The 102,192-nt window shown below is 37.2% G+C and overlaps 1 protein-coding gene and 2 long non-coding RNA genes across 4 annotated transcripts; 2 read left to right on the top strand and 1 right to left on the bottom strand.

The window, feature by feature from the left end:
• Positions 1-13,672: 13,672 nt before the first annotated feature.
• OLFM3 (olfactomedin 3) lies at positions 13,673-68,073 on the bottom strand. Of its 2 annotated transcripts, none has more exons than XM_086841729.1 (6): positions 67,670-68,073; positions 29,129-29,275; positions 26,541-26,696; positions 23,218-23,437; positions 16,342-16,448; positions 13,673-15,013 (listed from the first exon to the last, which is right to left on the bottom strand). In XM_086841729.1, the coding sequence occupies exons 1-6, from the start codon at positions 67,736-67,738 to the stop codon at positions 14,336-14,338; spliced, it is 1,377 nt and encodes a 458-aa protein (XP_086697855.1). In that variant the 5' UTR covers positions 67,739-68,073; the 3' UTR covers positions 13,673-14,335. The 2 variants fall into 2 exon arrangements, with proteins under 2 accessions (XP_086697855.1, XP_023787734.1); XM_023931966.2 differs by lacking the exon at positions 67,670-68,073 and adding an exon at positions 34,246-34,411.
• A 59-nt stretch (positions 68,074-68,132) lies between these two features.
• On the top strand, positions 68,133-73,462 carry LOC147651625 (uncharacterized). The gene is made up of 3 exons (XR_015273720.1): positions 68,133-68,479; positions 68,576-68,852; positions 70,587-73,462. It is a non-coding gene; the product is annotated as an uncharacterized LOC147651625 (long non-coding RNA).
• A 395-nt stretch (positions 73,463-73,857) lies between these two features.
• Positions 73,858-76,445, top strand: LOC147651624 (uncharacterized). Its single transcript, XR_015273721.1, has 2 exons — positions 73,858-74,006; positions 75,217-76,445. It is a non-coding gene; the product is annotated as an uncharacterized LOC147651624 (long non-coding RNA).
• The last annotated feature ends 25,747 nt before the right edge of the window (positions 76,446-102,192 follow it).

Here is a 102,192-nt window from a genome sequence, read left to right as displayed (position 1 = left end):
CCGGCCCCAGACTGGGCTGGGCCATGGCTGCTGACATCTCACCGATACCCTCTCGCCCCACCATGGCCTGCACAGGCGGCCCCGGGCTGAAAAAGCATTTGCTGCCTTTCCAGCGCTGCAGAGCTGAAATCCCAACACCAGGAATACCTGCCACAGTTTGAGCCAGATTTTAACCCTTTCACTACCCAGATGAGACCTGCAGATTTAATCCATTTCCAGAGAAAGGAGAGAATGATCAACATGTAAAGAGACAACATTGAACCATCAAAGTCAGTAGGAGTCGAGCTTCAGATGGAAAGAGAATGAGGAGATGCTTTAATAAGTTGAAATATTCTTTTGGTAAGGCCATGGAGATGACAGTAATGTCCTGAAAAACTCCTTTAATTCATAAAAGAGTATTTGGGGGGAATGAAGTATTTCAAAGTGTAGATCTGAGCAAAGGAATCCATTGATGAAGCTGAGTAGATGGTGGAGTAGCTGTGATCCCATGAGATGCTGGAAAAGAGAGAGAGAAGTGAGAGTTGATGAAGACACTCTGCCCTCAAGGTAAAAAAGAGAAAACCTCTGTTCCCAGAGATGATCACAGAGACAAATGGAAAGAACCTTTGCCTTTGAAGAACTCATCCTTAAAATAATACCCCTGGAGTTCATTGCCCATGATCACACCTCAGAGGGGTATGAAAATGGGAGGAGGGCATGATGGCAGAGTTTTTCTGGGCAGCTGCCATCATGAGAATGAAAAGCCATGAGCAAACTGTTTTCTTGTGGAGAAGTCTCCATGGAATGACTCCATGGAAAGAGAACTCCTTTCTCTACAAAGACTGATGAAAGACTGTTGTATAGTTGGTACTGTTTTAACCACCAGGTTTTGTCTCTATGTTGTCAGTTAGACAAGGCAATGGTTGGGTGGTGGGAAAGAAGAGTTCCTGGAGGTTTTATTCTGGTTTCTTATTCTTGTAGTTTTGTTAATAAACTTTCTTTATTCCTTTTAAGTTTTAAACCTGTTTTGCCCTTCTCCTAATCCATATCTCACAGCAAGAAATGAGTAAGTGCACTGGTGATTTTAGCTTTTAAACCACCGCACTCTGAAATAGTCTGTAGACCACACAGTTTACTGTGTCTTGTCAGTCAATCATCTTGTCAGCTGCTGTACTTTGAGTTTTTAGTAGCATCAATTTGGAAACTGCGGAAGGAAATGATCCTAAATCCAGGTGCCTCTAGAACATTATAAGACAAACACAAGAGGATGAGGGCTGCTCTTGAAGTCGCACACACAGACACATCTCTTTCATTTCTAATTTAGTGTTTTAGAGCCAAAAACCTCCTTTCCCTTCAGGATTTTATCTCCAATGACACACACTGAATTGTTACCTGGGCTCAACAAAAAACATGGGCTTCAATTCAGGTTTGATGCTTTTATGTTGCTTGAATGATCTGATTGACTGTTTTACATGGTTTTCCTGTGAGGTATGATGTGCTCTCTTGTAATCTTCAGTCATGTGTCAAGTGAATTCCACAAAGACACAAAAATCCACCATTTCTGTCTTATCAATACCACCATAAAGTCCCTGAAAGATCCCCCAAACATTACTTGAAATCCTTTCTGCTAGCCAGTGTGAAGAAAATGGGACAGTTTGTTTGAATCTAAATATGGCCATACACGGAGTGCATTTGGAATTGCTATAGAATGTAGGAAAAAGCTGTTAATATCAGCTATCAAAATGAAACTCCAGAGGTACTTTAAAAATGTAAAATATGAAAATTAATCATGGGAAAATCAGCATAGAAAATACTATAAAGAAATTCCTCACAAAGCTGAAGACTTAGTCTAGACTGGTTAAATGTGCATCCACTGAGTTTTTCTTAACCTACAGTCTCTGGAAACAAGAAATACATTTGACTTCATGTGTTTGTCTTTACTTGTGCAGCAAAGATAGGCTGCTTGTGCAGTCACTACCAGGGCATTATTCAAAAGAAAATGCTGTTTCAGTGTTGGGTCTGAATTGAACACTTTTTAAGGACACCTTAGAGAAAAGAAGGAATAGCACCAAACGCAATATTTTCTTTCTTGAACAAGTTATTGGAATATTTTACTTTTTGCATCTTCTTTCTTCACCTGTCAGAAGTGTTTCAGAAGAAATTTCTCTCCCTGTTGGATAAGTTCACACTGTATTAAACAAATATAAAAGTTTTTTTCATACATTGTTCTAAATGTTTAGTGACATCTTTAATTTTCAGCTTTTAAAGTATTTGGGGGCAAATCTGGTATAATCCCTTATTCTGTATTCTTGGCCATTATGCAAGTTACAGCAAAAAAAGTGCTCATCTCCAGGAGTTGTTCTCGTGGTTTGATCTTTCTAAGGTTCTTAAAGGTATTTAAGTGATTTAAAATGGTGTTATCAGTAACTTCTTGATTTAAGGAAATTAAAACTAATTTTTCTTAGGAACCATCATTATTTTGTTACTAAGGAAATAGCCAAGGATGGCTGATACTCTTTCACAAACATAATCCCTCACAGAATTCTTTCTATGTATTTATGCACAGAGCTGCTGATGACTGAATGGAAATAAGATTTAGTGGGATTTAATAATATTCTCAGTAGAAAAGCTGAACTTAATATGCAAGTTCTAGTGGGAATTTTCTTTCCCAAAGATATTTTATAAGCATTTAAATACTTTAAAGTATACAAAATAGAGATCCAACTCTCAAGGAGAAAAAGTGGGTCCCCTCAAAGTATTATTATATTTAAGTGTAGTCCTTTATAGAAGCTGCATACTAAATTCACAAACAAAAACGTGGGATTATTTCTTTAAGGGTTTAAATTGCCTATTCTCCTTCTTGTTATTGACTACATTTAATACAGTCTTTGAATTTATGCTTGGTATAGTCCCAAAATAGTAAAAATAGAATGAAATTTTCCACAACTGGTTAATGATAAAGAGTGATGAAGTAACCAGCACCAGCTGGGCATTCCTCCTCATGCAATCTGAGCACCTTCTGTAAGACATGCAGTTGTTATCAACAGTGATCCTGAGAATGTCTTCCACTCTCCGGGAGTGACACGGCTGCTCCACCCTGGTGTGACAGCACAGATAGAAATAGAGCTGGAAAACTGACTATTTATACAGGTTTTTGCTTCCACACAGTAGCCGTAAAGCTGGTAAACCATTTATTCCCATAAAAAGGCCTTGGTCTCAATGGTTGTGCAGAACATGATGGATGTGGTCTGGCAACTTCAGCTTCTGTAATGAATTATTAACAAGAGAAAAGCTATTTAATACCTCTGGAAGTTGTAGCTGAATGCTAGGATAGCATCTCAGTATTATTGTAAGTGATACTGGATGAATGGACTCTGTAAAATTGAAATAATGGAAGAATCTTTAGAATATTAATGCAGTAAAAGCTGTCTGCCACGAGTCAGTGACACAGCAACAATTGGTTACTTAGAACAGGTTTGGAGATTCTTGAAGATGGTTTACTGAGCCAGAAAATTGTCTAATAAAGTGCCTTTTTTGTATGGATCTTTTGTATAAATTCATGGTTATCTTTTAAATTACAGTCCATGTAATTTTGTAATATAGCATGAAAGGTATTTATTTCAGCCTTTCTGGCTGAAATTAGATGGATGGGCCTGGATAATTTATTCAAGAAAATACTTTCTGAAGAAAGGATAACTATTTTAGAAAGAACTCAGATACCACATAAATAATCAGAAAGGCAAAGCTGTTGTCTTCATATGTTCTCTTGGAAATATTTCTATCCATAGTATTTTAATGTAGTGACTTGGAAGCTGAGTAGACAGAGAAAATATTCTCATTGGACTACTATTGCATCTCCAAGGAAACAAAAAAATGCCATTAAAACAATTGGATTACTCTCTTTGATGTTAAAATAAAATGGAAATATGGAGGTCTCTAACTCACTCCTGTGTATTTGTAAAATAAAAGGCCGTGGTTAGGAAAGATGGCTGTTATTTGCAAGCACGACCCAAGCACAAACCACAGTGATTAAAAAACCAGACATAACTGTGTAGAAGTAAGGGTCAGGTTATCTGGTGTCCAATACCTGCCAAGATTATCTGGCTTGTGGTTATTTCAGTCTGTTTGGATTTCTGTAAGCCATGCTGGGACAGGGTGAGTCCCCTGCCTGAGATTTCCTTTTTCTGTTGGATGGGCACCTAGGGAGAGCAGAGCCACTCTGGAGATCACTACTGTGGGGACTGCTGGAGTTCAGACAATCCCTGTAACGCTTCTCTCCTTACCCAAACAGATTCAGATTTACTTGGCCTAATCCATCAGTAGCTCACTGGATCATCAGATCGTCCGTCTCACAGAGATCATCCATGATCTCCTCTTACATTGCTATTGTAACATCCTCATTTATTTTTTTTTAAAGGCAGTTCTCTTAAATTTCTCCAAAAAAAGAGAAGGTCCATTTGTTGAATCCCACTGTTGTGGTTCTTGCTTTAGCTTTTATATTCCATGTGCCATGTTAACTTTACTACAGTCAAGACAGAGGCCTGAAAGAATCTATAATTCAAGGTTGTAGTCACGTTCCAAAATCTTTCTTTTCTGTTTAACTTAATTTAAAAACAAAGTAAGTGTCTCATTCCATATAAATATGGCACTCATTTATCTGGCATGAGACACTTATGGCTGTTTTTGTGTCTATGTGGCAATATCTATCAATTTATCTATGCTCTATATTCCCCCTCTCCCCCATTTTTTTGTTTTTGATTTTTTTCTATTTAACTGTACATTATTCCATTTGTCAATTGCACAGCACCCCACACAGTTGTATCAGCTCAAAAAAGCTGTGAGGAGTAGCAGGGAGTTGGAAACACAGAAAAGGAGAAAAGTGGGAAGCTCTTTAACTGAATTTACTACTACTGAAATGAAGTGTAGAACTATATTCTTTAAAAGCTTGTGATTAGACTTGATTCCTGGCAAGTCTGTAACAGTCATTGAAAAAACCAGAAATCATTCTACAACATTTACAAGTAAATCACTTATTCAATATACTCCCAGTCTGATTTTTATATTAATGACAATTGTTAAAATTGATTAAATTCTGGTATCTCATGTATATTTGCCAAAAGACAGCTCAAAGTAACTATTATTTAGCATTATCGGACTTTTTGAAGCAAAAACTCATAAAGGGTTACTCATAAAAATTTTCATGTGACTTTCTAGATCAGTAATTTCCATAAGTGCAGGAAAGTCCAAATTGATGAGAGAATTTTAAAATGTTGACCTTTTTATGTTTCTTTGAAGTATTGCTGTGTGTTTATTCAGTCTTTATAAATCTGAATGGAAGAATGCACCCCAAAGTGCTGATAAATGCTGTAGATCTAAACCTATAGATATACAGAGATTCACACAGTCAGAGTGTAAATCTATACTGTATAATGAATTACCTAATCTGACCTTTCCTATTTCACAGATCATTACACCTCTCCAAAACTGACTCCAGTACTGGCTCTTTGCTGAGTCTGATAGTTTGGGATTGACTGAAGCAAAACAGGGTTGAAACTTCCCACCATTCACACATTCTCAGCATCACTGGGTACACAAATAATTCAGTCAATTCTTCTACAGCTCTTATTAGTATAAAAATATTTTCAGATCCAGTTTTTTAATGCCCTTTTTAAAGTTAATAGACAGCATTGCTTATGTAGAAAGGAAACAGAAGAGTATTTGTTGAAAAGATATCTTATTAATTACTTGAAATGCCAAAGGCCCTTTTCTGTAACTTACATGGTGTGAAACACCATGTAAAGGGGCTCTGAAATTTTATAGGGCTGGGCCCAGTAGTGTCAGTGAAAGATAATTTAGCTGTTAATATTGATAGGTGGACTCACACAGACAAGACATCTAGGCATGAAAATGGTGCCAATTTCTATTTCAATATATGTAGGTGTATGCTATTTTAAATGGGTTATTTGGCAGGCCAGAGAAATTCCTATTTAATAGCAGATGACTAAGGTATTCCAAAAGAATACAAATTAGAAAAGAAGTTGTAAAAAGCCCTTATTAGCATTTCTAGACTTGCTGTAGCTATCTGCTTCCTTATCAGAATTTCTGTAATAAATCTAATAAATCACCCCAGTTTTTCTCCCCTAATTCCTGGGTGGCCAGGTGGCAGTCATGGACAAAATGTTCCTGAGTCTGTGCCACCAAGTGGGTTAGCTAAACAGTGGCACAAAACTTTGGCAAATGACTTAGACAGGAGCTGTTTACACAAAGATTGTTTTCTGACAAAGCCTGCCACACTGTACCGTTTGCTTGACTTTATTACAAAGGTTCCTTTGATTATTCAGGTGGCCATTATGTGGAACATTAGGATTTCTCAGGACTATCTGCTGAGAGCTTCACAGTTTCCACAGGATGAATATATTGCTGTTTGCACTGCGTGGTGGCAGCTGCCAGGACACCGGAGGCTGTGGCTGTCCCAGTCTCTGGCTGCCTGCAGCCTCTGCAAGGCATGACTAATTTTGTTCCACATAGAAGAAATACCTCCATTTTGGGAAAGCTAACAGGGGAGTAGTTTTCTTATGTTGCATATTGGATTGTTTTCTGGCTGTTACTGCTTCAGTCAGTGTGTAAGCTCTTGCCCAGGCACGCTGTATTCTCTCCAGGTTGTAAATATAATATACAACTCAGGTACAGTCATGTATCTGTATTTACATCTGCATCTGTCTATATTATCTGTAAAAGTGACTTTGTGCTTTTTCTAAGTGCAGTTTGGAAAGGAAAACACAAAACTGAAATTTATGTAGCTTTTTCATCCCTATCTATTTGATGCACTATATACACTGATTTCTAATTTTCATCTTTAATAAAAATATCATCCTACACTGTGGCATAAAATATATCAATTTAAATGTGTTTTCTTGTTCTGATTTAATCTGGCAAATAAGCAGTGTTCCATGCTCATAATTATAGGATTTTAAATTTTTTTTGTGAGTCAGTTGATGACATAAGTATTAATTTTTAGATGGTACATAAATATCCAGTTCCATAATTACCTAGTCATGTAATGCATATTATTATTCAGTAATACCAATAAAATCAACTGAGCTGGTATTTGGTATATTCTGTTGAAAAACTATGAGTGTTATTAAGCTAGACCATATATTGGGAAACACTTAATTGGGATAATTTTTTTAATGTTATATTTTACAGTGCTTTTGTCTTTCAGATAAGGAGCTCTTCTGTGTGTCATTTTTCTGCTCTCTATCATGATATTGCACTGCTATTATAATAACAGTGTTTTAGCATTTGCTGTAAGAGTGCAGTTTAGTATTTCAGAGTGTAATTCATTCCTGGGCACTGGGCCAGGATGAGGCCTGTGAATCTCCCAAGTCCTACTTCATATCCCAAATAAGTGTCAAAGCATATAAAAATTGTCATGTTTTCCTCCCTCATTTGGCCTGGTGAACAGAACTGCTTTTGTAAATACTTTGATGAGATTTGTGCTGTGAAGAGAGCTAGCCCAGAGATGTAAGAGATGTGGGGACCCTCTGCTCCACCCGAGCGCGGCTGGGCTGCGCTGTGGGTCACAGCAGAGCTCTGTGACCAAGGTAATGCCCATCCCTGACACTGCCCAGCCATGGGAGCAGCCTTTGCATTCCTCCTCCATACAGGGAACAAACTAACTCCATATAAAGTGACATTTTTTCCTCAGGGAAATGAAGTCATTACTAGGGGGAGTCAGCCATGGTAGGTGTACCATGACTGTGAATTAACTATCCAGTTTACCAGTGGGGACAGGCCTCCTTATTAGGCCAAAAACAAAACAGGAAAAGCATTGAAGGTCAGTGTAAGAGTGTGGGAACTGGACTTTCAGACACATATATTTGTCTCAGCAGAAGTGAGCTAATGAGTGATACTGACTTGAGAACTGAAAATCTAACATCATCTGCTGGTGAGCCAAAGAAGCTCTCCTAGGCTTAAAGCTGAGTGTCCGAGGTGCTCAGCCTCAGCAATGAGATTTGTACAAATGTCCTTTCTTTCCTGACAGACTGGGAAATGGTGTAAATTAGTGTCTGTAAATTACCCTGCAGTCCTGAGGAGGTGGCTGCTGCAGGAATGGCAGGTGCTGTGTGCTCTTCCCCAGGGAATGAGCTGCTGTCCGAGCCGCAGTAATGAGGAATCGCGGTTCTCCTGCGCACTTCACTCCAAAAGGCACCTGTCTCTCCCAGTGCTGCACTGACAGGGACAGCCCTGAGCCACCATCAGTCTGGGGTGTCCTTCAAGGTGACAGCAAGCCAAATTTGCTGAGATGAGGGAAGCCTAAATAAATGGCCTGTTTGCATGGTGTGACAGACTGGGAGCTTAACTGGAAAGGTCTAAGGACCTTTTACAGCGTGCACACTCAATTACTGTGATGCCTGATTTCCTGGAGTTGGAAGTGCTGCTGACCACCTTGAGGCTGTCATTCAGAAAGTAGAAATGGGTGTCTAAAACTGCTGGAAACAATGATGAATTTAATTTAAAGTAATTTCTTACCATGGCAGATATGAAAAAAAATATTTCCTTTATAATAAATAAAAAGGAAGAAAGTTACCTGGAATTTGTTTTAAATTATTTCTATGGAGCAATCCATGTACAATCAGTATTGCTTGTAGGCAGTTTTATGGGCATGCTTGAGCTAAATTTTATGTAACTGGAAAAATAAATTTACACCTTCTCCAAATGAAACTTGCTGTACTATAAATCTTTGCTGTTTGAGTTCTATCTGAAAAGCCATTTATTAAACATACTGCAAGATGAGAGGGGTTGGGGCAGGTGTAAGTGAAGATCAAGATGATTAGAACCAACAAAAGAAGAGAAAATGCAAAGAAGAAAAATCTGGAGTGGTTTGTGCATGTGGCTGATAATGTGTGAGGGAAAAATTACTATTTCTGGCCCAGTGAGTTCTTCCTGTTTATGTTGACTGAAAGAACTGAGTAAATAGGAATTCAAACTTCGGTACAAAAGGCACAGTCAAATCTGGCCTGTTAGCTGTCATTTTCATTTGTATTTGTGTACTCGTGTGTGCTGCTATGGTATGTCAGTCACACAGTTTCCAGGGAAAATGGTACTTCTGTACAGCGGAAACAGAGGTGGAGGCAGGGCAGCTGATTAATTGTATTAATTCATAGTGAGCTGTGTTTAAAACTCTGCCTTTTTAAACAAAATCCTGAGGAAGCTTTGCTTCACTCGGGCTGCTAAAATTTTCTGCAATGTACTTTAATTGGATGTTCTGAAGCAGTAGATACAGGAAAACTCCACAGGCTCTTCTGCTGATACTCAACTGGCAAGAAGCATATGAGCTGAGTAGAAATTTCTGATTCTAAGAAAATGTAAATTTTTTTCCATATCAGTATTTCAGACAGAGACAAATATTCTTGGTCTTTAAGAGGCTGGATGCTTTTATGAAAAGCTGGTGCAACTGCTCTTCATATTAAAATCAATAAAAATTATCTGTATTTTAAGACTGAGGATTTCCTCCAGTGGTGGTGTTGGAAGGAACGGAGTTTTGATATCTGGAGTCAATCTCTATATTTATGAATAATCCCTCCAGACTAACGAGACCTGCAGAAAATATGTATCCCTTGTGTCTGTCACCCTCATGGCCTGACACAATGTGTATTATGTGTATGAGAGTCTTCTGAGGAAAAAGAGAGATGTAGGAGTGTAGAAGTTATCTTTAAATACTTAGTAAATACACTAATTGAGCACAGCTAGAAATCTACAGGAGTCTACCGACTTTAAGAATGGTAATTAATCATAATGCAGGAATATTCAGGAGGATGACATATTTTGAGAAGGGTGCACCCCTCAGTTTAGTGAATCTGTGGTCACAGCTACTGCATCAATATAGAATCTCTGTTTTCTAGAGCCAGGCAAAAGCTACACTATATAAAACAGTAATTTTTGTGTAATTTCCACAACTTGGTGCTGAATAACTGTCTTTCCTCAGTTTCCCATTAAGTTAATGTAGAAACTCTCATAAAAATGATATTTTCATGATCTAAGTGGTCTCATCTGTAGGAAAAATAAATTATTCTATAATTCTAGGATTGTTTAATAGTTAATTTATTTGCATGCGAGTTGATGTTCATGTCTATGATTGTGTGGTTGGAGAATTACTGAGGAAAGTTCAGCTTAGAAAACAGGCTTTACTTTTAGTTCTGGCAGTAAGGTGGTCTCTATTTTTGGTGGGAAAGTGAGTTTCAGGATTTGGCTTTATGATCTGTGGAAGGTAGTTTGCATGCTTGAGTCCTTTTGAGTGTGAGCTTCTGGTAGGATGCAGTTGTGACACTGTTGTGGTTTGGGAGTTGCTCTCCTGGGAATTAGTGGTGTGGGGAGCTGGTCAGCGCATCAGGCTGTGATGCAGCTCTGCCCCAGAGATCTGCAGCTGCAGCCCTCATTTGTCTGTTCTAGAAAGGATACCAAATGCTTAGCATTGCCTTCTGCATGTCAAGGGTATAAGATTCACAGCAGGGAATGCTTGGGTGATTTATAGGAAGAGATGATTATCCAAATGATTTCCAAAAAATATTTTCACTGGTGCAAACATCAGTATGTATCAAGACTGTTCCCTGGCAAGTCTTGAACTGGAACAGGATACAATTTATGGGCTGAGTAATTTGCTGTGAATGGTTTGTTCATCTCTACTCTAGCATTTTCTAAGCAATTGATTATGACAAATTACCAGGTAACAAGTTTGTTCAGGCTGTGCTTTGAAACAAAGAGTCTTTACTGTGGATCCAGCCCGGTGGGCTGAGTGACAGTGGGCACCCCTGAGCTTGTCTGAAAAGGAGGATTCTTAGATGTAAGAATGTCTGTGATTAAAACCTTGTATCAATCCGTCTTGCTCATTTATTTTCTTTTAATTTTTCCAATTGAATCCCATCTTTTGCTAGCAGTGATTACAGTGCTGGGGAGGCTCTAGTCACCCTTCCAGTGGTCTGCTTGGCACACTGCAGCAGACAGGGCAGGCTGCACAGCCTTTGTGCCTAGCAATAGACTTGGTAGCTACTCGCTGGCACAAATTGCCAGAAGGGACTATAGATTATTACCGTGCAGGAAGCCTTCTCTGGGAAGATGTTCTGCCCATTTTATCCTGGGGAGTAGTCAGTCCATTGTAGGGAGAGTGCTGTGGGCTTTGTGGTGTGCATTGTTCATGTTCCCTAGGCCCCCTCAGGACAGGATGCCTGGAGGATTGGCAGACTTGTGTTCCTGGGCTAGATTTGGGGTTGTCTGCATCACTGTCTGCTGTCAGCACAGCTTGGTGAAATCTAGGTGTCTTGTTTTGGGTGGAGGACTGCCATGGTCCTTTTACATGTTTATCCCTTGACACAGGAGATCATTAAGATACTGAAACCGACTCTACAATTAATTTCCCCATGTTTAATGAGATGGTTTTTCCCCCCACCTACTATCAGTACCCCATTATCATAATAAAAAGCATCTGCTTCACCTATAAAACTTGTAGGTTGCTTCTACATTGCAAAGATTTTCTGCTTGTGCTGCCAAAATATGAAAGCAAAGATTGTAACAGATACCTGCTTATATTGAGGCATGGTGTTTGCAGCCTTATGGGAATATTACTTTGGAATTTCCAATTTTGAAAAGACAGGTGATCAACACATTCACAGGAAAACAAGTGCTCCTTAGCAAAAATCTGTGTTACTTGATAATGGCTCGCCATGTTTTGCATTGATTGTGTGGAAGCTGTTATTTAATATTGAAATATTGGAATCCAACCCATTGTTACTAATTTAGAAGGGCAGGATTTATCTTGGTATGACAAAACACCTTAGCAAGGTGCTTTTCCAACCCCTCTTTTCCATCCATCTCTAGCACCCTGTAGTAGTGTCTGTTTCTTTCTTTCCTTTAACTAATAGGAGTATGTTATCCTGTAAATAGTATTGAAATCAGGTGAGTGTAAATGTTATCAACCTGTACTACTGTATGTATGCCAATTATATAGTATGAAATTCTTATAAAGAAATATGGTAGTAATCATTGTTTTCAGATAAAGTGATCATGACTACTTTTCTGCCTTATGATGATACAGTAGAAAGAAGTTTAATTTCTCAATCTAATTACTAATGTTTTTACAAGTGCTGTATTGGTCGAAAAAAACTTCTATTTTGTTGAAGTTACTTTGTACAGGGGAAAGGTTGAGGTTTGCTTTATGGCTTTTGATAGAAATCTGAACATACTCCATTTTCATAAAACATCCCTGTATGACATAAAATATCTTTTTTAATGAGTAGTCATATACATTTTGACATGTCACAGAGGAAGTTTCATTGTCAATACAAGAAAGTTGCTTACAGGACAGAAGTGATTTAATTTGTCTTTTTAGCTGAACTGAATCTGTCCAAATTCTGTGTAAGTTTTTGTATGGGGTATGAGCTACCATTTCATCTAGACAGGAGAGGGAGATGGGAGCAAGAAAGTAACTTTTCTCTGGTCATGTTGTAACGTAATTTGTTGGTTTTTTGTTTTTGTTTTTTTTTTTGCCTCTTATCAGTTCTTGAAACCTTATTGGCATTTTTTTTGTTTTGTAACTGGTATTCAAAATAAGGCAATTTGTTCAGCTTCACATTGGCTTATATTATAAAGCATACTTGTAAACATATATAGACACATACATTTATAATAATAAAAACATTAATGAGACTTTAGGTGGTCTCAGCTGGTACATTAGAAGAACCAGCAAATAAAATATATCCCTTTTCAATTTCAAAGGATATAAAAAATAGAATTCAGATAGTGTGAGGAACACAGCTTTCACAGAATTTTTTAGATCCCTGTCTTTTCCCATTGTATTAGAGCCCAGCTAATAAAAAAGTCTGATTACTAGTTCTAATATTACTTTCTTTCTATTTTTGCCAAAAGAGATATATAGCACCTCATTCCTTTTTTCTCAATTTTCTCAATGCACACATCTCCCTGCCCCCCAGTTTCTAATGACAGTACAGCAACCCCCCTCAGCTTTCAGAAATATTTGTTTCTTGAAGGCATCAGTTGGGGTGTAGCAATTCTACTGCTAGCAAGCCCAAAACCTCTTTGGAAGAGCTTGACCTTGATGTTGTTCCTTAACAAGATTACGGTGAATACCAGGGGCCACACTGATCATCTGGGCTTTGCACCTTCCCTGATGTATTTTCTGTGATTGCTGTCATCCCAGAGAAGAGTTTTGTCCACAGATAAATGTTCTCCTCTTATGAATAAGAAGACAGGCAGATGGAGAGCAGCTTGGCTTTTACCATTGCTCCTCAGTGCCCCAGAGCAGCATGAGCACAGGATGCACTCCCACTGTCAGCTGGCAGGCACCAGCCCCTTCCAACTTCTGCCTTGTAAAGCTCACAGCAGGGATAAGCAGAAACAAGGGCAGTCAAATGGTGGAAGGAAAGAAAGTAGGAGAAAAAGACTGAGAGAGAGAAGCCAGCAGCAGGAAATAAAAACTGGGCAGAGCAAACAATTCTGAAGCTGGAACTGGTATGAAGCTTCAAAGTTGCAAATGTGCCAGTAAGCACGGCTGGTGAAGAGGGGATCTAGGAAGCAAAGGTGAGAATAGAAATCATGCATCTGAGAAGCTTCTGGTCTTTTCAGAAATAACAACCTTTTATCAGATATTTACCACTTTCAATTGACTCATAGCCAGAACTGCAATTAAGCTTCGATATATTTTATAAAAAATAGTACTTAGTTTACTTTCACATAAGTGAAGAGATACAATTGCACAATGGTGGTTACAATGGTAGAAATACATACCGTTGATAAAATGTTTGCAAGAGATTTAAAAACATACTGTACAGCACCACATCTGAAATTGGATGATGGCAAAATGAATCATAATCCTTGTCTAAGTAAATTAAATTCCTAAACCTTTCTTTTGGAATAAATAAAAAAATACAATGTGCAATATGTGTCTGACACTACCAAAATGTTTCCTGAAGTTAAGCAATATATTAAAACAAAAAATGAGGTAAAAAAAGACATTCATGCATTTAAGCCACCATTAGTCTCGACTCTAAAATAAGGCAGATCGTAATCTTTTAAACTGTCTTTAGCCATTTCAATCCTCTTTAGTGCTTTTCAAGACAAGGTCTTGACAGACCTTGCAGAATCATAAGTTAAGATGCTTTTTATTTCTGACAGGTCATTTTTGACAGGTTCAGCCATATTTGAAATGCATTACATAGTAGAAAATGTTGCTTTTGTTTAATGAAGAAAGAAATGTAAATTAAAAGGAACTGAGAGAGATGGATGCTTTTAGAGTTAATCACAAATGAGACTGCTTTGAGGGAGAGAGGTAAGGGAAAGAAAATTATGTGTCATCCTCAGTTTTAATGATGTGGAAAAGGGTGACGTTAAACAGGACTTGATGTCCATTATTCCAGGCATAGAGAGCTCTATCTCTTGCATTGTAGTCAAGCATGGATATATGAAAATACTGATTATGGAAAGGAATGTCTGTGTACTCGTAAGTGGAGGTTTTTGTGGAGTAGGAATAGTAGACCTTGGCTCCTGTTAAGTGTGAGTTAGTGACATACAAGGTGCCACAGATCATGAAGGATTCTCCAGCACTTCTCTTTGGGTAGCCCGTGCTCCAGCTCTTCAGCACCTCCAGCGTATCCTGGTTCAGCTGGCTGATGACAATGTTGCCTGCATTCTGGTTGGTGGCATACACAGCCCACAGCCCAATCTCATCTGCCATCAGGTCGATATCAGAGAAGCCACCCCAGGTGTAAGGGTAGACGTTGTGGAAGCCAGCGTACTCCAGGCTACGCTGTGCCAGCACCCGCCCCGTGTCGAAGCTGTACTTGATGATGATGTTGCTCTGGTACTTGTTGAAATAGAGGGAGCCATTGTAGACAACGTGGTTGGTTCCTGCCCATTTGAATGGAAGGTTGTATGTCCTTGATTCGGCCCCGCTGACAAAGTCTGCGATGGATTTGTATTCACGGACAATTTTATTGTTAGTGTAACTGTCCATGTACCAGACCTGGAAAGAAAACAAAGACTGGGAGTGAACATCTCAAACACAGTGTGTGGTTGTGTGATCATGATATGGCATGATGGAGATATTGCAGAGAAAGGAAAACAAGCTTCAGATGCACAGCAGGCTATCAAAGTACAATATTGCCTACATTCTTGTTACAAAAGCAGGAGGAACTCTTGAATTTCTGAATCAAACTTACCTGTACAGGTGAACTCCCAACACAACTGTAAGTAACTACAGTGTCTGCATTTTCAGAGAAATTTAATTCTGGATTATTCAGTGTTTGGGCCTCTGCTATATGATGCTTGCCAAAATATATTTCTAGAGACTAATAATATGAGAGATGGGAAATGGCATGTGAGATAAACTTGAATTTATACTTAGGAATAAACGTGGTTAAATTCTTTTCAGCTGATATTTTATTCAAAGAAAAATAGTCACTTCTTAGTAAAGGAAAAAAAAACCAATAGCAATGAAACCAGTAAAGTTTCAAAGCCATTTTTTCCCCTTAAAACAGAATTATTACTTCTTTTTAATGTTCTTTATGCAACTTCCATTCCCCATTTTTTTCCTTCATACAATTTGCTTTTTCTCCTTTTAGTTTCTCAGTTTGTTGCTGTCCTAAAGGTAATAGAGACTTCTGGAGTCACTAGCAAACCTGAATGGACACAGCAGGCAGGGTAGAGCTGCACACAAATTCTTTATTTATTGTCACTTTTCTGTTGCCTTTTCTTGTCTTGGGGTTTTTTTCTCTATTCAGAAAATCAGTGTTGTGGGTCTCATACAAATGAAACCTAGTGTTTTGAGTTCCAAAGCCCTCTGATGGAGGGAGCATCTTCTCAAAACTGTAGCCAATTTGAGATCCTAATGGAGATCCAAACAACAAAATAATAACATAACTTGGATATGATGGAGCAAATGATCTGACTAGAGCCTTTATGGGGTCTAATCCTGCCAAGTTTAACTGTCTGCATTATGGGTCCTGCTCTTGGGTAAAAATGTTGATGCTTGTTTTAGATTACTCTGGCTTTTAAAAGACATAAGCACAATTAAATATTTTAGGAAATAAAAAAACTGTGTTGTCCGTTCTGACAGATGTTTGTCAACCCTGAAAAAGCTGAAGGAAATGACCCAAAAGTGCTTAGATAACTTTTGTCTTTGGATATTTTTCCAAAAATAGTGTTGCTTTTTCTCTGGAGATGTTTGAGTGTGAAAATGACTGAAATAGAAAAACATGCTTGGGAATGTAACTTTCTAGGGGGAAATATCTTTTAAGAGATTAAAATAAAGCAAGTAAGACTCCAGGACACAAAGACAGTGCCTTAACATACTCGGTTGTTTTTCTCTGATGCCAATGGATCTGTCATCCAGGCTCCAAATCGGGTTCCAGATATCTTCACTGTAATGGGGCCAGTAATTTTCATCAATTTGCCGCATGCTGGAATCAAAAAAACAAATGCATTAATGCACAACTCTCCTTGACATCAGTTAGAGCACAAGACCAAATGCTCCAAACTACGTAGTGGCTCCAAGGGGATTCAGGCTTATGTTGAAGATTGATTGTCACCTTCACTGGAGGAACTTTTCCATATCAAAGAGTAATATAAATATGCAAAAATATACACACTTATACCTTTTGAAGCACAGTTATGGTCACTGGGAATAAGCTAAAATACAACTGATAAAATATCTTCTGAGCTGAAGAACATTTAATAATAAATGAAATGAAGACATAATCCCCCCCCACCTTTCGCTCTCAGAAAGTTGGGCACAAAGCTGGAATTATGGTTCAGTTTTCCCTTGGCCAGGGTAACAAGGTGTTTAAGGGCAGACATGAAAATGAGCTTGTACACACAATATTGCTGTACTCAAAGCTTGTGCCCGACTGCCCCCTGCTTACACACACACGGCTCTTTCTGCACTGGAGGCTGCCTGAAGAAAGTGAGTATGAGAATTATTTAGCAAGCCTGGCTGCATTGGTTGGCTTCTAATCCATTTGACTGTCTGTGAGGAAATAATGAAAGTCAATACCATCTCGGATGCTGACCTTCCTAACAACTCAAAAATCTATATTTTAGGGGACATTAATGAGATATCTGTTAGTAACAAGCTCCTGGTGGAATTCATGTGTTTACCAAGATTTAATATCACACAGCAGTGTGCACATAATTAATTTGAATAGCATGTTTTTAAAGAAGAGAATGTAAAAATAAGTGAAACATTTAAATAATATTTTAAATTTAAAAATAAGTGCTTCTCTGTGCTACGTGGTTGTGCCATACTGATAAGTGTATTTATCTAGGAAATGGGGAAAGCAAACAGTATCTGGTGTTGAGAGTGAATTTATTCAGCTCAAAAGAGAGGGTGACATCAAGCCTGAATTTCATACTCTGTAACTGGAACAGAATGTATTATGCCAGCCTACTTCAGTCACTTGGAATGGGGTTAATGCTCTGGTGAAAACTCAGAGGCTGCTTGGGTAGTTTTTGTTCACAGCCAGGGAAGTTGGATGTATCAGAAATGAAGATAACCAAATGCATTCAGACCTCAATGAGCAGGGTAGGCTGTGTTTATTTTCTGGGTCAGTTAAGAGACATTATTAGGAAACATATCTCAGTCTATGTATGTTGCAGTATTTTGAAGATATTTTTTGATTTTTCCATTTTAAAGAATCTTACACTTTTTTAATACTTGGTTATGATAGAACATAATTTTTGGATTTTTTTTTTTTGTATGTAGGCTGCTAGCATTGTGTGCTGAGTGCTCTTTTTCTACAGTATGAATTGCCATTAGCTTGAAAGGTAGAGGACTATAACCCATCAGGGTAAAGGCTTTTATTTTTAGGTGGTAAATAGTCTCAGAAATGGGCAAGAGATAACCCTTCTGAAGGTCTGAGTTTGAATTTGGAATACTTAATTTGGAATGAGTTATCAGAAAACTAATAAGCAGAAAGAAATCAGAATAACAATTACTCCTGAACTTGTAGTTTCTAGATAATTACAACACAGTGAATGCATGAGTTATAAGGGGTATGACAATACAAATTGGTGCCTTTACAATATAGTATTGCAATTAGTGGGAAAGTATAAAAATAATTTGGATTCTGAAGCACTGTTTCTTCTATGGAAAAAAAAAATCCAAGAAGTTGAAAGTGGACTCATAATAAGTTGTGAAATTTTGCTCCTGAATGGGCAAAGCCTATGGAAGAGCCCCTGGCAGAGATGTGAGGGCTCCCAGAGCCACCTTTTGTGTCAGGGGGCCCAGGCAGGGCAGGGGTGTGGCCACTCCAGGTGGGCTCAGCAGTGCCAGGGCACGGTGGGAGCAGCATGGGCACACAGCAAGCTCAGGGCCCTGGAGCTGCAGGGGGACAGGGGTAAATCAGGCAAGTTTGGGGTCCCTGTGGGGTGTGCACACAGCTCTGGGGCTGTTGGGATGCTGCTCTATGTGAGGAGCTTCTGGAGGCTAGAGAGCAATTCAGAGATCTGTATGCTTAAGCATCAGTACTGTGGTTTTTATCCTGAATGTATAGCTAACTGATTCGAGTTAGTTACGCATTGCTAATAATTAATGGACATTCAGCCTTCATTCAGTTTAAACTAGAGTTAAACTGTAGTTTAAACTATATGAACTGAGCTGTGTACCCCTGTCATAGGAGTTGGATGCTTTTAGCGAATGATCTTTCAAAATGTATTGAGATGCTGTTCAATGTAAAAAGAGATGACATTGTACTTCAGCCACTAAATAATCAGCAGTTTGAGTCAGGGTATATTTCTGATCAAATTTTTATTCCCAGACAGCATGCAGTGATCAAGAAAGGAAGACTCTTAGGAGAGCTGCTGTATTGCTGAGGGGCAGCTGAAAGTGACAAAGCTTCCCTTTTTGGCATAACAAAACAGAGCACTTTGTAAGAAGCATGTGTATTTTTTTTCCCTCCTGCCCCACACATTTTTCTTTTCCTTCCTCGTTAAACAGAAGCCCATAGATCTGTTTATTTTATGATATAACTTGATGGAACTGGTCTTTAAAACTAAGGAATACTACAAGTATTTTTTCCATGTATTTATCCAGTCATTCCCATTGTGGCAATACTTCATCTACCATCAGCAAGCTTCTTCTGTAAACCCCAGCAGTACCTGAGGTCTGCTGACCTACCTGCTGACAGCATGGACAGTAAAAAGGAAGCAGCAGAGCTGTCAGAGCCCACCTCTGTCTTGTCATCCCAGCCTCATAGCAGAGAGATCCTTATGACTGGTTTCCATTTAATGAGCAAGTAAAAGAACTCAAACCAATCAGAAAGTCCTCTCAGTTCAGAAAGTACTGCTTGAAAAGAAAAGGCCCCAGAGCAATGGTCAGCTTGAATCAACTGATGCTGTTTTAAACTGCTTAAGGCTGCAAAAGTAACTTTTGCAGAAGTCATGTTTAACAGCTCACTGACACAAGATGAGTTTTCTCTTGGTTTTAAGCACTTCCAACTTTACTTTCAGTCCAAGAAATTTTCCTTACTCCTCCACCAAAGCTGGTAACAGCTTCTTGTCTACTTAAGAGTATTGATCTAATCCCTGTCTGTATTCTCAGCTGCAGAATAAACCTTTTAGTTGTTTGAGTGGCAGTATTAAAGTTGATCTTGCATGCTCTGAGGTGTTTTTGCTAGGGATTGGTAATACTAACATATTGAAGACAGGATCATTTGCGTAAAATTTTTCTGTCATGAAAAGTCTGGGATTTTGAAATTAATGAAAATTCCAATTAGCTTCCAGTGAGGCATTTCTTTAGCTCATTTTGTAAAGAAATAGAACAGAGACAAATATAATGTAAAATGGAAATCACTTCTGGACTATGAATTTTCTATAGCAGTGAGGGGGCCAACAGTTAAAACTGGTCTATGCAATTTTTTTTCCCCCCCCCTCCTTTTCTTTTGCCTGGTAGAAGAGAACACACAAAAAGTTTTGGTTTATAGCAATTTGATTCCCTGATAGAAGGACCAGATGCTAGTAAAAAGTTAATTCAAATATATCTCCATACTGGCATGTGTGAAGAAGTTCAGGTACTCTAAGAAAAATGTGATACTTGGCTTTTTTTCCCCTTTGTGGGGTTACACAGGAAAGCAGTGGGATCTTTAGAAGCCCTCAGTCTCCTGCCCTTGGCTTTGGAAGAAGCAGCTGACTACATTAGAAAGTCCCAGCTGTAACTGATTGTAGTAGTTGGAAAATCCCAACCATTGAGTCTTTTTACCTCCTAAACTGAGCTGTACAAGAAACATCATATGCACAATCCAGGTGTTTCTGGCTTGATTCCTCTCCTGTAACAATTCTGTACAGTGGACTCCAGTAACCTGATCATGATTTCCAGTATTTATATTAAGAAAGAAGTTGAGTATGAAGTGACCATTAGAAGAGAAAATAGATGTACTTTTATACAGCCTGTGGGCTGTGAAAGTGTATGGGGCAGAATGTGTCTGAAAAGCTCCAAAGTAAGCAAGTACCAGGAGGAGGCTGCGACAGTGCAGCTGCAGAGGAGCTGTTTTGGAGTAGCTAGAAATGGGTAGCTAGTGCCATTCTTTGTGATGTGACTGAATATTGGTAGCTGCCATATAGAGCAACTGAATGTATCATTTGTAGAAGGACTGGCAAGGGAAATAAAACCACAACATTCTCTTCAAGGGTTCATAAGCATCATTATTATGTTGGTTTGTTTGTTTGTTTTTCAGGTAATAAATAGGGGAAATGAAGTGAGTTTTCTTGGCACTTGCACAAATGAATTCCAAGTGTTTTACTGCTTGCACTTTTCTGCTCATGGTCAAATTTGTCATAACATAATAATATGAGGGAATGAAGAATTAGTTCTTAATGAATGTATGTCTGCTTTCCTGCATAATATGAATCCAGGAAGCACCATGATATAGTTATTAGAGTTTGCTGAGAAGAAGTCCCTGGATATTTCTGCATGGGAGTCATGACTTGCTGTGTAAACTTTGGAAAATTCATTTATGCTTTTGGGCTGCTTGTTCCTTCATCTACAAAATAAGGTTAAGAATCTATATCTCTATTGCCCAGTTTTCTACTAAATGATATTTGTAAAGTTCTTCAAATCACAAAGGGAAGGATACTTTGGAAGCAGAAGTACCACTGCAATCAATATCTCATGCTTGCATGCGATAGCTCCTCTGCCACTGATGTAACAGAACTTTGGATACATAGAATATTCTACTTTTGAATTTTAACAAAAAATGTTACTCTAAAATATTGTTCAGAGTCTACAACATAATCAGATGTAGGTAGACATGAATCCAATATATATCTACTCCAATTATGTATCAGAGTATAGGCTTCTATGAATGCTACCCATGTAAGCTTTATTTCAATTTCATAAACATGTCTTGACAAGAATAGGAGAGTTCCAGGCATGCTGTGCAACCTGCATTCTCTTACAAATACCCATGACTTACAGGACTATCAGCAAAGGACCCATATATGCATCCTTACAAGTGAGTTTGGGGTGTGTATAATCACATGCATTCTATTCCTATGTGTTTAGCTGCATGCACCCCTTAAAAGTTTTGTCAAATAAATTCCCAGCAGCTTCATCTTGAATTTTCTCTTATTCCAAAAAGGAGCAAAATTCAGTCATCACAACTGTTGTGGTAACCATTAAACCCCAGTGAAAGTAAGATAACTGCTTAGTGCACTGTAACGAGCACTGAAAGTGTTCCAGTGCAGATGGAACTTTCACGTGGCCAGGACAATATAAATAATGCATTATACTGCTGAAAAACACCTGCTAGGGAGAAGAATAGAGAATAGCTATTGCATACACTGATTAGAAAATTGTATTGTGAAATGCAACAAAATATGTGAAGATTCAAGCCAGATCCTGTGGCTTCTGGCTATCAGGCTGGCGTGCACAGGCACAGCTGGGCCATCTCCAGCGTGGCCAATGTGGCCACAAAGGAGGTGTTGGCATGAGCTGCTTTCCCCTCATGCCCTCTGATCTGAGCACACAGCCCCAGCTCTCAGCAGTCACAGGAAGCCAAACTGAGGCTGTTTGTACTTCAAAAGGCACCCAGCCAGTCCATTAGTAGGGAACCATAAAAGAAATTTCAACTTTTAAGATGAGGGAATAATGTCAATAAGGAAGAATGAATCTGTGCTACATCTTGAGAAAGTCCACTCCCTTTTGATAATGGATACACTAAATAATTTATTTTATACAAAAACTTTCTACTGCTAATATATGTAATTTTAATTCATTTTTTTTTCATTAGGTACATCAAGAGATTAGAATGTGTTGCAGGAATTCAGGATAGATAGGATGTCAATACACCTAGTAATTCTGTTGTACAAAATATATCTCACACTGTCATTGCTGCACTAACTGTTGTTACAAGATGCTGTAAAAGCAAAGAAAAACAAGATACTTGTTAAACTGATGATTTTTGGTATCTGATAACTTACTGGAACACTCACTATCAGAAAATACTGTTTATTCATAGGAATTTTCTTGTTTGCTTCAGTACTGCAACACAGCCATTTTCTCCTGACTGCCTTCTGTCAATGCAGTAATGTGTTATTATGTGTACTGAGGGGAAAATAGGATCATAAGAAATTTCTGTTTGAAGAAGTCTTTCATATATTTTTGCACATCATCACTGTGCTATTTTCAGAATAATATAAAGAAATAAATTATTTAAGAGGCTAACTTAACCTAGATTTTTCTTGGTCTACAGTGTCAGAAAAATAAGGAGGCTCTACTTATCCAGTTAAGAAGATATTTAATGTCCTTGGTAGCATTTAAAAGTAAACATCCCACAATTGATAACTGATACACCAATCACAGGCCTATTTTTTTTTCCACATTAACAGCCCAAAGATGACTCTAGTAGCAGTGTCTGAGCTTTTTTTGAAAGAATATATGTAACTCTCCAAGTGGTTTAAACCTTAGATTTTGAATTTGCTATGTTATAATTTTTCATCTTATTCCTTCTGTATACAGAAAGGCAGTACATTATGTCATGTACTAAGAATGGGATAGCTGACTTTAGCCTGAGTTACTCTTGTCTTTTATTAGGGTAGCACAGATCAGAATATAATGCAGTTGTTCATAAAAGAAACAAACAAATCCCCCCTCCCCCAAAGCTTAATCTTGCTAAAGAGAGACAACTTAAAATGCACAGCCAAGGAACCCAATTTGCCATGAACTTGTTAACTTACTGAGCTTTTTCATGCAGTCACGAAGCCTGGTTTCTAAATTGACTACACGCTGGTGTAGTTCCTCATAGTCATAAGCACCAATTTCTTCCTGAATCCCAGTGAGCACAGTAGACAGATTCCTAATTTCCTCCTTGAACTGTGTGATCAACTTGGCATCAGTTTTGTATTGTTCCAGAACTGGGATCAGTGGCAGGAGCTCATCCATCTTTTCTTTCAACTCCTGTTAAAGGCAATCATATGTGAATTAGAGATGTTTAAAGGAGTTTGATCCTCTAATTTTCTTTAATGTAAAATTTATGCCTGATTATTAAAACAACTTGAAAATAATTATTTTAGTTACAGATCTATTATTAGTCTACTGTGAGTCTCAGATACCTCAGACTTAATGGTGATAAGCTGTAGATTAAATGCATGAGAGAATAGTCTTTCTATTGAAAGTAGAGTTACTTCCAAATGATCTGAACCAAACCGACTGACTTTCCATCTAGAGGATATAAACAACCCCTAAGTGTGTCTTTCATCAGAAGATGAATAGGCCTGAATGCACAGTACTGTTCAAGATCAAACCTGGTTTACAGAGCTGTCATACATACTTGTTGAGCTCGTAATCTCTGTTTCATTCCCTACAAGTACTAAACTCTTTGTTTTTCTCAATGTCTTTTGAAAAGTGTTTATTCTTGCTCCAGCCACAAGGATATCTAATTTTTTCTTCTGAAGTAAAAATCTATGGTTCTCAGCTGTGATTTGTACTTGTCAACCAGCTGTATCACTAAATGCTTTTGAACTTGCTCAGTTGACATCTCTTCTGGACTATCACCAAAGATTTATTTGTACATTTGTACATTATTTGTACATGTATTATATATGCCATGCTTGTACATGTATTATATATGCCATGTTGTTGCCTTGCCATTCCTATTTTTAAACACAGACTGAAGAAAATTAGGCTCCATCTTGAAATCTCAGCTTGCCCTTTTCTTGGATTTTTTTTGAGACTCATACTTCGAGAATTTGTCTTAATTTGTAGCATATATTGGTTGCCCATCTTTAATTTTTAAAAGCACTAATTTTAAATTTAAACCAATTATTTGAAGTTGTTTTTTGTTACTATTCTGTTGAAAACCTCAAAAAATCCTTGCAGTCAAAATATTTTACTTTACTGAAACGTAGCAGACAAAATATATATAAATATTATATATGGATTTCAGAGTATTCTGTTGGTTCTGTTCTCAAGGGGTCTTCCAATTACATTATGTCAGCAGAGTTACCAAAATGGACACAAAGAAATGAAGTCCTTTTGTTTACAGTTAAAACTATTTTTATTTGGCTGTTTTTATTAAAATCTTAACCTAAACCTACTTTATGCCTGTTAAAATGAATAGCAATTTTTACCTTGATGACAAAGGAAGTAGGTATTTGTGACAGAGAAAGAATAGCTCCAGAAGCCATAGTTACTTCATCATGAAATTATGAACTTAGGCTTCAGTTCTTTGGGCCAGTGAATAGCCAAAAACCACAGGTAAGCCATAATGGGAAAAAATGCAAAGCTTGTAAAAACTCAGGAGGATAAAATGTGCTTGAATTAGTGAAGGTAATGTAATCCTGGCAGGATTTATACCAGAAGGTACCTGCTGCCCTGCATAAATGAAGTATGGGCTGACTGTATGCTCAAGTGTGATCTGCACCAGATTTGTACTCCTTGATTCTGGTCAGCATAAAAACCCAGATTTACAATATCTCACGTCAGTAAATCATATAAAGTTGATTCTGGTGTTTTCATGAAAAAAAAAAAAAAGAAAAAAAAAAAGAAAAAATTGGCTTCTGCTGACACTCCAGAGCAATGAGTGGTACAAGAACAAATGTCTATTGCAACACAGATAGGTGGTAGATGTGTTCTGGCACTTCGTGGCAGTTCATATGAAGGGTTGGTTATGTCCAACATGATTTCTTTGTCTCAGGAAAGATAAAGCACTGGAAGTAGTAGACTAAATTTAGTAGACTAAATTTCAGAACAGCATATTGTATTATTTTGACCTTTTAAATTATTTTATAACAGGATTGGCTGGAACTCTGTTTTATACCCCTGGCAAACTGTCAAACTGAAGGTAAATGACTGGCCAATAGAAATATTGAATATTTAAAAGGTTAGAGCACTGGAGTATTCTTCTACCTCTGACATTGTGTATCAGACATTCAAATTTTGATATTTTGTTCCCAAGGAAAACTAAAATGAGAATACAGTATATATAATGGAATTATGCAAATGTGTTATTATTGTAGCAATAAGGGATAAAAGGGAAAAAAGGTGAAGATGTTTCTTATTAATCAAAAACCTGGGAGTATGTGCTCAAACATCACTAAACTAAGAACAATTTATAAAGCTTGGCATTCAGATCATTAGTGTACTTAATTCCTGATGTTATTAAGACCCACTCGATATTCAGTGGCTCTACAAAAACCCCTAGACCTCTTGGCTATATAAATATTTAGGTATCTAACTCTAGCACCAATTGGAAAATTAGGTTCATTTTATGTGAACTTTCAGAAACACTTCAAAAAATATATATTTGCTTAACATAATGTAATCCTCAGAATGTATTTTCTAGAACCTATTTTGTGGTCTCACAGTCCTGAAAGATCAGTTTATCAGACTTGATATTCAAAGAACTTAAATATGCTCTTAAAATATTTTTCTCCTGAAGAGTACTCCAGGTAGCTTTTTCACAATACAAAATGCTACTTGTAGTATCTGCAGCCCTTCTTCCTCACAAAAGGATTAGCTTGTGGTTTTTGTTGTCATTAAAATTCAGTGGAAGTCTTTTTTTAATCACACAAATGTGACTGGGAGTGATTGCCCTCCTCCCCGTCCCAAATTCAAAACAGCAGGCCTTCAGACATGAAATTAGATCTTAATTGTACTGGATAAAAATTACAATAAATGGATTTATTATAGCCTTTCTTCCCTTCCACTGCAGTAAATGTCATACAACACTATGAGCGCAGAACTCTACTTGTCTGCTATTAATTCCACTGGATCTCCCCCTTTAGAATTGGAGCTTGAAAGAATATAAACTTCTCAGTATGGCATGCACATTGATACAGAAAGAACAGGAATCTGTTTATAGTAATATTTCTTTAATGACTTAATAATTAATAGTTCCTTCCTATTACAATTAAATTATTATCATAAAGGAAGATTTTGCTTTTCTTTTAAATGGCACTCTTGTAGGAGCTTTTCAAGCTGGGACCTAGGCAGTCCATGCATTGCTACTTAGTACATTGTTTCCAGCAGACTTGAAAGTTACTGTAAAACTTGAACCTACTTGAAAGTGCTTTGTCATTAATGTCTTCCGATCATCTTCAATCTGTCGAAACTTGGCCTTCAGCCCCTTCATTTGCGTTTCCATTTTTAAAACATACTGGAAATCCCTCTGAGTCCGTAGATTTAAAACTTCAATAGATTGGGACATATTCTGAACCTGTTAAAGAAGAACACTCTCTAAATGCACTTTTTGTTGCTTTGCTTTTTTTCCTGGTTAAATGTCAGGCAATATAACACATTTCAGTCAATTAGCAGTGAGTCATTTCTACCACTGTAGTTGTACATTCCGTACCTGCATGATGGTACAAATATTGGGGAACAGGGCAAGACCTCAAATCGTTTGAACTACTTAGAGATAAAGAGAGAGAGATCCTTTTAGCATCATTTTCATTGGGCTCAGGAAATGCTTTCAGGCAATAGAGTCTACTTGGGACCTGTAGTAGATGTGGCTGTGGAACAGAAGGTGCTCATATAGCATATATTCCTTCCAGGCACTTTGGGAGGGACAGGACTGAAATTTGGAGATTTTGCTCAGTATGAGGAGCATGACTTTCATAGTTAGTAAGAATGTATAGTACCATTCAATATAAAGCATACACAAGACTACCCAGAGATAAGCTGGGGTATTTCAGTCACCACAGAAGTGTTTCCTCATAATTCTGTAAATAAATGTAAATTTAGAATTTTTATTCAAATGTCTCAGTGGTAGAAATCCACAATTTATTTTTTTTTTTTAAAAGATGAAAAGTAGTGAATGTTTAGGTAATTTTTGTAAAGCAAATGACTTTATAGCTGTAGTGAGGACTTTCACCACAGTGATGCAACAGTTACTGTTGCCCAGAGTAAATGATACATGCTTCTAAAAGTTTCTGTTATGAAGGCAATGCTTTTATCAGCCATTAAAATGACATGTTTTCCAAGTGCTGTTATTCTATTTGAGTAAGTGTTTTGTTTTCCTAAAACATGAGGAAACTAGATTGCTATAAATGTATTAGGCACCTTACTAAGTTTTGGCTCAAACAAAACATATTGTACCTTCCTAAGAAAAGACAAACCCAGCAGTACCCCTGTGGTTTGTAAGAACATGCATTATTTGAATGGATATCCATGTTTGGAGCTAACTCATTATGATCTACAGAACATATGGATTTAGAAACTACTCTTAAAAATAGTATACATTATTTATTGTACAGTTGCCATTAATAGTTCTGAGAAAGGATTTTTAATGAAAAAAGCAGAGGTTTTTTGTTTTGGTTTGGTTTTTTTTGGTTTTTTTTTTTTTTTGCTATCCAATTGTTGAAAGCAGGCAAATAAAGTCCTTTGGGTGCTGGAAGAACTTTCCATTTGGCAGAAGACACATTCACATAGAGGCTCTAATTAAAGGACTGTATGGACTCAAGGAAGTACTAATACAACAATACATATCCATGATTGCCAAAGTCCTGATCATAAGACAATAGCTTTTAAAGGCTGATGGTTTAGGTTCATTTCTGTGGAAGCTCAAAAATTATGTTGTGATCTTAACATATCCCTCCAGTCTCCACCTCAGAAGAAAGATGTATGTTTGTTTTGTTTTTTGCAGTAATATTTTAGTATTTGGGGAATATGCTGGAGCAAAGACTGAAGTTCCTTTCTTAAGCAAACAAGCAGAATGAGAGAAGGCAGCTCCTTTTCCCTCTGCTGGTCCACCAATGTCCTCTCCATGCATCTCATGTTCTGGACTCTGCCAACTTGAAACATAGTCTCTTCTGAAGTTCATGGAAGCACAGGGAGTAAAAAATCTCTGGGGATCTGGCTCTATATTAACACTGGAACGATTTTTCTATAGCTAGAAAAATGCTAAAAATTGTGTGCTAAAAATGTATTTTAATGTCTACATTTTATGTTGATTTTTGCTGCTGTTCAAACACTCTCTCAGACCTTAGGTTCTGTACCACTGGCTATGATACAGTGATTATAACCTTGGTTACTTATACAGGGAGTGCAGGATGTTTGTGTTTTCATAGTTGCAGCATTTTTTCTGTTGATGCAAAACAAGACCATATATGCAATAGTGGATAATACTGGAACTAAGAATTGGGCTGTTGGGGGAAATTTGCACCACCAGAAAATGAATAAATAAACTTGAGGAAAAGAAACAGTGAAAAGATTAGAACTGTTTATGCCCTGCAGAGTTTACTTTCAAGATGCTGTGGTATCTCTCTCATTATTTTTTGATAAGAGATGAGAAATGACCTTCAGCAGTCTCATGTGATCGATGCAGAAGCTGTAGTTTAAATCCCACAGCACTGAGCTAGTTTGAGGTGGGATTTATAACTGGTTTTACACTGAGAAATCTGTCCTGTTGTACGTAAGAAAGAATTTGTGAGGGGTGACAAAGAGAGAAGATGCAACTTGGGTTGGGAAAGGTGTGGTGTAAGGAAAACAGATACATAAATAGAGATGAAAACACAAGTAGGGGATATACCCTGAAGAGCAATTTTTATCAGGTAACTCTTCATTAGTTCATGTGTTAACTGAGAGGGAAAGCAGTAGATTTCCATGGGAAGTTTAATGAGCAAGAGGAGGAATTTTTTTGGGAAGACTTACCTTCTCTAGTAGCTGTCTGAGCTGCCTGCTTTTGGCATCTCTCGAACATAGGTTTTGTTCAGGTGCAACAACAGTGCAAATGCAACGGCCATCAGGATCCTGGGCTGAACTATAAACTTGCCATCCTTCCTTGGGACTAATCTGAGTCTGTAACAACAAAATAATAACAATCAAAGGAGCTGAATTGATTTTTATTGTTTGAAACAAACACTGCAGCAGAATGTTTTTATTTTTGCAGTAAATGTCTGCAATGAGGTTCCTACTAGTCAACAATTATTACTCTTAACCAATTAGTTTGGTAGTTTCCCAGTTTTGCCATATCTCACACCTTTGCAATAGTTTGCTAGAAGAGTCTAGCACACAGAGTTTCCAGGGCAGATGAGAATCTGCTTGTGATTCAGCACAAACCAGGTGATTTAATTCTCTGCAGTTTTTCATCAGCACAGAACAAACATGTCCTTTCAGCCTGGATGACTTTTACTTTAGGCTAATGGAAACAACAAAGACAGGAAAGAACAAACATATGAGCCTGGGGAGAGTGCAGGGTGTGAGTCACAGGTGGGAACTGGCTCAGCAGCAGTTTGGATGTGGGGGTCAGGTTGCTCTTGAAGCTGTGCCACGCGGGAACTGTTCTCCGTGGGCTTCCACTGCACTCAGCCAAGGGAACAGGGCGGGATGGAAAAGTGTCTGGTCAGCCAGGGGAATGGAGCCACAGGGAGATTAAGACAATGCATCACTGGGACAGCAGAAATCTGGAAATTCTTAACCTGTTCTTTTTTACAGCAACCATGACTAAGAAAGGCAGGCAAACAAACAAAAAAACCCCCACATTTGTTTGCAGAGCAGGGTAACACTGAACTGCATTTAATGTTTATGTGGGATTCAGTATCTCTTTAATGGGATGTACAGAACTAGTGTAGGAGTGACAGGAAACAATGTAATGAGATGACTGAAAGCATTCAGGTGATGGAACTTAATAGATACAAGAAGCAGTTTTTGAACTTTCTTTTCAAACTGTAATTTAAAGTTAATATTGTGCTTTATTCTTTCCTAAGTTTGTACTTAGTGATGAATTTCATAGTACAGATGCTAATAGATAACACTGAAGTAATTTTGGTCTGGACACAGTTAGAATCAGTTTCTATTTATACTATAAAATTGTACTCAGTGGCAGCAGAGAAAGTGATTATTTAAACTCAGAAGCTTTGATATTGACACTTTCCTGGCAGCTTAGCGCAGGAGTTGCAGAGTTCCTCGTCTCTGAAGAGGTGCCAGCATCTCTGTTGACTGAGGTAAGAAAAGAGCACAGGCTTTTCACAACAGTGACTCCTCTGAAAAAGTCACTGAAGATGGCAGTGACCTTCTACTGCAAAGTTAATAGAAAAATCAAAATTGTGCTACTACCATGTTTTGCAAGGAAAAGCAAAGTGCTATCATGTAGATGACTTGAAGGAATGAGGGAACTTGGCCTGATGAGCTTTGAGAAGAGATGACTGAGGGGACCTCATCAATGTCTGTATCTGCAGGGAGGTGTCAGAGGATGCACCAGGCTCTGCTTGGTGGTGCTGAGCAACAGGACAGGGGCAATGGGCATGAACTGAGGCACAGGAAGCTCCACCTGAATATGAGGAAGAACTTCTTTCCTGTGCAGCTGATCATGCACTGGAACAGATTGACCAGAGAGGGTGTAGAGTCTCCCTGACTGGATATTCCAGAATCATCTGACACAATCCTGTGCCATGTGCTCTAGGATCATTTGAGCAGGGAGGTTGGACCAGATAACCCAATGTGGTCCCTTCCATTCGTACCCATTCTCTCTCACCTGTAAAAAAGATGAGATGCCTTAGGTTTTTCTAGAAAGGCAGAACCAGTGTTCTGCTAAATTATACTGCTTCTATGGCATTCTCTGCACCTTAATTTTTAGGGCAAATGGAATTTTGCTTAAGACATGGAGAACAATAAAAATGAAATGAAATTAAATCTGTAGAAACAATTTAAATAGGTTTTGAGAAGCTACTAAAATTGCAAGCTTTAACAAGTGAAGCCTTTCAAGGCTGTAACCCTTGAAAAGTGTAAGCTTTATTTACCCCAGTAGTTTCTATGTTTGTAGAACTTAGGGCCAAACAGTAACAGCAAGGAAACTAAATTTTTTGTGGAAGTTCAGGAACATGTTCAGGAACCTAGAGCTTCTGATTATAATTCCTTTAGTAATTAATACAAGTTCATGAAAAATTATTGTATTTGTGTGTTATGCCTGCTACATTTAGACTGTGGGCAACTGTTTTCACTGGATTCAAGTAAGTTTTCTACAGTGGACAATATATGAAACAGCAGGATGATGCAGTCAATAGTAAAGCCGTATAATCCTACCTGAATTATCAAAGGTACTTATTTAGGCCAGAGAGATTGTAAGTATCTTTCTAGGCTTTATCTAAGGAAATAAAAAACACTGTAATGATTTACTTAGCAGATATTCTCTTAAGGTGTCTAAAATACATCTGATCAAAAAGGTAACTTCTGTTTGAGACAGTATTTCTCACAGTGAGAGAGACTGGTTAACCAAGAGCATGGTTATTGACTGCCCATGAATAAATAAGCACCCACATAGTACCAAAATGTAGGCTAAAGTTCTATGAATTTTTCTGTGATTCCCTCTATTTGGAATTTTAGGCTTCCTTCATTAATTAGGATGGGTAATATGAGTGCTGGCAGAGAAAAACATGCATGTGTGCAAAGGTGCACTTTGCTTTATTTTTCTGTTATTGTTTTAGCTTGACATTTAATCCCTACTTCAAGCAGAAACTGCTGTGCAGAAAAAGAGCTAGAAGTCATCAAAACCTTCCAGAAGCTACTGCATCAACTTTTCAAATGCAGGCTTACTGCTGACAGGCCTTAGTAAACAAGCAAGAAAAGAAATAACAAGGGAAACAACAATAATAAGTTTTGCTATAACAATAATAAATTTTCTTGAAAATCTGGGTAAAACAGAGAAGTCCCTATAAAGCCCAATATTAACCATTGCCATGGCAGGCTGTTGTATTAAATACTGATTTCACTTCTCAAAGATTTATTTTTTCCCTTGCACTTTTATACATTCTGATAAAACTGTTACAGCTACCTCTGTTGTTACTATAGTAACAGGTCAAATGACAGTACCTTACTTAGGATGTTTGCTTAAACAGTATTTTCTGGTTTGTCTTGCAAATTCAGCTGTGGTACTGAAACTCAGGAGGCCCTTTACCCCACATCCCTGTGCAGCTCTTCCAGCTGAAGGGAGGAAATTGGGAGGGTTTGTTCATTTTTCACATTGTACAATATACACAATTTATGAGCTGTGTATGTGTTAGGAGAGAAATTCTGGAGAAGTGCTCATGCTGCAGAGTTCACTGGAGAAGCTGCCCGTGGGGAACTCTGGATGGCAGCCAAAAATCACTCAGTGATGACCCTGGTATTACTGAGCACTTGGGGCATAAAGTCTTGCAACCAACATCTAAAGCTTTAAGAAAGGTACCAGATTTGTGGTGCTTGGTTTTGTGCAAAAAGAACCATACATGATTGAAATTCATATTTTCTTTATTTGACAGATGTTGCCAAGCTCAGATAATCAAATTTTTATGATCACTTTCCCCGCTCTACTGGCACTCCTGCTACCCTTATCAAAACAAAAAATATGCACATAGCTCAATTTAATGAGTGAAAAGAGCATTCTTGAAATAATATTTAGAAGGCATTTCTATCAGCAATGCCCTGTTGTAGCCAAGGGGAGCATGACAGTTTTGTACTACTTGGAATCTGAACATATCAGTATAAACACATATATTTGTGTATAAATGTGTATAAATGTGTATATATATATATACACATATATATATGTATATATATATATATCTCATAATAACTAATGTGCATCTTGTACTTACTCAGCTGCAACTTTAAACTCGGATGTAAATGTGATAGGGAATTTATAATATACAGCCACAAGAACTAGCAATATATACTGTAAGTCACTGAGACAAAATTACTTGTAAGGAAAATAAAATAGAGCTTTTCTTTGTATTCTCATCTTGCTGCTCTAAAACATAATGACATTTTTCTTGTAACATAATTAATTTTGAAGTAGTAATATTTATATACTAAATACAGTGATTTTCTGCAGTAATATTTTTCCAGCATGCATACATTCAGTTATTACATTGTTGGTTAGTAAATTTTTAGTTAAAAAATTCTGAGCTTTGAGAATGGTGAACTACTATACAAATAGTTAAATTTATATTTTACATAACCTATTATTATGTAAACAACTGATTGCAGTTGCACAAAAAGATCCACAGACAAGAGTGTTTTACTAAGCATTTAGGAAAATTATGTTCTAATTTAATTTATGAATACTAGGATAGGGTTCCCTCTCATCCTATTAAAGTGTTACTTGACTTTTTAGGCTTCTCTTGAGTTCATATCTGTTCACAGCTTTCCTGTATGTTTTTATTAACTGAGGCTGCTGATATGAGTGTCAATGATACAAAGTGATATTTCTGTCATTTGTGTAATTCCCATTATCAGCCTTTAAAAATTTCTGGTATCTAACCTCCTAGTACCAGGAGGTTTAGTACCATAAAATGTTATTTTATTTCTAACAACTATTTATTTGTTTAACTGCATTCCAATAAAGAAAAATAGGGAGGAATCAGACCCTTTTCATATTGTAGTGAATAGTTACTAGGTAACATTATCCAATTTTCAAAAAGAAAGCTAGTGCCAGATATAATTTTTCTAGACAACACAATGCATTTTTCTAGAGCAGTAAAGATAGGAAGAACAGGCTAGACAAACAAAAAGAAATTGCTGTACTCTTTTTAGTATTTCATGCTCAAGATAAAGGCATTTGTTCTCACATCTTTAATGATACTATTTTGAAACCTTCCCTTTCATAGTAAGACCACAACATGCTCACCAGTGTGCAGTTTTATGATGCCCAAAAAGAAGCATGCATTAAGAGATGATAGGAAGATTAGTAGCTAAAAAAGAGATTTACGAAGAGGCAACAAACTAACGCTTTTGCTGCCACTTAAACACTAATTCAGCATTAAGATGGCTTGCAACATATAACAGCTACTTACTAGAGTATCTGAAGTGGTTATTCTTGTGGTATTTAGTCCTACCAGAGAAGGGAGAGTTTGGGACATCCAGTTAGAGATCATTGCCATGGTACTAAGAACAGCACCAAGCTTCAGCAGCGGAGGACTCATTTCTGTGGAGCTAATGAGTTTTCATAGTGAGTGATTATCATCCCAGTGCAGGCTGGCAGTGAGAGGCGTGACTGCAGCACACAACATGCACAGCATGAAAGGAGATCAAGCTACCCAGATTTAATCATCCATTAAAAACATTCATATCCTCATTTGCCCTCTTTCTGCTCTTACTAACAAATAGTTACGACTGTCTTATGCCGGCCACTAAATAAACAATCCTTTCTATGCTAATAGTCATTGCAGTTTCCAGTGGGAGATGGCTGGGTGAATTATCTCTTTATAGGTGCTAGACAGTCAATTAGCCCTTAATTAGTTCAGTCCAGGCACAGCAGTGTGTTCCTGTCTGAAATGCAAAAGCCTGAGCACAAATAACCCCCCACTCCTCATCAGTGCTTTGGCAGAAATATGCCCAAGTCTGTTTGTAAATATGGTTCTGTACTTTCTCATGAGGAAGGGGCAGAACTATCAGCCTGCTCATCAAAGCAAGAACTTTTCTGGACCTCCTGTGGTTTGCTGATCTCTCACAAATGACAAACATCAGTGACTTTATTATTGACTTTATTATTGACTTTATTATTATTTATTATAAGATCTTTACTGTTCATAAAAGAACATTGAGGCTGTGAAGAGTCACATTTCTCAGTGTTGTTAGTTTACAGGTTTTTGTACCAAGACTTATTGCATTACTTCCAGGGTTGGCAGACTCACTATGTCTTCATTGGTGCTTGGATGCGAGCAGAAGATAAATTGGGGATCGCATATTTTGAGACTCCTTTTGGCTTTGCTGTTAAATCTTCTGCTCCCTAGTGCTGCAGAATGAGCTGCAGGTTCTGTAGCAATGTATCTTACTCATATATTGAGTGTAGGTGGGGAAAGAAATGCAGAAAAAACAGTCTAGAAATCATTGTGCCATAGGGGCAGTTTTACTTTTTAAGAATTATTTGTAAAAGAAGTGCTGAGTGAGGACTTCTAATGGCAGTTATTTAAGAGAAAACTCACATAAAGTTTTCTGAGAGACAGGCTACTGCATTTTCCCCAGGGCAGTTATGGATTTAGTTTCTGAATTTGCTTCAAAAAAGCAAATTACTTTTTCTTAAGGACTTTTGGCAGTTCTACGAAGGAACCCTGCATGCAGTGAAACTGAAGGGATGTATATTTATGTGTGTGTGTCATCACTGATGTATTTATTAAAGCTACTGTAACCCTGCAAACAGATTTTCAGATACTCAGAGCTTGTACACCCATTCAGGCTAGATATTTCTCTTTCAGTACCCATTCAGAATGATTTCCATAAATCTTTGCAGTTTAAGGAAGACACTTGTAAACTTATTTTTTAAAAAAGAAATTGAAAAACCCATTGGGAGCTATTATATAAACTTAAGGAGTCACCCAGCAATAGAAAATAGAAAACCTGTGTATCCAGGTGTTAACTATCTTGTGGTAGTTACACAGTAAGGTGAGCTGTGAAATGTTTAAAATACTCAAAAATTTAATTCACTGAAAAGATATCTGAATACAATGGAAGTATGAGTTTGCTTATGTACAGCTCCTGCACAAGAAAATAAGCTTTTTTCTAGTTTCCCTGTATATATAAGCATTGCAGTAAAAGACCTCAATATGCAAATAAATCAATACTAAATATATCTTGGTTTTATTTATCTGTAGCATACTGATTGCATACAGTGGTTTGCCTGCTTTCTGACTTATTTCACATACTTTTTCCAAAAGTCTTGGAACAAACTAACACACAAGGGCTGTTCTCTGCAGAGAGCTAGAATTGCTTTGAAACTTATAGTTGCTGATATCTGAAGAAAATATGATTTTTTTTTGCTGATTTACAAGAAAAGTATCCCAATGAAATAAAAACTGCACTGGATCAGTCTCCCTGATCCATTTAGTTCCTTTGACTACAATGGGCAGCTATAGGTGCTTACAAGAGGAGTGTAAGAACAGAACAGAGGCACAGTAATACATTCCTTAGTGTAAACTTCCAGCAAGCTGATACTAACTGGGCCAGAAGGTGCAAATTTGTGTTCATGATGCTTTCTTCTGAATTTATCAAGTAATTTTTAAAGTCATCTGTACTTTCAGGAGGCACAACATTCACCTGCATGGAGTTCCACAACTGAATGATGCCTTTGTGAAAAACGTTATTGCTAGAAGTTGTGCACAGATCACAAATTTGAGAAATGCTATGTGCTCACAGCTATTTTACTCAGAGTATTTTCTGTGTTTCAGGAGATAAAGTTATATAAGCTTGGATTGCTGATGGTGGCCATTATGTACATTTCTCTGTAGAGAGTCCCTGTGGTCCATTCTTGATATGGTGATTTTGAGACTGAGAGGTGAGTCAGGCCTTTACCTCAGTTTGGTAGGTGGAAGCATTTGAACCTTTCCCTGTGGAGAAATCTCCCTTCTCCCTTCTGTGAGAACCTCCCTTCTGTGGAGAGGGGCTCAAAGCCCTGAACAGATGTCCAACTGAACTGTCCAGACTGACATTAAAAGTGATGCTTTTTGCTAAGCTGTCACGTTTCATTGGCAATTTGTCAATTTCCCAAGGACCTGCACTGATTACTTCCAATATGGATTAGGTAACATTTGATAACGTTGGATAATTTTCCAGTTTTATTAGATTCTCCTGAAGTGTCTCAGCATCTATCTAGACCTAATATGAAAAAAGATTTTAATTCATCAGTTTTATCACCTTTTTTTCTTCTTGTTCTCTTTCAGAAGTTTAATAAGCACACTAATTACCTCAATTCCAAGAATTACATTTCCTGAATGTAATGATAGAATTTTGATTTACCATACTGAATTGAAGCTTTTGACATTTTTGGTATTCTTCTCTTTAACATTTGCTGTTTCACAGAACAACGTAGTTGTTCTCCTCCTGAATTTTAACATTGGACAAAATACATTCAAAAGGCCCTAAAAGACTTTTCTGATGCCCAGATTAAAAATTACTGCTAATTATCCTTCATCCAGGGTATTTCCAGCTCCTGGAAAGAATGCTGTTTGTCGAGTTATTATGATTATTCCTAACAGATGACATGCTCCTTGGTTCTTGTGACCAAGAATACTCATTAATGCAGTTAGCACTTTATTATCTTCCAACTGGTTTAACTGTGAAAGTTTGCTGCCATGTGATTCCCAGTATTGCTGCTGGACACATCTTTCCAGAACTCAGCAGGAGGTGATCCTCTATTCCTCTAGGCTGGTTATGTAATTTAACATTACCAGAGCACTGGCATCCCCGTGGTGCTGAAGTCTGATCTGTTGTAGCAGCACAGGGGCTTTAAAGGCTCTTTGTGCTGCAGTGCAGGGATGAGGGCAGCTTGGACAAGTGTCTGGAGCCCAGGGGCTGCAGGAGTGAGCATCGCCCTGGGAAGCTGCAAACCCTTTCTTCTAGGGCTGCAAAGACATGGCAGCTGCATCCTGGGCTGCTGCAGATGGAAGTGTGCTTACACAGGCACAGCACGTGCTCTGTGGAATTGTCAATATCCTGTGTATCAGATATTTCCCATTTCCTGCACCCTTTTGCCAAATATTGCTTCAGAGCGCTACTGCAAAGAAGAAGTGATGGGAACACAGTCTTAAAAATGTTTCCCTCCTGAACAATGGAAATACTAAATGAAACTATATTTTGTGTTTTTACCAGAACTGTGTAAGTGTTCAAACCCTCTTTTTGTTAAGGAAATAAAATGTTAAAATAATTTTAGCTGCATTTTACCATAAATAATTGGGTAAATTAAGAAATAACAAGCAAAGAGTAGAAAATTTTTCTATCATATCTGAGGTCACATATACAAAGATCACACCTGAAGCCAGAGAATAACTGAAGACTTATTCTTGTATTGTTAATAAGTAGAAGCAAAACTTTATGACCATTTTAGCTCTGTATTTTCTGTTTTTTTTTTTTTTTTTAAGCTGCAATTTCACATTTCTGGTTTATGATTAACTGCTGTGAATTAGCCTTCTGAACAAAAGCTAGAATGAAACAGCAATTCTAAAATCTGTACAGTATTCTTTATTACTCTAAATTTCTGCTGGTAGGATAGCTTCCTCTTTTAGTTAACTTCTAAAGCCAATAAAAGCTGAAGCATCTGTACAGAATAACTTCAGATGTAATATTTTGATCTTACATAGAAGTCTGCCAATGTGTAGCAATTTCAATGTTGTTAATGTTATTGTATGCTAATCCTGTAATATTCAATTACTGTATTACAAATTTCTAGGGTTATTAAAGATATTATTTAAGACCCTAATTTAATAAATAGTCTTAAGGCTCTCCTAGTCTCTGATATTTACTTTCACTTTGAGATCCTGTTACATTTTGATAGGGATTAAGTCTACTGAAAATGAGAATATATCCTAACATTATCTTATTACAACTGAGGTAGTATGATCTCTGTACTGTAAAAAATAATTAACATCTGTATTAGGAATAGCAACAGAAGAACTGTCCTGGGTCAGCAACATGTGAGAATATATCCAGCCATACACCCCAAAATTAATTTCTTCCTTTCCAGAGGAAAATACTGAGTGTAAGAAAGAGGAAATAATGAAGTTCAGCAGCAGTCATTTAACCCTGATATCATTATATTTAATGTATGTAATACACAATGCTACCTTAAGTAATTCTTATAATTCAAAATTGTGTTCATGGGTAAATGCTACCATGTAAACACCTGAAACCTTGCATTTTTTGTAGAAATGACTGCATATTCATGGCTCAGCTGGCTTAATTAGATTCCTTTGAAGCAGAACAAAATGAGGAATCTTAAATCTCAGGAAGTCTGTATTTTGACAGGTTAGGTTTAGAAAGTATGCTCAAGAAGAAAAGCCAAAGCTTACCTCACTGCACTGTTGTTCTACAGTGTATTCAGTTCTTTATCTTCATGTGATATATTGTGCTCAGTAGTACATTGGTTTAAAAAAATGCAGTACCTTAGTCATTAGTCATGTTCCTGAGCATGATTATTTATTCACATTAGGTTAATGCATGCACAAAGCAAAGTTCTCAGAACTGGAATGGCAATTAACATTCAGAGAGCTGCAGATGGACTGAGAAAGCACAGACTTGTGCCATCAGTTCAACTGCAGTTCTCTGAATTTAGAGAACTGTGCCTTCTTCATCTTACTCTGTTGTTGTTCAATAAAACCCTGTGGCTTTGCAGTGCTATTTGTGATAGCAATATCCAGGCTCTTTTAAGGGCAGTTTGAGAGGTATGTGCCCTTTCTAGAAACTCTCTTTTCACAGCTCATCTGTGCATACACAGTGACATTCTGCAGTCAGGTGTCTCCACTTAGGGAAGTATTGAGCAAGGGATTTTTAGTGTTGTCCATTACATGCTTCTGTACCAATGCTCTTGGGGTGGTGACCTTCCTGAAACGCTCTTAGCTATCTGCTTGTTCATTTTTCAGGCTTCAGGGAGCTTCTTTTGAATGAAGACATTAAAGCACATTTTCATGTTCTTCTCACACCTATTCTCTAGAGCTCTGCAAATCCCAAGTGTACAGAATAACAAAGTAGTGTCTCCACAGAAGAATTAGTTCATTATGAGAATTGACTGAAAGAGGAAGCAGGATGGGCAGCCTGATTTAGGCAAAATCTGCAGTTAATTGCAACAGCTGGGAAAAACCAATGGGTGGGGAAGGACTAAGTCAAATGAAAAGAAAAGCTTCTTCTGTTGATTTTCTGCCACTTTAATTTTCAATCAAATTTATATTGGGTACTCAATAAAACCTCATAAGCTTTTCTCTCTAATGTGTGATATGATTATGGATCTAATGGGAGAAAAAGCATATTTTCTAAAATATATGGAGACATCTATTTAGTAGATAATTACTAAATATTGTGCAGACAGTCCTTTTTCTTTTAACAGAGGCTGGAAACCTGCATTTTAGAGGATTTTTGGATCCCTTATCTTGCTCTGAGCATCCACAGAATAGATGGCAGGGTGCAATGTTGGATGGTTCTGGGTCTGGAATTTGTTGCAGTTTTGGTTTCCTTTGAAAACTGTATGGATTGGATATGAGAATTTATACAGAATTCCTCCTGGAGTAATTCTGATTATTAATGTACAATTTTGATTTTCCATCCTCAAAATATGTATTATTCTGTTGAGGCTGGGTGAGGTAGGTGATCTGGCTTTCACTGAGAGTAAATTTTAAGAAATTAAAGGAGCTGAAACTGAAATTCCCCATAAACTTAGATTATATATAATCCTGGAGCTTGAGCAATGAAAATCAGTAAATTCCATTGTAATTTAATAAAATAAGTTGTTTCAGCTGGCTCTGACTGCAGCTAGATGTTCAAAAACAGGAACCTAAGCTACTTAGAGCCAAAGTGTTTTTAGACTGTGAGAATGGTCAGTGTAACTGGCCCTTCCTCTGGTTAGTACAAGCTTACAGCTTTGCAGTCAGCATTTACAGACCCCTCAACTGGAGCTTGCCTGTGGACTGTCACATTTAATAGATAACAGGTAAATTTGTTCAGTGCCTTTAAAAAACTCCTTGAATCCTTGCAAGTGAGAAGACAGAAATGAAAGTGGAAAGGGTTTGCAAAATAAAATTCCCTGTCAAAGGGGAATTTTGTCTTTGGAAAAAGACTGGGTGGGGTGTGTCTGCACTTATAAATACAACAGGGTTAGGATATGGGGTTGAATTCTGGCCCATAGCAAACTGCAGTGTTTGTTGGTGCCACACATCCTAATTATCTTTTCCTCTTATGCCTGGGCATGATTCAGTTAGGTGGCGTGGACACAGATGCAGCATTTCAAGAGTGAAAGAGTAGTTTTGCTGTGTGGAAAGGAGCTGTTCCTTAGAGTCCAGAAATCAGCTCATCTCCTTTTCATTTAGCAGCATGTATTTGTATTTAGCCAAGTGCTGTTTTTGAAACTGAGAGCAAAGGAATCATCTACTGTTTGATTTCAGCTGCATTCTGACAAGCAAGTCTTTGTTCTTTGTAAATTTACAGCTCTGCATTACAGAAATACTTGGCTATATTCTCCTGTATTTCCCCATGCAGATAACTGTCAAGACTGACTAATAAATAAAGTAAGGTGAGAAGGGTTATCCTGCTGACTTGCCCTTCATCCCACCATGTTTCCAAACATTCTTTTGGCAAGTCTCAAACTGTCACATCAAGCTTTTCTAACATCCCTGTCATATTCTCTGTAGAGATGAAATAGGGAAAAATTCTTCAGAAGTTTAAAGCTGAGCTTACTCCCAGAGGTCTGGCAACCTACAGGCTCTACAGTATTAACCAAGAGTTTATAGGTTTAACCAGCATGGCACTGATAATGGCATTTAAAGGCTGTAGCATCTTCCTGTTTGGATTTTCTAACAATGGTGGCATTAACAACATTTCCTTCTTGAGATATAAAGACCTTTTTCTGTAGGCAGAAAGTCTGAGAAAGAAAATTACATTTCTATTCAGAAAGCACCACATGTTTCCTGCAACATCTTCAAAGAACAAGATTTTGTGAATGTGTCTCATTTCAAGCAAATCCATTTTTAATGTATACTGCTTCTTGACACCATCCTGGAAGGCCTAGTTTATTCTTAAACAGGGATGAAAGCTTACAAGTACTGTGAATATTGAGAAAATTCCATGGGCAATCTTGCCTGCAAAAGAAGAGATGTGTTAAATCCAAATGCTGTGGCTGAATTCCAATAGTTAGCTATGTTCTGTCCAGCAAAATGCTGCTTGCAGTTTCAGTTGGATACTTAACCTGTTCCCAGTGCTGTATGGTGCTTTGAAAACAATGAGCCAGGTGCTGTGTTTCAGCTCAGTAAAACAGGCTGCATTTCAGCAGTGGGTAAAACAATGTACGGATATGCCACAAAGCATGATCCCAGATGCTGTAAAATACTTTTATGTTTAAATAAGGGCACAGAAAGCAAACACTTGCTATTTTAATGTTTATGTTTAATCCTAGAAGTTTCTGAACTGAATAATGCCAAAAAGAACTGAAGGTGTTTATTTGGGAAAGAATCACAATTGTATTATTTGAAGAAAAATAATAGAGAATATACCATAAACCTTACTGAAATTATGGCATACTGTTTTTTTTTTTGCTGCCTTTTCAATTTCCTATTTATGTTTTACAGAACAGAAATAAAAGTTTTAAATAATATGACACTTTAAGGGATTCAATTGCTCATTTCTATTAATTTTCCCCTTTACCCTATATTTTTTCTTCTTTTACTGAAATAATTTAAATTGATGTGTGACCCTGAGGGTTGAGTTAAATCCATCCTTGGAAGGAATGGGTACTGCCTTCCATAGGGCTGCTGAGAATGCTATTAGCAACTGCAGCTTCTCATGGATGAGGAGTTTGAGTGTCAAATTAGAAGGTCCCAGCCCCCTGTGAGCAAAAAGAGAAATATATTAAATTGGTGTTGTTGTCTGAAGGTAGTACTGTGGGAAATGCACTTCTGTAATGCACAGCAACGAACAATGCTGAATATAAATAAAACCACCCCAAATATGTCCCAGATCTTCTGAAGATCAGTGTTCTTATCTCTCAAGCAGTAACAGTGGCTTGTATAAATACAGAAAAATTAAAAAATGTGTGGTTTAATCTTGGCTACCATTTCCCTGAAATGATAAAATGACAATTTTCTAAGTTTTGATTTGGGTGATTGAGATTTCTGCATATGGGGGAGAAGCAAGATTGTAAAAGCCACTCTGAACATGAAAAGTTTACCACAACATTGTAAAACTCTTAGGAGGAAAGAAAAAGCTGCAGGAAGGAAGAGATGGGGAGAAAAATGGCTCTGAAAAAACTGAGATATAATGGTGAGCTATTAGGGATTACTGGCTCTTAGCTCCTACCTTGTCACTTGAATATACCAAAAGAAAGATGCCTAAAAGACAATTCAAAGCACCTTTTAAAATAAATTTAGGATTTAAGCATGGGCACAGTGGCAGTTATGATAGTGTGCCCATCCTCAGCCTGGTCATTCTGTCACCTCAGGCACACTGCCTGCTGTGTGAAGGTTGAGATCCTTCCTTGAGAGTTAACAAAATCTTGAACTGGTTAATATTCTTAGTTGCCTCGTTTTAGAGACAAATAAGGTTACTGATGTTCATACAGCTCATGATATTCTGGGATTCCAGGCTCAGGAAATGTGTTGGATAACCAGAGATCTCTGCTTTGAAAGAAGTGATGTGAATTCTGACTTCCCTTCCTCCATTTCTACCAGAGGTTTGACTCAGGTGTGATTGCCACACCACTCTGTAGACTTTTAGTATCAGCACAACGCTCAGAAAAATCCATATGGGCAGAAGTTAATGACTATTAGAGAGGCCACATTCTTTTGATTACAAGAGTGGTGTACATTGAAAGTCCTTATAAAACTAGCACAGAAAATTGTGAGCCAAAAAATACCTACATAAATGTAGGTATTTTTTCAAACTTGTGGAAAATGAAAACTGGAGACATAATCTAAACAGCTATGCTCCCAATAGTAATGTAGCTTTGCATGTAGCTTTAAAGGTTAATAATTTCAACACTTGTGATTCTTCACCCTGTCATGTGTTATCCTTTACTCCCTCCTTGTGTGTCTGAAAGAGGCACTGAATCCTGTTCTCTGAGTTAGGAACTTGTGCTCTTGGACTAATGCTGGGTGGTTTTTCAGCTGCTACAGACCAGAACTGCAGCAGTTGAGGAGCTGGTGGGAAATGGCTGGGCTTGCTGTTGCTTTGCAGTTGTACAGAGCAGTGTCTGGTACTCCAGGCTGTGACAGTGGAAGAGAACAAAGCTGTTACAGCTTGGTAAGCACTTCTGACATCAAACCGATCAATCCCACACAAAAAAATTCATTTTTCATCTTCTAAATGAAGATGAAAATGTATTCTAAAAAAAATGTAACTATGCACATCAAGTCACATTACAGTTATCCTTTTACAGTTGTAGTTTATGACCAAAGGAAACAAGGTCATTCACAATTTAGGACATGACTGAAATTTTGTAGTTTTGTGGGATTTAGGGAGCTGACAACAGTGGAGTGTGAATTAGGAAGACTCAGATGATACCCCATCAGAAGCCTTCTGTTTACTGACACTCTCCATAACTTATATTTTTACATGTCTCTTCAGTACTTTAAGGCTATTCTTTATCATCTCCAGCACTTGCTTCCCATGTGCAGTCATAATCCCCTGTTTACAATATCAAAATTAAAATGCTGCTATTATCTTACATGGGAAAAATATGAAACCTGTGAGGATTAAGTATCAATGAACAGCTCAGAAGCAAAGACATCATTTATAGAGAAAAAGGTTTCTGTCCACAGGAAGTTCAATGCAGGCCTTCTTTCTAGCTTTAATGAGGGGAAATTCACCAGTTAAGAATCACAGTCAGTGAGTCTTTAAAGGACTCCTTGTGTCACATAGCAATTCACATAGCAATGTGACTAGGAGAATAAAATTCATGGGCAATGCTGGTGAAGTTTTACATAAGCTTTTAGATCTAATTAATAAAAAAGGGCCAAGATTTTGATTAATGAATGCATTTACATAACCTTCAAGATTTGATATTAATTTTACAGGGAGATTTAACTAACTTATTAGGAAATGACCAAGAAATTTAATAAAATATTTGTACTAAATCTTGTAATTAGTTTCTGTAGCTTGGCTAGTAGTGCTATAGAAAGTAGAGCTACTTGTACAAGGGCAAAAAATAACTTGGACACACAGCTGTGCTGGAGCTCCTGAAAGAGTTTTCAATCCAAAAATACAATTTTAAAAACACGCACAAACTCATATTGAGGATCATAAAACAAGGAAAGGAAATTTCAATCAAACACAGCCACTGTACAGTTCAGACTATAAAGCTCTTACCAGTATTTTATAACACTCTGTCCTGACAAAGTAAAAATTCTGTTCTGAGTTTTTGTCTTGCATTAGTGTATTCCTAGCCAAGATTCCCATATCCTGCTTCTAAAAAAACACCAAGACGTTAAACAATAACAGTAAAAGCTACTAACATGAAACTGGAAAAAAAAATGTAGCCAATTTGATAAAGTGCTTGTGGTGTTAAGGCAATTAAATAGCAATAAAAAAGCACTAAGGCCAATAACTGTTAGCTGTGAAAATCCATTTTAGATTTATAACTAAAATAAAATGATTTAAGATCTATAAAGAAAGTGACGGTTTGACAGAAATAGGAAGATGCTTTAGATATAATATTGTGGAAATCAAACATGGGAAACTGAAGAAACTGCATTTCACACATCTTTCTTATTGACTTTTTGCATTTGATGGACTAACACATTATTGCTTATTTGCTTTTTTATGAATATAACAGAGTCAATCTGTCACAAATAAGGAGAAAAGTGATTCCAGATGGATTCTACCTCAGTCAGTGCTTTGGGAAAATATCTGTTTTCTTTGGGGCCAGATGGAATGCCATAGGGCTATTTGCAAGAATTATTTTTTGGGTTTTTTTGGGGTTTTTTTTTCTTGGGTTTTTGTTTTTTTGTTTTTGTTTTTTTTAGTGTGGCATCTAATGAAGAAAAAAGAAATACACTCTCTAGTATGAAAATGTGGCTGCTGCAGGGAAACATCTCCTGTCTGTGTTCCTACTTCTCGTAAGCCCTTGCGGTCAAGGGGAACAGCAGGCAGGTACATTAATGCAGGATTTTAGTGGGGGACCATGAGGATAACAGGAAAATGCCTAGTGAAAAGGCAGTAACAGACAATTTTTCAGTAGAAACAAACCACAAGAAACCAAGCATTAGTTTGTTGCAGCTTTCATCTACTTTAGACTGTTTAGGAAATGGATTTCTGCAAGTCTTACAACTGATGCAAGGGATGGCAACTTTAGCCTGAAGACTGTTAATAATACTTTCCTAACTTACCCTGTTGGGAGATCTTTTTGTTTTACTACCACACATGTTTTACAAATAATACAAGTCATTTCCTGAAGGGCACTTCAACAAAAGCCAACTTGAAGTTATACCACATTTTCCTGGAAGGATTTAAGGGGACTTTTAAAATAAAGTGCTTGGTTTTAGCTCTTGAGTAACTTTATTACATGAAAGTCACTCTGCAGACAGTTTTTGCTCATTATAGTCAAAATCAGTTTAAAGGTTGAGCGTGACATGCATGATTTACACCAGAGCTCTATCACAATCCTCATGGTTTGGATAGATCACCTTTGCTCACATTGTTAAGCTCTGCTCTGGACTGGGAGCTTTTTAATACATTGTTCAGTGAACTCAGGATACAGAAAAGTTCATGAGTTAAAGGGAAACTCAGTTCATAAAGTTTGTGACATGCTCACTTTTCATCCATAGTATGAATTAAAAATATTCTGATGAAATTAAAATATTAAATTTATCATTGGGCATTTTATTATATGACTGATATAAAAAAGAAATGTTTTGGAAAGCTTCCTTTTAATCAGTTATTTATAGGTGAAAAACAAGTCCTTAGGTTGTAAATGACTTTTTGATCCTCAGAAACTTGTCAATCAAATAATTTTACATAAATTCAATGGCTTATTAGCAAGAAGAATAGATATTTTTGGCTAAGCAACAAATTCTTTTTCAAAGCATTTAGAGTAAGTATCAGCTTAAGCACTTTATTTCTTTGGAAAAATTGATAGAGACCTTAAATACATTTATTTTGTTGCTTGTCACATTACTTATAAACCACAGTCCATGGGTATGCTCCAGTGCCTGGAAAGCAGGCTACACAAACACACCTAAATGGGGACATTCAAGCAATCTTCTTTTATACTGAATTCTACCCTCATGTTTTGCTGCTGGCAGTCTTTCATGTTTTTTATTGTTAAGTTATATATCTGAGCTATACAGAAACTGTTTTCAGCTCTTGTGTATTTTTGATTCTTCAGAACTCCTGGTTTTGGTTTCTTAAGCCATATAAATTGCTTATTTTTCCCCTTAGCAAACAATTTTCTCTATCTGTTGGTTCAGTAAATGATACAACTTCCTACTGATTTTACCTGGCTCATATACATACATGAACCTAGAACACTTCCTTATTGTGTATTGGCTTTCTGTGCTACAGTTTGCTTTCTGGGATTAGAACAATTGAGTTCAGATGAGATTCACAGGACCTCTTTGCAGAACTCTGGCTCCAGGTTTCCATCCTCCCTTGCAGGGTCAAAGACTCTCCTAGGAGCTGGAGCTTGAGGGTACCTGTATTAAGTAACTGAGGTATCAGACTGTAGACTTAGCTTTGCTAAATCCTATTAGTATGATAAGCCTTTTTAGTTTGGACTTTCCTTGTTGCTCCTTGAGGGTATAATTAATTACCTATAAATAAATTTTGGACTGTGCACTACGTGTAGACCAGATAGGAAAACACAAAATAGTATCTCAATCAGTGTTCCTTGAAGACTTTAATTTCTGCTATGAATTCCCAGATGTACAGGAAATGTCACAGCTATAAATCCCTTGAGATGATCATCAGTCTCAGAGACAGAATATATTGGATTTGGAAATATTTCTTTCAAAATGTAACAAGATCAGGTAACACACTAGAGCAAGGTGGCAGAATGGAGGAGATAAAAACACTGGTTTACAAGGCAGATGAGACTTCAGCTTTTACCTCAGTAGCACTGTGCTCTAGAGATAAAGCTGGAAAACCAAGGTTGAATGTATAATGTAAATGCTATCTAGATACAAATGTAATTTATTGTTTTTATTCTTTCTCTTTTCACTTTGAGTCTTGGAGGAATTAGTGTTTAATTTGGAAGATATTGTTCCTGCATTGCTGCAAGTTTATGTTGTGCTGGACTTGGCAAGGATACTAGAATCTAATTAAATCAGTGTAGGAATGAAGGTTGGGAATCAGTAGTTGCAAGAGATTCACAGAAAAAAAAGGTAAAATCTCTTGCTTTGACTCAAAAGTGAGGTATCAGAAGTCAGATACATTAAGCAGGGAGCAAATGAAGTCTCTAATGCAGCTTGCTTGGCAGTCAAAAGAATGTTATTATAATAGCTTTTTAGTGGAGTGGAAATATCCAATTTCCCCAAAGACCAATCTGGCTTAGCAGTGCAGACTTTCTGACTTCATATTCTAATGCTTACTTCACAAGATGCCCCATTTCTCCTTATGTAATGAATTGGAAACATTGTTTCAGAGCACAAAGTGCAAGTGCTGCTCCACTGGATAAAAGAATTCTCAAGGAACTTTATGAATAACAAAAAAGAGAAAACTGGCCCTACAGTCTTCATGTGAAAAAATTCAAATTTTAAATATTAGATGCCTCTAGAGATGATAATCAAATATTTTTATCACTAAGACAATCTGAGGAAAATAGTGTGGCTGATATGACAATACAGACCCTTTAAAAATGCAATAGAAACTGAAAGGGCTGACAGTTGGGAACATAAGTATCTTGGAAAAGCACCCCCAAACAAGAACATGCTTTATCAGATGTTGAAGAGCTGATTATATTCCAAATTACTTAATGCTGTTACTTACGCCAAAGGCAGAAGAACTGCAACCTAACTGTAACACTGTACACTGTTTTATGCATTCTGCATGTAATCATCAGGATAAAAGCCTTTCAGCATTCTATACAGACAGTTACATTGCTGCATGAAGTCTGTCTTCAGTAATTATGAAGAATCTAAGGCAATTCACAGTCTGTATTCATATTGTAATTTAAGCCTTCTGGGTTGGCAAACAGTTGTCTGCAATCTATTGTAAGAGAGGAAAAAAAGAAAAGAAATACTTCACATGCTAATATAAGATTAAAGAATAAAGCAGGGAAGAAGAATGCAAATAAAAAATAACAGATTAAATCGACAAGATAATATTCTTTATTCCTTATTCTACATAACCCTTCCTTAAGGCTTTTCCTCAGTCTAGTATGGTGCTCCAGCTGGATAATACATGTACAGTCTGCCAAAGAAAAATACTGCAGCTGAAAACTGAGCTCTTTCTCAGAGCAGGACAGAAGTATAAGAGTGAAGGCTGACCAAAATCAAGAAACAGGAGCTTTCTGATTCGTGGTTAGGATGCCTTGGGACTCTAGCTGTCCTGCAGAGCCTGGAAAGGGATGGCTGAGCATGAAGAGCTCTCTGGATTACATGACTCTCTTGCTCACTGTCTTCCTGGACTTCTGGCATTTGTTGGCATCACAGGCTGCACTCAGCTCTGGCTTCTGCTGCAATAAGCATGAAATCATGGCAATGCCAAGGCTGCAGTAGCAAGTGGTTTATGACCCTGTCAGTCCTTCTCTGGTGTTTTTACTGGACACATGTCAGAGGGCCCTGAAAGGCAAACCTGTAATCTTTAGGAAAATGCAGCAGAAATGCCAGGCTCTAGTACTGAGATACAAATTTAAGGGAAAAGGACTGGTGTGTTATCATCTCTCCTAAGTTCCTTATCAATAAAGGAGTGTGCACATATCACTAAAGATCTTGTGTACAGTGGTGCTTTTTCATGGTTTTTATTCCATGCATGGAAGAATCACACTACCCTGGACTGATTTAGTTTTACTGAAGCACAAACAAATGTAAATATGAATAAAATTTTTTATGGCTCAGTGAAACATCTATTGTTCTAATCAACAACTGGAGAGAATTTTCTGTATGAATTGATTATTTAATCCCTGAAATTAGGAGAGAAAGCATCATATTTCACCTTATGGAATCTTACTGATTGTTATTTCAGCACTTATTTTTGCTTACTTATGATTCATGGATATCCTATAACTAAAGGAATATGAGTAAGACTCTGAACATGGGTTCTGCCTCTGCTCTTGAAGTAATATGCAAATTACCGGTTACTCTTTGGAAAGAACACTTAGATTTGAGGAACTTGTACTGCAACTTTTTAGAGTTTTATAAAATATAATATGAATTTATAAAACTGTTTTTACTTTCCATCGATTAGTACATTGCTACTTGCAATGTTATATGACCAAGTATCATTGACCTCACAGGTATCTGTGTTTTAGTGCATTTCTGAAACAGGAGACCAAGGTAAATCTTTTCAGGCAGTCTGTCCTGTGCTGTACTAAAGAGAAGAGCACTTCCAGAGGACAGCAACATGCCTGCTTTCTAAACCTAGACCATGCACAGTGCTGAAGGAGGGAGGCTCAGGTTGTTTAAATACAAGCAGCATCCTGTTGGTTGAAACAGAAGGGCTCTAAGAAACTTTCCTAGGAAACCAGGGTAAAGTCCCTTCTTTGGACCACGTTTTTAAAAGTCACAATGTAAGTTACCATCTTTTGTAACTGAGACAACACTAACAAAGGAGTTAATGAACTGGAAGTGATGTAAAGCCTAAAGGGGAACATAAGGAATGCCAGATATCTTTAGAGTAACATTCTTGAACTGCAGGCTGCATATTATTTTTGACATCTGATCAAGCACTAACTTGATCAACTGTTTTCCTTTCTTTTCCATAGCTCAGTATTTAAATCTACTCAATCACACCCACACATTCCATCAGCCAGCTCCACACATAGTTACAAAGTTAAGAGTGAAAACTCTAATGCTCACACGATTAATTCACTGATTTTGAAGACTTTGGAGAAAAAAAGGGAAGAGCTGCATGGCCTGAAGTCTTAGTTTGAGACAAATGTGTTCATTTCACTTTTGAGAAAATGCTCTTATGACATCATCTATCAGCATAAAGCACTGAAATTTTGGCTGTACTTCTAGGATGATGCAGGGCTAAGAGTTTATGATTCAAGTATGTTAAATTGTTCTGTTTTGGAGGAATGGATTAAAGGTATTTTGAAGCTTCTGTTTCTTGTTTATCTTCTGTGATTTTGTGAGTGTTCTGATGGAGGTAGAGAGCACAAGATTTGTTCCTGGGTGGAGGGAGTGAACTGGAAAGGAGAAAAATTTCTGAAGTACCTATGAGACTTCTTTGCTTTTCATTTGAGATTAAAGTCAGGGGATAGGATCCCAAACAACACCATTACAATGAGTTTTTACAGGGCAGCAGAGAGACAGAAAATGACCTCTTCTGAGCTGACAAGAAACCAAGGCTGATGTCAGAAACTATTGATTAGGCTCTGGTCCACTAAAAGCAGTCAAACAGAACAATTGTGGGATCTTAGCATAGATAAGGTAGCTGTGCCCCTTAAAATCAGTAGTTTAAGTTTGGGATATTTTTTAAGACACTTTCATTTACATATTTTCTATGTGTTTGTATGTGAGCTCAGACTATGAAGTGAGGAGAAGGCATAATGAAGGTTAATGGAGCTCTCAGGTTCATGCAATTCACATGAATTAGAAATAATTTACTAAGAGGAGGCTCACCAAAATCAAATCTAAAAATACTTCATGCAGAGTTCACAACAGACTAAATATCACTTCTAAACAGCTGCAATGTACTTTTGCCAAAATGAGATAAAATAAATGCCAAGTAAGTGTCAGAGTGAACAAAGGAAGGGTCCCTCCTGTGTCCCTTTACAAATACTTTTTCTTCCACATTATTCCTTTTGTAAATGGAGAAGGAATAAGAATGGAAAGAACAAGAACCATTAAAAACCAAAGTGAGCCCTGGACCAGTCTTTCCCTCCTCTCAATAGTACAGGAGTATATACTCCTGAAATCTCATAATCTGAAGTCAAGCACAACAAACATCATTCTTTCTCTTATTTTGGTAAACACTTGGAAGCATTATGAACTCAGCATCATATTGTGAGATCAGCTGTGTGTTCCTGTGGTAGAACGAGTCCTGTTCTTTTGTTCTTCCCACAAGGAGCTATAGAGGATTTCAGAATAGGGAGGAATACAAAACCAAATCTCTTCCCAAGACAATATGCCATTGTAAATTAGGCAGTGTGACAAGAATAGTAAATACTTTCTTTTATTAACAGCAATCATTAACATCTTTGGGATTAAAGGGGAAACAATTCTTTCTTTGTGCTGTTCATATAATAGTAAACCAATCTAATGATCATTGAGAATTGTATCCCCAGGGCATCATTTGGAAACTATATAGTTTCCAAAGGCTTTTTTTACAATTTTATAAAGAGAGAAAGAATGTCTCACTTCATCTGGAAATGAGTTGTACTCTACATGCTAGAAAAGCTTGAAGGTTTTGAAACACAATTTTCATTAAGGACAAGGGATCAACTTATGTCACTTGGCAAATAATTCTACTGCACTTCCATCTTTTCAGGTTCAGTCAGTAAAGAGCAGACTAATAGTACAGTGAGGCACACAGGAGCTTCTCAGAGGGACTCCCCAAAACTGCTTCATAAGGGTTAATCTGAGGTTATCCAAGCTTGGGTTCTTTGGTCAATCAAATTTGAATTCACAGAAAGTATTTAAGTCTGGAACAAGTCTGACTGAGTTATTTACCATTCCACTGTGTTTCAAATTTCTCCTTAATTTCTCTTTGATTATAATAATACTGATGTTAATTTTGACAGAGAATTTAACCTGAGGATGTCATAATATTTTAACATGTTCAGTCCAGCCTAGCAACAAAGAGGAATTCTAAAATCCTGTTACTTTCCACGTGATATGAAGAATGCGTGTTCTTGTCACAGATATGAACCTACAGTTAAATTGCTAAAACCCTGGTGACAGCAAGGGAGGTAGAAGTGACCTCTATTGATTGTAATTGAATACACTGGTGGTGAAATCTAGCCCCTGAGGTGCAGATTTGGTATAATTAAAATATAACTTGTGTACAAGGAAGTAGCACATTTATATGCTATTTCACAACGTATGGAGAATATAAATGCATGTGTGAGACAACATCACATAAATGCACTTTTTTTCTAGATTGAATACAATAAATACTAAACACTAGGTAGCAACATATTCTCTCACCATTACACAGGGTAATCATATATTAATAATGTGAAGCAACTGTTATTCAGAGCTAAATCCCTAAATTCTTATTCAGGCAGGATAAGGAAGAATTTTGTTCCATATTGCCTCTTTACCAAACCTAATTACTTGGTTACAAGTGTGCATGGTAAAATAAATTGTTTGTTACTGTGCCCAGAAAGGATGGAACCATTCTCTTTTTCACACTCTGCTATTGCACTGTTCTCAAATTGGTCCCTGAAAATTGAGCTGAAAAAAAACCCCCTGGAAGCGTGAATTCACACTCCCATATCTGTGTTTTGTAGATATCCAGTCCTGGTGTTGGCAAAAAATGAAACAGCATCTGAATGATAACTAATAGAAAAATGATGAGCAATGAGCAAAATCCTTACTGAATATAAATGATGTTTACTTCCATAAACATTTCTGAGTATGAAAGGCAATTCAGAGTGTACTTTAAGGTGGTTGCTAGTGATGACTAAGAATTAAATGTCACTGTGTTATGCAAGTGTATCTGTCTTCTCAAGAATTATAGAGGCACATTGTGTCTTCTGTTATCTAGGACTAACCATGAAGTGACTGCCTTCAGTATGGTACCTAGTTTACATCACTAAGGATATCAAAATTTTGTTCTCTGGAAATTGCTTTTGCTCATTGGTTCACCAGACAAATAGAATGAAGACTCTCAGGATTATTTTCTTCTCTTTCGAAACATAAAAAACAAATAGCTATTGTTTAGGGCAGAAAAAAATCTTTATACGTGCCAAATCAACTCAGAGTGATCTGTAATAATGGATGTGTTTGCTGGAGTATGTTGGTTTATTTGAATATTAAGGTTTTAACAGAATGAAATATTTATGGAGTTTTATTTAGCTAATGATGAACAGGGAGTAAATAGCAGATTACTTTCTTTGTTAAAAAGGTTTCAAGGAGAGGAGAAAAGGCAATTAAGAATTCCACTACACAGAAACCAGACTTCTTTTCAGCACTAGAATGGGTCCTGACTCAGCTGGACTTCTCTGAGAACCTCTGGTGACAGAAATGATGCAAAAAATATCTTGTTATTTCATCTTAGGATTCCTTTAGTGAGGAGGAGGGAAGGAAGAAAATGAGGTCAAGGATATTAAATAATAGTGGCCAGATTTTGTCTTATCTAACTTTTTAGGGCTGTGCTGATCTCAAGCCCAGGCACAGCCAGTAATTACTGACTTGGCGATGGCAGGATCACTCTAGACTCAGTAACACCACAGAATTACACCTTGGAATTTAGTTAGGGACAGATCTTCAACTGGAACAACTTGTTTGACTTCTGACAGTGCTCAGGGGCTGTAGCATCTCTCAATTAGAAACAGAGACCATAGATAAGGCCATAAGTCAATCCACAGCCTTTGCCACTGTTTCCCTGCTGCAGTGCAGATAGTGTTTGCAACTAGTTTGTGCAGAAACACTGGCCTAGGGGTCCTAACACATTTTAATTGTACCTCCAACACATTCTCTTTCTAGCTACAGAATAAGGAAATCTTTTGTCTTGAGAGTGTACTATATTAATCCCTTGTGAATCCCATAAAAACAGGCATGTTGTTTGCTCTGCTTAGTCTTTCTCATATGGAAGATTTATTTTATTTCTTCTGCAGTAATATATGGTATCCTCAAAAGACGGAATTCTGGACAGAAACAAAACAGGATTGTTTAGCAGTTTCCAGAAACACAATAAGAGACAGTACAGTTCAAAGCAAATTCACACTGAATCCATTCATAATTGCACATTCACAGCAGGCCTCCAGAATTGCAGCAGTGGAATGTGTTAGGCTCTGTCTTACTCTTCTCTGAAGTGCTGAGAGCCCCATTGCATAGTTAAAAATAGACTGCACTGCATTCTCAATAATAAGGCTAAGCAGATAATTTGATCTAAACAATTTAACAAAATTAGCTTTCTCTTTTACTAGAATCAGTCTACAAAGAGTGCTATTTTCAGCAACATTTCTATAAATAATTCCTAGTGCACAGCTATTTTATGAATAATTCACAAATCTGAATTCTAAAATTCGAGCAACTGTGGATTGACAAGCCATAAATACATTGCTATTTCTTAAGTGAGTATACAAAATTTGTTATTTTACACAAATGCAAGTACAAATTACAAATGTGTATTCAAAATTACAGTATTCTAACATTCTGCTTTGTCATTGGTTTTGCCCGATAGGAAAGTAGTACAAACAATTTTTAGCCTACGTTTGTTTAAAAACTGGAGTAACTATTTATGGAAGATTTTAATTCTGTTCTCTTTCCCATCTACTGAGGGCAGTGTGTTAGGAAATATAAATACTGCATAATTTTCTTTTTCATCCTCATTTTCTTCATAGGCATCTTGCACTGATGTGCTTGTCCACAATAATCTTCTGTCCCCATGATCTCTGATGGGCACAGGCCTGCTGACCCAGCCAAAGGTATGGGAACATTCTAACTCACAAATGATGGATGGACAGAGGGAGGTATAGCCAGAGGCCTTTCTTCAGGCACTCAGCAGTGTATTTTTTAATGAAATATATCAAAGTCTCAATCTATTTGGATACCATTAGGCTTATTTTTATTAATAGGTGAGTGCTTTTATTGCCTTTAGGTATTAGCAAATTTTTTCAGATATTTCCATTTTCAGTGTTTCCAGGCTGTTCCCAGTAGAATTATTTGTTTTAACCTCACATTGTATCATTTGTATTTCTTGTTATCTTCCCTTTCTACGCCTATTTCCATTTTTCAGAGTACCTAATACATTCTTCAAAATGTATCCACTATTTAGCTTATTACTTTCATCCTTTTTTTTTATCACAAACTCAGTTTCACAGCCTGTTCATTTGAGGTAGATTTTAAGTTTCATCCAGTAAGGCTCCTATCTTGTGCATTTTTATAATGTATATATTGTTCTAAATGGCACAATTCAAACCAAACCATTTTGATGCCTTGTGACAACAGCTGTTGTCTCAAGGGACACAGTGCAGGTGGTCTTGCATATAGCTTTGAGTTGGATTTAGAGCTCACTTTTCAGTGTCAGCAGTGGCATAGCCTGCATCCACAGTCAGGCATTTGTTTTGAGTTTCCCATTACTTTCAGTGTTATCTTTGGTCTTTCAGCCAGTGACTCCTCAAGAAAGTTGATCTGCAAGTAGAATCTTGTAATGAATGGCCACCATGGCACTCATGCACACTGGAATCAGCCTTGTCACTCTGTCAGGCAAGAACTCCCCCAGAATCAGTGTCTGTGGGTCTGAGCACACTGGTCCTAATGAAAACAGAAGTGCAAAGCCCTACTGACTGGAAATGAGGAGGACATGCTCTGCTGTGAAGATGTCTCTAAGAGGATGTTGCCAGCTTTAAAATGTTCTGAATTCAAAGCGTTCAGTGGAAAATGCAGAGACTCTGAAGACATATGACTGATCTCCAAATGTGACTTGGCTGACTGGATATTATTTTCAAAATAAAAATAAAATAACCAAGTAGATTATTAAAAATAGTTCCTTACCTAATGTTTAAGTTGATGGTGGTAGGTGGGCTGATCATTAATTCCTCACGTTACAGTCAATACTTTATTCAAACAGACTTGTGTTATATAAGGCCTTCCCAAAATAAGAAATATATAAAAAATGGCTCCTTAAGGCTGTGGTAGGGTCTTTACCCTCCCTGCCTCCACTTCCCACCCTACCCAATGCCTGACATGAAGCATTGTAATTACGCTGATACTAATTGGAGTAACTGATCTAGAATTTGGATATGTGCCCTTGGAAGGATAGCTGAAAGGGAAGGATAGCTGAAAGTCTTTCCAGTCCAATAAACAAGTCACTAGATCTGTCTGTTACATGCTTTTAAGTAAAATCAAACATACATGAGGCACAAACCATAATCATGTGAGTTGTTGTAAGTCTGGGTTATTTTTCCTAGGTAAACAATGAATTAGACTTGGCATTCTTGCCATCTTATCTGTAGCTCAGAGGAATTAATATCAGTTATTATTAAAGAAAAAAAAAGTAACAAAATTCAGCATATGAAATAATACAGAAGGAATCTGTCAAAACTTAGAAAAACTCTTAATCTTTCAAAGCCAAAAAGTATCAAAAAGATTCCTGGAAAAAGAAGCCATCCTCTAAAGAAAACTGAATGGCAAACGCAAATCCCTAGCTGCTAGGGGGATCTCTAAGGGACATGTCTAGTCAGAAAGCATTCCAAGATTGCAAACAAGAAGTATGTGGGTACAGAATAACAATCAGCATTTTGGAGAGACAAAAAAGTAGAAGCCTAAGGACCTTGGTATTAAATTAGCTAATGATAGCAGATTTTTTGCAGAGGAAGCAGAAATACTAGAATAGAAAAAAATATCCCATTTATTAGTTTCAAAAAATCTGCCTCAGTTTGGGAAACTAATGATGACATAATACAATAAGTCATTAGAACTTAAGACATTTATGACAATGGATAGACAAAGAGTGATAATTCAACACAAAAATATTTGCCTAAAAGAATAGTTTCTGAAGGTAGGGGCCTAGAGAGACTAGAAAGTGAAAAGGTAACATCAGTCATTCTTAAGTATTAGATGCTACTAAAACCAGAAAATCACAAAATATAAGTAGCATATATCCAAGAATGCTAATGAGAACAGGAATGTGACTGTTGGATGATACCTAATTGCATGTGGTTTGGGAAAATTCTGAAGAAGATGCAGTTTTGTGTCTGTTTAACAGAACTGGGACGTTAGGGCTTATGAGGCATATTTTTCTGTAATCAGCATCACTCTTACCATCCGTTTAGAAAGTGATTTGGGGAACCACATGAGAAAACATGAATTGCTTTCAGGGTATCAACAAGGGTCATGTCCCTTGTACAAACATGGACCCACTGTCCTAATCAGTCTTAAACTTATTTAATTTCTGAGCTATTTCTAAATGGGATAGAACTACTAGCAACAGTGATCAATTTTATTCCTGAAAACACCAGTGAATGTAATATGAATGCAAATAGTATCTCGGTAAATTTTTGCTTATAAACAACAGTGGCAATCCTAGCCATTAGTGTAGCTTGCACACTTGACAAATCTAGAACTGGGAACATTTGAATACTTCAACTACTGCCAGTATTGCATATCTAAAATCCCTTTTCCTTCATTTTCTCAGAAAATTAAAATTCCAAGCTCTCCGTATTGCCTGGTGGTTTCTTGTACAGTGGCCTTATCAGAGACACCAGAGAAGCCTGATGTCATTCCTCTTTCTTTTTGTTTTGAAATCTCCAAAGGAAGAATGTTTCTTCACTTCTCATTCAGGCTGGAAGAAACTTAAACAGAGCAAACACAGTCCTTCTCCTTGTGCATCATATCCTCCAGGATAATTTTACTGCCTAGTCTGACAAGCAGAGGAACAGATCTGCCTGTACATCCCTCCACACACAGATGATGTTGAAGGAATTGGAAGAACAGATGAGTGGCATTTGTGGTCATCCTCGTGTGCTGCTCTCTAAAGCTCAGAGCAGGAGGAGGAAGATGGGGAAAGCTTCATTGACTGAAGTATAAATAAAGGTATTTTGGGGACAAGAAACTACTTCTCTGCCTGCTCTAAAATTGGAAAATCTAGTCCCTGGTTGTGCTCACAAAACCAAGTTATTGCTTCATTAAATACTTTTAATGATGACTGAGTGTTTAGCCAATAAAGTTCTTCTTCTGAGTGCTTGAGATTAGAAAGACCACTTGTCTCAAAAAAAGATAAACACCATGGTCTAAATAAATGGGGCATTCTGAGAACACTGATTCAGTAAATACTTCCATTAAAAATTTTATTCAGATGCATGCTTTTTGTCATTGACAAGTAAGTGGGGAACTATATATGTGTGTGTGTGTGTGTGTGTGTAGGCTAAAGTTGTATTTTGCTGTTTCAAAGAAAGGAAGGAACATTGCTGCTGTTGTGAGATCTCACAGAATGGGAACAGCAACATCCACTCCAGATAAGGCATCTAAAGCAGGGTACCATATGTAAATGCAAGTCCAGAACCCATAACTTTGGATACGCTTATTTTATTCTATCACCACAGTGAAGATATTCACATCCACTGACTTTAACTTCAGAAGCAGACTATTTCTATGAAAATGCAAGTCCAGAGGGCAAAGATCAGCAAAAAACAACTACAGCACAGAAATCTGAGCTTCCTGAATTGCACTGGACAGACTGCTGATCACAGCAAGATGTATGGAAAGGAAACAAGGTAGAAATATATATCTGTATCATCAGCTAATATGGAAGTATTTATTTTAGCAGCGTCTGCACAACTAGTATAGCGGAAGGTCATTAAAAATTATTTTTATAAAATTTCTCTTGAAAAATATTAGAATGCAAATCACCTATTTAACCTTGTATGAGTCACAGCTGACAGATTTTTTGATGTCATAAGTGAACCTATGACATCAAAGAATGTAGGATTATGTGGTGCATATGTAACTTCAGGTGTTTTAAATGAAAATTCAGTAGAAGGGTAAAGACACAGCCACTCCTACTATTTATATACCCTCCTACCTTGGAGGAACTTGTTTAATTCTTTGCATCTTTGCATACACTAGTTTCAGTGTATTTTTCAGGGCCAGCTTCCAGTGTATTCACCTGCCTTTCCAGCTACATTTTTGCATATCTAGTTTAATTGCACGTGTTACTATACGTACATACTGTTGAGCTTGTTGAATAGTGAAGTCCATATGATTTTAATATCAACATATTAATCACAAAGAAAAGCAAGATTGCAAAATTTTAGTTGGAGACTGAGGAGGTATCTAAAAGTCAGTAAATTCCTGCCTGTTATGTGGCAAACAGAGGTGGCAGTAGGATTAGCCTCTAGGCTAGAGTCAGAAGTAAGCTTGAGGCTTTAAAAAGTCAAAAATGCAGGAGACCATCCTCTTTGCTTGTGGCTAAAGCTGATTCTCATGGGAGATTGCTAACATGTTTTTAGTTTTTTGATAGTTGTGCATGTATTCAGAGACAGGACAAAAAGCAGGTCAGCAGCAATCTTTGTATTTAGGTAACTCTGCCTGACATGCATCTCTATATTCTTTATGCAGGTGCCCAGAAACAACTGTGATCACAGCAAACAATATTGATCTGAGATCTCTTTATAAATGCAAACCTGTCACCCACTTGGTTTCAGAACTGGATCTACATTTTTTGTACCATCATCTACTCTGTTTACTGTTGGTTACTCAGTACAATAGTTTGATACAACTACACTGCCTTCTACATATTTTCTTGGGAAAAACATCCCAATACCATATATTGAAAATGCACAGTCTTATTTTAAGAAGACAGAATAGTTTGAATAATATGTAGAAGGTTATACAAAATGAATACGAGAAAATAATTGTAGTAGGGAGGCTGAGACTGAACAACCACATTTAATATGAGTAAGGAAGGGTGCAATAGGTTTGTGCTTATGAGATCTCAGATCAATAATATTTGCTGTCAGCACAAGTATTGTATTCTAACTGCTTCTAAATGAAGTTCATATTTGTATAAATCTGATTTTAAAACTGAGTCCAGTCAAATAGCATTTACAATTTCATACATGGAAAACTTACGTGCATTTTATTCCTCTAGCTGTGATTCTACAAAAGGAATTCCATGAAAATCTTTATAAACTATTTTTAAGAACATGCCCCAATAATTTAAGAATAATATTCACCATATTATGGATGGCCCTTAATAAGAGAATTCGCTCAGTTCTCGCTGATAACTGAGTTATTTTTTTCCAGTTGCTCTGGTTGCCCCTTTATGGGTTACTTGAGGAGGGTGCAAACACTGTTTCCCAAAACTGTAGCAGTGAATAGGGCTATTTGTGCTCAGAAATTGCTTAGGCTGTTGCTAAGCTGACTGATACATGCTTTTCAGTGAAACAAGTAAAGAGAATCATTAAATAACAGTTACAAGGATTTGTTTGGTTAGAAGGCAGTGCCAGCAGACAGATGACTGTTCTTCAGGGGAATGCAGGATGAAAAACATTGCATTTGTGTTATCTGGGGCTGCTTTAAGTTAGTTACTTAAGTCATTTAAAAGTCTGAAAAAGGCTCAGAAGAGGTCAGAATATTAAAGTTTGTTTAATTCCTCCTGAGGAAAAAAATGTTTTAAATAAAGAGGACTGCATATTTTATGAGTAATTACATAAAATGTTCTTCGTTCTTGTGAAAAGACATGGCTGCAGAAGCAGCTAGGTAGGAATTTACAAAATGCCATATCCATATGCCTGGGATTCAATCTTATTTTGGCTATAACTCAAATTCCAATTTAAGACTGTTGACTGACTTATGAAAAATATACTTGGTTGTTTCTTTAGCTTTTCTGATGTGCAAACCTTTATCATGAAGCTGAAGGCAGCATAGCACAGTAGGAAAGGAAAGTATTCCACCATGAACCTTTCAGTATGCAAATTACTGTGTACACTCCTGTATCCATTGATACAGGTCTCAATGTCAGCTGCTTGTATTACCAGTATTTCATGCTCTGTTTCCTTCCCTAAGCAGGCACACCGTTTTGTGGTGTATTCAGTTAATTGGTATGAATCAGTCCTGCTGTCAGAAAAAGTAGTTATTAGGAAACCATCTTTAGAAGCTGGCCAGTAAAGATGAAGACTAGAGATCATATAATTTTAGACAACATGCACCTAAGTAGACAAACAGTACTAACCGTTTTTATCAGATACATCAGTTATTTTCCTTTTTATTAAAAAAATCTTTTAGTCCAATTCCAAACAGGATGGAATGAAGATAAAACAATCTATACAGAGGACCTTGTTATTTTGCATTTTGTTTTGTTTAAGACAGAAAATATGAATTCTTCAATTCCAAATAAAATCAAATCTAGACTTTAAAGCCCCTTAATGTCAGGAACTAAAACAAAGACAATAAAAATAGAAATGCTTTTGAAATAGTTTCAAGTGTTATAGTACATAATGCTGCTGATAGAAGGTTAGTTTTCTTTGAGTCACTAAGGAAAAAATTGGAAGCTGCAGTCCATGCTTACAGTGAAGTCCACTGAATTTTGGAAGTAATGCTGTAACATAAGAGGTCATGTCCCAGATAAATTTCAAAATAATTTTAATAATAATACATATTGGTACTGTATATCTGGTTTCAAACTGACTTAAAGCACTAAAATCTCTGCTGTCTGGGTTCTTTGGTAGAATGATTAATGTGGATAGAACCATGTGCTTGGGTCACACATTTTGGTTTAAAAACACATGAATAATAGATCTGGTCTGGAATTCTGGGTGAATCCAGGAAGTTCTGAAATTCTGAAAATGAAGTTACTTTTTCACTATTTCTGAATTCTCACAAGAAGAATTTTGTACTTGTATCCAGGCACACAAAGTCTTTGCTTTCTCTAGATTTAGTCCTAGACAAGAAATCTGGTGCCTTGTGGAGTGAGACAGTAGGATAGATTGCTGTTCTAGTGAAAGATGGTCCTTGAGAGGACTTGTTCCACACTCCTGCTGCAAAGATTTACAGAACGCTTTTGAATTTTCCCTGGCTTTCAGTCAAGACTCACTAAGTGATACCTAAATGATGCCCTGAATCATTTTTGCCACTGAAAAAGGGGATTTCAGTGCCCCAAATACACTGGACCCTCTCAGAAGAGTCCGTGTTCATTTCTTAATAGGTCCCTTATGAATTTCACGTCTTCAGACTTGCAATTTTAACACAACTGCGTTAAATCTGCAGCCAACTAAAACCACCATTTTTAGAGCTGATGTTGTTTCAATAGCTTCAATACTGCATTTCTTGTTCCTGATGGTTACCTTCTCTGCTTCAGCTTTTTCTTCTTTGCAGACTCAGTGAATTTATTCTGTTTTACTGGCTCATGACTTGGCCAAGCATAGAAGAAAGGTGAAAGCCTGGTTACCTGAAGGCAGTATTTCCTCTACTGGAAAAATAATTGTTTCCTGTGAGGATACGTCTATCTGTGTATTTGTATTTTTGAGATTTTGTATAACATATATAATTGGTTTTGAGGGCATTCAAGTAAGAAGAAGTTGTAACAGTCTTGAGCAACAAAGGAATCAGTTTTTAAACAGAGGAAAAAAAAATAAAAGACCTCTTTCCATAGCATCAACAGTTTTAAAAAGCCATTAAAGACCACGTGTTATCTGATAGTAACAGGGGAGGTTAGCACTCATGTAGATGTCACTCACATGTGTTTTTGCATATTCTCTTCCAATATCTTAATATATGTTACTTAAAAGATGTAGTGGATTTTGTTACTGTATATAATGTAACAGTGAACGTATGTAATTGAGTGTAGATAAAGTGGAAATACATGAAGCATCCTTTTTTCCCCAGGACTGAAAGGTTAGAAGGCACTGTATTGATTACTGCAGGAAGAACAAGAAGTGTTAACTACAGTCTTAGGTCTTAACATATTGACTGAAGTTACTAGAGTAAAATATATGGAATGACACCTGGGAGAGAGCCCAGGGCACATTGATAGTAAAAGGATGCTGTTCAATGGCTATGAAGTCATGTTCCTCAGAAATGGGAGAGCAGACACCAAATGAGACTTGACCAGTTAGCAATTAATGATTTAAAGCATTCTTAAACCTTGGAGGTTAAATAATTATGAATGATTTTTATACTGACTAACTACTAATACCATAGGAAACAAAGTAAATTAATTTCCAAGTAGGTAATGAGATTTAATTTACCAGTGTATTGTACTCCTGTGAGTCATATTTTCAGTAGAATAGTTTATTGTGGTAACCCTTTGCTGTACATAGTATTCTTATGAATTCTTGCAATAGGGATAAATTAATTTGTATTGCTAACCAGCACTAAAGCAGTGCACTCTTCCTAGTGACAAGTTCTTGAAATCTGGGAAAAATAAAGATTTTAGTGACTATTTGTATAGTCTGATTATGTGAGAAAATCACAGGTTTTTAAAATCTAGAAACACAGCCATTCCAAAGATGCAAAGTTCAAGCATTCAAAAACAGATGACTGATTTCAAACCAGCTTTTGTTTTTCAATGTTAATATTCCAAACCATCCTATTATTCCGTGCAATGAATAGAAATCACAGTTCCTTTTTGTGACTGTCCTTAATAATACTGTACTTTGTTTCTGTCTGGAATTGTACTTGGCAGTCATTTTCTGAAAAATTGTTTTGAAAAATTCAAACAATGAAAAAAAAATAGATGTAGGATATAAAGCTATTATAAAATTTAAAGGCCTAAAGGTCATTAACTGCACTGAAACATGAACATATTTATCAGATCTATTTAGATTTACAAAATTAAACTTACAAAATGTCATCTAGACTTCGAAAAACACTGAGATTGATTTCCATGTGGAGCAGGTTTATCACACTACAAAATGCTTACTTGGCTGTACCACTGTGATTATCAAATGATGGTCAGCAAAGCAACCCTTATAAAAGAAGTCCACTTTACATACTGTGAAGGTCATTACAGAAAACTCCAGGTGGAGAAAAGCAGCACAGAGATGCCATCTAGCAGTAACTCTTAGAAACTTCCTAGTACTGGATACTTCCTTCTTTCAAGATATTGCACTTATGAGTAGGAGAAAGGAATATTTTCTATCCAAATCCTTTCACTGTAGCTGGCTTTCTGCTGAATGTCTAGCCACCCTGTTGGAAATAAATCTTTAATGAAATATATTATTTTGGATAATTTTTTAAACATTTTCCTATGCAAAAACATAGAAAAAATAGAATAAAGTAAAAAAATAGAATATTTAATAAGTATCCTCAATTGAGATTCAGTAATTAGCACTGTGTTAAAATTTATCATGAGTGAGCTGCCTTCCAGTTAGAGAAGAATTAGAGAAGAATTTCTAGAGTTGAACAATAGTTTATAGCAAGTTTAAAAGAAAGAATTCAAGAGCATGGGCAATAAATTACTATGACTGAAATAAAATCCTAATGTTTCAGAGATTGGGGAATAAACTATATATACATTTTTGTTACATATGTTACCATAAGATGGCGATACTTAAGCACTTTACTATCAGCAAATAAGTTGAGCACAACATCTCTGTCATAATAAGAGTGCCTGAAGACAGCAGTCTTGACTCAGTGATAGCCTGGTACTAAATTGAAGATTTTTCTTATGCCCCAAGGCATTATTTTAAAATAGTTGAACAATAAAATAAATAATTACCTGAAAAATATCTAGGGCATGACTAGGAATGTATTGTGTATACCAGAAATATCTGTTATGATTCATCTCCACAAGGTAAATAGTTTGTGAGTGTCAAGGGCACATAGAATGTTGTCCTTCTAGGCATGAGCATACTGCATAATTTTTTCTGGAAAAGAAAGAATTTACCATCCCCTTGTTTCCTACAATTAAGTTTGTATCATAGATTTGCTTCCCAACCTGTAGGGCAGGAAATTACTATTCTATTTCAATTTAGCATAAAGCAAGATAAATAATTGAGCACTAGTTCCATTTCTGAAGTGTGTTCAGTCAGAACTTGTACTTTTTTGCTAGAAAAACACTGTTAAAAATTTTACATATATAATTTTCCACAGTAATATAAAATATATTGTTCATAATCAAAATTAAATTACTGTTTGCCATTTTATGTTTAATGTGGTATAGGATCCACTTGATCTCACTTTTTTTTGATTTATGAAAACCCAATGAGCTCTAATAAAAAACAGATTTCTAATTAAAATGCAATCTTAAGGACTCTTGGGCTTTTTTATTCCTGACCTATGACAAAGTCAAAGGAGCCTGGAAAGAACATCTGATCATCGCTGAAAATGTCACACAGAGTGATAAATAAAAGGCCATTTTCATGCCCTCTGCACAGCATGCCACAGCAAAAAGGGCTAGAAGCAAAGTTTCCAAAGTTCATTTGTGCCATTTCATTCCAGTGCCTCATCCTGTTTTTCAGTGCTGGATGGTGACAGAGACAAAAACTGTAACATTTTTTCCCAGTGATATTTTTGGGTCTGAACTAAAAAAAATTGTTCTGCCAGATCCGTTTGCTTCATTAACGGTTTTACTCTTCTCTGGACAGAGAATGATAAATTTGCTTTTCCTGCTTTTATGCAGTCTCTTTAGTAGATCTTGCTAAGTGTAACAGAAGACAGAAAAATAAAGGAGTCTGTGGAAACCTGTAGTTCTAATGAGCCCATGTGCTTCTGTTCACACAGATGTGAAACTCCCGTGTGTGCACTGCCTGATGAGTCTCCTTACAGACACAGCAATACCTCAGACTTTCAAATAACTCTTATTTAATAGAACTGATTTCTTAAGTAATGTTATTAATCCTTTATCACCTCCTGCTTTTTTAAGTTGTCACTGTATCTTACTTACTGAAAAGCAGTCAGAATACTGCAGCCGTAAATCAGATTTCCACAGAATTGCTTTTTAGGTTCTGTTTTTGTTTTTAAAGAGGAGCATCCCTTCCATATTGTTGGACATTCATATTTGTATACTTACAGATGAATAGTTTTATTTTAAGTTAAAAACCTGTGAGCTGAGCATTGCCTCACATGGTTGTCTGATACCTAACTGGTATCATTAATATGACATTCACCACCATGCAATATAAATTGTGGCAACACGGCACGGAGTGCTGCTGGTAATGGACTGCAATACTACAGCAATGTTTCCTCTTGTCACGTTTTTAGAATGCTCACAGTTACAAGACTGTATGCCACAAAAAAAAATGGCAAATGAGACACGTTCCACATCTGTAAAATACAGCACTACAGACATCTGCAGACCTGGGGGCTGTCAGTCCTTACTGCTTGTAAGTGGTAGAGTGCAATTCTGGTTTTCTAAATTACTTAATCTGAAATCCCCTTCACCAGCCAAGCTGCATGGCTAAAACCTATTGTTTACTTTTATAATTATTTCAATTTCAGCCGCGATCTCTTGGTGACTTGAATACGTTTGTAAATAACAGAACTGCAGCATCCCGGAGCGTGGCTACAGTACTGAATTCAGTGTCTTCACGTGACGCCTCCAGTTTCACTCTAAACAAATTCATTTCCAGTCGGAGGCTGCCGATCCCTGCTTCCAGCGCCTCAGAGCTGCTGCAGTCACCGGGCGCCAGAAACGCCTCCTCGGCTGGAGCGGGCTGGCTGGCGGCTGGTTCGCGCTGGACAGAGACCGGCCACGGCAGCCCCGTCCCTCTGCGGCGGTCACAGCTCCGCTCCTGCGAGCGAGGGCTGCCGCCGTGGGCAGCTGCGGGCTGCGGGGGAGCCCTGCCCTGCCCTGCCCTGCCCTGCGCGCCCGAGCCCAGGGCCCCGCTGCACGGCGTCCGCACTGGGCACCGCGCCCCCCTCCCGGGCCGGCAAGCGGGGCCAGCCGCTCCCGACAGCTCTCCTCTCCCTCCTGGCTATTCGGACAGCCAAGGACACGCACCCGCCTCCCCCCGGAGCCATCTGGCGCATCGCCCGCTACCGCATACGCCCTGTGCGGGCAGGCTCCGCCGCTGCGAACTTGCGCCCGACCGGCTCCTACCTTGGAGGGATCGAGGCCGACCAGCAAGGACAGCAGCAGGAGGTTGAGAATGCCGGCGGGCGCCCGCATCCTGATCCCGGGGCTGCCTCTCCGCGCCGCTCCTCTCGGTCATTCACTCCGCTCCCGCCGCAGCGACCGCGCCGGCAGCCGCGCTCTCCGCCCGCCCGCCGGAGCCCGAGTGGAGGCGGCAGCGGCAGCCGCCCGGGGGACGCTCATTCCGCGGGCAGCCTCGGCGCGGGGAGGGCGGGCGAGGACGGCGCTGCCCGAGCTGGCGGAGCGGCTCCACGGCCCCGTCCCACCCCGCCCCTCCCCTCCCCCCGGCCAGCCCACCACAAAAGTTTGGGCCCGGGAGACGGCGGAGCCAGCGCGGCTGGACGGGTGCGGGAGCGGGCGGCGGATGTGACATCAGCGCCGGCGGGAGGGCGCGCGGGCGGGGGGCGCGGGGGCTCCGGGCGGCGGCCGCGGGCTGAGGAGAGGCGTGGCCGGGCCGCTGCGGGGCGCGGCGCCCCCTGTGAGGGGCGGCCCCACCGACCCCGCTCCCGTCTGCGGGATAGCGCCTGATCCCGCACCCGGCCGGGGGTCAGCGCCTGATCCCGCACCTGGCAGCGGGATAGCGCCTGATCCCGCACCCGGCCGGGGGTCAGCGCCTGATCCCGCACCTGGCAGCGGGATAGCGCCTGATCCCGCACACGGCCGGGGTTTATCGCCCCCAGCAGTGGCCGGCTGAGTGAGGCCCGCTCCTGTGTGGGGCGCAGCCGTAGGCGGGGAGGAGCCGCTCTCCCGAAAGGAGCGCCTGGCACCATGGCAAGGGTGGGCTGATGTGGGGAGCTGCGGGGAGAGGCTTTTCCTCGGGGGAATCCCTTTCACATGTCCGTTTAGAAAGTTAAGTCAGGGCTCTTTTAACAGAGTCAGACTGAGCTCTGGTGAGAGTAGAGCCACCTATGCATTCCAGCTGGCCCATGGGCAGCAAGGGACCATCGTGTCTCCGTGGTTTGGCCTGTGAACTGAGGCGGGAAAGCCTGTGCAGGTGCAGGCAGGCGGAGGTCATTTGCTGAGAGGAACCCTTGAAAGCTTTCTCAAAGGCAATCAGGAATTTCCTTTTCCCATCAGACAGCATCTTTACAACAAGACAGCGCTGCTTTGCCAGCCAGGGCTCTGGCTTGGCTGCTGTCCGCCTGTGCAGGTCAGTCTCACAGGACAGGTAGTGACGGCGTTTGGCTTCCTCAGGGATGTGTGTTCAGCACAGCTGAGCTTGGCCCGAGTGTAAATAACAGCATTTTCCTGTTAACGTGGGCGAAGCATCTTAATGGTTCAGTTATTTTCCCTTAGAAGAGTCAAGACCTATGGCATGGATAATCTTATTTATGACACAGTCAAGGTTATTATAAACGTGCTTTTTAGCTTTGTATGGTAAAAATGTATTAGCTTTACAGTTGACAATTTTTTGGTCTTAACTAGGTTCATTGTGTGATTTTTCAGCATCTAGCACAGAAAGGTCAACGCTGTTATGCTGGTTTTTTAGGTGCTGTATAATATTAACTAAGGGAAAAGTGGGCTAAAGATGTCCTTAATAAAGCAAAACATAAGTGCTAAAATACCAAACTCTGGAGAAAACAAACCCCCAAGTTTGGGAGGGTATTAGGGTAAGTGTGAGCAGAACATGATTTTCTAACTGTCTCCAAGTCTACAAGATTGGTGTAATTTGCCTTTAGGAGCTAAGACCACTGCTGAAAGACAAATGGAGCTTGGTGCTTACAGGCTATCTGAGAAGATTGCATAGCCTTGACATAGTGTTCCCAGATCAAAAATGCTGACTTCTCCTGTGATTTCCAGTGTTTTATTACATTTTTGAATTGCTTTTAGGATTGCAATAACTAGATTTTGTTTTGTGAGTGAATTAAAATGTATGTTTTATGCTAAGATGTCTTAGACACCCCCCTTTTCATCAACAGTATCTTTTACTGATACTGCTGATGAAAAGAGATACAGTCTTTAATTTCCTTGCAAGGTAGGTCTACAAATTATGTTTCCTTATGGCATAGAAAGGAAATTATAGATGATCCTTTATTGACATTCCAGGGTCAGCAATGGAAAGAGACTCCCCTCTGCTACAGCTGCTTTTGAATTACCTTCTACAAGGAAAATATAAAAGGCACAGAAAGGAGATTAGTTAATTTTTTTTTATCCTCCTGTAGAAAGTATGTAAAAGCCCTATTTTGTATTAAATAGCACAAAAAAATATCAAAGGGGACAGCCACATATATTCATATGAATTTGATGTAAAGTAATGGTTTCATTGCACTGAAAGCCTCAGGTTGTCCAAAGGACAGTAAATGGTACTTTCAGAAGAAATAATTTCATATGAAAAAAGAATGTAGATTCAAAGCCACAAAGGCAAGATTGAAGGTATTTAAATCTCTTCTAGAGCATCTCAATGACTAATTCTCTAATTTTCCCTAGCTTTATTTTCTCCATGCTTTTCTGCCCTTCTTTTTTTCCTCAGTCATAGATAAAGTTGGCAAAGCATCTGAACTATTAAATTAATCATAGAATGCAAACTTTTTACGGAGCTTTGGTGATGCAGTATGTTTTTCCACTTCCTGATGCTGCTTGGAATATCTGTCCTTGAAATCAGTAAAATACTGAAGAATAAAGTTAAATAATAAAACCAGTGGTTCCCCCAAAAATGTAAGCCTTCAGAACTCCTGAACTTCTCAGATACTTTTATGTGTTACAAACTAAAATTTGTTTGATATATGAAAAGGTACCAAAACACGTTTCAAAAGGATAGCATGAAATGACTCAATTATTTTCTGCTTGATTTTAATAATCCATTCAGAAGAAAATTAAAATATGCAATAGACTTATTCCTCCACCCTCTAGCAACCTGACAAGTAATTTTTTTTTTTTTTGCCAGAAAAGACTGTCTGAAGACTGGTGAGAATCATTAGCAATTAGTACCTGAAATAATTCTGTTAAAGTTTATCTGAAGAATTAAACAAAATTGAAGTTTTCATAAGAAGTTTTTATTTCTGCTGTATGCTCTGAAGCAGCAAGGGTATACCCGATTGTGAAGATCTCTCTAGCAAAGCTTTTAATCATCCTTAAAACCTATGAAATTCTATGTGAATGACATTTCTTGAGGTCTTTGTATGGAGACTGACTGCTGCAGTGAAATACATGATTGTGAGAGAAGAGATACCAAAAGCTTTCCTGCAGGCATCAAGGGACAGAGTATCAGCAGAATGGAGGCATGCTGTGAATACAGCTTGTCTAGATGGGGAAGGATGTTCTCAGTGTGTGCCTAGAGTTATAACAACTTTTCTTCACACTATATTGCAAGATGTATTGCTGGCAATTGGAGTAAGACAGAGACTTGTTCACTTGGGTACCCAGAAAGAGAATTTGATGAATTGGCTGTAGATACCAAATTATACATAACTAAGTTTGAAGTTCTGCAATCTGAGTTTGGCAGCTCAATAGTGATGGGAGTTATGAACAAGGATACTGTAGTGTGCATCTGTGGAAAGGCAATCTTTGTAACAGGTAACATCTGAAAAATCTGAATTGTTGTGCTAACAAACTTTTTCTCCAAACTGGGAAGTTCTTCATTAAATTGGTCTAATACCTAATATTTCATGGGTTTTGAATTTTCTACTAAGAAGGTAGTCTGGATTTTGAATTTTAGGCATTCTACTGATTGTGAGAATGAAAAGTTTAGGGAATTGGAAAGAAGGATTGAATACTGACCCTTGTCAACATCTGAAATGTCCTTGAGGAGGATAAATTTGTTCTTCACTACATAAAAAATTTTGATGTCTCAAGTCAGCTAAAGAGAGAGAAAAAGGTGCAAACAAAATTAAGCTATCAATGGTACAATGGCTAAACTTTTTGACAGATTATATTTGTTTATATTTTTAAGGAACATGACAGAAACAGAACACATGAAGTTTTTAAAATCAGATGATTATAAGAATTAGTAAAAAATTTGTTTAATTTAGCCAGTGAAGAGTACATAGATGTTAAATAAAGTACAAAAATATTACACTTGTGGGACAAAATTCATGGTGGGACTTTAAATGACTAAATTTCCTACTAATTGGCTAATTTTTTACTGTCTGATTGAAGTACCATTTATAATTATCAGTCATATTAGCAGAGTAATTTTTGGAATCTGTCAATACTATGACCTTGCTTTCTAATCTACATCTATATTAGATGTAATATCAAAGTGAGGCTTTAGAAGCATGTTTTGTCAGTGTAACTGCCCTAGTGATGATTATTTTTCTAAACAGAATTTTTTAAAGTCCTACTATTACCTGAAAAATGTGTTTTGATTTTTTTGTATGCTATCAGAATTAAATAATTATTGAAAATAAATTTAGGAGTTTGTTTTTCTTACTCCTTGCTTTCTAGAAGTGAAACTTTCAAAAGAATTTTTGTTACTTAGAGTTGTTTTAGGAACTTTTCTGTGAACATTACCTTTCTTTGCATATCTCTGTAAGAGTGCACTGAAAGCAGTTAAAATCCAAGTTTCTACAGAAGTGCCAGTGAGAGATGTGCTGTGATGTGAGGGGCTGTGAGTCAGATTAATGTTACTGCCTCCCTCAACAAACACGAAATACCTGACAGATGATGGAAATACTTAGCTACTGGGTGATGTGGACAGGTTTAGCAGAGAGCCAGTGAGTCAGGCACCTCTTTAACTATTTGTTTAAAGCTGATCAGTATCTAGAATTTACTTTTGTCAAAGTTTAAGTTTAACCTTAATTTTCATCGGCGAAGAAATGGCCTTAGTAAAGTATTCCCACGTACTTACAGTTCATAGGAAATACAAGAAAGACTTAACTCTGTGGAAGTTTAAATTGTATACAAAGCTAAGATCAATATTTTTAAACATTTCTGTGCTTTAGCTTGCTTAGTTTCTCTTTCATATATCATGCTTACTTATTTACTTTTTAATTCAGGACTTTATCAGTGTATCAAGAACAAATCTATAAAATAAATCCTATTTCTGGCCTTTCAGCAGTTAACATCTTTAGAGTACAATATAGCTATAGGATATTCAGATTTATAGTTCAGTTATATTTTAATCACTATGAATGGAAATGAGGAAATGTAACGAAACATTTAATCAGTGTGAAATGTAGGAAGGGCATTCTTTGTAAAAGTGACAGAGTCTATAAAGACTGTTTCTCTACCAAAAATGCTTTTACTAGAAGAGTATGGAGCTCTGCTCACAGGTATTCTGGCATTTCTCCCTTCTAGTATGGACAAGTATTTTACAACAAATCACATCAGAGTGGCCTTTACTTGTATTGTTGGTTATGCGTGACTTTTATAATTTTAAATATTGTAAAAATAAAAGATTCAGATTCTCTTCTACAAAAAGTATCACAAAAAAGGTATGATTCCATAGAATAGATGACACTTGGAAAATTAAGATTAAAATACATTTTATTTCAGAATAAAGTGCAGATAGAAATATCTAGAAGTTGTTTGATAGAATTTGGTTTGCCCGACTCAATATGAGCAGGAATAACATGATTTTTAAATGCAAGAGTACTCACTTGGCAGTATTCAAAATTGACTATTTTCTCTAAAAATATGTAATTTTTAGCCTGTCAAGTCACAATTAAAATTTGGCTAAGTAGCTGATTAAGTCTCCCTCTCAGTCTCAGGAATCTGTACAATTTTGAATATTAAATACCTCTTCTAATTTATGTATTTTTAATGTACTTTGCAAATACAACTTCAGAAGTAATAAAGAGCAGTGTTCTGTATGATGACACATGTATGAATTTATTTTGGTATATTCTTCAAATATTTATACACAGGCAAAACTAGTTTGTGTCTCATAGCATTTATATGAATATTTATTGACCAAAGTGTCATAGTAAAGAGGCTGCTTGCAATATTCTGGTGCAGCAGCATGAAGTTTGTGAGAATTTAAAGGCCAGAGTATGCTCAGCTATTGATCATTGTACAGTTCCTGGGACTCAGCATCTTGCAGGACTGGGTCTCAAAGAAATAAAATAGTAAGGAAACACTACTAAAAGTTCAGTTGCAATACCAATCTTTGTCATAATCACTTAAGGGTATTTTAAGTACTAAGGGAAAGGTCAGGTCATGATTACAAATGATGGTGCAAACATTCTGATGGACTTTGTGTTCTGTTTCATTTTAAGGTTTTGAATTAGCCATCATACCTGATATTTTTCCCCAAATGAAGATTCAGTGTATGTAGTACCTCTCCCATGGGTCTAGAAATTTCTGCTGGAATGGAGAAAGAAAATTTTGCATAAAAACTTTTCACAAACACAAAGGGGCTTAAGAGGTGGGTGTTTTCTGTAATACAGTGGTTCATTGCTTTGATTTTTAATAAGTTTCAGTTTTTTAAAGAACCTATCAGTGTGATGCTATTTGAGGTACTATTACAATATTCATGATTCTGTCCCATATAGCCAGGGCTTTTTACAGCTGATGACATAAACTCAGGCACTGTTAGGGTACTTTTTGTAATTTGACATATATTTGATATTCTAATTCCAGGTAGATATTAGAATATAATTAATATGAAAAAAAAGGTAGGTTTTCAAGATGATACTTAGTGGAATCCCCTGGGTGCTTCTTTAGGATTAGATTTTGAATACTGATGTGGGTGCAGTGGAAGACACCTGTCAATGTGCTCTCTGAGATCAGTTTTGAGTAGGTAGGCAGCTTTTTGGGAGGTAAATGTTAGGAAGAGAAATAAAGGTGGCTCCATCCAGGTCTCAAAACAGTGCAGTGAGCTAACGAAGGGTTGTGCTGGCTGGGTGAACAGCTCAGCTACTTCTGCATTCCACAATGTTCAGTGTCCTTTGTTTTTGATTTTCTCATTACAATATCAGATTTAGGAGTCTGCAACTTGCATGTGAGACGTGTTATCCCTTTTCTAGCCTATTCCACTTGACCAGTGTTACCCCAGATGCTTGGCTTTTATATTGTTTTGATTTTCCTCCTCTCCTGTGCAGCAGCCACAGAGGGACAGATAGAATGATTCCATTCATTCCAGTTCCACTCATAGCTCTGGCTGTGATACGTGGTCAAAGTAAACAAGGGATCTCTTCTTTAGAGAAGAAAGTTTATAAAGCTTTTATTCAATTTTCTTTAAGATATCAGCCCATTTATAAATTGTAGAGGAAATAATTGGATTAAAAAAGTCATAAAGAATTATTGTAATAAAGTTGTGCTTTGGAACAAAATGTGATGGTTTTCCCTCAAACTGTGGTTTCCATTCCAGTAATTTTGTTATCTTTTATAAAGCTACTCCTCACTTATAACTAGTGTGTCTATAAAGTGAAAGTGAATCATACCTACAATACTTAAAATTCAGGAAACATAAAAAGTATAAATACCTCACATTTTAAGACATACGAAACTCTTTTTCATTATTAAGCCAAGCAGTAGAAGAGGTTGCCTAGCAAGGCCATGCCATCTGCCTTCCTGGAGGTTTCCTAGACCAGACTGAATAAAACTTTGAGTAACTTTGAAGTTTGACTTCACAGCTGATCCTGCTTTGAGCAACTGGAGACCTCCTGAGATCTACAGCCTGAATTATCCTGTAACAATGCGAACGGTGGTGATCTACACAACTGCCTTGTCTCTTCTGCTCTGAGCAGGACTTGGAGCCAGCCACCTATCTTATTCCTCAGCATAACTGAAAAAGTATAGGTGCTGCATTTCCCATCATCCATCAATCCAGTATGGGTTTTTTGACCAATATGATGTATATTATACAGTTCTATGCGTGTGTATATATATATTTCTATATTAATTATTTATAGATACATATTGCTATGTAGACCAGTTTGATACAAATTTTAATTACAGGAACCATACTGTACAAGTTGAAGATGTGTGTGTTTTTGGAACACCTCTGCTTTTTTTTCAGAAGCTAGTTGCAGTCTTTGTATGAACGGTGTCAAACCCTCTCGTAATTAATTATTTTAAAAAGTTGCTTCTCTGTGCTTGTCCCTGATCATTGTTTTACAGGAACTTCAGCTTACACATTAATACCACTTTTTTTTTGGTCTCAAGCCAGAGGAGAGCGTTTTAAATCAGAATAATACTGAGGATGGACAATGAGGTACATAAATTGTGAAATCCCTTTCTCACATCTGTACTGCATGAATGTTCATATAAATCTAATGATCTTTTTGAATATAACCTAGCTTCAGCTGTTAAGCAGTGGACTCAACCCCAAAGTTTTAATGAATTTTCTGAGATAGTCTTCAGAGATAGATTGTTTTCAGTTTTAAGCCCGTGGGTGAAAAAAGCCTATGAGACACTACCCATTTTTTTTTAGAACATGAACAGTCATTATTTGACTTGAGAATGAGGAGTTTGAAAACATACTTCTTGGAAAGCAGCACAGCTTTTCTTTCAGAGAGAGTAGTACAAATCCCTTGTTGTCATATTCAGCAGATGGCAGCATGCATGTTAACTGGCTGTGTATCTGCTCAAATCTTTTAGCTGCCGTGCCATATTGATGAGCAAAGTAATTAATTTGTGAGTGTCTTTAAGGTCAATCACAGTGGAAGCTTTCCGTGTGTTAATATAAAATATCATATTTACCCTGAGGGTGCACTGTCACAGCAGGTAGAAGTTAATTGTAGAATTATCTAAATTTTCTTCCTAGAATACAACCATGTTGAAAGAAAGAAAATGTATAAAATGAGTGCAATTCAGAAGCCCAGTGTTTCAAACATTAAAACACAAATATGACTTTTCCACATATGCATATCTGAGTGGCACCAGGATCAGGTGGTGGGATTAGGCCATGGAAGGTCATTAGAAAAAAAAAAAGAAAAAAAAGGCATTCAGTCCAAGCGAATGTTTGTCTGTGATTAATGTCAATACTCACGTCTTTTGAATTTGGCCAGTTCTGGTTTTTAATAGCAGATAAGGTATGGAGTAAATGAAATCAAACTCTAAATATAAATAATAAAGGCGTATGTTTGACGCAGCACTGCACCAGAGCCCCGGCTGGCTCTACGGTGGTCTTCTGCACTCAGATGCAGGCACGCACCAAGAGCAGGGAAGCACTGGGGAGTTGGCTTTTCCCTCAGTGAAACCTCCAGAGTCTTGGGCCACCCCAAGCTCTGTGGTGCACAGTGTCAGGCGTGGAGGTGAGAAAGTAGAGGAGCCTCTCTTGGGTTGAAGTTCCCAGCAACAGTTTTATTAAGTCGGGGAAAACACAGAGCCCACGCTGGAAGGGGTCAGGTCCGAGAGAGCCTCATACACACCTGCGCAAGGAGTTAAGTACAACCACGTCTCCAGGGGAGGATACAAACCGTGGACCAATGGGGAATCCCTAGGGGAGGAGTAAGGGGAGGGGATCACAACTTCCAGACCAATAGGGATACACAGAGGGAGGGAGCAAGATACATTAACCAATGGAGCCTGGAGGGAGAAATGATTGACACAGAAGGGTCTGGAAGAAGGGGTGGGGTTTACAATGATGGATAGGGAGTAGGGGCAGGGCTAAGCTGACTGGCAGGGAACATTTAGGAAAAATAGGAGGGCTTTATATAACTGACAACTGGGGCAAACCGATACAATCAATAGGGGGAAACAAGAACTTGCCAACAAGCTTTAACAAACCTTTCGCAAAATTAAATAAACGAACTATAACATATGATAACTGTATAAAACAAATTGCCATATTAGGTAGAAAAAAAACCCCTTTCCAATCTACATGGTGTTTTTCATTGTAGTCTTCCTGTCAGACTTGCAGAAACAGTGTAAAGGGATACTTAAGATAAAAATCTAAAATGCTGTCTGAATTTTTCAGCTATGTTGAATTTTGTGCAGGGCTCTTAAGGTGAACTCTTCCGTGTGAAAAATGCTATAGATTTTGACTGTTGCTGAATGCTGTAAATATTCCTTTTTAGTTTTTCAAGAAACATTTCTTCTGTTTGTGTGTTTGTAGAAACTGATTTTTAAGGCCTGCTGGTGGTATCTTTGTGGATATAAAGAAATCGGCATCTTACTATCTTTCATTTATTTAAAAAAGGTTAGCCAAATATTGGAATCATCTCACATAAATGGATCATTGTATTGAACCAAAAAAATCAATCACACAGACTACTATTAATTTATGAGTGCCTGTTTCTGGTTTGTACCAAGTCCTGCATACCTCACAAGAAATCTTACAACTAAAATTTGTTCAGAAAATTGTGAAAATTTCCCAGTGAGTAGATATTTTTATATAGTTACAGATAATTGGCTATAAAGGAACATGCTATTTTTGCTCACTGATTTAATGAAAGAATTATTCATTACAATGTAAGTTCTCTCTGAAGCAGTGTAAGCTCCTGATACTGAAGAGATTTATATGCATAGTTATTATAATCATAGATAAAGTTGGTAGGAACATCAGCCAGTGAATTTAATAAGAATGTTGCCTGTCTGTATTTCCATCACTGTGAAGTGGTTGCATTTATTACAATTCGGATGAAATGTGTTTGCAGATTTTTGTAAAAATAGGATCTTCATTTAACTAGGTTTGTTGGGGTTTTTTTTTTACTCCCCAACTCTTAGAACTAAGTTCTAAAGTAACCATTTTTGATTGCAGATTTTTGTGTTATTTATGGATGCAGAATTCTGAAGCTTTTTTGATGCCTTATTAAAATTTTCTATGGAGATACAGGGATGTGCATAACCTTGAGCTAGGTTTCCAGTGGAACCATAAAGAAATCACATTATGTTTCCATCCTGTGTTTCTTATTATGGAGGTTCCCCTTCTACACCCATGCTTGGAAAATTTAATTCCTATGATATGGGACATAATGGGTTTATTTCCCAACTAATTGATTTCTGCAGTTAATATGGAGTGAGTCAGGTGGATCTCCTGCAAAAGTCAAGAACAGACTATTATAGTATATTTGACAGGATTTAGGGAATACAATACATAAATCAGTGTTCCTGTCTTTGTTCAAGTGTATTAATTTCTCAACTGATTAAAGACAACTGGAGAGTAAGAAAAGCTTTATTCGCATAATAACATCTATTTTTCTTTTGTTTGCATTTAAAAGCAAATATTTGCTTTCTCATGTTTGATCTTGTTACAAAATAAATGCCCATAAAAACCAGAGCTCAGAATATTAATGTAATATTGAAAGAATGAGATGAAAGAAAAATAATTACCTCTAGTCTAGGAAGTCTTTAAAGTTTTTTTACAGACAAGTTATGAACATTAGTTTTGATTAATTCATTCAACCAAGAAAACCAATAGTTTGGATGGTTGTAAGCTTTCAGTTTAATTCCTTTATAGCTGTCACTCTGCTGTGTTGAGAGGTCTGCAATAGAATTAGAAGTTATTGGCACTACTAAGGCACTACTGAATAGTTTACATGTAAATCCATTGCAGGGGAAATTCTGTTTGCCTTGTAGAAATGGTCAAAACTGTCCAAATTATCGTAGTCAGTTTTGGCATGTAGAGTCTCATACTTTAATGCAGTTAAGCACAGTATGAAAAAGGAAAATTTCTGAGTGGGCAGAACTGCAAAGTGAACCAGGAAGAGAATAATAAGAGTTTGTAAATTTTTAATGACTTCTAAATTCTCTATGTGAATTAGTTATTTGGAAAGTTACTGAAGCCCTTACAGCCTTAAAAAAAAAATAAATTTCTATGGGCATCTGTTGGTTGGTTTAATTTAATAACTGGATACTAGAAATCACTAAGAAGGCACACAGTGGCTCCAGACAAACTTTTGACAGAGGCTGAGACCTTATCATCAAACCGCTGCATCATTTAGTTGAGAAGATGCTGTTTCCTTCTGCCAAGGCATAGGATTTCTTTGCTAAGGTATGAGCCTTAAGTTCAAAAGAATATTAAATATTTGTAAATAGTTGCCCAGAAGAGGAAAAGTAATGTGATGTGTTTTGGAGGACCAAACTGGCAAGGCATGAGCTATGTTAGAAAGTGTTTTGGTTGACTAGCTCAGAGTTTTTTTGATACTGTTTCCTACAGGAGAAAAAAGCAAACACTTTGTTTGCTCCATCCTTCATCTTCCCCTTATTATTTTGAAATGAAATGTTGACTAATTTAATCCAAATTTAAGAGAGGGATAAATGTGCCGAGGAAATTATTTTAATATTAGAATTGTGGGGAAAAGTATTAATGGTGGTACAGAGGAGAGACCTGTGTGAGCACTGCTTGCAGACAGATCTTACATTTTACTGTTCTGTTTGCTAGCAAGATGATCAGCATATCTTTACTTCTGAACCAGTCATGGGCCAAAGGAATCTCTTACGCATTTGATATCGAGAAGTCCTTGAACAAGGCAAGCACATTTTGAATGAGAAGTATTCCTAATATTTTATTATGAATCTTCAGTTGGAGTCGATGATATTGGTTTGATAGTTTCTTGTTAAATAATCCAGTTTCTATGTACAAATGCTTAGAAAAAGAATATCTGGAATGTATCAGTTTTCAGATTGATAAATACCTATAAGTATACTGTATGGGTCTGTGACAAAATATGTTATAATAGTACTAAATGGTATTGTCTTACAGACCTGTAACTACCACTTGTATTCAAACACTTTTGAGTTTTGTGTTAGCTAGAGGAGGATACAATTACCTTTGAAAGAGCAGGCTTCCTGGGCTGGCATGAGGCCATTGTTACTGTCCTTTCCTTACTTGTTAGATTCTGTAGGAATATGGTTGGCTATGTTCTAAAATGTAATTTCCCAATTAGTTGCCTTCACCTAAATGAAATTAAAGGCATTCTGCGTATTTTGATTGCTCAAAAACACTGAACTAAAGTATCTTGATTTTATTACTTATTTTAAATTGAGAAAATGTATTGCCCAAATAGATTTAGCTAATTAATTCTCTGAATTATGTTGTTATTAATCTAAGAATTAAAAACTACATTTTTCAATCAAAGCTCTATAGGAATATTTTTAAAAGTTTTTTAATGGTCTCACTTTTTATAAAGTAGTAAATGATGACTTTTAGAAACATGCTAAGGATTTTAATGCAACTTGGGTCTCCCATTATGTGAGTCTGACTGAAATAAGATTGAAGTAGGGCCAAAGGCATTCATAAAAACCAAAACCAGATACAAACAGTAGGTCCTCTCTCAGGAAGCCCTGCCTTACACAACAAAGATTTGTAAAGATGGCACAGCTCTCCAAGCTAACAAAGGAAGATATTAGAAGTACTTACATAAAATTCTGCTATTTGTATTTCATAACTTCAGCTATAATCTTCAGGTGGGTTGATGAAAAGCTGCATATGAAACTGTTTATATTAATTTATTCTAATATATGTAGAACTTATGTACACAGAGGGAAGACTAATTGAAATAGTATTCCTGGGTTTTGTAAACAGTTTTCATTCTTCGTGAGGAAAAATGTTTTTTTAGTATCTAAGAGAGCACAAAGTAGAAGGAAATCTTTGTGATTAGTCTTGATATTTTCTGGCCTCATCAGTTACAGATTTTAAAAAAAAGCTTGGAGTCATATCTTAGTATTTCTGGAATGCACATTTTTATTATACACAGCAGTAAAAGGGAAATTAAGGTAACAGAAGGGGAAGGGCTGTGAACTGAGGTAAGAAAGAGGGAAATTACTGAAACAAAAAATATTGAGTCACAATGCAAAACAGAAACTGAAAGAAATAAAAAAAAAAAAATCTAATTTTTTTCTTAATTTCTGATTACCTGCTTAGGCTAAAAAGCCCCAACCTTAAGCATATGTAAAAACACATGCTTTGCTGAATTTGTATTATTTTGAATTATGTTATTAAGTTTGAGTTTCAATTAACTAAAACTAAAACATGTAAAGAAATTCCCATGTAATTGTACTTGTAATATTTCTATCAACTCTTAATCAGCAAGGACTTGTGATACAACCCTGTGTCATAGATTCACTTCTTTTTATAGATACGGCATTCTATAGAGAGGGTGAGCTGACTTGAAATTGAGGAACCTTTTGAAATTTACTCATCATTAATTTGCAGTTTGCCATTCCCAAGAGTCTTGGTTTGTTTGGATTCTGACATTTAAGTCACTGTCAGTCAGTGTAAATGACATAAATAACATGCATACTTGGCTAAGAAACCTGTTTCTGTTGAGTAACACAGAGCCTTAGCTTTCAGTTTAATGTCATTTAGCTTTCAGGCAGAAGAAAGCAACCCCTTAGGATATGGTTGTTTGTTGTTTTTTTTTCCCCTTGTGTAGGGTACAGTGATCTTAAAATGTTTAATTGCTCAGATGATGAAGTGTCCCTTACACTGGAAGATATTTATGTTGATGTTTTTGTTGTCCTCTTTATATCTCAATGTTTGAGTCATAGTTAGAATTGAAGGAAGACTGTCGTCTCGCTCAAAAGCTGTTTGACAAGAGCTCTTGAAGCATGCACACCTGCTGCATTGCTATCACAAAGTAACATCAGGAAATACATGTGAGCTAAACCTCAGGTGTAGCAAAGAATGAGTACAACTAGCTGAGGTTTATGTAAAGTTTACTCAGTTCTTACCTTTTACTGTGGTGCTGAAGTCAATGATTTTATCTCTCTTATAAAAAACTAGTGCAGTTTTGTCTGCTGGTTACTCTGCTAGGCTCAGACCAGGAACTATCAAGCAAATACTGGAAACATTTGAGACTAAGTCTACCTGTTGCCAGTTAAAAACAGTGGAGTGCACAGATTCTGGGCATCATTTTGTTTCTTCTATAAATTTCAGAGGCGTAATTGCTGCAGAAATGTTAATTTCCTATGAGCCTGGTGATGAGCTACCCACATTGTGCCCAGTCACAATTTATATGTGGTTGAGATCAGGCACAATTTAGTTGATGTAACAGGTGTGCTTTCTAGAATATATTTCTGATTTTATATGTTTGTGTTGTTATGGTACTCCTTCATATTGCAGTGGTCTAGATCATTACAAATTAAATGAGATTAGGTGAAAGCTTCTTGTTTGTATTTGCTCTACTCTCTAAGTGTGGCATATGGTATTGTACAGACTAGGAGTTATTTCTGTGCCAGATTAAATACTCAAAATGTCAACAGCATATGAAAACTGAGCAAAAAGAAGCATCACAAGAAAAATGGAAAACACAAATTCATATCCATAAGTGTAAGCATATAGCGTTAGGGTCTTTGTGTTAACAAACGTGTCAAAATCCATATAATTTTTCGCTCTCTTGTAGAAATTCAATGGCCCCAGGGCATTAGCTCATGAATCACTTGCAACACTGAAGAAGTTCCTATTTCTTATCTGTTACAGCTTCTTTGTGTATGAATCACTAAAGGAATGGGCTAATATGGGATCTGCTAAGGCCTATGAATTCCTTTGGGGAAAAATGGGTCAAGTGGTGAGACTTTCTCAATGGAGAAGTGGTGACAGAATTTAATGTCAGTTGTTTGTACTAGACCCAAGTGTACACTCTATCTATTCTTCCCCTGTGTATTCTTGTTAGAGGAAGGCAGGGGTCCTTTGAAAGGTGACTTCTCTTGCTAGGGAACCTCTCTGAGGGGCTCTCAGTTTCAGACATGTAAGCATGTGCCTGTATGAAGAGAGCTATAAATGACATTGATGTAAGGAGGAGGTAAAGGAGGGTTTTCTCTGACTGGACAGAATTTGGTAGTGTGGGGTACCAGAATAACACTGATGGTAAGCACAGTAAGTTTCTACACAGGATAGAGTGTGTACAAATCCTGTGCACTCTCTGGCTTGAGCTCTGTCCCGCACTAAGAGTACAGCTTCCACCCTTCCTTGTTTGGTTTTAGTATGTGTCTGGGGTTTTTGTCAGCTTCAAGTGTGTTAGTCTCACTGGGGAATGGGAAGCTTTTCCCCTCAGGTTAGTTCAGGTTGGAAGTTTCACACCAACCAAAGCACTTCTATGTGTCTTGTCTATTGAGAAGATAGTTCAGAATGCTACATCTGGCAACGGATTGCTGGCACAGTTTGGTCAGAAGGGAACTGGAACCTTAATAAGACGCTAAAGCACAAAAAGCAATTAAGACTGTGCTGAGGAGGGTTAGAACAATGAGGGAGGAATTGGGTAAAAAGCTTCAAGAGAAGGTGTGAAGCCTCAACTGCAGTAGAGGGACTGATGGCAATTCTCTCATCAAGAGAAACAATCAAGTAATATACTGTGATCTCTACTGTTTGAGGCAGTGCTGAACTGAAGATTTTGCTTAGATAAACCATCTCTCTTGCATGGTGTCTTTTTTTCTTGATTTCTGGTTAACAACTCCAACTACCTTTTCTATAAAATAGTGTCCATTGAAGAATGGAATAGTTCAGCTGTGAAAATAATCAGGAATTCATTTTAATATTTGAAGTTTGGAGGAATAATTCTGAAGCTCCATCAAACATTTCAGACTCAGAAATACCACAGCCAAGATATTTACCAGGTTGTGATAGAAACTCTGGCTTCATAATTTAACAACAACACAGTTTTATCTTTATTGTTCCTTATATGTAGGTGTGAATATATATGAAAATGTGAGCTCAGGAATACCTTGGAATTTATTTTCCCTAAACCTCTAAATTTCAAGCAATTATTTAGGACTCTAAGTGGATGTGGTAGAGTGTAAGTTAGTCCATAGACCTTCAGTTCTGAAAGCACGTGCTGAAGACGAGTGGTTCAGTTCACCAGTGGAATGTATTGGATAAACTGGAACTTTATACACATTCAGTCACTGAGCTGGGATATCCAGGATTTGGCATTAAGCAGGACAGTAATTTATCAACCTTCTAATGCTCTCCCATACATATTAGCTTTTTATACTAGGCAAAAAATTATCATTTAAGTTGTAATTAGTCTTTCTGATGCTTAATGGATCAAACATTTCCACCATTTTTCCTAGATATATGCAGTACATTAAATCTCAGTCTTGAAGCTAAGAAAACATCACAACAGTGATTAAAAAACTGAAAACATTGACATGTGCAAATCTAGTGAGAAATGTTTTATTACAATGAAAAAAAATCTGAAATAAATAAATAAATAAAAAATTAAAGCAAAAAAAAGCACTAAAATGTGATATAAAAATGTTTCCTGTCTAAAAACAGCAAAGTGGCTGTCAACTGAAAAAAATCAATATATTTGCTCAATAATTTCATTATTAGTTCTTGGATTTCATTAGTATGTGTAAAATTTTATGGAAAATTCTTACAAATTTACTCAAAATCAAGACTTCATTGTTTGGTTGAGCATGAAAATTCTTACCTAGTATTCTCAACCGTTTGGTAATAACCCTCCAGAGGTACAAGCAGACTAGGAATCCTGGTCAGTGTCTAATTACTGTGCACTCAAAATGATTGTGAGCACTTGGAGAAAGTGGGAGAGAAAACAATTGATTGTTGTGTGAAACCAATAACCTGAAAATGAGATATGCCTGGTTTTGTGTTTATTGATGGCTCATCTTAACAGCTCCATAACCACAAAGGAAATAGTACTCTCTCTATAGTCCCTTAAAAGAAAGCTATCTGAAGAGTGCTTATTGCTTTCTAGCCTTCATGAAAAGATGTGGCTTTTAATGAAATATGCATAAAAGTCGTTTTAGATATGTGACCTACATAATCACATTCATCCTGAGAGGCCAGGGTAAAATTTTTTTCTATTCAGAATAATTAAACTCCCCCTTTGTATTATTCCTCATTAATTCAATATTCTTCTAAAAAAAATAAAGCTCCTGCAACAGTTTTAGTAATCAGCTTTTCAGATTTATGAGCTATTTTTATGCTGGTATTGTTCTGTGAGACAAGGCTTCTTGATCAATTGCCAGGTAACTGTTTCAGTCTTTTCCCAACACTCTTCTAATCCAGCACATTAAATTATTTTTAATTGAGTAACTTCATTTTTCAAAAAATCCCCTTTTTCATGATTCTGTAAACATTAAAAGTATCTTATACAAACAATTATAGTCAAGTTGCTTCCTTCATCCTCATATCTCTCTTGTGCAGAAAAAAAAGTTTCCAAGCAAGGAAGGAACATACTGGAAAAATTAAAGAAGCTTATTATCATTGAAATAATTCCCCAAAGTACAAGACCAGTTTTAATCAGAGGTCCAGATATAAGACAGCGCTAAGAAAAATTTTTGAGAGGTGCTTTCAGTGTACTTTTATGTATAAAAACCCAGTTGTTCTATTTGTCTGCAAGGAAATGTTCAAACCTTCGTAAGTACACATAAAATGAGAATGTAAAAATTAAGCAGAGGTGATTCAGGTAGGGTGTTTTCAGGTTGAAATAAAGAAGAGATTACAGGAACAGTTTGCTCTAAAGCAGTATGTTTTATGTTACCCAAAATGATGGAATCATTGAAATTAATGTTCATGCATTCTTTGTTGCATAGTTACAGGGCACCAGCTGCCTCCTTTTCAGCTGAAGAGTGGCTTTTTGAGTTCAAGTGCTCCTCCTGAAACACTTTATTATTCCAGCAACAGTCACAACATAGCCTCTCCTAAAAAACAACCAGAAAATGAGAGGTGTGTCTGAAAGGATCGAGAGGGACTGAGGAGGAAGATGGTGTAGCTGCCTTTTCTGTAGCATCTTTGTTCTCATAGTGACTCAGAAATGCTAGACATTCATGACAGAAGAAGAAATCTTTGCTCTCTGTAGTGAAAACTTTATATTTTGAGTTCTTGGAATAATCCTTCACATAACAGTATTCTTACTTTTACCAAGGGTGAGAAAAAGGTATTTACATCATCCGACATATATTCAAAGTATGTTCCCTTGATCAAAACTTAGGCCTCCAGTTATCTTGCAGCAGATTAAAAAATGTAGCTGTAAAAGATACCTTGAGCTGCCATTATAGTTGATTTTCAGCTCTACATGCTGCTGAGGATCAATTATTATTAATTCTGTTAATTTTTCACCTAACAGCAGCTCACATAGTAGACCTTGTTGTCTGTTCATGACCCATGCTAAAGGTGACAAAGACAGGAGTTTCTACCCAGACTTCAGGCAGACCAGTTGTACAGTAGCTGAAAGAGAAACCTACATGGGTCTTCAGTGAATGTGGTGTAACATCACTTCAAGGAATCTAGACATCTGCATGGATGATTTAGAGCCTCTATAGTGAGTAATTAGAAGTTGACGTGTATGAAGGGCAAACTTGTGGAAATCAGCATAAGAAATAACAATCTGTGCTGATATGATTGTTTTTGTATAGTGCTTTATGGGAGCCTGTTTAGATTAGATAGAAATATATGTGAAATTTGGAGGCTGGACTGCTAAACCTTAGGCTGCACCTTAAATGTATAGAATTAGGCAGTGCAATTGTCCTCCCATTCATTGACCAAATGCCTCATTACATGTTGAGATATCATATGAATTAATGTCTATTTTTGCTAGTAATGTTAAGTACACTTTTACTTTTTCTTGAGTTCTTTGATGAATTAAAAAAATGCATCTGGTTTACAATCCAAGTAATTCCTGAGTAGAGGCTTGATCTCCAGTCAAATTTTCAGTTGATACGAATTGATCTTGTGAAGGCAATTCACTTCCCAAAAAATGGTTTCTAAACTGAATGCAGTAGTTTTTTAATGAAGTAAATGAAGTTTTTAATGAAGTTTTTTAATGAAGTAAAGTGTGTTGTTTTGTGTAGGCTTTTTGCCATTTTGTATTTAGTTTTTAGTTTAAAACCTATTCATAATTTGTCTTTCTGTGTTGAAAGACAAATTTTTTATCCTGACGAGCCATGCTGCATGGTCTCTAGCTAAGCTCTCTGCCTAATGTCTGCAAGTGCATGTTAAGGTGTTGAAAGTGCCTTTTTTGTTTGTTGATTAGAATGACCACAGTTACACCTAAGAGGTCACATGAGGGGTGCCAAGGAGCAAATAGCAGCCTGCACATTGATTTAAGTAGATATGAGCAAGTGCCACAACCTATGTACTTCACAAATACTGCAAAATCTGAGTGCAGTAGAGTTCTTTAGCTTGGTTGCCATGGGGTAATTCAAGCTGAAACCCACTCATCCTGACAAGTGCTGATCTGACTGAGATTAATACTAGCTATTAATACTGTAGTACTGGTACTACTGCTGCTACTACTATATGCTGCTATAAACTATTCTTCCTGCTATTAACTACTGATCATGCAGTCATTTCTAAAATTCTACTTTCTAACAGAAATTACCCTGCTTCCATTTACTTTTGTTATTGGTGTTCTTTGGCATTTTTGATAAGATGTGTGTTAGAGCCTTTAAGACTTCTTTAATGCTTTGCTAATTTAGTCTTTAATAGAAAAGGTGAGTGCCACATATATATCTATCCCTGTTGAGCCTTTTTTCCTTCTCAGTTCTGCCTTTGTGCAGGCTTGTACCACTTTATTCATAAACTATGCTTGCATAGAGTTGTGTGTAGAGGTTGATGATGGTAAAAAATTTCTCCTGTTGAAATTGCCTTAATACCTTTATGTGATAAGTATGTGGTGGGTGGTTTTTTTCAGTTTCTTTTGTTTGAGATGACTTATAGTATGAAATACATAGTCCTTTGCATATTTTTTCTCTACAGGCAGTTCATTGATGCAAAACAAGTTCTATCTTTCTAACTATCCAACCCCACTCACTCATAAGAGTTAAAGACATGAAAAACAGCAAGGGATTTGATTCACTGCCTGTTACAACCCATTCAAAAAAGCATAATCAATGAGATTTTTATTCCTACAATTTAATAGATTAAAAAAAGAGTCCCAGTCTCTCTTAGAAATATGGTGTCATGCACGGTAGTGTACCTGATTTTCTCTTCCTGGAAAGTTTTGTGTTTCTTGTTATTCAGTGGTCTGAGTCACCATTTCTGTTGTCAGTGCATCCTTGAATGCAGGCTATTCCTATTTATACTACACTGTGTGAATCCTGTCAATCATACCTGCATTTCTCAGTTCATGTCCCTGCTGTATCTCCCTGCCTTGTGTGTTTTGTCCAGCTATTTCCCAGTTTTTCTCTCTGGGAGTTTCCAATCACAGCGACTGACTGTGCTGTCCATGCTTCGGTGTCGTCCTTCTCATTTGGCCCCTGATATACCAGACTTCTGTAGGACAATACATAGTTATCTCTGAACTGGAAAAATCACTGGCTAAATACTAAGAAAAGAACTAAAAATGCTCTTTCTATTAAATCCTTCCTGTTCCTGTGGTTTTGATGTTTTTGTTCTTTGTTTCATATGATTTCATTGTGAACTTAATTCTATGTTGGTAACTAGTTTGTATATTCAACATCTGTATTTACATTTACATTATACATATACATCTACATTATATCTTAATTTGTATACACATCTATAATTTAAATATCTACTACTGATCATCATAACTGGGAAAACTTCCTGGAGATAAAATTGTTTCAAAGTCCTGCTTTTCTTCCACAATAATTTACAGTTGCTAAAAACATTTTTGAATTTTGAAAGGAAGAAATCAAATTATTGGTGTAACATGGATAAAAAACCAAAAGATTGATGGAACAAAATAATGCATCACTGTTTTTAGTAATTTCTTTGTTCTTGAGAGGACGCCAGGACTAGAAGTAAGGTTTTTCAAAGGGAGTGTCAATTCCAGTGCTCACGGTTGTATACATTGTATACATTGTATGCATAGGCACAGTTTGAGGACCAGTTTGAAAAACTCAAAGGATACCTAACACTGCAGCAACTAAGCTAGCTGCCTACCAGATCTCCAGTACTGTAGTAAAGATCAAAGGTTGTTACTGTAGTGTGCCACATGCAGAAAATGTGGATACTAAATGATCCTTGTAGATATCTCAAAATACAGTAAATTAATTGAAATGCTGGGAGAGGTATTCATGCTTTACTGTGTCTAGGATGATGAGGGGAAATTGCTGATTTGATGAGGAGAGGAAACCCAAATACCTTTGAAGTTGGCAAATAGCATGCAAATGGCACTCCTGAGGGATATTAATGGAAACAGGAGTGGGACACCCTGGTTTTGTCTCCCTGGAGAGCTAGTGCCAATACTCTGGGGCTCCTTATTATAATTTATGCATTTTCTAGAAAATTGGGATGTTGTGGTACTAACATTAATCCAAGCTTTTCAAGTTTTGTATTTTACTGAAGGAAGGTTGGAATTCATAGAAAGTAGATGGTATGAAGAAGATAAAAGGCTAAGTGTGGATTTGACCTTGTATTTAAAATTCCAGAAATGATTGCTATTAGTTAGTTCTTAGGCTTTTGAATCTTTCTGCTTGATGAAGCAATTTTATTCTTTCCCTTGTGTGCCTTTTTAAACATAGGGTAGGGTTTTATGTACATCAAGGCTATACTTTGTTTTACAGTATTGATTTATTGTTAATTGAACTAAAATCAACTCTGAATATACATATTTCCACACACTCTCCTGATACCATTTATAAAATGAGGAAAAATTAGATTATGGGGAAGTGGATGGGCCTTTTCAGGGCTAGAAGCCATGGAATACATTCTTGTATTCATACTTCTCTTTCACAGACTCTTCACTTGGTGCACATTAATCTTCCTGCTCCTTGTAGCAGAGGAGCAAGACTTGCCTAGTCTTATGTGGTTTTGCAGGTACGGGAAATGTGTCAGTCCATTTGGCACTGAGAATTTTGGTTTATACAGCTCATTTTTATTATCTAGCAATTCAAGAACTATATTTTTATTCTAAGGATTTTAAAGGAAGTTTTTCAATTAATAGGTCTGATTTTTCCTGTCTTTGAGCATTGTTTTTGATATCTGTTTCACCCTGGAAGCCTACCACACCATTTCGAAGCTGATCACAAGGCTCCAAGTGATGTGTCTGCCTGTATTTGCATTCTACAACTATCAGCTTAAATTATTGTGCTTAAAAGTTAATTTATTATAACATGAAGCCATTCTTTCCCTTTTCTCTCCCTTGTCTCCTCTTGTCTTCTCCCTCCTTTCTGCTTTCATTAACAAAGACTGAAAGACTTTGGTACTCAAAGGCAGATTTATGTTTCCTCTATTTCCAGTCTAAATATGTTCCATTTGCTTATGAAATTAATTTTAGATGAAAAAAAAAGTTCCTTTCCAATTATGTAGTAGTTTAGTAGTGGTTTTCTTCATCCACCACAGAAACTTTATGGAGCTTTAGTATTGTATTTATCCTCAAGTATTTATGGATGAATTAATGTTAATTTCAAGCTATCTCTGCCATTTGCAATACATAATTTCTCACTATAAGCATTTGTTTCTTTTTCACAGGCTTAAAAAACTTATGAAGTGCAATTTATAGATGAAGTTCACTCTCCTGCATTGGAACTATGGGATCTCTTAAATGCAGGTTAAATGTAGCAGGACAAAAGTAGTTTCAACACCAAAGGAGATAAAACTACACTAAAAGATCAGGGAAGGTGATAGTTAGCTGTTGACGACAATTGTCGAGTATTTGGGATTTTAAGTCAGGATTCTGTGTCTGCTTTCCCTAGACACTATTATTTAGTTTGTTTCTTGAGTTTCGCTTGCTGAAATGAATGAATATGAATGCAAACATTCATATGGTCTAGGACCATATGAATGTTTGATGACAACATCAGTGAGGAAGGAAGAAAAGTCTCCAGACCACAGTTTTCTGGAGTGAAGGCTGAGGAAACCAGTAGGCTCAGAGTATGACAATAGCCAGATTATACCGTCTACACTCCTCCTTAAATGCCTGTGTAGTTCTGAGGATACTGACTTCTGGCTTCCTGAAGTTCTTCACTTGCTTAACAGTCTGGCAGTAAAGCAATTGTCATGCTAGGTATGAAGTAATTTAGCCTAAACCAGCTAAAGATGGTTAGATTATTTTAGATTTAATATTTAGATTTTAATAATCTTAAACTTTATGCCTTAGAAGGTGGCAATTTACAAACTGATCCTGAATCTATCTAATCTATCTACCTAAAAGGTCTGTCTAATCTATCTAATCTATCTATCTAATCTACCTGTCTAAACTATCTATCTATCTATCTATCTATCTATCTATCTATCTATCTATCTATCTATCAATCTATCATCTCTTTGAAATAATTTTTACTACCTGCACCTTCTAGAATTAGCTATAACAGAGTATTGAAGGTAGTTACCTGGTAAGAATTTTAATTAAAAAAATGCTCATGTAATTTCACATTTTGCATAACAAAAAATCCCAGCAGCTGATAATAGAAAACTGTTATTATCATAAATACATATGTCATGATGAATATTTAACATAGCTCTTCAATCTAAACGTAAGTATGCAACATTTGGTTGTGTATTTAATTTCTCCTTCTTTTCTCTGATTTTCACCTAGTTGCCTCTATTTTGAACAGGCACAATGAAGAAATTAGTAATGCCTGAATGTTATCCTGGCTCAGCCTAAAAACAGTGCCAAAAGGTAATCAAATGTTAATGTAGGTCAGCATCATCCCATGAGTCAGCACTGGCGTAGAGTATTAGATACTTTTATGCATTCAAGGTCAGCATCAATTTCTTCCTATTAATGTTGTTTGTAATATTCAGTGAGGCACAGGTTCTGCTCCTTGTATTTGAATCAAGATTTTCCTTTTGATGCTACATGCAGACAGAGAGCATTCTGAGCTAGAGTATTTTTTCAGTTATGTGTTTAGCCATTTAAAACCTGGATAAAACCACTTTATAATATAGCTTCTCCTTAGATATATCTTTTTAAATAATCTTCATAATTTTTATTTTCTCAGAGAGAATTTGAGAGATACAGAACAATGAAATGTCTCACAAAATAGCAAAGCAGTCCAGGAGTGCATGCGTTTGTTGGTGTGTTCCTCATAAAATCTGTCACACTCTAAGTGATGATTCCTCTTATTGAACTCACAAAACAATTTTAACAGATCACTGTATTAAGGAATTATCTAATTCTACATTTTAAAGCACGTATTGAACAAATTTTAGTTTATGATTATTAAAACAAAAAAGCCAGTTCTGTTAAATGAATCAAAAGACTTGCATTCTTACCTCTGAACTGTTAATTAAACCCCAAATACTGGAAACACCTGGAACATCAAACAAAAAGGATTGTGAGGAATTACTTCCAGAGTCAATTTCCTGTGATTTCTTTGTGAAGAAAAAACCCAGGCCATTTGGTATTTTTAGAATCTTGTGGTTGAACATCCTGACTGAACATGAGCATGCCATCAAATAGCAAATGTCAAAGTAAAAAAATTCCAGAATGCTAAGTGAGATGTTTAAAAGTGGTTAAAATACCATCATCCTTTTATATTTCCTATTGAAAAACAGAATACAGGGCGCAGGCATGTAAAACCACTTGAAAAGACAGCTTGTCATACTTCTGGATGTATTTGGGAAAATAACACATTTCACTGAAATGCCATGGAAGATTAACAAATTAATTATGTACAAGCTGACCTCTTATATCCTTGGGCTCTCACTGCTATCTCATTCTTTCTCAGTGCCACTCTGATACAAATTTAATTGGAAACACAGTTCCTTATGCCAGCTTGAGTTTGGGTTCCGTTGTTTTTACTGCTGATGCCTTGTATGGGGAGGATTACATCTAAAAGCAGGAAACATGCATTCTCTTTGTTTTTCCTCTGCTTCAAATAAGAAACCTAATTTTAAGGAATATGGAATGCAGAAACTGCTGAACTCCGTATTGGCATTAGGATTAAACAGAATTTCTTTGTAGATTCCTCAAAAATAAGACAACAGCATTCTGTAAATAGCATTTATTAAGTACATTACATGCAAGAAAGCTTTTAGAGAAGAGCAGATGCAACAAATACATATAATTTGCTCAACTAGTTCACTACACCTCCAGTATAAAGATTTTATGCATGCTTTTCTTTAGTGTTTTAGGGACTATTTAAAAATGAATCAAGTTATGAAGCAAGAGAAAAGCATCAGTAAGCAAAGCTCTGCATTTTCACCCCTGAAATTCTCTCTTGCCTTTGCTTTTCATTAATTTATTTTATTCATTTATTCTCTCTGCTTCTAATGACTTGCTATTCATAACACTGTCATTAAAATATCATTTGCACAGAAGCATAAATAGTGTCAAGAACAGGCTGCACAAGAAACAGCATAAACAATAGCAGAAACTTTTTGAAACCATATGTCCTTGAACTCTTTACTGCTTATGTGTTCTTCCTTCATGGTACTGGAGGTGTCCTGAGGGCACAATTGTCAGAACATTGTGGGGAGCCACAAGCAGCCACATCGTGTAGCTGCAGACAGGAGCACAAAGTGAGCCTGTTCTTTCCCTCTCCTGACACTGTACCACATGAGTGAGTGCTGTAGGAAGGAACATGCTGCTGTATGATGAAGGAATGTACCCATGAATTGATGTGATTTGAGATCATAGTGGGGGGGTAATAATTGCTATTTTTTCCAGAGATTTGCAGTGTGTATTGGTGGCATATCACAGGCCAAGTCAGGAGTCTAACTTCATTCTCCAAGGAAACCCTTCTATGGTGTCAGTTGCACATACATTCTCCTTTTCCCTTGTGTTAAATTTTCTGTCAGTTCAGAAACAAAGCTATCTGGTGTAAGACAGCAGATATCCTATATCCTGCAGGTTTAACCTGGCCTTTAGAGATTAAATTAACACACTTTTATCACTAATAGTATTTTTTTTTTTTCTCTTTAAATTCCTTGGGCCTGCCTGGTCCCTCAATATTATTGATGCTTTTCTGAAATTATTATGTGAATTATTATGGAAAATTTCCACTTTATGCTAAGCCATAAGGCAATAGCTGTGGGGAATAACAGCACAGATGCTTGAACATTGTGAATCCAGTACCTTAGACTCTGCATTTTGGAGGGAGGTGTGAAGAGAGATAGAGGTGCCCTGGAGCATGCTAGAGAAATGCTGGAAGAAGGAGATAGGGTTGTTTGATGGGGAAGAGGGGTGCTGTACAGCACAGCCCCTCTGGGAATGGACCCTGGGGCTTACATGGTAGCTGCTGCTGTTGTGTAGAGTCCTAAAGCAGAAGAGACACTGCTGCACTCTGTTATGGAGTTAGTTGATGATTATAGTGGCAGCAGAAGATCAAAACTCAATAAAAAGGTCTCTTACTGACAGGCTGAGACTGTGGTAAAAAAGTTAGTATATTCCTTCTAAATTCTAGAAATGCATACTTGTAAACTTTGGTGATGTGAAAATCAGTTTCCAAACCTTCAGCTTCAATATTTTCACAGTTTATTTTCCAGCAATGTTTTTCTTATCTGCTCAGCTGCAAGTGAATGTAAGTATGTGCAAGTTAGGGAATAAGAGATTGAAAGATTTCAGCAATGAGAGTATTTAGAATCTGATAAATCAGGCCACTTTGAAGCTTCAAAGAGAACTGTACTAGAGTGACATTTAGTAACAAGACATATTGCCAGTGCCTCATTTGTAAAATTTATTAATAACTGCCAGCACTTCAGAGCAGTCAAATCTTATTAACAAGGTTGTCCTAAATTAATGGTGGTGCCACAGAGCTGTGCAGTTAGTGCTGATGGATATGGTTGTAATCACTGAGATTGAGATATCAGGCTACAGGCCTCTTTGATGAGAGGAGACAGAAGCATAGTGGGTAAAGCCAGTCTTCCCTATATTTCCTCTCCCACTGTAGGTGTTTCTTGCCCATTTTGTCATTGTGGCTTATACTTATCTGCATTACAAAATGGTTATACGTGATGACAGTGTATGTTTGTGTTAATTTAGAGTACCTATGCCTGTATTTGAGAGAAGCAAATATTAATTATAACCTGCTCAATATATTTCTACTTTATGGGTTAGGCAGGCATCTGCTCTTGCTACAGTAGTGTAGCATCTTTTTCTTTATTTATTTTTGTAGCAGGTGTAGCGTGTGATTTTCCTGCAGTCCAAGCCTTTCTAATGTAAAATTTTTAGGTACTTGCTTTGGGAAAAAATGGTACATACTGAGTTTATGTTAGTGTCTGGGAAGAGCAGAGATTGCAAAAGCATCCTCTCTAATACAGAGGGGAACATGTCATGGTCGGCTTGTGTGGATTCCTTGGGTTCAAGCAGGAAAAGAGCTTCACTCCTGAAGGAAAAAGTATTTCCTTCCTTTCTAGCATCAGGAAGAGTCTGTTCAGATGAGCTGACTGGGCAGGGCAAAAAAGAAAACTCAGGCTTTGAGAATTGGTAGGTGCTGCTAGCTTCTCACTGTACCTTGAATTCTGGACCTTCTTGTTCAATATGTCAAAAGAACAGAATGGCCTTTTTGCCTTTCTCCATATTTTTTAGCTTTCATGATGTTGTTAAAATGTGAAGTGTTTCATTTTTACACTTTATGGGCTTTTACTACTTAGTGACTTATACTACCGAAGTGTTGGACAGTGAGGGCTCTGACTTGGTGGTATGTGGCTTTCTGAGCATCTGAGACACTGATTTCACCATGAGGGGGTCTCTTGGATTCATCTGAATCCTAATGATTTATAGAACAAAGAGCTCCTTTGTACCCTAGATTAATAGTAATAGAAACTGCTGTAGTATGGCAAGCAAAAGCCCTGTCTGGATCAATACAAAAAGGGCTTCCCATGAAAAAATTTAAGGATACTGAGATAAAATTTAGAACCAGGTTCTTATTTAATTTCTGTGTATTTGTAATACAGATTTCTCAAAAGATCACCTCTGAGTAATTTAATACCCTGAAAAAATATTCTGTTGTTTCCTTACTGCTTGTTTCATTTTATCTTTCTTACAGTGCTCTTACTTAATAAATAAAAAGTACTAGCCTTATGTTCATCACTTGTTTTTTCCTTGTGTTGTATTTTGGCAAGATTGTAACTGTTGTGACTCTTGGTTTTTTTCCAATTTCAACATCTCCTTTTTCTCCTTCAACATCTCCATTTACAAACATGTAGAAATATTTACATAGAAATATATGGTAAAGACACTGAATAGGTAAAGAATAGGAATTTTTTATTTCAGCTTAGATTTTTTCACATGTATCCAACTGAAAGTTTCTTTAAAACATGGAATGTCCTGAGCTCTGTCACAATTTAAAGTGAGATCATTTCATATTCCTTTTGCTTGGCAATTGCTAAATGAGATCTGGAGCAAGCACAGCTTTGATATCACCTTCAGACACCAGTTTTGTGCCTAAGCACAGCAGATACGTTTTTAGCTCTTCACCTCAGTGCTTCCTATGACTAATCCCTGTAGCATTATCTTTTCTTCCCAGTTTTTAGTTTCCTCACCTGCCCCCATAATTACTGGCAGGTTTTCTGTTTCTCAGCTGGACTATCTCTTGTTGTGCTTTTTAACACTGTGCTTTGAATAACAGCTTTCTCTAGTGTCTTGGTACTTTTCCTAGTCATTGTGGCTCTGGTTTATAAAATGATGCTTATTTTAGCTAAAAAAACCCCAAATCTGAAACTAACCAAAAGTTTAAAAAGAAAATATAGATAAAATTATAAAGATGCAACAAATTCCCTATTGCTTCACCTAGATGACAGATTCTTCAGTACTGCAAATACCATGAAATTACAAAGGAAAATGTTCTTTTGTGTGCTTTCAGTTCCCTTTTTTGTGGGGAAAGTTCCCCCACCAGAACACTTGGTAGCCAGTTGCCAGTTAAAACCCTCAGTTTTCAGTCACCCCTGGTGACAGTCATGTGAAATGAGTGCATGTAGATTATGGATTCTTAGAACCACAGAATGGTGTGGGTTGGAAGGGACCTTAAAGATCTGTGGGCAGAAACACCTCCCACTAGACCAGGCTGCTCCAAGCCCCATCCAGCTTGGCTTTGAGCACTTCTAGAGATGGGACATTCACAGCATGTCTGGGCAACCTGTGCCTGTGCCTCATCACCCTCACAGGGAAGAATTTCTTTCTAATGTTTAATCTAAACCTATTCCCTCTCAGTTTAAAGCCAATCTCCATTGTCCTAGCACTTCATGTCCTTGTAGATGTTTAGAACTTCCTGTGTGAGTAGCATGACCTCAGATAATCCTGCTGCAAGGCAGTAAGGGAACACATCCCTGTGAGCTCATTGCTCACCTGACAGTGAGCTTTATTGCAGGCAAATCTGGCTGAATAATACTGTCTTTCCCCAGGCTAATATGTCAAGGTGTAGAACCGGCTCATTTTGTTGCCAACACAACAGGCATTGTCATTGTGTTCTGACTGTGAATTTCTATATTTTTCACCTGATTATATGTTTCTCCAAGTTTTTGTAGTCTTCAAGAGAAAGAGAAGTTTGGCAAAATGTGAAGTAGGTTAAAGCATGAATGATAAATATTTTTTTTACTCCTGAGGACTCACTCCTTTTACTAGAGTAGTCTGCTCCCTTAAGGACCTTTTATGATTACAGCTTTGTGCCTTTTAGAGAATTGATGGCTAGTAAGGAAGATAAGTTGTTAAATGCCCTAAAACAGCAGGTAATTCAGGATGATAACCAAAGAGTTAGAAGGGAAAATGTGTTGGCTTATGCTACAATATTTCTGACAAGTGTATTTCCCATTTGTGTTATATCTTACTGTGTTTATAGGTAGTTGTGTTGGCTTTTGTTTATTTTAGAGTATTGCAACACTGTCACTGGAGTTGATATATTTTTAAATAATTTTTGTAAATGAGCTTCTGTACTTGCAAATATTAAAATTATATAGAATTGAGGAGGCCAGTCATAGTAGACAGTGCTGCATTTAATTGTTTTTTATGAAGAATCTTATATAAGTGAAATGCTTATTTAGACTTCTGGTTGGACTAAAGTTTGGATCCTAGAAAAGCAAAGCTGTTTTTTTTATTCTAACTAGAAATTGGCCTAACAATTGGAAATCCTATGCAATTGGTTGTGAGGTGCCCCCTGCCCAGGGAGGCAAAGATTCAGTTTCAGCATTGTTAAAGTGAGAGGTGTGGTTTTAAGCCAAGGAAATCTGAATTCCATTCCTCTGCGTTGGGGCATGTGCCCTGTGAATCCAAGAAGAGTTTCCCCATCCCAGACCCCTCGTAAGATGGCAGCCCTGGGGTTTCTCCCTTGCTGTGTTCCTAATGGTCCCTGACCCTGAACTCCAGCCTGGTCCTGTCCCACAGAACCCATCACCCTGCCTCTGTTCCGGGCTCTTTGTCTCTGAATCTGAGTTGTTCCTGTGCTGAATAAATGGTTTCCTGAGCAGAATCCTGTCTCATTGGTGTCCCATGCCGGTTCCTGGTAACTGTAGCTTCTCTGGGGGCGACACTGCAGCTGCGGAATGCAACAATCAGTTCCTTTGGTAGGATTCCCTCTCTCTGAAACAAGCAATGTCAGATTATCCTCTCACCCCTAAAAATTTTCCATATAAGTCCAAGCTGAGATGTGGTGGCAAGTAAAGAAAATTGTGTTCCTTTTTACTTGTGGCAGAAAGTGAATCTTGGAAGAAATTGCGAGAGTCAGATTATAATTCTTTTTAACTTGGGAAAATAATAGAGAATCCTTTGGTGATCCCAGTGAAGAATATGCTAAATCTAAACTGATAGGAGAGTAGGAAAAGAGTGCTTGAGGTTAGAAGGAGCCAGTCAGAGAGAGGGTCTATACCAACATGTATTGCACCAGTGTAACTGAGCTGACACGGCACACTGCAAGTCAGATATATTTTGGAGAGTACCATATTTTACCAAAACTCTAGTTAAGCTCCAAATGTCTACTTATGTGCTTTTCTTTTTAATTCAAGATAGTTTAGATATTTACAGTTGAATGTAACCATTGTGTCATACTCTGTCTCATCTTTTTTCTGTACTTCCGTACCATCAATCCAGTTTTCCTTTCTAACCTGTCTTTATTTGTATCAGGTCAGCAGATCTTGTCCTGCAATGATTTCCTTTCCGTCGTCTCTTAATTTGCTTAGAGTTGAGACTTCTTCAGAAAGAGATCTTGTCAGAACCTTGAAATCCTTGTCTGTTCACAGTAAATTAAAAATTGTGTAATAATTGAATTTAAAAATATGCATAATATATATGCACGTATTGTGAACCTCTATTGTGCCCCCAGCAGGAGTATTCACAAGGAATGTGAAAACAGAAGGATTTTAATAGCTTTTAGTTATGACCATGTGTTTCCAATAGATGTTGGAGAGTCTATTTAAAATTTAATGTTTTCAAAATTCAAAAGTCTATGGCATATGTTTACCATCAGGCAATAGAAATAGATTGTTCCCTAGAGAACTGGCAGTGAGAACCAAATCATTTGTTCTTGTTCAAACGGTGTGTTATGAAGAAGGGATTGTGGGAGATGATATGAATCATAGTCCATCTCCTCACCATAAAACGAATTGCAATTACACTGGGAAAATATTGAGTCAGCTACATGTTGTGAGAGGTGCTCTGGTTTTGCACTTTGCAGCCAGAACCATTGACTGCAGCAGATCAGTGACTAGTTTAAAGCTCTACAAATCAATGTCAGAGCCTATAATTCATCGCAGAGTCCTAAAAGAGAGCTGACAATTTGTTCTGAAAGGAGTTTTCTCCTCCAAGGTGGCATGGGGGTAATACTAATGCAGGAAATTGCTGGGTCAGACTGAGACTCACGCCTGCGAGGATCACCCAGGTTTCTAATGGCTAAACGCCTTGTTCATAAGGAAGTTGGAAACTTCATGAATTTAGGAAATGTAGGTCAAAAGCCTAATCTCTAGTGCAACACCATGGACTTCAGCTGGATTTATATGTGGGAATGAGTTTTCTTCCCACAAGCTTTATGGTTTTGTAACTATTTTAACTGAATGAATCATGCTTTATAAATGTTTAATAATCATTGTAGGAGGGTGTCAAAGAGTGTTCCAACTTATTTATTAATTTTTATAAAAATTGGCCAATATTTCATCTTCCTCAGAAGGCAATTTCATGTTTTCACAATATGCGGTGCTAAACAGGAGGGTGTTTCAACTGGAATGCTGCAGTGAAAATGTTCCTAACACAAATATGATAAATTTAAAAGAAAAGGATGGATTTATGGTAACAAGTCTAATGATGCTGGTTTTTACTCAAGTAGCTGCTATAATTTTAGCAAAGGTATCACACAAATAAGGAGCTTAAAGTGTAGTGGAAGTGAGAGCTTGTCATACTATTCTGGGTTATCATTTAGGTAAGTTTTAATGTTGCTAAATGATCTTTAGACACAAGAGATCAAAATTACTGTGTTTTTAAATAACTTACAGTTTTTTTCTCTTAATGTATCAGTTTATAAATAACATTGTGCTTAGTTTTTATATTTCAGTTCACATTAATAGGTGAGAAAGAAGGTATTATAATTTTCTCACTTTCTGTGTGAGAAAAACTATGGTTTTCTTTGTGACTCATCAGCAGAATGGAGACAAAAACACAATTCTGTTAAGTTGCCTCTAGTATACAATCCAACAAACCACTTTTAAATTAAGTTCTTTAGGTTATTAACATGATTCAATTCAATGATAAAGTTCTCTTTAATATTCAGGAAGAAACCTGCAGGATATCCTTCAGAAGCACTTATGCAACAGATGCTAGAACACATTAAACACCTCTTTTATTGCTTTATGTAAAGGCTGAGCACTCTTCATGATCTCCTGTCATGTTCCATGCCGTAGGAAATGAAGTCAGCTGCTTTGTGATTTGCAGATGATTCATTTAACTACTTCAACACTATCTTAAATAATTCTCTCTTGCTTCATAGAGTCTTCATTTGTACTGGTGACTATGGTATAAACTCCAGTGGAAAATCCAGCTGTGTAAATACAACCATGGTCTGAGTGTAATTGATTCTTCTTTGAACCAGACAAAAATTAGACCAGAAAAACTATCTGTTCATAATTTTGATTAATTAACTTTTAGATTAAATTCACTGTAGGCAGTTTCTGATCTCAGTTGTGCTTATTTTAGACTACTCTAGGCATTACTACGTAGCTCACATTTCTCATCAGTGTGAGGAAGGAAACCTGTTCATAGAATGATGTGGTTTGTATTTATCTTCATACTTCAACACTTGCATTTCTTTCTTCGATTAATACAAACTGTATTTTTCCATTTAAAGTGTTGGATTGAATTCTGATTTTTGTAATAGTTTTTTTGGTTTGGAATTCAGCACTACTAATAACAACCAATGAACCAGAAAGCCTTCCAATAAGCTTAAGAAGCTAGTAAATGAAAGCAAGTGTAAGTCTCTTGTGATGTTCTCCAATGCCAGTGTATTGAAGTGTCAATGACTGATGCTTTGCTATCTAATCAGTAAATCACATTTGTAGAAATTATAGCAGTTTCAAAAGAAATGTTTTACTTACTTTTCTGAGTATGCAAGTGAGGGATGGAAATAAAACTTAGACCAATGAGTGTACAGCACAGGAAAACTGAACCTGGACTAATACTTTCTGTTTTGGGTAGCAGTGAAGCAGGAGCATGAAGATTAATTGAAAATAATTAATGGGAAAACAAAAATATGTACAGTTATACATATGTACACTTTAAAACTGTGTAAGAGCTATGCATGTAGCTAAGATTCTACTTGTTGAAGGATAATAAAGACATTCTAGCTAACATTTTAAGTGAGAAAATAATGTTGGGAATGGTCCAGGCAGCAGGAGGCATTGGCACAAGTCAGCAGCAGCACTGATGTTATAAGAG

This window comes from Cyanistes caeruleus, chromosome 9, assembly GCF_971803275.1.
Source record: "Cyanistes caeruleus chromosome 9, bCyaCae1.hap1.1, whole genome shotgun sequence".
NCBI lineage: Eukaryota > Metazoa > Chordata > Aves > Passeriformes > Paridae > Cyanistes > Cyanistes caeruleus.
This window is presented reverse-complemented; position numbering and strand designations above follow the sequence as displayed.

Coding starts and splice junctions, on each gene's coding strand:
- OLFM3 (XM_023931966.2), bottom strand. CDS start 34,374: ATGAGTCCTCCGCTGCTGAAGCTTGGTGCTGTTCTTAGTACCATGGCA. Junction 26,697..29,128: donor TCAGACAGCTACTAGAGAAG/GTAAGTCTTCCC, acceptor CTTCTTTAACAG/GTTCAGAATATGTCCCAATC. Junction 15,014..16,341: donor CATCAGAGAAAAACAACCGA/GTATGTTAAGGC, acceptor TTTTCTTTCCAG/GTCTGGTACATGGACAGTTA.